Here is a 144,179-nt window from a genome sequence, read left to right as displayed (position 1 = left end):
AAGTAAATTAAAATTAAATTAAAACTAGGTAAATTAAAAGCAAATTGAAAGTAAATTAAAACTAAACTAAAAACTTAATTAAAACTAAATTGAAACTAAATTAAAAGTAAATTAAAGCTAAATTTAAACATATTTAAATTAAAAACTAAAATAAAACTAAATTGCAACTAAATTTAAACTAAATTAAAACTAGCGCCATTGGGGGTGACAATGGATCGGGGGGTGAGAATGCTCTCACTAAACTAAACTGCACTAAATTGCAACTAAATTTAAACTAAATTTAAACTAGCGCCATCGGGGGTGACAATGGGTCGGGGGGTGAGAATGCTCTCACCGGCAGCCCGGAGGTCGTAGAGAAAAAACGTTCAAAAATGTCTCTTATATTTAAGTCTTCTTGCCCTAAGATACTTTCAATCCATTCTACAAGCATTCTAAGTAGTTGAAACCGTGACCCATTCTCACCCCCGACGACGGTAAATTAAAACTAAATTAAAACTAAATTAAAAGTAAATTAAAACTAAATTAAAAGTAAATTAAAAGTGAATTAAACGTAAATTAAAACTTAATTAAAACTAAATTAAAACTCAATTAAAACTCAAATAAAACTAAATTAAAGCTAAATTAAAATAAAATTAAAATAAAATTAATAATTGATATAAATAACTTCAAAATAATACGAACAACTGTTTTGCACAATTGTAACTGAAATTGTGCCCATTTTGAGACGTGTGGAAAGACCTCTGTCCAACGACCTGAGATCCTCCGTATACAACATCAAAACTCCTGACTGAACCAAAACTATCCATCGTATCTTGGTTGTATCCAACTTCCGGTATTTTTTGTCAGTCTGACCGCCCGTTGCCAGAATCGTGTTTTCTTGAATCCAACCAGCGTAATCTAGAAAAAAAGAAAACAATTCCAGTTTGAGAAATCATACCATATGATAAAAGCACACCAAAACTACTATTACCCAGGACAGAACACACGGAGCATGCCAAGGAATAAATTATATGACTTCATTGAACAAATCCCAGAGAAATGTCTAAAGTAGTACATCCGAAAAGATTTTTTAGTGGAAATTTCAAAATTCCTAACTTTTCAGAAGAATTCCCGGATAAATACTTGCCAGAGTAATTTCGAGAATTCGTGAAAAATTTTTTGAAGGAAATGACTGGAATTTGCAGTATTGATACAACAATTTAGGATTTCCTTAAAGGAGATTTTTTGAAGGAATTCCCTACACTCCTGGAGCTATTTATAGAGAAATACCTTATGCGTCAATTAATCGACAAATTAATTGAATATAAAGGATTAACAGGAGTGTAGGCGATACATCAAATTTGATTAGTGTTACCTGTTAGGGGCTGTCCATATACCACGTGGACAGTTTAGGTGGGAGGGGAAGTATGTCGATTGTCCACGTCCATACAAATTTTTGAAAATTTATATGAGCAAATGTCCACGCTGGGAGGGGGTATTCAAATCTGACCAAAACTGGTCCACGTGGTATATGGACACCCCCTTATCGCAAATCTGTCTCATCTGAATAGAAAACATATCAAAGATGGGACAGATATGCAATTACAGGCAGTGTCGATAAGATTACAATACCACCTTATTCACACAATTGAAGCTACCACTTACCGGACCGGATTTGAACTCTGTGTCCGCAGCGGTTTTATTCCCCTTCCTCAGCCAGCCGTAGTTTTTCCGCTTCGGTGCACTGCCGCTGTTCATCATCGTCGCTTCCGCTCCTGCTCTTCGGCAACGCATTGAAATCAAATGCGGTCCTCCATCCATCGCCGGCTTTTGATCCACAGCGACAGTTTTATTCCCCATCCTCAGCCAGCCGTAGTTTTTTTCTGCTTCGGTGCACTGCCGCTGTTCATCGTCGTTGCGCTCCTTCTCTTCGGCAACGCATTTCAATCAAATGTGGTTCTCCATCCATCGCCGGCTTCTGATGCACAGCGATTATTGTTGACCACTCCTGGAGAATCCACAAATTCAGATGCGCTACCTAATACAAAAGAAAATAAATTGAGTTTAAGGCTCAAATTGAATCAAAATTATGAATTACTTTTCATGATTACTGTCGCCATTCAGATACGAAACGTGTTTTCTTTGTGTTCTGACCTGTCACCGCTCTTTACCACAGCGCGAAAAAAAACGAAAGAAAACATAGCATTCTTTTTATGCTTCTTGAAGAGAGCATACCTAACATTATCTAACCAGAGCCTAACGCCTCACAAAAAGTGCTTCTGGGAAACGATGTTATTAAAAAAGCGCACGAAATCGGCAAAAAGCGACACTGTGCATCGCAGGAAATTGAAACTCCGTGACATCTTAGGGTGAAGGTTTGGGTAACAAATCAAAATCCAGTTCCGGAAACATGTTTTCCATGTAGTTTAGACCATAGGATAGATATTAACCGAAACGGTCATTCTGGAACAGGTTCCCGTGGAGCGTGGCCACAAACTCATTTAAAAGAAACCCTGGCAATATGGGAATCAAAATTCTTGTAATTGTTTTGGACCGTAGGATGGATGACAACCGGAACGGTCATCTTGGTACAGGTTTCCGTGGGGCCTAAAGTGGCCACAAACTCATTTAGAAGGGACCCTGGCTTTAAAATTCTTGGAACATGCTTCAGAAATACGTTTTTCCAAGAAGTTGACGAGTGTATAGTGAGAAGAAGGCAGTGAGAAGTGAAAAGTAAAATGTGTAAAGAGAAAAATGAAAAAAAATGAGAAGAGAGAAATTAAAAGTGACACAGTGTTTACCCGATTTTGTCACTCCCCGATTTTGTCTACCTCTGATTTTATCACGTCTTGCTTTTGTCACGGGCTACGAAATGGTGAGTAGACATCCGGGAAGGAGCACCTAACATAGCTCTGGCCTAACGCTAACATACTCATGCTTCCAAGGGTCTTCCAGATTTTGCCAGATTTAGAACACGAGTCCGAAACCTTACTATACTCCAATGTTATGCGCCAACCGATGCTGCCGATCTGCAAGACAAAGAGAACTTTTACAGCCAACTCAATGCCTTCATAAATATAATTCCGAAGGGTGATATCAAGATCTGTATGGGCGACTTCAATGCGAAAATCGGATCCGACAACTCGAACCATGAACGCATTATGGGACGCCATGGTTTCGGAGAAACGAGCGAAAACGGAGAGCTGTTCGCAGAATTCTTCATCGGCCGGTTCAAAAGGTCACGTGGGTCTCCCGTGACGGCTTTACAGAAAGTCAAATCGACCACATATGCGTCAGCAGAAAATGGAAACGGAGCCTTCTTGATGTACGGAATAAACGTTGTTCACCGCAACATCCCTGCGTATCAGCTATCCCCACTGCAGCAATCCAACCTTGTCAATCTAACGATTAAGAACAGTCGAATGCCAGATATGATGTGTATGAAGATGGTAGGAGATTATATAGTAGAGTGTGGTGCAGTTGTATGGAAAAATGCAAACTTCGTGCAAAATATGGGCTCGATTGGTTGCGACCTCGCATGCCGCATCGCGTTTCAAATTTACATGGAAATTAGTATGGGAAAACGTACTTTTTTACATTTTTGCTCTTAGCGGCTTCAATTTATCATCAATCACGTGACTCAATACGTTAGCATATAGTCTGAAAGATGCGGAAAGACTTTGTCAAAGGAGGTACGTAACTACGTAGCTGGAAGGTCTACAAAAAATGTTGATTGTTCAAACCATATGCAAGAAATCAATGTTTCTGCCAGCACTGCCGGACAACCTATGGTTATCGAAGGGCAAACCCCATCTTCCTTCTTGTCGGATTGTTTTCTTTGTGAAATGATTCCGGATAGCTTCCATTGACTCTAAACCCCTTTAAGATCAATTATTTTTAAATAACACTCATTTAAATTAGTAGCCGCTGTATAAAGCCTAGATCATTTAGAAATGGGGCACTTCATTTTAGAGATAGTGGCGTTCCTAGTGGTCGGATATGCAAGTTTTTCACAGCGTTCCATAATTAGTTTCTCACAGTTTGAAATTAACGTGGTTTCGAAATATACACCATGCAGGAAGAGAAGCGAAAAAAAATTTTGCGCAGTTCTGCGAAATCCTTTTCCGTCAAAAGCCGAATTTTACCCTTCATTCAGTCCCATGATGACCCATTTACGTTTGGCTTGATTTAGCCAGCTGCCATTGTAGCAAAGAAGTGCTACAATGGTGCTACAATAGTGGAGTTCAGTGTATCTCAAAAAATCTGAGTCCATCAAATTATCCTCAGTTCCATACAATAGAGTCATTTTGGGTGATTATTAACCAGAAACTGAAAATGAAGGGGGCAGTCACCACTGACATTGGCCGTATGGAGAGTTTGAAACTGATTAATTACCCGACAACAACTCAGTAGCGCGAGACTCGGAGCTAATCACAGGGTCGGCGCACTACCGGGCAACCGGAGGGGCTTCGCGGACACTAAAGGCGCTCAAAGATTTAAATAAACTAACACTATGGGATCGATTTTCACGGTGTATTTCGGTGGTTGGTGTTCAAGTTCACTGTTCACTGCAGTACGTACCTCTGCAAGCTTTCGCTGGGTTGCTGGTCCAGCAATGGCTGACGGAAACGATGAAGCTTGCTGGAAGATGGCGGTACAGCTGGCCGGCGGTATTCGATGGAACTTGCTGGAAGATGGTGGCATGGCTGGCCGGCGTCCTGACGGTAGGCAACGGGCTGGATTAACGGGTTGAGGAGGTGGTTCTCGACTACAGGCGCTTCCTTCAGACGTAGTCAGCCGACGACGGCAAGGCCGCTCTTTATCGAACCGAGAAGGGATCCTCTCCTTGATAATTAGGGCTACGGCCCAAGAGCTTTGTCCTCCTTGAATATTTATGGCCTAGAGCCAGTGGAGCAATGGCGGTCCTTGACGATTGGACTCGGGATTTACTCAAGTCGGTGCGTGCAATGGCGGTCTCCTGACACGCCAATCAGAAGGCTATCTTTGATAAAAACGCAAAAAGGACCTATCGAGAGGATAGCCAAGGATCAGTCTCAATCCATCAAGACGGAATGGATTTAATTACCTGAACGATAGTACACTTCAAGTCACTGAACTATCACTTGGCACAATTTCTCCACAATTTGATAAGCTCGGCTGATCTACACGCTCGCCTGTTTCAAACTGGACGAGTATCGCCCGCCAAATATCGTAGAACCCTTCAGCCCGTTACCATAGCGTCTTCACAGTATTGTTCTGTGACACTATTCACGCCATGTTTAGCTGTTCACGGTTACAACCCAGTGGTGTTCTATCCTCTATAGTTTCGTAGTGTACTTATATCTTCGAAAACATGGCGCATTTTTAAAATAATTTGAAATGTTGTACCAACGGTTACAAGTTGGTGGAATCAACTAGCCAAAATCATGACTGAAGAAGGTGTGTGCCGACTGACAAGCAGCATCAACCAAAAACTGCGAGAATTTCTTCGAAATAACGATTCATGATTCGTTTCTGCCATTCATATGAAATAAAATAATATAACTTTTGTTTCATTCTTAGAAAGTTTTTCGATCAAACTAAAAGTTAAAAAATACACGCATTTGAAAGTTCCCCATTTCTTAATGATCTGGTCTTTCGAAATCGTATTTTGACCATAACTTTTGATCCCATAGTCCGATCTGCCCAATTTTTAAATGGAAAGAATGGAACAGGATTCCCCGTCGAATGCAACTTGTGGGCAAATAAATCAGATCAATATAAGTGCCAAAAAGATGAATGAGTTTTATTTTGCGCACATACATACACTTGACGGCTTGACGACCCCTCCCCATGGCCACTGCGAGTTAGACCGGGACCATCGTCCCTAATCCCTAATCCCAAGGCGTCAAGCGACCCGTGCCGAGGGGATGCATGGCCAGGGGGTGAAATAATGAGCTAGGCCTTTAACGGAGCCTGTGGGGTACCTGGGCACCCTCCACAATAATTGTCCCTTAACGCGTCATGCTGGGCTCTGGCGTGGTGGACCTCTTTTCCCGAGCAACTCGTAGGACCAAAATGGAAAACCAAGTCAATTCTTCAACTAGTGGTAGTAGTGTAGGCGACAACCCCTTCGCAAGAGGTGGGTTGTTCAGGTCTCCGCCTAGGAGGCCAGAGGCAATAGTCGGCAGCTCAGTGCGCAGAGCCAGCGTGGGTCACTCAACCTTCCTCTCGGCCAAAAAAACGCCGGTAGGGGTTATTGACGGCCCATAGCTTGTGGAGGCGATGAACCGCAAACGCGATGGGCTTTCGGCCTTCGAGGTGGCGACGGAACAGCTGGACGCCATCATCGACTTTGCATCATCGAAGCATAATATCAGCAAGGACCTCAAGAGGAGCTTGCAGAAACTTCGAAAGTCGATGCTGGACGCCAAGCTGGAGAGGGCGGTCGGGACGGCCAAGTGTAAACCCGTAAAATCGGTGGAGTCGAGGTCTACCCAGACTGAGGCCCAAGGATTCACGGACTCGGGCAAGGTCGAATCGACCGAGGGCGTGCCAGCGAAGACGGTGGTACCAAAGGCTACCCAGACTGAGGCTCAAGTATTTGCGGGTACGTCGGGGGTGACTGCTCCAACGGAGCAGACACAAAAACGGGGGAGACAGTCTCCAGGGGATGAGCTCCCTGGGGGCCGCTCCAAAACGCGGAGGGTTACTACCCCGAACAAGGGTAGTGGGGCTGGGAAGCTGAACCCCGGCCAGGTACCTCCAAAACCGGGGGAGGAAGGGCCTGGAAAGGTCCGTCCACTTAGGAAAGACGGTCGTAAGGGGTTACGGCAGGCTGAAAGTTCTCAGCCGCACCAGACCAGGGAAATAGAGGGGGATGACGCCTCCTGGACCCTGGTCAAGAACAAGAGAAAACCGAAGACGTCAAGGGCCGAAAAGAAGACCCAGGCGAATGAGGGTAGCAAGAAGTCTAGGGTAGGCGCCAATCGCTCCAGGGGCGATGCCCTAGTCATCACGGCGGACGAGGCTAAGTACTCGGACGTCTTGAAGGCGATGAGGAGTAACGTCAAGCTCGGTGAACTCGGCACCGACGTACGTCGAATAAGACGTACCCGGATGGGCGAGATGATCCTCGAGCTGAAGCGGGGCGTCTCGCAAAAAGGCGCCGCCTACAAGAAGTTGGCGGAGGAAGTTCTAGGCGAGACGGTCAAGGTGAGGGCACTCACTACGGAGCACTCACTACGATCCGAAGTCGAAGAGCTCGTCACGGCACTGCGGCGACAGTGTGAAGTGGAGACGCCCACCGCAGCCGTTCGGCTACGGAAAGGTCCGGCAGGGACGCAGGTAGCATTGGTTCGGCTATCTGCAGCGAACGCCTTCAAGGTAGTCAAGTTAGGGAGCGTCAAGATGGGATGGTCGGTATGCCCTGTGGGCATATACGAGCAACCCGGAGTTTGCTTCAAGTGCCTGGGACTGCAAAGGCCCTGATAGAAGCAATCTCTGCCGACGCTGCGGATTGGAGGGAAATTAGGCACAATGCTGCACGAACCCTCCCAATTGTTTGACTTGTTCCAGTAAAGCTGTGAACAGCAAGCACCCCATGGGGAGTTCGATGTGCCCGGCGTTTAAGCGTGCTGCAAAATCACAGTGCAGGTAACGCAGCTGGCTTGCTCGGCCTCGCCCGAGTGTTTGGTGTGCGTAGGTTTAGAGGCAACGGCGGAACACGTGTTGTTCGTGTGCTCACGTTTTCGCGCAATGCGTGACCACATGCTTGCCACATGTGGTCTGGACACTACCCCGGACAACCTAGTTCGGAGGATGTGTAAAGACGAAGTTGGCTGGAACGCCGTTTTATCGGCTATCGCCCAAATCGTCTCGGAGCTACACAGAAGGTGGCGCGTGGACTCAAGGATGGCTAGTTCAGGCGCAAATAAAAGGTGGTCCAAGGGATCGGAGTCGGCTTCATGGGTCATACCGGTGGTCATGCTCTGTGGTCGAACTCGATCCTTTTATCGAACAAGTGGCCGCGCGAAAAACATGGTATCGTCGCTTTCGCGGCGTTGGTCAACCGGGCGGGTTCCGAGCCCGAGGACGGAAAGGGGTCCTCGTCAAGGCTGGGGCAGGCGTAGGCACCGCGTCGGCAAGTCCCTCTGTGTGCTGGCGAATAGGCCCTATCGCAGAAAGGTCAATTTGGGGTGCACGCGGCATCATCATTCTTGATACCAGTCGTGCAGAGGGAAGCAGGCGCGAAGTCGACCCTTACCACCTTCCGAGGACATAGGGCGTGGTAAGGCCACCTGGAAAGCCGGTAATGCGCTGGTCCGATACCATGGTGCTCTTCTAAAAAAGCGAGTCACGAAGTTCGATGCTGCAAGGACACGCAGTTAACCTCGAGGGTGCGTTGTGCACTGCCCCCCCCCTTTGAAGCATTAATTTCTGGTTGTACTGAAGGCACTACCCAACAAACATTGGAAGCTAATGGAGCGTTTATTCAACTAAAAATAGCTTTCTTCAGCTAGAAAACTAGCTTATTCAGCTAAAATTGTTTGTTGGGTATGGGCTTGGCGGCAATGGAAACGGTTTAGCGGGTCGGGGATGTAGTCCCGCCTCCCTTGGTGATCCCTAACCCCGCACTTCCTGATCAACCCAGGATGTCTGTTGAGCAGATTCCCCCTCCATTGCTTAGGAAGGAAAAAAAAGAACATACAGACAGACATCATCTCAATTCGTCGAGCTGAGTCGATTGGTATATAACATATATCCTTCTTGTTGCACCTTGGTGTACGACAAAGGCAAAAAAATGTGTGGTTAATCAACTTATTGTCATGTTTGTAACTTGTTTTGACCCACCCACTGGACTTATTGTGACCCACTTTTCTTAACGTTATCAATAGATGTCCATCCCCAAATAAGATTAGAAACATTTTCCTATATTTTCCATATAATACATTATTCAACGTATATTCTTACACAACGGTATCGTCCGACTTCGGTGCTTCCCTCGGTGTCGCTGGATATAAGTAGTAGCTGATGAGTGATTTCACCCGGCGTTTAACTTCTAGCAGTTCCTCGGAATCATTCTCGGAAGTGGCTGGCAAGTCCGCACTGCTCAACTCTCTTGGGATCACATCGGCCAAAGCGTAAGCATTACGGTCGGTGGTAATACCGATCATGCGCCACGGATCTTCGGCACCGTTTGTGTAGTGCACATTTGTGATTACGGGCGCACTTGCGCCAAACCGATTGTTGGCTCTTACGGTGGCATAGTAGATAGACTCGAAGGTTATCCAATCGCCGAACACCTTGCGGCACGTTTCAGAGTACAGTTCCAGATAAACACGGCTACCGAACGGCTGGAAGTCCGAATCTGTTGTGAAGAACCAACCAAATTCGTTGCACATCTGATACAAAGCCTGGCGAGCTCCCAAAGCGTTGAATGCCGCGTCCCATTCTGTTTCACTGAAGGCTTCTACCATGGTATCAACGTCAACCACAACGCAGCCAATGTCTTCGGCAAACTTGGTGTTGAACCAGTAAGCGAAGGCATCCAATGACGTAGAAAATTGGGGACTGGTAATGTCCTGACAAACGTCTGCAAAATCATCGAGGCTGTGAAATAAAAATGTTCATCAGTCATAGTTATAGTAATTAGTCTGAAAATTGTAATCACAAACTTACTCTCCATTCCGAAGCGTGTAGATTTCGACGGCGGTCATCATTACACTGAAGAAGTACATCACTTGGAGACGGTTCTCTGGATCAACTTGTGAGCAAATATTGAATTTGTCGTACAAAATATTGGCCAAACCAATATCGATAAGATTTTGCATGACGTGGAAGGCCACGAATATATCGTTGTAGCATTCCTGACTACCGTAATCAATCAAAGTTTGTCCCCAGGCTTCAGAGAACTCCTGGAAATCCATTACAGCGTGATGGTGACCACTTGAAGACCATGCTGCATCTGCCAGATGTGGATAACGAACTCGGAACCAGGTGGCTAACCCACCACCGAGTTCACTGCCAGATACAAGAACCTTGGCATATTCATTCTTCAAAACTTCCACCTTCAAGTATCGAACAAACTCAGCCAAATCAGCCAGAATCTGATCCACGTTCAGTAGGCTCAGATTTTCGGTACTCACATCCCTGGAATAAGTATAGAAGTATAAGTAACAATTTTCAATTCCATCTTAGAACAATCTTACTCCGTGATGATGCTTTGGCCGTAGAACCGAGATTCAAACGCATAGACAGCGCCGTTCAACTCCCGAGCCATTTCGTAAATCAAGGTCGACTCATCGACCATCGAGGTGACAATCGGACTAGTGCCGCCAAGGAATATCAGAATGGGTCCTCCGGGAATGTAGTAATCGGTGACTGCAAAGTACCGCAGCGTCCATTCGGCCGTATTCTGCGCGTTGAAGTGATCGACACGGGTTGTGAAGAAGTTCTCGATGATGATTCGCTTCTCGGGATCGTCGACGCCCTTCCGGGTTGATGCAAAAGACTTCGTCATGACCTGCTGCATCAGTTTAAGGTTTTCCTCTTGGTTAGCGGTTCGGGGAACGGTGGCGGCGGCAGCCGTCATGGCCACCAAGGCCAGGGAGGCGAGAACGATCGCTCTCATATTTTCGAAGGGGCTATTGAGGGGCAATATAATTGGTCAATTGTGTGTGGCTTGCAATCGGCGACTTCTGATAAAAGATAATCGTATAAAGAGTCGTTTTTGTTTCACCGCACTACATGTGGACAGCTCGGCAGGTCAATAAATTGGTGACCATTTGATAAGAGATTTATTCTAGAGATAATCGCAAATATATGACGCTTCATTGGTTATGAAACAGCTTGTTGATTTTATGCGTTTATTTTGAAATACTTATCGGTGTGACGTGGCAGATATATTTAGATTGAATGTTTCATATGGTCTGTAAAATGACCGAATGATAATTGTAGCATGTGTGTGTGTGTATTCCAAAGAATTCCATAGAGTGCAAAGAGCAGAATGCTCACCATTCTCAGGCAACATAATAACTTAAAATTTGGAAAGTTAACAATTATTATTATTAATATCTTTATTAATGAAGTTTTCGGCCCTGGACCGGTTCACCTCGTGAAAGTTAACAAGATTTTCATAAAAAAATATTGTAAGCTCTTTTTAGTGGTATGTATTCAACCGTCTAAGACGAGTTTAGTACTCTCCACTCCATTTAATTCCACTACGTGTTGTTATCTTTGTAGATACATATTTCGACCGCAACTGTGTGGCCGTATTCAGTGCTTCGTATTTGACTCGACTTGTTGTTACGTTGTACGTTAGGTATAAAGACTGAAGGCATAAGTACGGCATAAAATGGCCCGAAGAGCAGTCTATGATATGAAGAAGGCAGAATTATGCCAAACGTCCATTATGCCTAACGTACATTAAGATTATGGTCCGTTATGCCTAACGTCCATTATGCCTGACGTACTTATACATAACGTCCATTATGCCTAATGTACTTGTGCCTAACGTCGCGGACCGCATTTCAAGGCATGCCGCAGTCCTATTGTTGGCATTCTGGCATTCTATTGTTGGCACTGCTATTAACATTCCATTTCTTGTTTTACAAATACTCAATTGTTTTTTTAACGACTTTAACCTTGCCCGATGAAATCTCATAGAAGTACTATTGCTGGGCTCATTAAAACTTTTTAAAAGTGTTTTATAAATTGCACTGTATAAATACTTCTTTGTCCGGTACAATTTAAAAAAAATTACACTATTTACTCCCAATTTTGTTTTACCCATGCGGTCAAAAACTGTGCCTTTACTAAAAGTATTTCATATTTACTTCAAGCACGTTTTTACTTTTTTCAACTTAAAGTATTACATGCATTCACTATTTCACTCAACAAAGAAATGTTCACCGTCACACAACCTACCTTTTCTTTTCACTAATTATTATCCGAAGTCCACTACCAAGCGTATCAGTACACTAAGTCCTTCCCTCACCTTTCCGATCGGCTTTATACACTTCCAGACGTAATGTCTTTAACTTATCATTCCATAAAATTCCATCTCGATTTCGTTTTATAACGGAAGATATCTACGATTTGTCTAATTTAACCAGATACCAATTGTACAAATATGAAATAGAAGAAGAATAAGTCGGTGGCTCGTGCGCAATCCAAAGAGAAGCCGAGAGCCTTATCGGAAATGGTCTAGTCTATTTGGAAGTAATATAACGTCCGGTAGATTAGCGGTCTAACGACATTCGATAGGCGCTAATCAGAAAAGGTTGTTCATAGGGCAGTGCCAGTTATCGCAAATTATCTCGTGTAAGGGCAAGCAGCTGACCACCCGGTATTCAGCTGCTTGCCCTTACACAGGATACTATGAGGAATGGTGTCCATACCACAAGTGCTTGATACTAATGCATGTGAAATGTAGACCCTCACGAACTAACAACTCCTACGATATACGACGCAATCAGTGAAGGAAGACCTACCGTGATACGTGATAAGAAAGGATAACGATAGAAAACTCTGGATTGTAAGATAGGTAGTGAAATAACGATAGAGTGGAGAATCGTGCTTAGATCTAGCATGGCAGGATAATTTTTTCGGTGAATAAATTCCCCGAAAATCCGACATTATGATGTTGTTGGAAATTTTCCGCAAGTACTAACATGTTTTTACTTTCTCGATACTTGATGGGCTACAGCTATTCCTCGGTGAGCTTGCGCCGGATGGATTATGGTTATCTACTGAACTCGATCCTTAGGCGATCGCTTCCAGTGGCCCTGAATGTTCATCAGGTTCTCTTCAACCGCTAAAGGTGTACCCGGCCTACCACAAAGCCTCTTCCGGGTTATCTTCTGAATACTATCTTTGCTTGACGCTCTTCCGGCATACAAATAACGTGTCTATCACTCTATTCATTTAATTATTTAGCTTACATCTAAACAGATAACACTGAATCAACAATTTGACGCCACAATACATGGTTCGAGGCCGCATCTCTCCATCCTCGAATGCGCCCCACGCTCGCCAAATCGTTTTGTACCTAGTCAGCCCATCCCGCTTGCTGCGCTCCACGCCGTGTCGTACGTGCCGGATCGGAAGCGAACACATGCCCTGCCCATCGTACCCTTCCGGCTTTAGTTACCTTCTGGATACTGGGTTCGCCATTGAGCTGGGCGAGTTCGTGGTTCTTCGCCGCCACATACCGTCTTCTTGCACACCGTCAAAGATGGTCCTAAGCACCCGTCTCTCAAATACTCCGAGTGCTTGCAAGTCCTCCTCAAGCATCGTCCATGTTTCATGTCTGCAGAGAACTACCGGTCTTATCAGCGTCTTGTACATGACACATTTAGTGCGGTGGTGAATCTTTTTTGACCGCAGTTTCTTCTGGAGCCCGTAGTAGGCCCGATTTCCACAGATGATGCGCCTTCGTATTTCACGACTAACATTGTTATCAGCCATTAGGAAGGATCCAAGGTAGACGAATTCCTCGATCACCTCGAAGGTATTCCCGTCTATCGTAACACTGCTTCCCAGGCGGGCCCTGTCAAACTCGATTTCGCCCACAAGCCTTTCTGTGCCCAGACATTGCAATTTATCCCATCATTCGATCTTCTGAGCAAAGATACTGATGATATGCTGGGATATCGATATTAGTTATCTATCTGCTCAGTAAACAAAGTGCAATGTTCGCCATGGAGAAATTTTTTTTCACGGTTTTGTTGTAGCAACGCCATCGCAACGTAAACAAACTGCGAACCGCGCTGGCTATCAGGATTATCATCAAATGCTGAAATGATAATATCGATATGTTAGGTATCAGCCGGTGGCCCAAGTAACATTTCAAGTTTTATTCTGCTCTAGGAATGGTTTTCAAGATCGAATTACAAGAACTGACAATAAAACCAATTACTACAGGATTACCTACTGATGACCACTATAAGAGTAAGATATGTGCAAATGGCCCTCTCTACACACCAAAAAAATATGAATATTACAGGTGACGTATTTCAATAAAATGACACAAAACCATATGACATAAAGTGAATCATATATTTTTCATTGTCAGGTGATTGAAAATTACATGTCACGGAACCTAAACACAGCACCCGATGCGATGCACCTAACGCACAAGCAGTCGATGGCTTGATGCAGTGAAATACTTGTTCAGTGCAAATCGTGGAACCTGTTTTACTTCGATCACCCCTCTTTCAAGAAACGAAGATAGCTGAGTGGTAACGCGTTGGGCTCTCACTCAGCGGGCTTATGTTCGATTCTCGTTCCAATCATTTAATTTTTTTGTCAATAAAGTCGTGATGTAAAATTAAAGTTTCACCTAATTTTACGTCAAAAGTCACGCTCGTATATGTCAGCGTCACAACACCTAAAATTACATGAATATTTTTAGGTGTGTAGATTACCACTATAAACCTCTTATAAGGGCATCTTTAGTAATGTTACAGTTATAGTTATATTTATTTCCCGAGTTTTACTTTTTATAACTGTCAAAGATATAAAACAAGAAATGCATCTTCAGTAGCAGTTATAAGCTGCACATGTTTTATACTGGAAAACGTAAAAATAATCTTCCGAGGCCAATTCAAATGTCAAACTGTTATGATGTCGATGAAATAGTATTTTTTGTAGCTGATGACGTCATCTTCTATTGTTTTGAACGAAATAAAACTCGAGTAAATTCTGTTGCAAATTCGTGCAAAAATACAACTGAGCAGTATTCCAGTTATAAATTTCCCGACGAAACTGTTCGAATTTTTGAAACTATAACGTCTGTTGAAGATGGCATTTTTACAGTTTCAATTACATTTCCTAACTCCCATACAATTTATAACTCTACTAAAGATGCCCTAAGAGTATATAAAAATCCGTTTCAAGCCGCCCACAAAAAAGGGAATTTGGCTGCGGCAGCTGTCAAAAATGTTGCTTTGAAAAAAGAGAAACAAAATCTTGCAATCAAATAATAACAAACTAAAGTGCTGATGAAAATCATGATGAGGATGACTACAAAATAATACTTTTTCAAGTTTTTTTTTTTAATGTACTTTCATGGAAATGAGGTGCGCGCTCGATTTCATGGTGAAAGTTAGTGCAAAAATGAGATCGCGCCCGCAAAATAATATAGTTTTGGGCAATGAGTTTAAAATTATTATTACATCAATAACGTAAATCTTCACTAAATTAATTGATATTACACCCAAATATGTTTGTTTTTTTTTATATCTTTTACCAAAAACGTGTCTTTCGCGACGAAAACACCGTCTAATCGTAAATTCCAGTGATAAATTTCACTGACCTGAGGATGGTTCTCCATTTCCAATATGGCCATCATAGATTTCGATCAGAAAAATGTTGCTCTTATTAAACACCGTTATAAACCCTTCGCAATGTAAATATTCTTATTGGGGTTATTCATTTGACCACATAACGACCCAAAATTATGGCTTTGGTCGAGCTTTGAAAATTGGACTTATGCTCTTCGTTACAACTGTAGAGCTGCTAACAAGACCAGTCGGCATTTGACGTTTGAAGCTTTTCGAGCAGATTTATTAGAGGTTTATTGACAGCAATAAGATCGCCAATAAATCTGAGCAACTAGCTATGGTGACTGCCGTCATAAAACCGCTATAAGAATTAAATAAATCTAACAAGCATGAAAATTGTTACTTGGGGGGTCCACCTACCTTCTGGCAACCGAAGTCACCCTGATGTGTTCGCGGGCTCCTCTGGTGCCACGTAGCTTGAAACACTCCTCGTCTTCTCGGATGAGCAGCCCAACTGGCATCATGCTCGCAATCACGCAGGCTCCATCGTGTGATATTGTGCGGTAGGCAGATATTACTCTGAGACACATTAAGCGGTACGTGCTCTACAGCTTCCGCAGCTAACTGGGACCCCCAGAGATCTCGCCCAGCACGGGCCGCCGTACCTAAGAATAGAAACGGCAACGCCTGCCAGTAGCCTACGTCTACTGGCACACACCTTGGAACTATTGGACATCATCCTCGATAATGCCGCAACAGCAGTCGAAGCCCTCTTGCACGCCATGAGTCGACATGACTGGCGAAAATCAGCTTATTGTCTATTACGACCCCAAGGAGCTTCAAACTCCGCTTTGATGCGATCGTGACTTCACCCACGTGAATCACTGCATGTTGAACCGACTTGCAGTTGCTGACGATAACCACCTCCGTCCTATGTTGAGCGAGGCCTGCAGCGTCATCTAATCCGCCACCGTGCTGATCGCGTTTGTTGCGGTCAGTTCTACGATCTTAACACCAGGAGGGAACTTTAGCTTCATAACCCCGTCATACATAAGGTTCCATAGTAAGGTTCCATAGCCCAGTATTGAACCTTGCGGAACTCCTGCGGTAATTGGAACGCTTCTCTGACCGGCATCGGTCTCGTATAATAGTACGGGTTCTGGAAATAGCTTTCCAAAATCCGGTACATGCCCACCGACAGGCTAAGCCGGTGTAACGAGAGCGCGATTGCATCCCAGCTTGCGCTGTTAAATGCGTTCTTCACATCAAGTGTCACTAACGCACAGTATCGAATACCTCACCTTTTCTGTTGAATCGCTACTTCGGCGGTCTTTACCACCGAGTCCAACGTGGACTTACCCTTGCAAAAACCGAACTGATTGCTTGGCAGGCCGTTCGTACCCTCTGAGTACGAGGTCAGCCTGTTGAGGATGATCCTCTCTGGCAACTTGCCCGTCATGTCTATAAGACAGATTGGTCTCGATGGGTCGTCTTCGGCAACAAAACCAATTTCTGCCTTTTCCATCTTTCGGGGAATCTACACCCATCTAGGCATCTCTGCATAGCTCTGAACATGTTCTGGTTCGTTATGCTTGCTGCCTTGAGAGCACTGTTCGGAACTCCATCAGGCCCTTGAGCTTTGTTCTTCTTCTTCTTCTTCTTCTTCTTCTTCTTCTTCTTCTTATTGGCATTACATCCCCACACTGGGACAGAGCCGCCTCGCAGCTTAGTGTTCATTAAGCACTTCCACAGTTATTAACTGCGAGGTTTCTAAGCTAGGTTACCATTTTTGCATTCGTATATCATGAGGCTAGCACGATGATACTTTTATGCCCAGGGAAGTCGAGACAATTTCCAATCCAAAAATTGCCTAGACCGGGACCGGGAATCGATCCCAGCCACCCTCATCATGGTCTTGCTTTGTAGCCGCGCGTCTTACCGCACGGCTAAGGAAGGCCCCCAAGTTTGAGCTTTGTTCGTTATCAGGGATTTGGCCACGGCGAGTAACTCTTTGTTCGTCACCGGAGCCACCATTTCGGCCGCACCCATATTGCCTTGCGGTGCAGGAGACCAGGGCCTTGTGGCTCGGGACGGGAAGAGTACCTCGATAATCCTCGACAACCTATCCGGGGACCGTTTGGGGGGGGTGAAGAGCTCTCTTTATTCTTGGCCATCACTATCCTGTAGGCGTCACCCCACGGATTCGGCTTCTTCGCATAGGTTGTCGAAACACGCTCTCTTACTACTCTTGATGGCCTTGTTAAAGGCCAGTTTTGCAGCTCGAAACACTTCACGGCGGTCCGCTCTTTCATCCTCGGTGCGGGCACACTGCATCCTTCGTCTAGCCTTGAGGCAGGTTGATCGAAGGGCCGCAATCTCGGGACTCGACCAGTATACCGGGCGTCTGCCATTTCTCAGCAAGGCTTTCCTCGGCATGGTGGCGTCGCACGCGTGCTACCACTACCACGACAACTACCAACGCATCCCCGCTTAGACCTTCAGTGTTGGCTTCCACGAGGGGCGATTCACTTGTGTATTTTCGATTCAGTCCTACGTATTGAAAATGTAATAATGTATTTTTTATGTATTTCCATGTACTGTACGTGTATTGGATGTAATAATGCATTAAATTGAATTGAAGTATTTTTTTGTGCATTGGTGTAATATTATTGTATTTTTTCACATAAATGGATTGAAATTTATTATTCTTGTATTTGAACTTAGATTTTTGCATTTCAGTGCTTCGAAGACAAAAAAAAAAGACTTCAGAGACAAAAACTGAACTAATTTAATTGCATCACAAATTTTCTCGAGATTTTTCCAGCCTTCTAATTAGCCATGATTGGGACTAAATTGCATATTCTTCACATTTTACGAAAAATTTCTACAGGTAATTTCACCGTACTGAGCAAAGGATTATAAACCTACAGTGATAACGTGTTAGACTACGTTCAGATTATGACCTATATCACTTGATATAGCGAATCTTGACATGAGATGCCATATGCATTATTTCCAGTGAAAACTAGATGTACAAACATTGATGTCAAGATGCTCTATATCAAGTGATATAGCTCATAATCTGAACGTACTATTATGTGCCGTCCAGACTACGAGCTATATCACTTGATATAGAGTAGCTTGACATCAGTGTTTGTACATCTAGTTTTCACTGGAAATAATGCATATGGCATCTCATGTCAAGATTTGCTATATCAAGTGATATAGCTCATAATCTGAACGTACTATTAGATTCTCGATCCATTCAAGGAAGTTCTCGGATGCAAAACATTTCTGACTTCTTGTGTATCCACAAGACATTCTCCTATTCGCATCCAATGACCGACAGAAAACCTTTCAATTTATAATTATGGAGCAAATGCTAATATATATTATTCTATAAAACACTTGCCAGATTTGAAATACTATCCCAAGTAACCGAAAGTTCCTTTAAGAGTACGTTTTTCGCTTAAGCAGCCCAGTGAAGCTGTAGTAAAGGAACTTTTGGTTACTTGGGATGTATTTTCATCTAGAAATGAACGACAGTAAATACCGTTCTCAAACTAAAAATGTGATTATTTTTTATTTGCTTTAAACATGTTCATCATTTTCGGACGATTATCCAATTCCTAAATATGTTACAATCACTCGTAATCAACCAATCAATATGGTAAATATGTATTCACATGCGGCGCAACGATATTTGTAAACACGTCTCGGTTAAAACCCGCCAGCCATATTGCATGATTTTGTAAACATTTTAGGCATCTGCTGTTGACCTGGTTGTGGATATTCATTAAACTACATTTTGGATCAATGCCATTGATCCAAAATGTAGTTTGTCCAAGGCTTGGTCCAAGGTCTAAGATGTTTTTTTTTCGTTTCCAAAATGAAACGCTACTGGTGGATCTTCGAAATGGGGTTCAAATCGAATGAATAAAATAGGGGAGGGAATTCTTCCACTCAGTGCGCAAAGCTATAGTAATGCCGTTTTGTTTTCTTTGATGTGTGCGTTAACAGTAAATATTGTATTAAATTACGAAAAGACTTTGAATTCGCGTAATGACCATTTTACTTGCATTTCGATGTATTTTAAGATTTTGTTTGCATTATGTGCATTAAATATGATTTTTCGAATTTTCCGTGTAATAACGTATTTTTATGCATTTTATTTGTATTTTTGTGCAATATGTGTATTTTTGTGCAATATTTGTATTTTTATGAATTATTTTCACTCACGTATTTTCGATTCATTATTTGACAACAGTGAATCGCCCCTCGGGCTTCCAGTTCCAGGGCCGTGGTGAAACCTTCGCTGTCGAAGAGATTGGTTCTCCACCCACAGACCTGACAGGGATCCCCATTGACGTCTACATTAGAGCAAAATGATGAGCGGCGTGCTTTAGCTTATATGATATAGCGCTCCAAAAGCTTAATCGTTTAATGAAAAAGCACAAATGAAACACGCACACACATTTTTTTACAGCATATGTGAAGACACACCCGCATATTTTATCATTTCATTATTTTCCGATGATGCATTTCATTATTTTCCGACGATTTTTCCGTTAGTCTCTATTAAACGTTTACCAACGGTAACGGCACAGACAAACAGACATTAACGGTAACACTCTCCGTTGGTTTAACGAAAAGATATTTTAGTTACTAGATAAAGATTGTCGCTGTCGTCGCTGTCCGGAACATCTTTTGCTGGCGAGGATAGGGGAGCTAAATGTCAAAGAAGGAAAATCCATACGATTTGACAGGTATGTACCACACATGTTTCGGACAGCAGAACAAAGGGAACCGAAGCGACAATCTTTATCTAGTAACTAAAATATCTTTTGTTTAACGTTAACGATCGCGTTATTTTTCACGTTAATGATCTGCTTTATCGGAGTACGGGTTTGACAAATTCTGTTCTATCAAGGTATTAAAGAGTGTTGGCCATAAGATGGCCAAATTGGCTATAAGATACTTTGACATAGGAAAGACGAATTGTGCCCAAAACCGTGATTATATCGGGGTCGCTTATTACACGGTTTGCTTTTGCTTGTTTCCGGAGTTTGGATTTGCATTGAGCATTAATATGGGGAACTTATCACTCGAAATGAGACACATAGTTGGAAAAAATTGATAATAAATGATTTGCGAATAGACTTGCATTTGTGAAAAACATTACATTCGTGTTGTATTCATTACATAAACCCCGTGAGAAACCATGTGCATATACTGGGCAGAACTTTTCAGGGATGAAGCAAACTGGTGTACCTTTTTCGTAGAATTTTATTTCGTAAAACTTTAGTAAAACTGTTTTCTTTGGGCGTTGGTTTCAATACCAAAATTAACATTTAGTTTTTCCGGTGAATAAAAAAAAGGGAACGCCCTTGCTTTGAGAGTAGAAATTTCGATTTTATGATATCTGCAAACACGCTGCAGTGGGCATCCATCGTATGTCTTCTCCAGCTGCGCATAGAACGCTTCTTTCTCGTCGTCGGATCTCCCTTCGTGTGGGCAGTGCACGTTGATGATGCTATAGTTGAAGCAACGGCCTTTTATCCTTAGCTTGCACATCCTTGCGTTGATTGGCTGCTACTTACCCAGCACTATGAAGCCGGTTCCCAGCTCGTTGGTGGTGCCACAGCTTTGGTAGAAGGTAGCCGCTCGATGCCCGCTTTTCCACACTTTCTGTCCTGTCCAGCAGATTTCCTGCAGCGCTACGACATCGAAGTTGCGGGGATGTAATTATTCGTAGATTATCCTGTCGCAACCTGCGAAGCCTAGCGACTTGCAGTTCCATGTTCCAAGCTTCCAATCGTGATCCTTTATTCGTCGCCTAGGTCGTTGCCGATTGTATCGAGTCGTATTATCTTCTATGTCGCTCGTAATGGTTGTTTTTAAAGGTGACTTATTGGGCCTGCGCAAACCACATGTCTCGTCGAAGGCCCGTCGTGTCAGGTTTGTTTAGCGTTCCACCTAACACCAGGACTTGGGCTTGTGCACTTTGAGCGGCACACGGTCGCTTTGGCAGAGCCTACTTGCTGATACATGCAGCTTTTTATAGAAGTTTAACAGAGCCCACTGTCAAACCCCACCACGTCCTAGGCAGGCACCACAACTCGCAGTTGGCCTGGGGAAGGATTGTTAAGCCCTTGGATATAGTCCCTGCTGCCCACATGAATCTTCGAAGGAGTCCCTATGGAATTACTGAAAGAGTTCCTTCGGAATCCCCAAAAGAGTTCCATTTTAATCCCCAGAAGATTGCTTTCTAATAACCCGGTCGATTTCTTTGGAAACCCCGAAGAAGTTGTTTTTCCTTTATTTATGTCTTTTGCCCTTCTCGTATACAAAGTATACGTAAAGGCTATATGTTCGCTCCAAAAAAACAGCTTTTTATAGAAGGCCGGAGCCCCATAGTGTTATATACCGATCGTCTCAGTTCAACGAATTGAGATGATGTCTGTGGGTGTGTGCGCGTGTGTGTGTGAGCGCACCAAGTGGCAAAAAGTCTACCTCACTTTTTTTGGTACTTACCCTCAACCGATTGTTTCCTATTGAAAATTGACTAGATCGGACTCAATAGTTATGGCCAAAATACATTTTATTCATGCCAAAAAAGCGCACATAAAAATTTCTCACTCATTTTTTTGGAACTTATCCTCAACCGATTTACTCGCAACAAGTTGCATTCGAAGCGGAATCCTGTCCCATAGTTTTCTATTTGAAGTTAGCCAGATCGGACTATGGGCTCGAAAGTTATAACTAAAATACTATTTTTATAACACACCAGAAAGGCACCATCACCGCTAGGTGGATTGATCTGGGTTTTTATAATTTTAGATTAAGATCAACACAGCTCCCAGAAGAAGCTCCTTTGGAATCCTCGAAGAAGTTCCTTCGGGATCTGCAAAGAAGTTTCATCAGAATCCCCGAAAGAGTTCCTTCGGAATCCGTGGAGTATTCCGGAGGGATTCATTTTTGATTTTCCAGAGTACTCCTTTTGGATTCTCTTCGGAAGACCCGGTAGATCCGATGGATTCCCTCCGGAATCCCCAAAAGATTCCCGAAGGATTCAGGAATCCTCACACAATTTCTTATAGAATCTCCGAATTATAATCTCCGGATTCCCGAGGAATTTCCACACGAGTCCCCGACGAATTTCTCCGAAAACTCCGAAGGCATTTTTCCCGGGATTCCAAGAGGAATTTTCCAGATGGAATGTTTCTTTGATTCAGAGAGCAATGCTTCTTTGATTTAGAAGGGAGGCAGGCGTCTTTAATTCAGAAGGAAATGCTTCTTTCTTTGTTTCAGAAAAAAAATGTCGCTGAGGAAATTTCTCTGGGGATTCCAGAGGGAATCTACCGGGGTTACTTAAGGAAATCGTATAACGATTTCAAAGGAACTCCTGCAAGAATTTCAAAGGAAAGGAGTTGCTTCGGAATCTCCGAAAAAGTTTCATCGGAATCTACGGAGGATGGCGGAGGGAGTCCTCAGAGTACTTTAGAGGGAATCCTCTGGGATTTCCCAGTGAATCCCTACGGAATCTTCGGAGGATTCCTTTTGGAATTATCAGATCATTCCTTTGGAATTCCCGGAGGAATTCCTTCGCAATCTCCTAAGGAGTTCCTTCTTCGTTTTCTTCTTATTGACATTGCATCCACACACTGGGACAGAGCCGCCTCGCGGCTTAGTGTTCATTAAGCACAGTTATTAACCGCGAGGTGTCTAAACCAGGTTACCATTTTTGCATTCGTAAAGCCTAAATCATTTAGAAATGGGACACTTCATTTTAGAGATTGCGCCGTTCCTAGTGGTCGGATATGTAAGTTTTTCTAACTTCCTGGAACTCATCCACTCCTCCGCAATTGCGATCGAGTGGACTGCAGTCAACTCCACCTCTTCGATCGATTCGCCGTAGACCTCCAGCGTAATATCATCAGCGAAGCCAACGATTACCACGCCCACTGGTAACTTCAACTTCAAGACACCGTCGTACATGACGTTCGATAACACCGGACCCAGTATGGAACCTGGCGGAATCCCTGGATTATGTCAACGCACTTCCGCCCCGCCTCCGTGTCGTATACGATTCTGGAAGTAGCTTCCGAGAATCTTGTACAGGTACTTGGGAATTCCAAGACGCAGGAGCGCATCTGCAATAGCTGCCCAACTGGCACTATTGAATGCATTGCTCATGTCGAGAGTCACTACTGTACAATAGTGCTCTTATGCTGGATAGCTATCTCCGTGGTTTTTTCGCATTTGGCAATAGGAGGTCCAGGCATCTCTGCATGACAGATCTGAAAATCTCGGGAGCCTCAGCAATGGCCGCTTAGATGGCCAGTAGAGTGATTCAAATTTTGACTTTTTTGCACCCCGATACTTAAACAATTGCATTTGCTATTTAAATAAACTTCCCAAATTTTTAGCTCAATTGGATGTAATTTGATTGTGCCCACGTCATTTGAAGTTTGTGTGAAAATTACTATGGAAATCGCTATTGATGTAAAAGATCGTTCTGTGAGGTGGCCCTTGAACTATTTGAATATATTTAACGCGTCGACTTCATAGAACACTTCCTAAGCTGACAGACAGTTGTTGTTGCGAAGCGATTTGACTTTTGTAAGCAAAGTTATATAGAAAACAAAATTACTCATTATTGATATTGATGTTATTCTTTTGCGTGTTAAATTGAATTTCTCACGATTCAATGTTTCCTTAATAACTTTTCTTGTAAGAATCAAATCGTTTCGTAACAAAGATGAGCTGCTTCCTTGCTAAATTTTCTATTTAGCCAATGTTTTTATACGTTTTTGAAGCTTAATGGGAAGCGTTGTGGAACGGTTTGCCCAAAAGTTAATGTTTTCATATCGATTTTCATACAAACTTCATATTGCGCGTGCTCACTCAAATTACAACCAAATTAGCTAAAAATTTAGGATGATTGTTAAAATAGCAAATGTGATCGTTTAAGCACAGGGGAGCGAAAAAGTCAAAATTTGAATCAGTCTAATGGCCAGGTTCTGAATACCATCCGGTCCTGGCGCCTTACCTACACTAAAGGACTGTGCAATCCCCGCAAGTTCCGCCACGGTTACTTTTACTCCGTTGGCCACCCTCCACAAAGTGAGGCCAGGGAGTTGGGTCATGACGTGGGAAGAGCCCCACGATGATCCTCTCCAGCATCTCCTTACTGATATTATGCTTCGAAGACACAAAGTCGATGATGGCGTCCAGCTGTTCCGTCGCCACCTCGAAGGCCGAAAGCCCATCGCGTTTGCGGTTCATCGCCCTCACAAACCATAGGCTGTCCATAACCTCTCGGCGTAGCCGAGGAGAATGTTGAGTGACGCACCGAGCTACCGACTATTGCCTCTGGCCTCCTAGTCGGAGACCAGGACAACCCACCTCTTGCTAAAGAGTTGTCGCCTACACTACAACCACAGAGAACAGACATGGATGCTTGAACAAAAAAAATCGCACCTCAGCGCCGCCAACGCTGGCTGCCCGACATAAAAACTCAATCTCACTAAGTGATGGCGTTGGAATACATTTCATAAACAATGTAGTGCTGCCACCTATGTAGGAGCGATCCTAGGAGCAATTCGGAATTAACACTAGCGCTAAAAAGTAAAACACGGCAAATTTTAACCATATTTATCGGCACACTAGCACCGCGTAACGGGGGCATAACGACATACTACAAAATGACCAGTACAAACTTTTACACAAGCACGCGAATGAACATGAACGTCTGTTCTCTGTGCTACAACCACTAATTGAAGAATTGACTTGGTTTTCCATTTTGATCCCACGAGTTGCTCGGAAAAAGAGGTCCATCACGCCAGACCGCAGAATAACGCGGTAAGGGATAATTACTGAGGAGGGTGCCCAGGTACCCCACAGGCTCCGTTAAAGGCCTAGCTCATTATTTCACCCCCCCGCCCTGGCCATGCATACCCTCGGCACGGGTCGCTTAACGCCTTGGGATTAGGGGTTAGGGATGATGGTCCCCTTGGTCGCACCCACTCACTCTATCTGATATCAGAAGGACAACACTGTCCAGGATGCACTACCATCTAAGTACATACAAAACCCTTAGCTGGCGGTCGAGTGTCATCGGAAGAGCCGTGGAAGCGTGAGATTGGAACTTGTGAGGAGCAGAGCTATGTAGGTCGCTCCTTACCAGATGTCAACTCGCCATGCAGCAGCCCAATGTGTGTCTGTCTATATGTGTGTGTGTGTGTGCACCAAGTGGCAGAAAATCTAGCTTACTTTTTTGGTGCTTACCCACAACCGATATACTCGCAAGTTGCATTCGACGCAGATTCTGCCCCACTGTTTCCTATTGAAAACTTGTCGGATCGAACTATGGGCTCAGAAGTTATGACCAAAATACTATTTTAATAACACACGAGAAAGGCACCATCACTGATAGGTGGATTAATTTGTTTTTCTCTTTTCAGCATCTGAAGATCACCGATTTCTGTATTGCTCGGTTGTGTACTTTCAAAGGTGTAACATGTTTGCAGTTCATGGAGAAACTTGAGGTGGAAGAGTTTGAGGACATCAAGAGCGGCTATCATATCCACTTTTACTTTAACAAAAATCCGTATTTCGAAAACAAAGTGTCTTCTCACAAGTTGTGGTAAGTTATGGGAATCAAATGCTACTTTTTTGTTTTATCACTGATGTATATTTTAATTGTAATATATTGATTAAACTTTAACCTAACAGCTTCATAGACCTTAATTAGGACTAAGATTTGTAGTTCTAAATTCAAACTATAATAGCAAATCTAAACATGTACATATAACAACGTTATTGTAGTGCTAGTTTTTAACAGAGTCTAATAATTTTTAGGTAATACGAGGAATTTAGTAATCTAACATTTATGTACGCTTTCAGAATTACCTGCTTCGACCAGCACGACCGGATCGCGTCTTGACCAAGATGTTGCCAATGAAGGCGATGGCTAACCGGTGGAAACGCGGCCTAGAGTATCGAACATTCTTCGATTGGTTCACCAACAATAATGATTCGATCAAGGATGACATTCCCGAATTGATCAAGGACGATTCGTGGCCAAATCTGCTCCAGTACTATCTGCTGCCGGACATCGAAATGGAATCGGAAGCCGGACGGCGGTGAAGATTTCGGTGACGATGGCGAGGACAAGGAAAAGATAGCGAGATCGAAGATACGGAAGAGATAGCCTAAGAAGCAGGTTAATTTTGTGATGATCAAAATCATTGTGGATCAACAGTTTATACTAGTTTAGCTGTCAACGTGGGTAAGCATAATGGCAATCATTTATTATTAAATTTAGGGGTAAAGGTAGCCTCACACATCGGGAAAATCATCCGGCGGATTTTGGACCCCGTGTATTTCTAGACCAACATTTAAAAACGTAAAGACCACCTTACACCTCAGTGAAAATTTCCGCCGAATTTTGGTACCCGTGCATTTTAAATGGGGCCGGGATTTTGATTTTTCGCGCCCAAATCCCAAAAACATCGCATATGTAAAAATGCATGGGGGAAAAATCCGCGGACCAAATTCCCGAGGTGTGACTCGTGTGAGGCTACCTGAAAAGACCGCCTTTGATTCAGGAGGGAATCCCAGAAGGATATTCGTATAGAAGCAAAGTGTTAAATATCATCGCTCCTCACCAGCCCAGCTGAACGTATTTTGAATCTCTTTTCAGCATCTGATGTCATGTCTCGCTCGGTTGTTTACTATCAAAAGTGCAACATGGTATATATTTAATACGTCTGAAACTGACCTGCGAGTTTCAAGTGAGAGGCTATACGTATCTGTCGCCACACCAGTTCACTGGATCAGATGTTCGTATTCACGATGACTCGACTTCCAGTCGGTCGGCGAACAATACTGCCGGTGTATAGGAACTTGTCTGGGGAGGATTGTATGTGGAACTGTTAGCGGAAACTGGGGTAATATGCACCCCCGGGGCAAAACGACCGTTTGACGTTTTTGAGGACATTTTCGGTATTTTTTGAGAGTATTTACTGCAGCGCATGTAGTTTAAATCTTGAACTACGAATCCAAATTTTTTAATTTTTTTTGAATATATGCCAAAAGGTCATTTTGCCCCGGAGGTGCATTTTAACCTAGTTTACCCTAAATGAAACCTGCGGTGGAACATTATTCAGCTATGTGCATGATGGACACTTACAATAAAGTAAAGCTGCTATAAGTACCAATCTGCTGAAAAGTACCATACAATAACAAAAATAACCCTATAGATTGAGATAAAATAAATTTTCTTTTTTCGAAACCTGTGAAAAAAAATTGGAATGTGTATATTAAAATTTGAATAATAAAAAAATCAATATTTAAAAACTGAAAACAGCTCATGAACATTACATCATCAAAATAACTGAATTCACATTTACTACCATGCTCATCGCGGGCTGCTTTACATCACATTCATCTACATCGCTTTGATTACGTCGTTTTATTTATTACATCGAAAGAAATTACATCGCTCCTGTTTATTACACAGCAAGCTCTCGAGTACATCGTGCTGTGTAATATTCAATAATCGATGGATTCAGTGGGTTGCAGCGATTTTGATGTAATATTCAACAACTTTTTTTGCTGTGAAAGCATAGGACTGTAAGGTAGGTTCTCCCGATAGAATTTCATAGCAAAATGTTGACATTGTACAGTAATAATGCAAAAATGGCTGGAGGGTCCACTATTGGACACTTTACCCTATTGTGTGAGATAGGGATGCCACCGGGCTGTATGAAATGGCTTATTCAATTCATACGTGAATTTGTTGTAGGATATCCTCAGTTATGGGGATCGAGGGATAATATCCGATACAATTTGTAATGTATTAAATCTAAATTTTTAGCTTGAGCAGAAAAAAAATGGTTTTTCGTTTGGTGCGGTTTGACAGAACCCCGACCAATTGTTGTCTAGATCAGGTCTAGATGAAACCTATTCGGCAAAGGGATAACTGCGTAGGCAACCACCGCGTTGCCACCAACAAAGCTACGTCGATATGATTTCATAAAGAAGCGCGGTTGCCATGGGGAACGATAGGTGCACGTGGTTGCTTCAATTATGTTGATGAGTAAGCGATTAGGATTTTGTTTGTTCCACTCTCAGTTAGTTCATTACTAGGTTTGCTGGAAACAGGACATTTTATTAAATTTCAATTTTGCTCGGAAATTATGTCTTTTGAGGTATAAATTTATTATCATTATCACTTAGCAGTACAACATATCTCATCATAACGATATTTTAGCAAGACAAACGTTATATGTACGAACGTCGCCGGAATATCCTGTACTTAGTTTCACACTACTTTTCCATTGTGGGTCTCACTCAATCTCGCCAAGCTCTGCTGGATGAAACACATCTCACGGAAGAGTTCGAAGTATGTGACAATATAGATTTGGACACAATCTATCAGGAGTATTGCAGTTATTATTCGCTGAAATTCGGAAAACAACCAAGAATCGTCAAGAAAAACGATTCTCATACTCTCCAACCGATTCCTGCCCTTCCGCAGCGTAAGCAATCGGCATATAAGAAACGTCCCAATCCTACGGTAAAGCCTCAGCCATTGTCCCCACGTGGCGAACCGGAAACGGAGAATGAGCTCAAAGCTTTGGGAAACAACTTAACAGTATCTCAGGTGTTCAATCAAAATCAGGTGTCTCCTAGCAAATCAAGAGATTCTTCCGCAGTAGCTTTGACAAAAATCAACGAAAATGGTGCCTGCAGTGGGCCATCTCTAGTTCCCAATCTGAAACCATTTATAAGACTGCATGAAAATTTTACATCAGAGTGGAAAGAATTGGCGGACGCAGTTTGCAGGTATGTAAACTAAACTAAAACTAAACTAAAACTAAACTAAAACTAAACTAAAACTAAACTAAAACTAAACTAAAACTAAACTAAAACTAAACTAAAACTAAAATAAAACTAAACTAAAACTAAACTAAAACTAAACTAAAACTAAACTAAAACTAAACTAAAACTAAACTAAAACTAAACTAAAACTAAACTAAAACTAAACTAAAACTAAACTAAAACTAAACCAAAACTAAAACTAAAACTAAACCAAAACTAAACTAAGAAAACCAAGCTAAAACTAAACTAAAACTAAACTAAAACCAAACTAAAACTAAACTAAAAACTAAACTAAAACTAAACTAAAACCAAAGCCAAACCAAAACCAAACTAAAACTAAGCTAAAACTAAAAACTAAACCAAGCTAAAACCAAAACTAAAACTAAACTAAAACTAAACCAAAAGCTAAACCAAAAACTAAACCTAAAACTAAAACTAAAACCAAACTAAAACTAAACTAAACCAAACCAAAACCAAACTAAAACCAAACTAAAACTAAACTAAAAACCAAACTAAAACTAAACTAAAAACTAAACTAAAACTAAACCAAAACCAAGCTAAAACCAAGCTAAAACCAAAGCTAAAAACTAAAACCAAAACCAAACCAAAACTAAACCAAAACTAAACTAAAACCAAACCAAAGCTAAACTAAACTTAAACTAAACTAAAACTAAACTAAAACTAAACTAAAACTAAACTAAAACTAAACTAAAACTAAACTAAAACTAAACTAAAACTAAACTAAAACTAAAACTAAACTAAAACTAAACTAAAACTAAACTAAAACTAAACTAAAACTAAACTAAAACTAAAACTAAACTAAAACTAAACTAAAACTAAAACTATATTGCAATAAAACAACACTAAAAATTAGCACTCTTACATTTTAATTTGTATTTCTTTTAGAGACTTGATTAAGAAAGACCTCTGCCAGCGTTGGAACCAAGTGAAAGGCCTAGACCTGCCGATAAAGTTGCTCAAGGAAAGTGTGATTACGCCGTTGCAATACCCGGATCTGTTTGTCGGCTTGACCAAACCGTGGCGATGTATTTTGCTCCATGGTCCTCCCGGGACCGGAAAAACTATGCTCGCTCGGACACTCTGCTCGGAAACGCGTGATTCGATCACATTCTTCAACGCCACGGCCAGCACGCTGATCTCGAAGTGGCGCGGCGAGTCCGAAAAACTGATTCGGGTTCTGTACGATGTGGCCCGATTTTACGCTCCGTCGATCATCTTCATCGACGAGTTCGATGGGCTCGCTTCGCGACGAGACTCGATCGGTGAGCACGAAGCATCCAAACGGTTCAAAAACGAGTTCCTAGCGTTAATCGACGGATTGGATAGTGGGACGGATGAGGAGCGAGTATTTCTGCTGGCTAGTACCAACATTCCGTGGGAGATCGATCCCGCTTTCTTGAGACGATTTGAGAAAAAGATACTTATTGATGCACCCGGTAAGGAAGGTCGCTTGGCGATCATTCATGAGCTGATCCCAGTAACAACTACCTGGGAGCGGAAGCTGCTGGACAATTTGGCGGAAAGAACGGAGAATTTCACGGGAGATGAGATTCGGATCGCCTGCAAGGAAGCTTCCATGATGATGATACGAGAGAGAATCGAAAAGAATTGCGGTGAGTTTGACAAATTGAGCTAATATTAGGTATAACTTATAAGTACATTTATCATATGACTGAATAAAACCTGACTAAGCCGTCATTGCTGCTAATAATAATTCTGACATGCGACATCATTATTGGTTATATGTGCATATTGAATTTGTTAATTCTATTCTAGACACCAAAGGACAAACCTGTTCTAAATCTCAAGCCGACGAAGTTCAATACGACCAATTGTTGAGCGCGTTACAACAAATTCAACCTGCCACCGTTCCGCTGATTGAGAAACACCGCGAGTGGAACATGAAGTACGGAAACCATGCATAATTCTTAGCAGAAACAATATGGATTTACAACTAAAGAATGATTTTATTTTCCATTCTGAAATATATTTAAAATAAAAAGAAAATGAAATTCAGTTCAGTTTAACTCAAAATGTCATACGTCTCGGAAAATACCAGAGGCAACCTTAAGTGCTAAGTAACAACCATAGAACACACTCTAGGAGGGTCGGGCCCGTTTCTGAGACATCTTCTGTCCATGGTACAGCCCCGTATAGTACCCACTCATGTACCAGGACATGAGCATGGCAGACAGGTTCTCCGACTCCAGATCGTCGTCGTCTTCCAGCATGGGCGGCATTGGTGGTGGAGGCGGAACCATGAAGGAGGCGCCCATTCCGGCGTGGAAACCCGTCGATGCTACACGCGAAGAACCACCCCCTGCTTTTGGCATTCGGAAGCTGGGATCAATGTTAATACGGATTTTGCTGGCTTTGTTGGTTAGCTTCACCTCGTCGTCGCTCATCTCCATCCGGTTAGGATCTTCTTCGGTTGCCAACTCAGCAGCGTCCTCACGTTGCTTGCGTCGAGCTTTGCGCCCCCACGACGGTACCAAATCCTCAATAGCAACAGTCTGCTCATTATTGTAACCAACGTAACGAATCAGAGCATCTCCAGATTTGTCGACTGCCAGTATCTTTGCTTCGTAATCAACGCCATCATCATAAGTTGCTCGACAATAATCTCCAACATGGTACGATGGTTTATTTCCTTTCGGTAGCGCCCTTCTCTGCCGATGAGTTTTCCACCCGGAAGACTCACCTTCTTCAGTCTTCATTTTTATCGGCTGTGTAGATGTGGACGCCTGTGGTTGTTGCTGTACTTGATCCTCGGAGGTAGCACTGGCGGCTTTGGCTAGCATCTTTTTATTCGTCTTCATGGCCAATCGTTTGGCAACTACTTCTTTGACCATGGCGAGAGATTCATCGTAGTTCCGAATGATGAGAGTGTCGTCCCAGATGTCGTCGGTCGAATGTTCACCTTCGGAGCTGCTGGAGGACTGGCAGCCGAATGAAATGGATGAAGTGAAATAAACATGATAAAACAATCAATATTCTGCTTACCGCTTTACTGCGAGCGGCATTCATGGTGTGGTAAAGAACAGTAAGCAATTTGCACTGTAGTGATGATACTACACAAAATAATTCGATCGAAAACTTCTGAAAACGTTTTCAGTTTTTTGTTTTACAAAGCGATTGCACTCCTTTTCGACTCAAACGACTCAAACTGACAGTTGACGAAAAAATCACGACAGAACGCGATCCACTACAAAACAAAAACAAACTGGAATGCGTTCACCGCATTTCTGCCGCAGCGGCCAAATATAGCCAAAGAAATTTAATCCGATCGGATTGTCGACTGACCCATACACTGACAAAAATTCAATCATTAGGGTCTCGCCGACATTTCTCACCAACACGATCGCAGGTTCGTGGTTGCAAACAATCCCATTTAATTTTGCCGTGACAGCTGCTCGTGGTTGCAAACAAACCGAGTAAAAGTGTGAGTGAAACGTGCGTGTACGTACACGATCGCTGAAAGCCTAATATTATTGATAAATTTTGACTATAGCATTTCCCACAATCGCAATGTGAATAATTCACATATTGCGAGAAAAGAGAAAAATTCTAATTTTGCGGAGCAAAGAAGAAGAAGCAGACTGAGTGTCGGAAACTTCAAAATGGCATGCACTGTACGAAAAGTGTTGATATTTCTTGATATTAAGATTATTCGAGAAATCTAAAATGTTTCTAAATCACATAAATATATTACAAAACGCTTTCAAATTATCATAAAACTTATTTAAAAAATATAGCGGCATGTAACACTTGTTTAAAGTTGCATATCCCGTTGATTTTAATAATCAACATTCACACCGAAAAAATAAACCAAAATTTTTTACCGTGCAACAAGTGCCCGCATAAGCCGCATAAATGAAAAACGACATGCCATACAGTCAAAATTACATAGGTATGTGTTACATATAAGATATATTGTCACTATTCACTTCATTGTTAGCATACAATTTTAAGCTTGATTCACCATACCAAGCCTACATCAACACTTACCGTTAATACATAACATGCTGTCGATGTGTAATTATATAGTTCTTTAATTGTACATCTACCAACTGATGTATGGTACAACGAAAATTTTGTTCGAAAAAACGACCAGATTTAAATGTTAATTATACTTAACCGCCCATTACTCATAAAGTAGTTTGGCCGTTTACCATCTGAGCTACTGTTGAAACAGTACACACTTAAAATAGATTTCGCTGTTCGGTAATTTTTTCGACGAAAACCTACGGTAAACCAATAAAATTACAGTAAGTTCGGTTAACTAGATTAATTTTACCGAATATCAGTAAAATTTTACCGAACGAATTGTAATTCCAAAATGATTTGGCAGAGTTCGGTAGTTGAAATTACAGTTTGTTCTGTAAAATCGTATTTTCGCCGTACATTGTAGAATAATTACCGAACAAACTGCAAAACAAATTATGTATTACAAATCTACGGTAAAGCGATAAACTGTCAAAGCCATTTTTTTGACACTTTGTTGTTTCGAATTTTCCAACAGTTTCAGTTGGATTTCTAAAAAAATTGTTAATATGTTAAGAGGCAAAAAATAACAGGTATGTTTAGTTCTTGGACAATAAAGTTTTTTTTTAAACGCAATCACTTTTTTCAGCTTTCTGCGTCTTTTACTTCAGTTCGATGCGGTATCTTCTGATGCGTAGATTCCGCTAAATTTCGATGATGGAGGATTGACAAAAGTTTAAAAAACAGCCTAAAAAGATGGCATATTCCGCAATGAAACGACAAAACACACGATTAGCCGTGTTTTCCGGATTTTTCGGTTCGGAAAAACTTGTGTCTATCCACCCTATATTGTCGGAAGAAAGCAAATAAATAAAAGTCATGTTTAAAAACCGTATTCTCATACTTTATTTGATTACTACTGAAAGCATTAATATTTTCATTTAAAACGGAAAAGGTACCGTGCGTTCGGTAATTTTGATTTCCGAATTACCGAACGGTACGGTAGATTTTGACAGATCATCACAAAATAAAACTACCAAACGTTCAGTATTTTTTTTCGTTTACCGAACTGATTACCGTATATACGTTCAGCTGTTGAAAGTTCGGTAAAAAATTACCGTATACTGTAAAATATTCTAAGTGTGTAGGGTGTACCTCAAAAAACAGTATTTTTTATCTACTTTTTTTATTTTAGATTTTTTGAAAAAGTCGTTTTCAGTAGAAATACTAGAATAAGAGATCGGCGAAGACGCCATCTTGTTTCCAATCGAACCGTCAAAAGTATAGACACTGTAGATTCCATAGACGAGCTGAGGCGAAGGCGAGTGTAGCCAAACGAACTGTCAGTTAGTGTAGCCAAACGAGCATGACGTCACAATTGCAATCGAAGCAACAGAGCGTGTGACGTCAAATTCGCGTGGTACACTGTGAAAAAACGGAAAAACACACTAAATCGAAATGACTCAACCGTGTCTCCGCTCGTCTATGGAACCTATAGTGTCTATAGTCAAAAGCGGTTCCATTTCGACTTGTTTACTTTTTGCTTCCATATAAGAAGCTTCTTATAAGAAGCAAGCAAAAAGTTCAAGTGCTGCCAGTATAATTTAAACGATTTCATGCATTTTCATACGTTGCCATTTCGTCAGTTTTTCACTCCGCCGGTCTCTGGTTATAGGGTTGCTAGTTTTCAGGTGACTTTTATGGCTCAAAAATGCAACTTTTGATGGGTAAATATAGTCAATATCTTTTTCCGATAAAAAGTTTTAATCGTTTTTCTGCCAAAATTACATTTTTTATAAGTTTATATCTCTGATTAGGGCAGACCAAAAAAAATATATTTACACGGCATCTGAAAGAGAAATTCATATTCTTTATTATGTCAAAAAATTGGGGATATGTTATTTTTTTATCTCAAGTTTAACCAATTTTACTAAAATCATGTTTATTTGAATAAATTGATGTAACTCGACAACGGAAGAAGATACAGACGATATTCTTATAGCAAAACACGCGTTTTAAAAGTCTTTAGAAGGTGACATCCGTGAAAAATAAAAAATGAAATGAGTAGATCATAAATATTGTTTTTAAGGGACACCCTAATCCTGGTTACTAAAATTACTCTAAACAAGTGAGCCTAAGAGCTACATAGAAAGTTTATATAGCAAAGTTGATTGGAAAAAGCTGCGATACAACTTTGTAGAACATTTTATGTCAATATTCCGCAAAATAAAAAAAAATAAAGATTTCACGTTTTTATAAAATGGCCCACCCTATTTTTCGGTAACTCTATAATAAGGGCCCAAGTATCCAGAACAACTTTGTAGAACAAACTTTGTTTCTTAAAAGTATGCTTCAGACCGAAAATGCATCTTTTCTCGAAAATCTTGCAATACGATGATAATGATAAAACTTATAAAAAGTGTTAAAGCTGTAGATTTTTTATTTTTCAATTCTCACGAATGTCATGTTCTGAAGACTTTTGGGGCTTTTCAAAACGCGTGTTTTGCTATAAGAATATCGTCTGTATCTTCTTCCGTTGTCGAGTTATAATAATTTATTTTAAAAAACATGATTTTAGTAAAATTGATAAAACTTGAGATAAAAAAATAACATTTTCCCAATTTTTTGACATATAAAGAATATTAATTTTTCTTTCAAATGCCGTATAAATATATTTTTTTGGTTTGCCCTCACCGGAGATATCAACTTATGAAAAAAATGTAATTTTGACAGAAAAATGATTTTAACTTTTGATTGGAGAAAGATATTGAGCATACTTACCCATCAAAAGTTGCATTTTTTTGAGCTCTAAAAGTCACCTGAACGCGACTTTTTCGAGAAATCTAAAACAAAAAAAGTAGATCAAAAATACTGTTTTTTAAGGTACACCCTAATCCAATTAGGTAAAATTGCTCTAAATCAGCCAACTTAAGAGCTACAGAAATTTTTTTTTTGCGGAATTGATTGGAATAAGCTACGCTACAACTTTGTAGAACATAACATGTCAATATTCCGAGAAATAAAAAAAATATTTCCTATTTTTTTTTTAATGATGGGCCACCCTATTTTTCTGTAGAACCATAATGATGGCCTTACTATTTCGAACAATTTTGTAGAACAACATTTTTTTCTAAAAAATATAATTTGGGAGTAAAATGCATCTTTCCGCGTAAATCTGTATGCTGGACCATAGTGCAGTGAGCCCAAGTACACAAATTCTTCTACCACCTCGATTTCGTCACCACCGATGCAAACTCGCGGTGGGTGGCTCACATTGTCTTCTCTTGAACCTCTTCCTATCATGTACTTCGTCCTCGACGTGTTGATGACTAGTCCGATCCGTTTGGCTTCCCTCTTCAGTCTGATGTAGGCTTCCTCCATCTTCTCAAAGTTACGTGCCATAATATCTATGTCGTCGGCGAAGCCAAATAGCTAGACGGACTTTTTGAAAATTGTACCACTCGTGTTGATCCCTGCTCTTCGTATTACCCCTTCCAAAGCGAAGTTGAATAGCAGACACGAAAGACCATCACCTTGCCGTAACCCTCGGCGGGTTTCGAAGGAACTCGAGAATACCCCTGAAACTCGAACTACGTACATCACCCGATCCATCGTCGCTTTGATCAACCGTGTCAGTTTATCCGGAAATCCGTGTTCGTGCATTAGCTGCCATAGCTGGTCCCGATTGATTGTATCATATGCGGCTTTGAAGTCGATGAATAGATGATGTGTGGGCACGTTGTATTCGCGGCATTTCTGTAGTACCTGGCGAATGGAGAACACCTGGTCTGTGATGGAGCGTTCGCCCATAAAACCCGTCTGGTACTGCCCCACGAACTCCCTTGCAATTGGTGCTAGTCGACGGCATAAAATTTGGGAGAGTACCTTGTAGGCGGCGTTCAGCAATGTGATTGCGCGGTAGTTGCTACAATCCAGCTTATCGACCTTTTTGTAAATAGGACACACGACACCTTCCATCCACTCCTGCTGCAAAACTTTCTCCTCCCAAATCTTGGTAATGACCCAGTGCAGCGCTCTAGCCAGTGCCTCACCATCGTGTTTAAATAGCTCTCCTGGTAGTTGGTCAACCCCAGGGGCTTTGTTGTTCTTCAGCCGGCCAATCTCCTCCTGGATTTCTTGGAGATCCGGAGCCGGTAGAATTATGTCCTGCGCGCGTTCCCCCAGGTCCATCACCATACCGCCATCTTCGTCAGCCACATCGCCATTCAGGTGCTCTTCGTAGTGCAGCCGCCACCTTTGGATCACCTCACGCTCGTTCGTAAGAAAGTTCCCGTTTATGTCCTTACACATATCAGGCTATGGCACGTGACTTTTACGTGTACGGTTTAACTTCTCATAGAACTTTCGTGTGTTATCAGCGCGGTACAGTTGCTCCGTTTCTTCACGTTCTCGATCTTCCTGCTGACGCTTTTTCCTCCGGAAAATCGAGTTTTGTCTGTTCCGCGCCCGTTTATATCGTGCCTCGTTCGCCCTCGTGCGGTGTTGCAGCAATCTCGCCCATGCTGCACTCTTCTCTTCTACTAACTGCTCACATTCGCCGTCATACCAGTCGTTTCTCTGATCCGGGCACCGTGCCAAGTGCAGCGGTAGCGGTGCTACCAATGGCGGATCGAATATCTCTCCAACCATCTTCAAGAGACGCTGCGCCTAGCTGCTCTTCCGTTGGGAGTGCCACTTCCAGCTGCTGTGCGTATTCTTGGGCTAGTCTACCGTCTTGTATCCGCCCAATGTTAAGCCTATGGAAATGCTAATATCATCTTCCAAACTTGACGTACATGTTCATGATAGAATTAGAGCGAAATATATGGAGCGGAGAAATTTTGTGATGGCACACATCGCAGACCTTCATTCCGCCAAACTCCCATATAGAAGGGGAGGAAGAATATTAGTGTGGAAGCTATATCTCCATGTCATTGTAAATCGTTTAACTTATGAGAAGTAATACACTCAAATCATTAATTAGTTCTAGAGTTTCTAATATTGAGACATTGCAACTGTCCAATAAAATAATTTCCATTTCTACATCGTTGCAATCTTCTATTGCAACGATTAGCTCCTTTACCCTTAGTATAAATTAGGTCGAGTTTAGCTTAAGTTAAAAACATTGTAATTCCACATGTTCAATTCAACCAGAGAAAAATCCTAACTGCCAGAGGATAGAAATGTATCAAAAGAGATGCTATTTCGTTTCACTTGAACTTCTTCAGTGTTTGTTATCGATAACAAACACTGAAGAAGTTCCAAGTGGAAAACAATATCTCTTTTGATACATAAAAAGTTGAAGTGGAAGTAAATGGAAGAATAATAGTCTTTAACCTTGTAGCATTTCCCTAAGACGCTCTAAAATAATTAATCATAATTAATCAATAGAAATGTATTAACAATAACCAATTTGTTAAAAACACACTAAATCTCGAAACTCATGGATGATTCAAATCAAGCATGAGTTGAAACGCACCAACTCAGTGTGGTATCCTGATAGGACCGTTTGGGATGTTAAGCTAGACAACGACGAGAGATGTCAGAGGTGTGTGTTGAACCAGACATTTACGTAGCGGTGTTTGTTGGCTGATAAAGAGAACCATTAATTCCTGGATATCACATTGGCGATCCTGCCATGATAGCATTGACGAATACATAGCAAATGTCCGGTACAAAGCCATCAGAAAATCGGCACCATGTCTTCTTCTTCATTTTGAAAGAAAATACCCCCATAATAAAAAACAACATGTTATATGGTCAGAATCATTATTACGATGTAAGATATAGCTTCACAGTTTACGTTGCGGTTATCGAATACTTTTCGACCGATCTACCATAACTGTCGACATCATCACTAAATGTCAACATATAACATGCTTCTCTAAAATGTTATTTATTTCCTGCATTATATGTCAACATTTTATCATACTGTTGACAGAAAATTTTGCACGCGAAAACAGGCGATTTTTATGGTGACATAACTTAACAACCATTCAACATATTGTTATTTGTCAAATAACCGTACCACAAACTTTAAAACTTTATATGAAGTTCATTTACAGTTGTCAACAGAGAGATACTGTTGTCGACCGCACGGGAAAATATCCATGTACAGTTTGTAATTATCGGGCCTCGTGGGTGACGAATTACATTATAAATACATAAATATTTTACGAGCGCTGACTTACCCTCTTGACGTTTTGACAGTTTGTCTGTTTGTTTTTCTCCTCACCTTGCGACCCTTGCGACGTCGTTTCGCTTTGCATCATGCATAATATTAATCCAAGACAACATTTTAAACGATTATCTGCTTTGTAAACAAAATTCAAACGATTTGACGAATCTGTTTGCTCTCCCGTAAACAAGCACCATGGTAGATGAAGGTTTCCGCTCACCTGTTGATGGTGTTGGTTGCGTGGAGAGCTATCCATTCGTCAAATCGTCGTTTGAATCTTTTTAAAAATCAGATACGAAATTTCTTGAATCCGTATCGAAAACATTACATGAGCGTGAGTTTTGTGCCAAAAAGATCGAATATTTATTTATAACAAAGGGACACCAGGCCTACATTCAGCGATTCTATTGATACTGCTACGGCTGCTGAAGGAAGAATGGATTCCTGTTAGGGCACCGGATCGTCGTATTCATATCGATTTTGCTGACAACGGAACAACACCGTTCTCGAAGAGCAGTGGAGGTTTTGAGGAAAGCGTGAGTATCTCGCGCCCTGACTACGAATATCCGTAGGCGGTGCATCGTATATATAGTATATTTATTTGTTACGAAGAAAATTCATCGTACGGCTATGGTGGAAGACCGTTCCGCGGCCGTGGAGGATTCCGCACCTAGTTGCACCAGACGGAGACAACGAAATAGTGGACAGCCTGATGAAGGACGAGGAAGGTAAACCACTATTACTCAGCGACTACGCCTCGATCAACCCAAGTTGGAAGATGTGCAGAAGCGCATATCGACGTCATCGTCGCACGCAATCTTCCTCGTCTGCCGGGATCGACGTCATCAGCATCGTCGGATGATGCCAGCGTTCAGACGCGTCCACTGCGTAATCTGTGATCCTGCAACGGAAGAAGCGCCGGCCTTACTCAATAAAGAAACAGCAACCGGTATGCTCTACTCATGCCCGCCATGCGATTTTTCGACAGAATTGTTGAAACGAACATGTCACAACCTTAGGGTAAAATCAGCAGTGATTCAAATCGTTCGGGCTGTCAGTTTGAATATGAATCTGGAACATTCATTTTCCAGCAGCTGTTCTAGATTAATTTTTATACCAGTCTAATGTCAAAAATAAAACTGATACTGCTCCGTTCTATTTTCTGCAGATTTGAACCACGATTGAATCACGAGATTCAAATATTTTCAATTGTTTTGGTGTATGAATGCATCATTTTATCTACGTTAAATCCACTTTGCAATTACGCCTTTCTTGCGCCAACATGATGATATTCATTTTGAAAATTTAAAAACATGAATAGAACACTGCTGGAAAGCGAGTTTGTTCTATTTGGCTCCAGATTCAACTAGAATAGTGGTCGTGGAATGAAACTGAATCACTCCTGATTTCACTCTTCGAGGAGGGACTGAAGGAAGACCATCTGGTAATCGTGGTGGTCCGAGGAGGAACAATCCTCTGAAGTGCCTTCTTTCGGTGAAGCAACTAGTCCATATTGGCACAGCACAACATGGCTGGTCTAAAATTTGTTTGTAAATCAAAAGGACAAAGTTTGATTTTCTGTTTATAAGTGGATCCACTTAATATATTTGGTACATTTGGCTTGAAGGCCCATAATGTGATTTTAAAAGTAATTTTGATCTAGCAGAAGTCCTAAATATTTAGAATTCTGATAGTTTACCTGCAGTGAGCGATCTGATAAATAATTTTGGATCAGTTTAATAGCTAGTTGTTGTTTGCTCATTGTTTGTTGGTTGCTTCATTGTTGTTGGTTGATTGATTGGTTATTCATTGATTGATATTGCTTTATTGGTTGTATTAGTTGATTGCTTGATTAGTTGGTTGGTTGATTGTTGGTCGGTTGCTTGATGGGTTGATTAATTGTTTTGTTGATTGCTTGATTGGTAGATTAGTTGGTTGGTTGCTTGATTTGTTAGTTGGTAGAATGATTGATTGAATGGTTGGTTGCTGCTTGATTTGTTAGTTGTTGAACACTGTTGAGAGTTGAATGATTGATAGTTGGTTGTTGTGGCTGGTTGATTGATTGTTGGTCGGCTGGTTAGTTAATTAGTTGTTTTGTTATTTGGTTGATTGGTTGGTTTTGATTGATAGGTTGGTGATTGGTTACTTGATTAGTTGGTCTGTTGTTGATTAGTTGTTTTGTAGGTTGCTTGGATGGCTAATTGGTTGGTTGCTTGATTGATTGATTAGTTGGTTGGTTGTGATTATTTTGGTTGGTTGATTGATTGGTAGCGTTGAGAATGGATGGTCGTTTGATTGATTAGTAATTTGGTTTATGTTGCTGCTTGATTTTTAGTTTGTAGAATGGTTGGTTGCTTAATTGGTCCTGGTTGGTTGGTTGCTTGATTGCTTGGTTGATTGGTAGCTTGCATTAATTGTTGGTTGCTAGTTGTTGGTTGGTTGTAACTGGTTGATTGGTTGTTCTTGATTGATTAGTCGACTGGTTAGGTTGATTAATTGTTTTGTTGGTTGCTTGTTGATTGGTTAATGTTGATTGGTAGCTTGCTTGAATGGTTGGTTGTTATTAGTTAGTTGATTCGTTGGTTATTTGGTTAGTTGGTTGCTGCTTGATTTGTTGTTGGAAGAATGGTTGATTGGTTGGATTCTTTTTGTTTATTGATTACTTGATTGGTTGGTAATTTGGTTGATTGGTTTGCTTGACTGATTGATTGATTGGTTGGTCGGCTCGTTAGTTTATGTTTGTTTTGTTGGTTGCTTGAATGGTTGATTAGTTGGTTGGTTGAATGATTGATTGCTGCTTGTTGTTAGATGGTAGAATAATTGATTGGTAGGTTGATTGCTTGCTTGATTGGTTGGTCGGCTGGTTAGTTGACATGTTGTTTGTTGGTTGCTTGGTTGGTTGATTAGTTGATTCGTTGCTTAGTTGATTGGTAGCTTACTTGAATGGCTGATTGCTGGATTATTTGGTTGGTTATTTGGTTGGGTTGCTTTACCGTTTGATTGAATGGTTGTTCGGCGTTGGTTGATTAGTTGTTTTGTTGGTTTCTTGATTGGTTGATTAGTTGATTGATTGATTGATTAGTTGATTGGTTGGTTGTTGCTTGATTTGTTGTAGGTAGAATTGTTGATTAGTTGTTCCTTGATAGTTGGTTGTTTGGTTTGCTTCATTGTTTGTTGGTTGATTATTGGTTATTTAGTTGATTGGTTGGTTGATAGAATGATTAATTGGTTGGTTGCTGCTTGATTTGTTAGTTGGTAGAACTGTTGATAGTTGGTTGCTTCATAGTTGGTTGGTTTGTGTTGGTTGGTTTTTGGTTGATTGGTTGTTTGACTGGTCGCTGGTTAGGTTGATTAGTTGTTTTGTTGGTTTTAAATGGCTGATTAGTTGTTGCTTGATTGGTTAGTTGTTTGGTTGCTAATCGTTGACTGTTAATTATTCAGTTGATTGGTTGATTATTAGTTGATTGGTTGATTGATTTGGTTGGTTGATTGTTGGTCGGTTGCATGATGGGATTAGTTGTTTTGTTGATTGCTTGATTGTAGAATTAGTTGATTGGTTGCCTGGTTATTGGTTGGTTGCGTTTGTTAGTTGGTAGAATGATTGTTTGATTGTTTGGTTGCTGCTTGATTTGTTGGTTGTAGAACTGTTGAATGGTTTATAGTTGGTTGGTTGCTTAATTGGTTGCTTGTTTTGTTGGTTTCTTGGTTGATTGGTTAATAAGTTGATTGCTAGGTTGCTTGATTGTTAGTTATTTGGTTGATGAGGTTGGTTGGTTGCTGCTTGATTTGTTAGTTGATAGAATGGTTGATTGGATGGTTGCTTCATTGTTGGTTGATTGATTGATTGGTTGTAATTTGGTTTGGTTACTTGGTTGATTGTTTGGTTGTTGATTGGCTGGTCGGCGTTAGTTGATATGTTGTTTTGTTCGTTGCTTCAATGGTTGCTTGGTTGGTTGATTCGTTTGCTTGATTGATTGGTAGCTTGCGAATGGCTGATTGCTGGATTAGCCAATCAAGCAAACAATCATCTGAATAACCAACCAAGCAAAACAACAATAAACAACCAACCAACCAATTAAGCAACCAGCCAACATATAAAAAACTAATCAGCAGTAAGACCAACTAACTAATCAAGCATAACCACTAATCAATCAATCAACTAATCACCAATCGAAAACAAAAAACAACTAATCAACCAATTGTTGTGTTGGTTGCCAATCCAACCAACCAATCATTATTGATTGATCGGTTCTTGCCTGGTTGATTGATTGGTTGGTCGGCTGGTTAGTTCTTATGTTGTTTTGTTGGTTGCTTCAATGGTTGCTTGTTTGATGATTAGTTGGCTGGTTGCTTGATTGCTTGTTGATTGGTAGCCTGAGATGGCTGATTTTGGATTAGTTGGTTGGTTGTAATTGGTTGGTTATTTGGTTGACTGTTTGCTTTACTGGTTGATTGAATGGTTGGTCGGCTGGTTAGTTGATTAGTTGTTTTGTTGGTTGCTTGAATGGTTGATTGGTTGGTTATTTGGTTGATTAGCTTGTTGGATTGGTTGATTGAAGTTGGTTGATTGGTTGCCTTAATTGGTTGGTTGCTGATTAGTTGATTGATTGGTGGTTGGTTACTTTTGGTTTTACTTGATTGATTGGTTGTGGTTATTTTGTTGGTTCTTGATTGGTTGGTCGTTTCGTTAATTGGTAAGTTGTTTAGTTGATTGGTTAATTAGTTGGTTGCTTGCTTGATTATGGTTGGTTGTGATTGTTTGGTTGATTATTTGGTTGATTGCTGCTTTGTTAGTTGGTAGTATGGTTGATTGGTTGGTTGCTTAACAGGTTGATTGGATTAGTAAGCTGGTTAGTTGATTAGTTGTTTTGTTGGCTGCTTGGTTGATTGATTAATAAGTTGATTGCTAGATTGGTTGGTTTTTTGTTGATTGGTTGTTTCATTGGTTATTGGTTGGTTGCTTGATTGGCGTTTAGCGTCCCACTAACACCGGACTTGGGCTTGTGCTTAGGCGGCACACGGTTGCTTTGCGGAGCCTACTTGCGGATACATGCAGCTTTTATAGAGGTTAAACAGGGCCTACTTCAAACCCACCATCCTGGCAGGCGCCATAACTCGCGATGGCCTGGGGAGGATCGTGCCCTTGGACATGTCCTGCCTGACCAACCACCCATCACAAAATCTCATCATCACAACCTCAAGCAATCCAATCACATACATCCAGACCAAAAACAATCACAAGCACCCAATCAACCGATCAACGCAACCGGCCAATCAAACACCAATCAACCAACTCCAACTAACCGTCACCAACCATCAAGTAAGCTACCTCAACAATAACAGACCCAACAACCAACTAATCAGCCAGAAAACCAGCAAAACAACAGTAACTATCAGCCGACCAACCAATCAACAACAATCAATCAACAATCAAGCAACCAATCACCAATACCAACCAATCAAGCAATCAACCACAATCACCATTCTAACAACTAACAAATCAAGCATCAATCAATCAAATAACCAACCAAAGCAACCTCAATCCAAGCAATCATTCAAAACCAACTAATCAATCAATCAAGCACCAACAAACGACATTGAACTGAGCCGACCAATCAATCAACCATCAGCAACCAATCAACCAAATTACCAACCAATCAACATTCTTCCACAAGGTTTATCGATCTTATATATTTGCGTTCGATCATTTTGTATTTGTCAATAGCTCATTCCAAAAGCTGAATTTCAAAATGTATTTTGTGGACTTCTGGTGCGGAGGTTTTTCTACAACTCTGCCTAATGGTTCATTGTTTGAATTTCACTAGTAACGAAGATATAGCTGGTTTCAGTAACTTAGACTAAATGATAACAAATTTCGATCACTTAGTTTGAGACTGCAACTAGCGCTATAACTCCGTCACTAGTGAAATTCCAACAATAAACCATTGAGCAGAGTTGTAGAAAACACCGCACTAGAAGTCCACCATTTCGGTGTTGAACTTAATCTAGAATTAAAAACACTTTAATAAAGATTAAAAAAAATAGAGGTCCACCATACAACATATTTTGAAATTCAGCTCTTGGAATGAGCTATTGACAAACTACTAAATGATCTAACGCAAATACTAAATGATCGATAACATCCTGCTTCCAACAACAAATCAAGCAGCAGCCAACTACAAATAACCAACTAACTAATCAAACAACCAACCATTCACAAGCTACCAATCTACTTATTACCAATCAACCAAGCAACCAACAAAACAACTAATCAACTAACCAAGCCGACAACCAATCAACCAGTCAAGCAACCAAAACATCAAGCAACCAACAATTCAACGAAGCTACCAATCAACCAAGCAATCAAACAACCAACCAGCTAATCAACCATTCAAGCAACCAACCAATCACCAATCAAAACCAATCAACTAAATAACCGACCAATCAGCAATCAACATAACCAATCACCAAGCAGCCAACAAAACACTAATCAACTAATCACCTACTAACCAATCAATCAACCTGTCAAACAACCAACCAATCAACCATACTACCAACTAACAAATCAAGCACAATCAACCAAATAATCACAAGCCATCAAGAAACCACAATCAAACACCAACCACTAATTAACCACGCAATCAACAAACAACTTATCAACTAACCAGACCACTAATCAACCAATCAACTAAATAACCACAACCAATCATCAACCAGTAAACCACAGTCAACCACTCAAGCAACCAACCATTCAAGCAAGCTACCATACCAATCAATCAATCAAACAAGCAATCAACCAATCAACAACTAGCCACTTAGTCGATTGATGTGTAACAATATGGATCTTCGGCCTCTCACAAAGTTCGTTTTGAAGTGATCTTAAAAAGGTATGTATTCTTAATCTCGGTAATTTATTACATTACGGTAGCGTGGGCAGCAATGCGATTCACAAGTTAATATGTATCTCCGTATATAATCAATGATTCATATTGAATAAATGTCATCGTGTATTTCGTTCGTGCGTCCACAATGTGGTCCTTGAGGTCCGACAACTCAAGCAGATTAAGAATCTCTTGATTGACTGCTCAATCAAGTCGTTCCAAACTGACTCCAGCGGTTCCATTATACTACTCTTCGCTTAGTTCAGTTCACTAAATATGGGTGAACTATATCTATAATCTCGAAAAAGTGCACACGTATTTATGGGTGAATTGACATTTACTCATATTTGAGTACAATCGTTCATGGAAATATTGGTAAAGTTCACCTGTTTATGGATCTTTATTATAGGTTAATTATTATATAGATATGGGTGATTTTTTTGTTTTGGTTTAAAAATCTTTTTGCTTTGTTTATTCTGCACATAAGATAAATTAAATATCAAATATTGTATTGCTTTAACTCGGGTTTTTACATGCTCTATACTGCCGTTATACGCATAACTGTCCCATGTACATAGAAAATCCCAGCAAACATGGGACAAATATGCGTATGACGACAGTATAATAGAGATAATACATTTCAGCAATTTTTCTTGCCGAATTGAATACATAACATTGTTTGTGGCAATGGATGATAGAAGTGTCGCCGGAAGAACTTTGAGTATCTCTCAGCCTCATAGAAGCAATCCCAAGTAACAAAAAGCTTTGTAGAAGTTTGAGGGCATCCATACCGAACCTCGACAAGATTGCAATAGGGTTTCTGACAGTATGGCCGTTTGAGGAAAAACTCTCGCTGGTACAAAGATCTGAAAAATACAAATCCTAAATTTACACTATTCCGTTATTTTTTCCTAAATACTACCTTTCAAATAAAAATCTGCGATCCGATCGTTATTTCAAGCATATCAAAAGCTCTTAGAACGAAAATAATAACAGGATCCCATTCGTGCCCATGTCCTCTCTTGTTGAACGACTCCCGGACTTTCCCGGCCTCCGTCTATTTCCTATAGATGACAGTTCCGGATCGCAAGACCAGGAAACAAATTGAAATGAACTAGGAAAGTTGTTTTTCTGTAGTTGTCCGGATGTTGTCGATGTGTGTTCGTTGAAGCTTTATTAACACTGTATCCGCACTACTTTGTCACTCAGCCGAAATTTCTGCAAGTTCCATTGATATGTTGCGTGCCGTCCGAAGTGCCGTCATTTATGCACCATTACAGTGTTGTAGGATGATGGGTTTGTTATTTTGCTTTTTATCGGATGAAGCACCAATGTTTGCCTATTCTTGGAGGTCTAGAAGCTGCCAAATGGGAATTGATCGCCATGCGCGGTCATGGGCGAAACTGTTCGATTCCGCTACTAGTATAGCTTCATAATATGTATGTTTGAGAGTTTGGAATCAGACGTCACAATTTTTGGTTATTTAATTCACAGAAATAAATATTTGTACCTTTCTGAATGGTCACCGTCACATTCAATGATGTGGTTGAATCCTTCTTATTAAAAAGCCGAAGCCCCGACGACCGAAAGTCGTTCGATCCGACTCTTCCTTCTAATCTTCAGCAGGAGGGCAGCAGCGCCAACGGCAGGAGCACAAGCATCGTCAGCTGGAGCGGCTCTACCAGCTGTATCGACAAGAGCTTCTGCGACCGGAGGCCATCAGTTCCTCCACCGCTTGCCCTTCAGCTCTTGATCACCTTGGGACGCGGTCAAATCGTCGATACCAACCGAGCTCAGGATCTTCTCGATGTCGGCACTCGATGGGCTGGCGTTGCCGCCGAGGACAGCCAGGAGGTATCAGCCTTTGTCGGATGCCTGATTTTGCTGCATTACTAGCAGCGAGGAACATCATTCATGGCACCCAATATCAGAATGGAAGCAATTCCATTCCTATCAACTTCTGTGTGTGGATGAAACATCAATTGTAACAAGCTCAGGATCACAACTGGGTGAACTTTTGATGGCTGCAATTCCGGAACTGGTGACTTGGCTGAGGGTACTGTAGATGGTGGAAAGATTGATGGAAATGGAACAGTTGCGACTGACCGCACCGAGACCTGAAAAATATCAAATAAATTCCATAGGTATTTCATTAAATTGTAAAATTTAAACAGGGTAAGACTGTGTTCAAATATTTTCACAATATTTGTTTAAAATAATTATTTAATAACTTTGAAATACGGGAACTTAAACTGTTTTTAAGAAATGATTTTAAACGAGGTGGGCCAAAATTGGATCAGGGTGATTGTTGGGTGTTCCCTACCTAAACAACTTACCAATCCGTTGACAAATCTGTGATCCGGATATTAAACAGCAGCATTGAATAAGCTTTTGGTTCAAAAGCAATAACAGCCTACCTGGCTCACGTTTCATTTCTCCTCTGTCTTGAGCTGTGCGCCGTCTTTCTTCTTGTCGGCCTTCCGGAACAACAAGCAGCCGCAATCAAATTTATCCAACATCGAAAGATCTTCACGTTATCGGAATGATTTTTCGTCCGTTGGACCTTCCAGACCGGACCGCGATTTCATGAGTCTTGGTTCCATTCGTCTGAGTGCCGTCAATGTTTGCACCCACACCTGTTTTTCTTATTCGTTAAAGACCACTGGTTTCATTGGGCAATTGGGCCTGTCGTGTGGGAATCTTTAATATTCTTGGGACATCCGTGGAGCTCGGAATTGTAGAACTGCGACGGTTGCTGGCGGATTAATGATTGTTCGTAGCTGGTAAAACTGCGGCAGTTTCTGGTGGATTAATCGATTCCGTAGCTGGTAACTTTCGATTATGTCTGGATCAGCGATTCGCAGAGCTGTGACAATTCCCACCGATGGTTCGAGAGCTGGTTACCTTTTAGCCTCCGTCATCGTCGCCTACGATGTTGATGACCGACTGCTGCTGATGCTGGTTTTGATTTTCCAGAAGTTAAACGAAAAGAATATGAAAATCAATGGTATTAAAATATTGCAATTCTACTGAAATACAACAAATAATTACCTCATATCAAGAACTTCACTGGGAACTATTTATTACATAATATTTCAGACAAAATTTAAACGACTTATCTGCTTTTGTAAACAAATTCAAACGACGATTTGGCGATCTGATAGCTCTCCTACCAAAAACACCATCATCAGGTGCGGAAACCTTCAGCCACCTATTGGTGTGTTGATTTGCGGAGAGCTATCGATCGTCAAATCGTCGTTTAATCGTTCAACAAATTTTTAAATTGTCTATTACTGCCTACACCATGGAGGATAAAAACATTCAACAAACTCGTCTGATTCATTGATTGAATCAGAAACAGGAGGTAAACAAAAATGGAAATGACACTGTTGTCAAACTGACGTGATTTGAATTGAGGGGCTTCTCAATGGTCAGTGTGTAATAATTGTAATCCGTCACTCCCGGGGTATAGTGGTGCCCGAAAAATGGCCACCACTCCGTCTATGTATTCGTCAATGATGATAGTGTTTATTGTGTGATTGTAAATAGGAAGATGGAGTGTCTCGTAAGTATCAATATGTAAGATGAGTTATATGTTGCATTCGGATGTAATAAAAAATGAAATCACGGAGAGAGGATGCGATGAAAAATACGTCACAATGTATAGATTTTAAGGTGGGAAAGACAGAATGTAAGCGAATTGGTGAATATCGAGAAAAAGTAAACAAAAGTTTGTGGCGTGAAATTTTCTTCGGAGGATAGTGGTCAGAATCGGTTTCGGCATGCATGTGCACGAAATACATGGATTTCTTTATGAATTCTCATTATATTATACTGGATGGAAGAAAAAAGGAATTGTATTGCGTCGTGTAGACCTCATGGCCAATACAAATATATACAAATTGTAGCTTGCAGGAGTTTCCAGCTCATTACCAAGCAGTAAATCAAGTAAACCAATATTTGCATTGCGTCGAGTGAAGCGATGCCAATGCAAAGAAATGCTTGCGTAGAGTTTTAGCTCTTGCCAAAGCAGTAAATCGATCACGTGGGACAGAAGTAGACAAAGTATTGCGTCGAGTAAAGCTCATGACAATATATAATATCAAAGAGGCTTGCGTAGAGTTGTCAGCTCATCACCAAGCGGTGCGACAGATAAAGCCCAGTTCCAGTATACATATTGCTCTATGACGTCATATACAACCAGGGCCAAATCTTATGTACCAAAACCAACCTGTTTTGACTTTTGGGCCCCACATACTATCGGCCCGGGCCTTGAGCTAAATCCGGCCCTGATCAACTGATGTGCACTTATACAAGCGAAAAAATAGAAGAGGCAGAGTGACGGAATATGAAAGAGTGACAAAATATGGCGGGAGAAGAATCCGGATTCTTGAAGTTGTTGTGGGACGGAAGGTTCAGCTACGATGGTCCGGAATACTACATACTACTGGACCTCAGAAAATCAGGAAGATTACATTTGTTTTACTTTTTTCTTGCTCCGCCACGGTAGCATACAAACAAGCCAGAACAACTATCATCCAAAAAGCTGTATAAATCAAATTACGTTGAGATACTCACTGTGGAATTACGTCTTTTGACGTACTAATTGTTGCATTTCATCTAATTTATTGTGCGCCAAAATGGGATTTCACCTTTCTTTTCCAGCTCTTCGAATCTTGAAGTTTATTTTCTTGCAGTCCGGAATCAACAACAATGCAATTACCAAGAGGAAGTATTCATACTCATCCACTTGTGAGTTGTTTTCAAAAGACCATTTAGTTCTTTATGCATGTTTGAGAGCGACTTGTGTGTCTGTTCTCTGTGCCTGAGCACTCACGTTTCATCTATGTTTGAGCTTGGATGATGAAGCACTCAGTATATTTTTCGTACATCAGGTTTAATTTTGAAAAAATATTATCTAACGTGACCAATATTGGTAGCGCGATAAGAGCGCTGCTATTTGATGAACTTCAACTGTCAAACTTCACCGGTACGGAATACAGCAACCAAAATGAGAGCCGAAAACAGTGACCGATACGGAAGTGAGTGACAGAACTAAAATGAAGCGCCGCGGCTGAGTTGTTTTTATGATCGAATACATTTATTAACGAAAGTTAATTCATATCCATAAAGAACTCTATATGAATAATTGATTATTGCAAAGTATGTAAATAGTTTTTTATTGTTGTTCGGAAGGGACGATATAAGGAAAATAAGTTTCAATTAAATAATGAAAGAACATGTCAAAAATATGCTATTTAGGTAATTTATCCAGAAGTTTCGAGTTTAGGGTTTTTAAGAAAGACTAAAACAACTTATCACGGTTTAGCTAGTAAGAATTGTGCAGTAAAACTACCATTCCATGATCATTGCAACATAACGAATAGATACAAAATAGTTAATATTGTAAGAAAGGCATATCAACGTTTCCCGTAAGGGAGGATGTGGTATCCTGATAGGACCGTTTGGATGTTGAGCTAGACAAGCCGACGAGAGATGTCAGAGGTGTGTGTGTTGAACCAGACATTTACGGTAGCGGTGTTTGTTGGCTGATAAAGAGAACCATTAATTCCTGGATATCACACTCAGCACCTAAAAACTCATGGATCAGTTGAATCATCCATTTGAATCATCGTAGGTTTTCTTTTGTTCTCCTTCTTAAAAACCTTAAAAACAGTGAATTGGCGTTTGTCATAAAAATATTAGACACTCTTTTATGTATAAGCAATAAATTGCCCCAAATTGATTACAAATGCGTTTTAAGCCAAAATGTTTTTGGCAAATGAGTGAAACTATGCGTTTTAGCATGAAAAATTCAAGCGTGATGCATTCCTTTAAAATCTTTGTTCGTTCACTGGAGCGCTCGTTGATTGAGATTTATGAATGATTTTACTTGATAATAACTAAAATCGTTGGCCGGAGAAGGGAACCCTCAAAGAACAAAACAAATCTAGAGTTCCTTCTCTACACCAGGCAGGCTACTGCCCGCATGGAAGGATGTCTAAGCGAACAGGAATCTACCTCGAAAGACGCAAACCGTCTTAGTCAAGATTCATTTATACTTGGGCCCGTATAATAGTACTTTCGGCTATTTACCAATTGTGTATGTATCTGGTGCACTCGTCGAAACGTCGTCGAAACTGCAGTTGAATCGTTTAGTCCAGTTTTCCGGCTCGATTCGCCATCTTTTTCCTTTCACTTGCGTGTTTCGGATTGGAAAGGAACTAAAGGAGAAAATCTCAGTTTAATCCTTTAATCCCAGTTTAATTAACGATTGCCGTTGTCGTTTTCAATCCGACGATCTTTTGAACCGGGTATTAACAAGGTGGAGGACATCAAACAAAGGTGGAGCACATCAACGCATTGGATATCGACCTGATACTGAAATTTGTGGGAAGCTACGGATTGAGAGTGTTTATGAAGAATGAGTTGCTGCACAGGTTTATTGGGTTCACGGAGACGAACAGATAATTGCGACTTTGTTAAGAATGTCAAATTTCCGATTGAACATGCTGGAGAAGGAACTGCCAACGCGAGGCTGGAATTGAGAGATTCACTTCAAGGGCAGTGTGCTGTCATTCGATGTGGAAAGCAGAACCAACATTGAGATTCCGCTGAGCCACGTTTCGAAGTGCAACAATGGCAAGAACGAAGTGACCGTGGAGTTCTATCGGAACGATGATGCACCGATCAGCCTAATGGAGATGCTTCACATTCCTAGACGGAGTCGGCTGAAACGGATCCGGTCGAGGTATCCCCGGACCAGGTCATGAAGCAAGCTTCGGTCATTTCCGCCCTTGCGATGCCATTGCTATCTTCCGGAGATTCATTGTCTTACGCCGGGTGGTCGCTACGACTTTAGGGTGTTCCAGTTTCTTCCTGCACGGTAAAACACACGATTTCAAAATCCCACGTCACCGGTGTTGCGGTTGTTCCTGCTTCCACGGATAATCGACAGATGTTCTTTGTCATTTCGTTGGACCCACCGATCAAGCAAGGTCAAACTCGTACTACTTTCTGGTTGCGCTGTTCCAGACAATCAGTCCACCTTCCATGGAACCGGGTACCGGAACTGGATAACCGATTTGATTGGACATGATGCAGCGATTCCCAGATCGAGCTCCACAATTCTCGATATGTATATTATTATTTCTAAAATAAATGTAAAGAAAAAATGAAATTTTTCAATTATATTTTTTGTATGTATTTTAAATATGTTTTTTTTACAAATTCGAAATGTAATATAAACATTTATAAAAAATAAAAGAATCGAGGATCCGTATCTCATAATTTAGTAAAATCTAAGAGAACTGTTACCCATGTCTTTAGATTTCTGCGTTATCTAAGAACTGATATTCAATCCTTTCGGTTCAAACGGTTTACTCGTCTAAAATTTGAGTAGACACCGGTTAACAGTTTGTTGCATTTGAGGCATTTGAGGTGCTGAGTTCTAGACATCGAAGAAAATATCTGGAGACTCAACATTTTGTCTCAGAGATATCGCGGAGATTCTAGAACAAATTCAGCGAGCAGGCCACCCGCTCGGAAAGATCTTCGAACTCTACCGTGATATCTCTGAGACAAAAAATTAGTCTCCTGGATATTTTCTTCGATGTCTAGCACCTGTCGACCTCAAATCCGCCTCAAATGCACAACCGTTCACCATCTACCTCAGATTTTGAACGAGTCATTCTTGAACCGTAAACTCAAAGGATTTGACACATCGTTCTCTTAAGTACGACATCTAGACATGGGTACCACAGTTCTAGACTTGCTAGATATGATGGAGAATGGTACTGATGATTCTTTCTTTTCTTTGTTTACATTGAAAATTTTAGAAATATTTAAAAATATTTATTTAAATTCTGTTTACATATATCGTTATACAGTAGCAAGTCAAGTTCTACTGGAATGCGCCCGTAAATTGGTGTAAAATTGTGAGAATGATATACCAACTCCATGGAATCATAGGGGCAGCAGGGCATTGGAATTTAGATATAGATTCTATATTGAAATTCTAAAGTTTCAATAGGAATAATTAATTATTTCCAAATAGCATTTGAACAATCCATCAATTCATTGGAGTTCGTTTCGAAATCCTTCCGAGGATTCCCGAAAGAAATCCTGAAAGTATACCGAAAGGAGTTCAGGAAGCGTGGAATCATAAAAATACAATTGGAACATCAAATTATTCCAAATAAAATCCTGAAACAAAATCAGACCGAAAAGCTGAAGCACTGTTTGTGGAATCTCGAAGGTTTCGGATAGAATCCCCACAATCTTTAGGGATTCCAAACAGATTCAAGAATGGTTTGAAAGGAATCGATAAATTCGAAGTTAATCCTAAAGTTGAGAATAAACTTCTCAAAGGATGAGAAATAGAATTCTGAAAGGTTCAATTTCTTTAAAATAAGTTGCGAAAGGATATAATGAAATCTTAATACCAAATCGAAAGGTTAATCTTGGGGTTCAATTCACAAACCTCACGTGATGCCATTCGCTATCCTTTCGTAATTTCATTCGTAACCTTTTGGTATTCCATTCCAAACCTTTTCGCTATTTCATCCTTCATCAGTCAATCAGAATCCTCTTGAGATTTTATTCGAAATCCTTGGAGGATTCCATTCTTCTTTCTTGCCTCCATACTTCCCTAGCACTATGAAATTTCAAAATGATTCCAAATGAAATCCCACGATTATTTCGAATCAAATACCAAAAAAATTTCAATTTTCTCCTCAAAGGAGTACGAATAGAATTCCACGAAACTTCGAAAAATCACGGAAAGATTCTGAATAGAACTCGAATGGATTCCACTCGGAATTCTTCCCGGGTTCGATTCGAATTAATTTTAGAATCACTTGGAATCCACTCGAGTTATTTTTCCGAATCCCTTAGGAAACCTTTCGTCTTCGGTATTTTATTTGGAATTCCGTTGGTAATTCTGTGGGATAAAATCCGAAATTCTTTTAGATTCCGTTCGAAACCATTTTGGGATTCCATTCGGAATTCTTTATGGATTTCCTGTATTCTATTCGAAATCATTGCGGGATATCATTAGAAATACTTTCAAAATTCCACAAAAGTGCTCAAATTGTAGAACTCCAGAGGATTATGAATGGAATTCCGTGGAATGATTGTGAGAATGCAATGAAATTAATAAGATATGTAATTAAATTATGTATAGAACCCTAAAGAATTTTGAATTTAATCCCAGAAGAATTGCATTGGAATCCGCAAGGATTCTGAATGGAGTACCAAAATATTTCGACTGAAATCTCGGAAGAATTGCGAAAAACATATGATTCAGAATAGAATACCGATTGGCTTACGAATGGAATCCTGTAAGAATTCCATTTGGTATACTCGTCATTCCATTCGTTACTCATTGAAATCACATATTGTGGAATCAATTTTAGATTCCATTCTGAATCCTTTCATGCTGTGGAAAGGACAGCTTTCCAGTTACTCTTTTCAGCACATAGCTCTGTTGATGCGGGATCCTGCGTGAACGGAATGAATCATTTTATCAAAGTTGAGAACTTGCTCCTCTAAGAGAACTCGATCACCTCTCAATTGTTTCTCGGAGGTTAAACTGCAAAGAATAAAAAATAAATTTTAATGTTTTCTAAATTGGTAACTTACTTTCTCATTAGCTCTATAACCTCGTTAAATCTATGCCCTTGATACTAAGATTAATATGAAATTTGTTTGGCGTCTTCGAATTCCTCTGCAATAACTTAAGATAGGGAGTCATCTGCAAGAGAAATAAAAAGTATAATAAATTACAAATAATCGAGGCTGATTCATTTACACTATTGATCATAATCCCGTGATATGCTCCATGTAACCTCATTGCTTGGGCTTGGGGATCGCTTACAGCTAGTGAAGGTGATAGCAGAACCGTAATCCAGCCCTGATCCTTTTGGTTCATAAGATCCATCTCTTCAGATACCTAGTTCTCCGATGATGATTTGAGACGATGAGATTGACAGACTGGCAAACCTAAATAAAAATAATCCTGGTGTATATATTGATTCAATTCGTTATGAAAATTAAAACTAAATATCTACGGTCACTAATAGAATTCTGACACTGAAAACTCTCAAATAAGGCTAGTCCTTCGGTTTTTTTCTAGAATTTTTGGGATCCATACTAAATTCGAGAGAATCCTTTTTTTCATAGAGTTTCCTTTAAGAATTCAGTTTTTTTAAATTCAGTAACGATTTCTGATAATAAATAATTCAAAAAACTAGTTATTGTTTTTTAGATTAATTAATAAATTCTTTCAAAATTTCTGGAAGGATTCTTTGTGATAACTGGGACGAATCCTTCTGGTTCCTTTGAGGATTCATTCAAGGAGTTCTGAGAATTTCTTCGAATCGTGAGAATTCCAATTCAGAATTCGGAATTTCGGAGTACACTAAATTCTACTTTTCTCTCGAGATGCTTCAGATTATCTGAAATAATTTTTAGAAATATCAGAAGGAATTCTATCAGAATTTCTGCGGAATGCTCACGAAAATCGTTTAGGAATTCTCTTTACATTATTAGAGAAATTCTCTCGAAATTTGTTGTGCAATCTCTCAGAGCCATGAAGGCACATTATTCCTGAAGAAATTATCTAGAGATTCTTGGAGGTTCCACACGAAATGTAAGAGGGTTATCTCTCTGAGTACCTGGAGGAATCTTCCAGGGATTATTGGAAGAACTCTTTCGAAATATCTGGAATAATTCTCTAAAAATTCAAATAATATCCAATAATATCCAGTCAAATGGTCAACGACAGATGTTCTAGGGTCCCTAAATTGTCCGGGAGTTGATTTCAATTGATCTACCAGTCACTTCGATTGACGATAACCGATAGCAACCCAGCATGTCCATATAAGTCTTTAGAGCTCTTGTAGATGCTTCATTATTCAAATAAGTCCAACGCAGATGTTCTAGAGTCTCCAAATCATCCGAAGGTTACTGAATTCCTTCAAGCTCCTCCAGAATTCATTTGAAGTTCTCAGGAATTCCTTGGAAGTTCCTCCAAATTCCTTCAAGTTCCTCAGGAATTCTCCGGAAGTTCCTTCAGAATTCTTTCGGAAGTTCCTCTAATTCCTTCAGGAGTTCCTCGAGATTCTTCAGAATTCCTCAGGAATTCCTTCGAAGATCCAATTCCTTCGAAGTTCCTCAAAATTCCTTCCGAGTTTCCAATTCATGAATTCCTTCAAAGTCCTCCGGAAGTTCTCAGGTATCCGAATTCCTCCGAATTTCCTCCGGCAATTCCTTGGGATGTTCCTTCGGAATCCTTCGGAAGTTCTCCAGCAATTCCTCCGGAAGTTTCTCCAAGAATTATTCGGAAGTTCTTCCTGGAGGAATTCCTGGAGTAACTTTCGGCGAAATTCCTGGAGGAACTTCCGAAGGAATTCTGGAGGAACTCTGAAGGAACTGAGGAATTCCTGGGGAACTTCCGGAAGAATTCCTGGAGGACTCTGGAGTAACTCGGACTTCCTGGAAGACTTCCAGAGGACTTCTGGAGAACTTCCGGAGACTTCGGAGGAACTTCGGAGACCTGGAGGAACTTCGGAGGACTTCCTGGAGGAACTTCCGAAGGACTTCCTGGAGGAGATTCTGGAGGACTTCCGGAGGAATTCCTGGAGGAACTCGAGGAATTCCTGGAGGAACTTCGAAGGAATTCCTGGAGGAACTTCGAAGGAATTCCTGAAAGGACTTGTAGAAAAATTCCTGGAAGAACTGTATGGAATTTCTGGAGAAACTTCGAAGGAATTCCTGGAGGAACGGAAATTCTGGAAGACGAAGAATTCCTGGAGGAACTTCCGAAAATTCTGGAAGGAATTCGAAGGAATTCTGGAGAAGAACTTCCGAAGGAATTCCTGGAGGAACAGGAGAATTCTTGGAGAAACTTACGGAGGAATTCCTGGAGAAACTTCCAGAAGATTCTTTGAGAAACTTCAGAGAATTCCTGGAGAACTTGTGAAGAATTCCTGGAAACTTTCGAAGAAATTCCTGGAAGAACTTGTGAAGGAATTCTGGAAGAACTGAAGGAATTCTGGAGAAACTTCCGAAGAAATTCCTGGAAGAACTGTGAAGGAATTCCTGGAAGAACTGAGGGAACCCGAAGGAATTCCTGATAGAACTAAAGGAATTCCTGGAGGAACTTCAGAAGGACTTCCTGGAGGAACCTCCAGGAATTCCTGGAGAAACTTGAAGAGAATTCTTTGAGAAGCTTCGAAGGACCCTGGTGAAACTTTAGAATAAGTTCCTGGAAGAACTGTGAAGGAATTCTGGAAAGAAGAATTCTGGAGAAACTTCCGAAAGAATTCCTGGAGGAACTTCGAAGGAATTCCTGGAGAAACTTCGAAGAAATTCCTGGAAGAACTTGTGAAGGAATTCCTGAAGAACTTGTGAAGGAATTCCTGGAGAAACTTCCGAAGGAATTCCTGGAGGAACTTTCGAAGGATTCCTGGAGGAACTCTGAAGGAATTCCTGGAGGAACTTCGAAGAATTCCTGAAGGAATTTCAGAGATTCCTTGAGAACTTCGAAGAATCAGAGGAACTGGGAGAATTCCTGGAGGAACTTCCGAAGCAATTCCTGGAGGATCTTCCGAAGGAATTTCTGGAGGAACTTCGAAGGAATTCCTGGAGGAACATGAGGAATTGAGAAACTTCCAAAGGAATTCCTGGAGAAACCGAAGAAATTCCTGGAAGAACTTGTGAGAAGGAATTCCTGGAGAAACCTCCGAAGAAATTCCTGGAAGAATTTGTGAAGGAATTCCTGGAAGAACTGTGAAAGAATTCCTGGAGAAACTTCCGAAGGAATTCGTGGAGAACTTCGAAGGAATTCCTGATAGAACTCTGAAGGAATTCCTGGAGATCACGACACATCCTGGAAACTTGAAGGAATTCCTGGAAGACTTCTGAAAGAATTCCTGGAGGAACTTCCGAAAAATTCCTGGAGGAACTTCGAAGGAATTCCTGGAAGAAGTACCGAAGGAATTCCTGGAGGCTACGAAGGAATTCCTGGAGGAACTTCGAAGGAATTCCTGGAGGAACTACGAAGGAATTCTTGGAGGAACTTCCGAAGAATTCTGGAACTCTGAAAGAATTCCTGAGAACTCGAAGGAATTCCTGGAGGAACTTCGAAGGAATTCCTGGAGGAACTTCAAGAATTCCTGGAGGAACTTCGAAGGTCCTGGAAGACTACGGAGATTCTTGGAGAAACTTCCGAAGGAATTCTTTGAAGCTGCCGAAGGATCATGGAGGAACCCGAAGGAATTCATGATAGACTCTGAAGGAATTCCTGGAGGAACTTCGAAGGATTTCCTGGAGAAACTTCGAAGAAATTCCTGGAAGAAGGAAGAACTCCTGAAAGAACTTTTGAGGGAACTCCTGGGGGAACTTCCGGAGGAATTCCTGGAGGAACTCGAAGGAATTCTGATGGAACTTCTGAAGGAATTCCTGGAGAACTTGAAAGAATTCCTGGAAGACTTACGGAGCAATTCCTGGAGGAACTTCCGAAGGAATTTTGGAGGAACTTCTGAAGAATTTCTGGAAGAACTTTCGTAGGAATTCCTGGAGGACTTCACACTTGAATAAATCGCCGAAGTCAGTAAATTTTGAAATCTCAACCAAGAACTGTTCGTAAATAATTTTCGCTTTCGTGATGATTTGACTGGATGAACAATGGAAAAAATACAAAAATCTGTAAATAATTACCGAAAAGTTCTGCTGTTGAGAATTCGTAAATTTACCGTACGATAGAATTGAGTTAAGTGTTCCGAAGGAATTCCTGGAGGAACTACCGAAGAATTCCTGGAGGAAGTTCGAAGAAATTCCTGGAGGAACTTAGGAATCTGGAAACTTTCGAAGAAATTCCTGGTAGCTCCGAAGAATTCCTGGAACTTTCGAAGGAATTCCTGGAGGAACTTCAAAGAATTCTTTTAAAGACTTTTATTTTCTTCTTGTCTATCTATCTTATTTGTATTTTGTCTTATTTATCTTGTTGTCTTACTTGCACCTACTGTTATCACCAAATTGTTTTCAAAGCTTTTGTGGAAACCTTGCACGAAATCCTCTAACGATATTTCTAATGTTGTTCTAGAAACGCTCATGTATTCTTTTTCCAAAACCAGCTGGAGTTTGTTATATTTCCTCATTGCGTGATTGGTTGGCGCTGCAGCTGTTCTCTCTGAACCACTGCATGAGGTGATCTATAGATATTGGAATATATAGATGAGCGAAGATCCTCTGTCTCAAACGAACTGTCAAACGTCTCAAGCAGCATGACGTCACGATTTCAATGGAAACGTTAAGGGCTGTGACGTCATATGCACGGACAAAAATCAACTCACCATGCTTTTGCTCATCTACCCACTCGGAACGTCTTCTAGAAATCTCCCGTGATATCTCTGAGACAAAAAATGGATCTCCTAGATTTTTTGATCGATTTCTAGAACCTGTCGAACCTCAAATCCGCCTCAAATGCAACAACCTTTAAACCGGTGTCTACCTCATAAGACGAGTAGACGTTTGAACCGAGAGGATATGACAGGTGTGGTCTCTTAGATATTACCTCGATATCTTCTAGACTCAATACCACGGGTCTTCTAGACTTCTCTAGATGTGATACCATATTGCTTCTTCTTTTCTTTTCTCTGTTATTATTATTTTTTTTCGCTTGTTTCTTACAATCTAAAAAGAACTTTCTGATTAAATACAATATTTTTTTTTTTTATTCAGATTATAATACATAAACATTGGTCCGCTTCAATAAAGATAAGCAGAATCAGTAGCGTGAAACAAAACGCAAATATATTTATTTGCAGCGTTCGGTTTCGCCCGCGATATAAACGTACGTTGCAAAGTAAAAGATTGTTGATGTCCCCCCGACTGAAGCAAGTCAGGTGACTTCAACGGCGAAGTCATGTTAATTTCACGGTTAAGTTAAGTCATCAACTGGGAACAACTATTCAAACCTCTTGTTTCAGTTGACCTCCAGGAAAATGAATTTGCTCAATGTTAATAAAACGACACAAATTAATGCTGCTTAAATACCATCAATTTCGAATAGCTACGTAGTCCTCGTCACCTTGCGTACAACCAGTTGTTTCTTTTGAGTTTTTATAGCTTTGCCATCATAAAAAATCAGCTGTAGCAATTTAGATTAGTGCCGTTGAAAATACGAAATGAAACAGCATCGGCACATTGTGACGACCATGTTTGAATTTAAAAGATTGTCGTAACACTTGAGTAATGGTATAGCGCTGCATATTGACAGCATAATCAGGTGCGAACATGAGTTGAATTTTTCATCCTGCATTTAAGTACCTTCTACTTTACATATTATTTTTTACTTATGAATTTGTGTATGATATCACAAAGTAACGGCAAAAATACACTACTATCGCCCTTCGATCTTTCATTGTTGATCGTTAGAGTGATTCAAATTTGACATTTTCGCTCTTCTATACTTATACGATGACATTTATATTTTTATTAGTCCTCCTAAATTTTAGCTTGTTTGGATGTAACTAGACGGGCACGCGCAGTGTGAAGTTGTATGAAAATTACAGAAAACAGCCACTTTTGTAGAAGAAACTGCTCGTAGTCATTAAGTTCTAAAAATATATGACTACGTTGGCAACATAAATATTGCATTAGGCTGATGGTCTTTGTTGCCCCGAAACTGATTCTATAACGCAAGATAAGTTATTGAGAAATACTGAATCGTAGTGAATTCAATTTAACACGTAAAGAATAACATCTATATCAATAATGAGCATTTTGTATTCTTGATAACTTACAAAGTTAGATCGCTTCATAAACAACAACTATCACTCTAGCTTGGGAAGTATACTATGAAGTCATCGGTTCGATTACATTTGAATAGTCAATGGTAGCAACAGACATATTCCAGTTAAAGGCTGGCTATTTCTGTAGTAATTTTCATACGGAAACTTCAAACTGCGCGTGCTCAGTCTAGTTACATCAAATAAAGCTAAAACGAGGAGGGAATTATAAAATAGCAAATGTAATCGTTAAGCATAGAGGACCAAAAGTTCAGAAATTTGAATCCTTTATTGTGCGTACTGGAATAATAACTAATGACATATACTATTATCATCAACAGGAATGGCGATGCCCCACCGCGATCTTGAGCTCATTCATGATGCAACCCCAGCGCTCAGTATCCAATCCGGCAAATCCACCATGTCGATGCGTAATCGTAGCAGCCATCAACGATCTAACCGATGAAGATTCTGATGAAGATTCCAGGAAAATCGAGGAGCAGACCAGAGACCGTCGTCATCGGTAATTCAAACAGCAGTCTGGATTTCGACGAACCAGAACCGAACCATTTGTTCGAGCGTCAAGTGTAAAAGCATTCTCGTTTCAATCAGGATCGCCGTGGAACATCTTCAGCAGGTCATTGATAGACTATCCGACATCGCCTGGGCGTGATATTCATCGTTCAAATATGATCGCGAAGAACTCCTGCGTGACCGATTCGATAAGATGTCACTATCGTCGCAAGGAAGGTGACTTCGTTCGTATACCAATGATTCCGATTTGGAAACGAATCGACGAGGATCTAATAGTCTAAACCAAACAACGAAAACCGGCTACTCCGCAAAAAGATTTACGTAGTTCGTGACAAATGATTCGATGGTGAAATAGAACGGCGTCGCGTGGCGAAGCAAGCCCGCTCTCAGCAATGTATCTTCTCAATAGTAGCTTCAGTTCGTTGCAACTTGATTCAGATGCTGAATTTGAACGTAAAATGGAAAAAATCCTGGACTACATGTGAAACGCATGAGAATCTGATTCGTTAACCAATTGTAAGGTCTGATGTGGGGCGAGAGAGAGTCAAGCCTGTGGGGATAGAAAACTTTCCGATGGAAAAGAATTAAACCTGTTAAACCAAAGCAAGCAAAGGCAAACCCTAAGAAAGTTCCATCGGACTCCTCATGCGCCTGATACAGATGGCGATCAGAAGCGAAGAATTTGCTACCAAGAAGCCAATGAAGAAAAATTCCAGTACTGAATTCATTCCAAATGATTCAGAACCACCAAGAAGCAATAAGCAAACAGAAATAAAGCGGAAAATATCTATAATTGTTCATGAACCTCCAGAAATAAAAGTCTTTATCTGAATCTAACAACGAAAACGAAAATGATCATTCACAAAGCATCGAAATAAAGAATCAAACAGCAAAACCAAACCAAAACAATCGGTTACGACGGAAAGTCTTGCCTCCCACACCCATTAATTGCACCATCGTGAATGGGAATGCGCGTTCTGCACATACGTCAACGAAGCTGAGTCGAAATATGTGCAATCTGCTGCAAAACTGTATCTGTAGCTGTCGAAGCGCCCGCACTAATAGACCCAGAAACTCCACGATCTACGGATGTTGTTCAAAACCACCTTGCGAAAAACGAACAGTCAAAATCCGACAACGGATGTGAAACTAAAACGATCATACCGCCAGTCATAAAGTCGATAACAGAAAGAAAGGTAGGATGCGCGAAATATCCTTTTGGCCCGACACTAAAGCGAAATAGTTGATGTTGTTGCTGTAAACCAAAAGAGAACGTGTTTTGTACCCCCGAAGAACCACTCCTTATTGTATCATATATTCATGTAGCCTAAGTCAATTCAATACCGATACCTAGCAAATGACTTTTGTACAGTTACGAAATCAACATTTCCCCAGCACCTTTCTAAAGAAATACAGTTTACAATTAAAGTGTATTTGTGTGTCATTATGTAATAATAGCATTTTTATGATTTCGTGTAATTAGCAAATAAATATTTATTTTACCAAATAAAATGCTTATCGAAGAAGCCAAACGTTTTAATGTGTGTTGTTTCTGTTCTCGTTATAACAATGATGATCCTTTGGTGGTGGTGTTGAACAATCAGATCAGGTTGATGAGGTTTTTATAAATCAGTACGAAAACTTTGAAATTCAATCCGCCCTCCCAGTCAAATTAGAAAATCCCAAAGGCAGTGGTGGTGAAATCAAGCAAAATTTAGACAGTGAAGTGACAAAACTTGTGAACAAGGTAGTGAGAGAAAAGTATCCACAGGATGGCCCGTCCCCCACAGAGGTTATCGAGGAAAAGGCTATGGATGCTGTCGATAGTAGACCGTCTTCACTCGCTGGGGCCTCGATCAGAACGTCTCCTCCTCCACAGGACATGTCACAGGTTAGTAAATGCGCGTATGGGTCACATTGATAGTAAAGCAGGCGAATATCTGTACATCTTCATCGTAGTCTGAATTCGTTTAAAATATTGGTATTTACTAGATTTGTCTCATGATTATCTTGCATCGTACTAGTTCGAAAAACTGGTCAAAAGGTCATTCTGCGCAAATAATTTATTCTGATAAATAAATAGAAGGTCAATTAAGTAACAAAAGTTGTTGCCATTTTGACGTTTAAAAACCAACTTCGTATCATGTTTTACCTTTCTCGCCGACAAATTTATATGGTCGCTCCAAAACAGACTTTTATAAAAGATCCGAGTCGGACAGTCTATTAGGTGAGTTACGACTATTGGACCAATCAGGGTACAACTTCCCCTTGCCCACAGACGGTCCGACTTTACTCCAACCGGGCCAAATTTCCTGGAGGCGGAACGCCGGTTGTACAACATGTCGGAGCATGTGTGAGACTTCTCTTGCAATGGACTCGCTCAATGAATCGAACTGATGTCTGTGTAGTATATGTAGTATGTGCGCAAAAAAACTCCTCCGTTTTTAATTCATTGACAATTATACGCAATGGGTTCCATTCGACGAGAATATTGCAATGGGCCAGATTGAATAATGGAATCAAAAGTTGTGACAAATTAGAGTTTTCAGAAAAACACGCTAAGAAACCTCACTCAAAATTTTTAGTATATCTAATTAGACCTGTGCGCCATGATCATAATTTTGCCATGATGACTAATCGCAATAAAAAATCAATTTACTTAAGTCGAGTCAGGCCAAGCACGGACACTGAAAACGGTCTAATAATTGAGGTCGAAATACATCTGTGAATAAATAGTTTGAATGAGGGCTTTATCTGAATAATAATACATAAATTGTTAAACTGATCTTAGATACGTTAAGCTAAGGCCCTAATTCAATCTATTTTCGCATTTAGTATAGTGACACAATTAACCAAAACTTTTGTACAATATTAGTACTCGTTGCCAAAATTCATTTGACGATTTTCACTTGAGCAGCACATAAAATTGCTAAATTACGTCTTATACAAACAATTTACCACCTGCAATGAATAATGCTCCAACATTTTCCTTAGGCTGAAAAGGATCCAACACCAGAGCCAAGTTTAGGAAGATTGGCGGAACATAAAGTTCATTTCTTTCAAAGAAACTTTTGATGGATTAAATAATGATTTGAACCATTATTGTTTTTTTTGAATACTTAGCGTAATAACCAAAAGTAAGAAAGAAGTCGTTTTGGTGGCATAGTTCGGTAAGATCTTCAATATATAGACATTTAAATCTGATAATGTAACAAACCACAGCATAATAGAGCTGAGTTTGATCGCTTGATACGACTATTTTCGAGAATAGTAGAATGAATTTTGTTTACTTGGCTCAGCTTATACTGCACTGGTCCAGATACACGATTTACGCGGAAAGATGCATTTACCCAAAATTATATTTTAGAAAAATGTTGTTCTACAAAATTTTCGAAATAGTAAGGCCATCATTATGGTTCTACAGAAAAATAGTTGGCCATCATTTAAAAATAGAAAATATTTTTTATTTCTCAGTATTGACATGTTATGTTCTACAAAGTTGTAGCGTATTATTCCTCAATTCACAAAAAATCTGTAGCTCTTAAGTTGGCTATTTAGAGCAATTTTACCTAATTGGATTAGTGTACCTTAAAAACAGTATTTTTGATCTACTTTTTGTTTTAGATTTCTCGAAAAGTGGTTCATGACTTTTAGAGCTCAAAAATGCAACTTTGATGGGTAAATGCTCAATATCTTTCTCCATCAAAAGTTATAATCATTTCAAAATTACATTTTTTCATAAGTTGATATCTCGGTTAGGAAACAAAAATATATTTACGGCATTTGAAAGAAAATAATATTCTTTATTATGTCAAAAATGGGGATATTTATTTTTTATCTCAAGTTTTATCAATTTTACTAAAATGTTTTTTAAAATATATTATAACTCGACAACGGAAGAAGAACAGACGATATTCTTATAGAAAACACGCGTTTTGAAAACCCCAAAAGTCTTCAGAACATGAATTCGTGAGAATTGAAAAATAAAAATCTACAGCTTTAACTTTTTATAAGTTTTATCATTATCATCGTATTGCAAGATTTTCGAGAAAGATGCATTTTCGGTCTGAAGCATACTTTTAAGAAACAAAGTTTGTTCTACAAAGTTTTTCTGGATACTTGGCCCTTATTATAGAGTTACCGAAAATAGGGTGGCCATTTTATAAAAGTGAAATCTTTATTTTATTTTAGGAATATTGACATAAAATGTTCTACAAAGTTGTATCGCTGTTTTCCAATCAACTTTGCTATATAAACTTTCTATGTAGCTCTTAGCTCTTGTTTAGGTAATTTTATAACCAGGATTATGGTGTCCTTAAAACAATATTTATGATCTCTCATTTCATTTTTATTTTCACGGATGTCACCTTTAAAGACTTTTAAAACGCGTGTTTTGCTATAGAATATCGTCTGTATCTTCTTCCGTTGTCAGGTTACATCAATTTATTCAAATAAACATGATTTATTAAAATTGGTAAAACTTGAGATAAAAATAAATTGACATAATAGAATTCTCTTTCAGATGCCGTGTAATATATTTTTTGGTCTGCCTAATCGAGAGATATAAAAAAAAAATGTAATTTGGCAGAAAAACGTTAAACTTTTATCGGAAAAGATATTGACTATATTTACCATCAAAATGTTTTTGAGCCTAAAGTCACTGAAGACGACTTTTCGAAAAATCTAAAAAAAAAAGTAGATAAAGCCTGTTTTTTAAATTTTACCCAATTCAGTAAATTTATCTAAATCACTGACTCAGAGCTACAGAAAAGATTTTTTAGCAAAATTGATTAGAAAAGCTGCGCTCAACTTTAGTAGAACATAACATGTCAATATTCTGAGCAAAAAAAATCTAATTTTTTATGATGAAGCACTCTAGCCACAGTAGAACCCTGATATGTGCCTATTCAGGCAGACTATAAGTATTTATTCCCTACAAAATATAATTCAATAAAAGTCTCTTTCATATTCCTAGTTTCATACTGATATAAAAGCCTTATTGTAAAATTCCTGGAATTTCTAGATATTCGAAAGTATCGTTGACATTCATTTGTGAATTCCTTAGAAATACTCCAGAGAAATTGGTTGAAATAAATCAAGAAATTTATTTGATAACTCACTCCGATATTCCTCCAGTAACTTTTAAAACACCTTACAAGACCGTCTAAGACGAGAGTTTAGTACTTTCCATTACAATTCCACTAAAGTTTTGTTATCTTTGCAGATACGTATTCGACCTCAACATGTGTCTTGTACTTGACTCCTGACTTTACTGGAAAGTACGAAACTCGTCTTAGACAGTTGAATATATTCCACTAAAATATCTTAAAATATTTTTGAACCTTAAAAAGATTATTTTAGGAATTCTTCCTAAAATTTTAGGAGTATTCTTCAATTCCTTAAGTCCTTAATAATTTTCATCCTACTTAATTCCTTCAGAAAATTCCTTACAATTTCTTCTGAGTACTTAAGAAATGCTTTCAGTTTTGTTCCATGTTCCTACATTCTCTTTCGACTTGAAATTCCTTTGGAAGTTTCTTTGGCTGTTCCTGCGGAATTCTAAAATTCATTAAAATTACATTCGTTTTTGAGAATTTCTTCGGAATTTTTGGAGAATTATTGAAATTTTACTTTTAATTGTTTCGGCAATTATTTCATGATTCATGGAAAAAAATCTTCTAAATATCCATAAGGCATTCATTCAAGAATTTGCCTAGATATCTTCAGAACATCCTTCAGCAATTCTATTTAAAACATTCTCTAAAATTCTTCCGGAACTTCTAGAATTTCTTCGAAAATGCCTTTATCTTTCCGAGCATCTTTTAGTGTTTGTTGTTTATTTTTTGATTTTTCTTTCGGAGAATTCAATAAGCCTTTACATTGCAAACAACTTCATTTTCAATAAATTTCAAAAAGTTTCCTGGAAGATCTACCGAAAAATCTGAATCTCGAAGGAAATCTCAGAGTTTTCAGATAATCTTTAAAGAAATCCTGGAGGAATATCGAAGGAATTCCTGGCATTTTTTTTTTTGATAATTTAAGAAATAAAATTCTTGAGTAGCTCCCAAACCAGAATTTTTTGGATAGTTTTTGAGAAATTTGTTGGGTTTAGTGCAGAATTTCCAAATAAATTTTTTGAAGCATTCCCAAAGGGAGCAGATGATTTCGAAAATAATTCTAAAAGAACTTTCTGAAAGAGTTTTGAAGGTAAAATACTTCCCTAAAAATTCTAAAGATTTCAGAGAATCCATAAAGGTATGTTTGTAGATTTTATGATGGGTTCCGAAGAATTATCGAGATGTATAAACGAGCTTTTAGTTCATTTCCAATTCTAGCAGTCTACTGACTGAACAGTCAAATTAAAGGTACATGATAGTAATGGAAACAGTATGAAATTTCATTTCAGTTCTAACGTTGCTAGAACATGAAAATATAGATAAAAGATACAAAATAGGATAATGAAACGGACCTGGTTGAACCACGACCTCCTGCGGCAGATGCGTAGCCATATTCACAAAATAATGTCCCTAAAATTACCTCAATAAGTTCTACAAAACTCCTCCGGAAACGTATTCAGAAAGTTCTTTGAAATAATTTCGGATGTTCCCTTTGTTACCTCGAAATTACGTAATTTCCTCCTCGTATTCCTTTGTTAAGAAAACCTTAGAGTATTTAAGGTTCGTTCTTTTGGAAAATCTTTGAAATTTCACCCAATTGCTTTGGTATTTGTAAATCCTTTAGGAATTCTTCGTAATCCTTAGAAGATCTTGAAAACCATTCGCAAATTCCTTTTGAAATATCGACGGAAAATATTTTGAATTCTCCAAAAATTCATTTCGCAGATTCAGCGGAAATATATTTGATCTTTGAAAGTTTGCTTTGGAATTTCTTTTGGAACGGAAATTATTTGACCATTCGGATTTTTTAAACGGAATTTTTAGAAATTCCTCTAGGGGCTCATGTGAGTTCTTTGCTGGCAGCTTTTCTGAAATTCCATAGAAATTCTTTCAGAGAGACCTTAAGCAATTATCTCCTTCTCTGACCTAAAGGCTAAGATTAAAGTGTACCTTAAGCAATTCCTTTAGATTTCTGCAGGTAATCCTTTGGCCGGCTTTGGAAGTTCTTGGACATTTCCTCAGTAATTCTGTCACAACATTCTCATTTCTTTTGTTTTCAGGAATCTCATTTCATCATCAATTCATTCAAAGAATTTCTTTGAAGTGCTTTTTGGGAACTATGCGGGGAGTATTAGAATTCCTGAACATTTTTCGAAGTTACTGAAAAGATTCTTTCTAGTTTTCTGCAGGAATTGTCGGTTCCTTATGTGAACTTTTTTGAAGTCAGTGCTACAGGAAAATTATAGAATACCTATACGCTAATGGCAAGGCCTGCGTGTAGTAAAGCCTTTTGTGCCTTAGCAGAGCGAATAAACAAGTCTACATTTAGCAAGCAAAAAGCTAGTTCGGTTTTATGTTTCCTTGGTGTGAATTGTCAGTGGAAGTCAGTCATGTGGGATCAATAATAAAGTGGGCTGAAGTTCAGTTGATATGTTACACTAAGTTCTTTCGAAAATTCAGCAAAAATTTTGCCAAGTGTCCTTATAATCTTTTTCATATTCCCTCGGGTGTCATTTTGAACCCCTTCGAAGATTTTTCAGCAATTTCTTCCGAAATTGTTTGAGTCTGAAACTATTTCATTCCTTAATAAATTTCCAGATGAAATCCTGAAAGAATATCTATATGGTTTCACCTGGTTTTACTGAGAATTTCCCAACGATAACCGTAATGGTTTTGAAAAAATACTTATATGAGTTTCCGCAGAATTTCTTATAAGGTTTCTAGGAATTTTATGAAACTTAAAAAATTATGATTTCTCGGACATCTTCCAGAACTCCACCAAGAACATTTCTAAGAGCACACCCTATAATACAGACTATTGAGGCTATTACTCAGTGAACACTACCTACTGCTGGATACCCCGGGGTGCGGAATCAGAGAGCAACGATGAAGCGGACCGTTGTAAAACCTCGGAAGAAATGCAAAAAATGGAAAATTAATAGCGAGCACAGACATAAAATCCCTTCAACAAAGAAATAACCGAATCATGGGAAAATCTACAGGTAGAAGGATAAGCTCTGCAGGAAAATAAAGGTTAAGTCACGCCATGGGTGGGCAGCACAGTCGGAGGGAACAACAGACTATCGGATTGCGGTTGGACACAAGAAAATTGCGACCACTACATATCAAGAACCAAACCCATATGCTCAATTGTGTGACGTTGACGGTAGACATGTTGATCAACTTTATCGAAATATACAGATGTGCGTTTAAAGGCAAGTTGAGCAGCAATCAGAGGCATACTAGAGCATTGATGAAGATGAATCAAAGTGCTCAAGTACAAAAGAATTTGTACAATAGAATATAAGTCCCTAATTCTTTTCAAGGTGAACCATTCATTTCATTTAATTCGTTTGCATTACATAAACAGATAACACTGAATCAACAATTTGCGCCCTATTACGGTTCGAGCCGCATCTCTCATCCTCAGATCACTCACGCTCCTAAGATCGTTTTGCTACCTGGTCTGCCATCCGCTGCTGCGCTCCACGCCAGTCGTACCTGCCGGATCGGAAGCGAACACTCCTCTTAGCAAGGGTTGCTGTGCGGCATTTTGTCAACGTCACCTGCCATCGTGCCTTCGGCTTTTGAATTTACCTTCTGGATATTACTGGATTCGCCGTAGAGCTGGACGAGCTCCAGGTTCTTCTTCCCCCACCATGTACACTTGACACCTTGAAGATGGTTCCTATAGCACCGTCTCTCCGGACAATACTCCAGGATAGCACCAGAGTCCTCCTCCGGAGCGATCGTATCCCATGTTCATGTCGTGGAGGACGACCGGTCTTATTCACGTCTTAGTGCGGCATTTGGTAGGCTAGAATCTTTTCTGACCGACAGTTTCTTCTGGGCCCGTATGTGGCCCGACTTCCACAGATGATGCGCCTTCGTATTTCGACTAGGTATTTGTCAACCGTTATGAGATCGAGTAGACGGGTGAACCAGTCAAGAAGCAAAAACCTCTATAATAAAGGAAAAAAAAACTTTTTCTGACATATTTTTTAATTTTGAGAAAATATTCAATTTAGTTTGAGTCATCATTACCCCAGTCTTACTCAGCTAGAGCACATTTAGTTTATTGATGATCATCTAATAGATTTGTTCACTTCAAGAACGCGAGGTGGGGAAGTAATCTGTCCATTATGATTGTCATTAGTACAGATTCCATCGTGAATGACCAAGGTCGCATGGGTGGTAGTAACACTACCAAATTCTCTAAATATACTGGATATGCAGCCGCTCAAACATTTGCCCCAATGGCATATATAACACAAAGAATAGTAAAGTTAGAATTTTCCTGAAATTTAGATATATTGAAGTAAATCGACTGAGTTTATCAATACTGAATTGGAAAACTTTATGAAAAACATAATAACAAATAAGTCCTATGACACCGAAGTCTAATTCTAAATACTGCTCAAGGGTTACAGTAAGCACATACCGATGAAGAGGAGTTGACTGCGGCAGGTTAAATCACTGCCCTATTTTTTGCCGAAGTAATGGTAAAAATAATAGTCACCATCTACTACCAAATAATTCCTGATGTTAGACAAAAAACAACGATTTCAACAATTTTGTTCTTACAATAGGACCTCTAGTAAACGTAAAATTCTGTTCCTTCGTACTTGTCGGATGCTTGCGATGTCCGGGACCTGATATTCACGGCATTTCTTTAAGTATGTGCCGTAGTAAGATCTAGTCCGTCATCAGGCAACCAATCAACAGCTCCCAGTTTGATAACTTCCCATGTCACTCACTGTGGGGACAGACGGCAGAAGATGATCTGGGTTCACTGTAGGCGGCATTTAGAGATAGTAATCGCTAGAAAGTTCTCACAGTCCGGCAGATTGTAAGGTTTTGTTAATTAAAAAACTAATGCGCCTCCATGCGGATACTGAAATAATAAATTTCCGCAACTAAGCGACGACGCCGATAGACTTAAATAGTTTCAGTACAGGATACATATTTTCTGAAATTGAAACATTGGATAAATGAGACAGCATAATACACTACAGTCGCCGTGCTGGTTGCTATGGGAATATTTGCTTGGAACTTGAAATAAAAGGTAGAAAATCCAATTTAGTTGAGGGGAAAGACGGCTTTGCTTGAGTTTTGTTCTATTATTGTCGGGGGAGTTTTTGTCGACCAAATTTATGAAATTTGGCCCGTAATGCTTTGATATGCAAGAATGTAGGCCAGAATTGAGCATAGTCGTCATAAAACCCCCAATAATGAGACAAACCTACCAAAATCCATCATTCTATATCATCCGAGCAAAAATAGTTGATGAATGAATTTTCAGAATCGCCTTTTTCTCTAACGCAATGCCCAGCCTGCTCTTTCTTCTTCTTCTTCTTTTCAGTACGAATGGAATAATACGTTACTTGTTATAATTGTATGCGATTACCGTACAAACCTGCAAAGTGAAAAGATTTTCCCTAATGTTGATAAACAATAAGATATCTTGGTGTTTCCTAAACAAGATGAAAACATGTGAATAAAAATACTGTTTGTATCCCTTATAAAGTTATGCCGTTTGAGAGATAAAAATGAATTCAGACTACGAGTATTAGATATCAAGTTGTTTTGCACATCATTGTAACATCACCCAGTTCATCATCACCCATTAATTTATCCATACTAGACCTGAACGTTCGAAAGTCGTGAAGATTCGTCGACCATCAGATCCGGTGGAGTCAGTCCAGCAACCAACCTGACTAACCACCATCGAGGCTGGTGTTTATAAACGGTCCCATTCTTCTAGCCACTCCACAGTTACTGCAAGTGGCCAATTCTCCTTCGGACAACATCCAACGAGCTATAAACGATACGCAGGTTCAAATAAAAACCTTTAATGAGTCGTATTATTTACGACTGCGCCAGATAATAACATTGTTGGAGTCTACGCTAAAAACCATGCGTATGCTTTTACTAAAACATATACATGCATCGATTGATTAAATTTTCTCCACAAAACATTTTGAATTTTTCAGATAGGACCATAACGATTTGTGACAAAACAAATCTAAAATACTCCAAACGCAGTTGACACACAGTAAATTAATTGATTACATAAATCTGCTTCGAGCTAATTATAACAAATGACAACATCTTGCTAACACACTTCGTTTGATCTGTTTCATCCTTCATTTATGGTACTTCCATGTCTGGATTTCTGGCGATGCGCGGTGTAACCTCCTTGTACGTTTCGGGCTGAGATGAGTAAAGCTCGTCATTTGACGGGTTATCCCAATGCAACACCAACATATTGTTGACATTGTTATCCAAACGATGATGGGTACAATGAAGTAACCGTCAATTTGAAACATTATTAGCAATGCTTCAGGAAGATAAGTACTACGTTTCGTGGTTTGCGTCATCAATTGAAATCTTGCTGGTGTCGAAATTAATTTAAATTGGCGATGAATATCCACATCAGTTGATTAGTGAGTCTCTTGTGGAAAGTAGCCGTTGTCTTGTAGGAGTCTGATTATTTAAGGTGTGATAAACTATTCGAGTGAAAAGCTTTGTGCAAAATGTGATTATTCTGTGTTGAGAATTTGTAGCGTTTTCGTGTTTATCCGGAAATCGTGTTCGTCACGTTAGCCATAGCTAGGCTCGTCCGCTCGTATCATATGCAGCTTTAAGTCGATAAATAGATGATATTATTGGGCTTGGTTGTATTAGCGGCATTATCTGGCGTACAGCGAACACCTGGTTCGTGCTAGGTGTTCGCTCATGTATTCCAGCTAGTACTGCCCGCGAACTCTCTCTTGCAATCTTCTGATCAACGGCATAAAATTTTGGAGAGTAGTGATTGCGCGGCCGTTGCTACAATCAGCTCATCGCCCTTTCTAGATGTGACACATAATGGCCCAACCAGAAATCTGCGGCGAAACTTCTTCTCCCAAAATTGAGCATTACCCAGTACGGCGCTCTAAGTAATGATACCGCACCACCCTTTTAAGTAGCTCTGCTGGTGGTTAGTTAACCCGACTAAAAACAACAGCAGGCCAATCTCCTCCTGAAAAGACATGTCTCGTCAAATGCTCTTCGTAGATACTATTTTATGCCTTTATGTCACCTCACGCTCCATTGGTACAGTGGTTGCGGTACGCCATGTAGATCAGCTCTCCGACCATCTTCAAGAGACGCTTAGCTGCTCTTCCGTTAAGTGTCCAGCATTCCAGCTCTTCGCTATCGTTGGCTTAGTCTACCCGTCTTAGTCCGCCCAATTAGCCGCGGCAAAACTCGCGGCGTGTTTGTCCCATCTCGTCCCGAGTTTTGAGCGCAGGCATACTGCAACGAGGTAGTGTTCGGATTCAATACCGCACTGCAGTAAGTCGGACGTTCAGTGATGTCGGAAAGAGATTTACCGTCGATTAGAACGTGGTCGATTTGGTTTCCGTTTTGAGTTGAGTGACCTCCATGTGGCCTTGTGGATATTCTTGCGGGGAAGAAAGTGCTTCGGACTACCATTCCGCGTGGAGTGCAGAGATTTATGCACGTTGTCCGTTGTACCTTCGATGGTACGGGCTTATCGTTCCGATACCGGCGTGCGCATTCCTCCCTTCCTGCATGGCGATTCCATGTCGGTAGATGACGTTTGACGTCGCAGTGGGCATCATCGTATGTCTGCTCATGGCAGGCTCTTTCTGTCAGATACTCCTCGATGTGGGCAATGCGTTGATGATTTATAGTTGAAGACGGTATCCTGCTTAATCTCCTTCAGTTGAGTGGCTGTCACCCAATCACAGGCGTCTTCCAGCACTATGAACCGTTCCGAGCCCGTTGGTGGTGCCCGCTTTAGTAAAGGAGCCGCTACGATGCCCGCTTTCACACTGTCTGTCCCAGCAATTTCCTGCAACCGCTACGACGTAGTTGCGGAGATGTAAATCGATCGTAATCATCTTCGCAACATTAAGCAAAGCCTAGCGACTAATGAGTTCCATGTTCCAGCTTAAATCTGTGATCCCCTGTTCGTCGCCCTATCGTTGGCCGATTGTATAGATCGTCTATTATCGCTTATGTCGTTCAGATGATTGATTTTACAAGCGACATTGGGCCTGTGCAAACCTCCTGTCTCGCTGGAGAACGTCGTGACAGGTCTGTTTGGTATCCTACTCAACACCAAGACTTGCTGGTAGTGCGCTTTTGGTAGATACAACGCAGATACAACCCGCCTGTCAAATCCTCCATTTCAACTTACCGTGGCCCTGTGAAGGGTCGACAAATGTCAAACATGAACCCTGCTGCCCAGAAAACTGGGAAAGGGTTTTCAGATTCAAGGCACCTGAACAAACAAAACCAGAGAATATCTTGATTATCAAAGAAACACTAGAGTAAGTCGCAGGTCTTCAAAGTGCAAACAAAAGTCTATCAACATGTTTCAAATGGTACATGTCTTTCAATTTGTATCTTTTAATGAGTACAGAAAAGTTGATTGTGTTTACAGCGCCAGAATAGCACAACGCATTTGTTGGTTGCAACACTTGGCGTAAATATGAAACAAATTGCTTGTACACTCAACCCTCATATTGGAAGCGTAGTTAAAAGTAAAAAGATTTTTTGCTAAATTTCTAGTACACCCATTCTGTTTTACACGGATTTTTTGCGGCCGTGTAAAAAAATCCCTTAAATTTTTACTGAAGATTGCTCCATTGCATAATTCGTCGAAATCATAAAACTTCTTTTACGGTTTTCGAATTTTGAACTGAAAACTTTTTTACACCAGACGCATCCCCGTGTAAAAAATCAGATATATTCACTGCTGTTTGCGTGATCGTTGATACTTAAAGCACATTCACTTGCGTCTTACATAGGGTATTAGATCTCTCAAAGCCCCAGGCATACAGAATAGTAAAAGATCTCCAAATTGTCCGCAGGTTAATCAAATGGTCAATCGAATCAACCAAAATCTTCATGATGTCGCAGAAGCCAGTAGTATCAATAATTTATGTCCTCCGATGGTTGTGCTTTCACTTGCGTCTCAGAACAAGACATATGAAGTGTTGTAAAGATCTCCAAAATTGTCCTGGGTTGAATCAAATGGTCAGAATGTTGAAGGCTTCCCATGGTGTCTACATCTCGGTGTCAACAATTTTGTCCTTCAATTATTTGTCTTTTCGCGCGTCTTCAATTCTTGCATGTGAAGGTGTGGAATCTCCAAATTTCTGGTTTGAATCAAATGGTCTTCCAAAATCTACTGGGGCATCCGCTGGTATCCACAGCCATAGTATCATCAGAAATCCTTACCCTCGACTATTTGTCTTTCTGCCCGTCTCAATCAGGTATATGAGATGATGTTTTTAACGTCTCCAAATTGTCCCTGAGTTTGAATAACGCGAACTACCAGTCAACAAAGGCTTCCCGATGCTCCCCAAGCCGCGGTGTCCAACCCAATTTTGTCTTCTGATGCTAGTCTTTGCCCACGTTTCAAATGGGCATATGAGATGTTATGGTCTTGGCATCCCAAGCAACTCAAGTTCGATGGAAAGGGCTATTTGGCTTATTCAGCTCTCATTTAGTAATTTTTGTATCGGTGGGAGCGTAAAGTGAACTCGTTAAAGTTCCGTTAAGGATGCTTGGGAACTTGTGCGAAACCATAGTGAACCAATTGATTCAGTAGGAGTAAATTAAGTAAAATCTGAACTTCTGGTTGCTTAGGATCTTGTACCACAATATGAGATGCAATTCGCAAGACATCAAAAGCTCCAAAGACAACTTTGAGATCTTACCACACCTCATATGCCTTGGTTTGAGACAGTGAAACTACAAATACTCAGGAAATATAAATTGAGAGTTGAAACCGCGACTGAAGAGATATGAAGAAACTGGTGATTTGTTGAACAATTGATCAAACTCCCTGACTATTGGAGATCTAAAAACTTATCATATGCCTGGATTTGAAACAGAGTGAAAGACTAAATACTCTGAAAATCATAATTGAGCTGATGCCACGGCATAACACATCGTTGAAGCTTTGGTTGATTCAGTAGACCATTTGGTTCAAACTCCAGGACAATTTAATTTAACCTCTCATATGCCTCCATTTGAACACCAAGTGAAAGACAAATACTCGGAAGGACATAAGAGGGTTGTTACCACGGCTGGGACATCATGGAAGTCTTGGTTGATTCGGCAGGCCATTGATTCAAACTCCCAGGGTAATTTGGAGACCTTACAACATCTCATATGCCTGATGTAAGACGCAGTGAAAGGCGATACTCAAGGAGAACATGGTGGGTTGTTACCATGACTGAGACATCATGGAAGCCTTAGTTGATTATTAAACCATTTGATTCAAACTCCAGGACAATTTGAATCTTACTTCATCGTATGTCGAATTTGAGACGCAAGTGCAAGAAAAATACTCGGAGGACATGGATTGATACTGGCTGAGGACATCATGAAGGCCTTGGTTGATTCAGCAGACCATTTCATTCAAACTCAGGACAATTTGGAGGATACTTTACAATATCAGATCAGAAAAATATCCGTAAGCTCGTTTAGTGGAATGTATTAAACCGTCTAAGGCGAATTAAGTACTGTCATTTGGGTACAGTTAATTTCGTTATCTTTGCAGACGTATTTCGACCACAACTGTGCCAGTGCGTCTTCCGAAATCAATCTTATGCCGAGCGGGAGTCGAGGTAAAGTCGAGTCAAGTACAAGACACTGAACTATTCCACACGTTAATAATCATATATCTGAACAACGAAAGTGCTAGTGAAATAAACGGCTATTAACCAATGTTCAACATCATATTATCAAGAGTGGGGCTTAGTGAAATACAGATATTCGAGAACATAATTGGAATTTGATACTGCGGTAGTTGACATCATAGAAGCCTTGGTGATTCGGCAGACAATTTGATTCCAAACTCCGGACGATTTGAGATCTTACTACATCTCCTTATGTCTGGATTTGTGACAAGTGAAGAAAAAAATACTCGGAGGACATAGCCAGGTTCATATCGCTGAGGCATCATAAGGCCTTGGTTGATTCGGCAGACCGTTTGATTCAAACTCAGGACAATTTGGATCTTACAACATCTCATATACCAGGATTGGAGACTGAAGGAACAAATACTTAGAGGACATAACTTGTGTTGTTACCGCGGCTGGGGACATCAGAGGAAGCCGCATGGTTGATTAGGTAGTCCATTTGATTCAAACTCCAAGACAGTTTGGAGATCTTGAACAACTCCTTAGCCACCTACATTTAGGACATAGGTGAAGACAAATACTTGGAGGCATGATTTGGGATGAAACCGTGGCTAAGGTTAGAGCAGTTCTTGGATGACCTGGAAAGGAACGGCTGTAAGGCATATTGGTTAGTTTAATAGATCATTTAGGGCATGAACCATTTTAAAAAAGATAATAGCCTTTCGGTTGCAGGTGAACTTAAAGCCTATACTCTAGAATTCTTGGATAACCTGGAATGGAAGTGGTTTAATATATCCGTCGGCATGAATCATTTTTAAAAGAAATAACAACTTTCGTTACGCTTATGAACCTTAAGTCCATGGTTACGCGTGTAGATTCAGGAGAATTCTTGGATGACCTGGAATGGAACAGTGTTGAAAGGCAAATGATAAGAAACATACAAAAGCACATCTACATTGTTCTTTGGGTTTCCTGAAGTACCTTCTTGGCAAGGCTTACTTTGGCATTGAACCGTGATTAGAAGTGTGCTGGTCCAAAAATCGGCGGAAGCGTTTGTCAAATTTTGTTCGACGGCGTGAATCGGCGTGACGATTTTCGATTACGTTTGTTCTTCTGAATTTTTTGACATTTTCAGACATTTTCTGCCAGATGGGTTTTAAACAAATGGTTTGTTCGGGACTAATGACATTCAGCAAACAGCACAGCCTTGTGGCCATTGTTGGATGCCACTAGCCGAATATTACGTTAAGTCGAAGTCATCTTAGGTTGTTTATTGAATTGCAATTTTACTTCAAAGCGGGTTTTGAAATTGTTTAATCGAAAATGTGAATTGGCCGAAAGGACAGTCATCGAACTGGTTGGCCAACAAAGTTGTTTTGTAACAATTCAATTAGCTGAAAATGCCTTTTGGCCGAATTGATCGTTGCCCGAAAATCGTTGACCGTATAAGAATGGTGGCTAAAAATGCAATTTTGTGAATATCGTCGTTTGCTTTCCGGCGAAGACCATTTGACTCAAAAATGTCCTTTCTGCAAACTGTATTCAACCAAACGTTTTGGCCAAAAAGAGCATTTGAAACAAGTGGCTAAATTCGGCTAACCGATTTTCAAGCAAAGAACTGTTGTCAAATGACATTTTATTCATGACTTTAAGCTAGATGAGCTTCGGCCCAACTTCTTTCGATCTGTGGCCTCCTGCTCTTCCCCGTTCAAAATTTCATTTCAACAAGATTTTTTTATTTAAACGAAATCCTTCGGAATTCCACTTTCAAGTTCTTTGTTGATTTATTTTGTTGTTGCAGAGCTTCCCAAAGTTTATTAGGAAATTATTTGGAATTTAGATGAAATCATTGGCAATCCACGAAAAACTCTGGAGTTTCAACGTGATGCTGGAATCAGAGCGATAATTTGTACGAATATTCGTCAGAATCTTGGAGATTTCTTTAAATCGGTTTGAAACTTATAGATCCAGCGGCGTGACAATTTCAGCGGTGCACTGATGCAAAAATATGTCAGCGTGTCGGCGTACCAAAACCTGTCAATTTCTAAACAATACCTGGTGCCCTCAGCGATTACTTTAAAACTTGCGAAACTGCACGTGAATTATTTGAATAGGGGCTAGCTATCCATTCTCAATGCAATGTGCAATAACGGCGCCAGTCAAGCCCTTACGGTCATATAAGGTAGGGAAGCATTTTGGCTCGACTCTCGTTGCTACTAGAGACCGAAAGAACACCTCTGCATCTCTCATTGTCTTGGGATATGGAAATTTCTCTGGATTCCTTTGACAAGTAGTACGATCTATGGATGCGAATCAAAAACGCGTTTTTATAATTTATTTTGCGTAACACTAAGGTAAAACTAAATATTTCGAATCGCGCGACCATTCTGCGTAGTCGAAACACAATCGTCGTGCAATCAACACAAAACAACATCTCGGATCTTGCGAAAGTTCTGTGTCAATACGAAAATGATCCTTACCTTAATTGAAACAACATGGTGCTTTTACTTTCGATCGCAAAAACAAAACTAAGCACCCAGGTCCGCGACCGATACGAGCTATGTTCATCCGCGAACTTGTGCGCGTATGGTCCCAGTGGTACTATGTGTTTATTCAATCCTGCTACAAAACCATTAAAAATTGGAACAAACCTTTTTCAAACTGTTGTCATCTTCCTTTGTGAATTCCTCCAGTCATTAGGTTACGTTAACCTTTGGACTAACTACTTCGTTGCTTTATTAATTCAAGAACATCATTACTAGTTTGCTCATTTCTGCTACACGAAGAGAGCCCGGGCCAAAAATCTCGTTATCAAAGATAATAATAATAATAACCAATAGTTTGCTCATCTGAAGATTTTGTTAGGGAAGATAATTAAGTACGTCAGGCCTATACCCATTTTCATCAGACTTTGTATTGAACCTCTAAAATGTTTGTTTTAATAGACACGCTGCCAGCTGCTTCGCCTTCTTCAACCTGAAAGCTTGACGTGCTTTGTGGCTGGCCCTTAGAAATACTTACACATTGACTGAATATCAGTCAATACTAACAAAATGACCAACTACATCATCTTACTATGCTCGTCCTTTAGAGTCTTCCACCGACTCCGCACGAGTTGAGCCTCAGCATACATTACGTGCAGCAGCAAAATAAACTCATCCATCGTCGTCAACTTCACCACATCATGCAGACGAAAGTATGTCCTATTTGGTCGCCATCAATCAAATCATCAACTGCTGCCACCAGAACGAATTTCGGATTAACACGGCGCCAGTCAGCACAAGTATCATGCCAATGAACGACCTACGGCATCGATACCATGCCAAATAAGCATACCCGACCGACCACCCCAACCAACGTTGAACTGCTTCACAGTAGACGAAGACGGTGAATTATGGATACTTCAAGCTTAGAATTTGCTAATGGGAAAGGGTACGATAGAGTTAAGAATACTAACATTTGATGTTATCATTTTGAACCCGAACAACATGAATTGGCTCTACAAATGGCACAAAAATGATGGAACCGTTGTAAACAACGGACAGAATAGTTCCGCCGAGAATAAGGTTCATAAACATTGAAGTGAGTTCGTATACTACATATTTGGTCTGTAACTAAACTACAAGCAATTTTAGGAGCATCACACCACAACTTTACGACTGACGAGCTGCAGGCAGCATTAAGTACTTTACAAGGATAAGCATCCAGTACTATGGCTCCGTGACGGCGCTGGTGAAGTTAGTGATACCGTGCAAACATTGCTACAAAAGTACGGTCATGAAACGAGAGAATACGATAGGGACCATTTCTTCGGCTGAAGCTCATGAAGCACACTACGACTACATAAAGGGAACATCTGGCACGCTATCTGCAGGAATGTATCGAGCAGCGTCAGAAAAAGTATCATGAGGGTCCTTCGAAGGTAACTACACCCGAGAAGACATTGTAACAAATTAACCGCTCACCATGGAAATATGGTCTTACTTATGGTTGAGCTCAGTAAAACTTCTGGCAAACCAACAATGCGTATCTGGGGTCTCAAATGGGAGCAGACAACGACTCTGGTAACTCCTTTTACAGCAAGCTCTAAAGAGGATCGGAGTGGAATTAGTAAGAAGAACTCGCAACACTAACAAATATTATCCATATTAATTAAAACTCTTTCTCTTCCATCACGGTTCCTACAATTCACCAAATAAATTTCCTAATCCCTTCCAGCACCGAGATCCGGGTTATAAGTACCCATGTCGAAAAAGAACTGTTATGAACAAGAACTAGAATGCTATCAGCCGTTAGTGTAGAAGTCACTTGTGAGTAGTCTGAAGTCAAATTCCACTAACGTGGATAAAACCAATCACGACTGTCAATGAAATGGGAAATGTGATGTCCCCGGATGAAGAGAGCGTTACATCTAACACTCTAATTCTGAGGATATCGAAAATTGATCGATCAAATGGGAAAAATCGGAAAACAAAACGAAGACGTGCTGAAAATATCCAGCATCTTCTCTGGCTAGTCAGCGGATCTCGACCAGCGTCCTGGCTTCAGTACGTTCTGAATCATGCAGGCGCATCGTAAAGTCCAATTCACTTCACTTGCATGAAGATCAACCATCCGAAGAGTGAATCAGAAACCGATATACGAAGACATTCAGAATTTTATGGCAGAAAACATTCAGGAAGTTCTTCCAGTCTTGTGGATCAAGTCCAGCAAGAATTGAAGCGTATAGTCATACTGAAAAACTATTGAACTGACATTCAGAGACGCTCGCGAACGCAGACTTCTCTGAAGAAGAGTATTCGGTCATCGCCTTTCCATTCGCATCCCAGCGACAAAAGACGATATGCATGATTTCCAGAAACATAAAAGCGATCTTCGATGGGATTTCAAACCCGCACAAGAAGACGACAACGAATATGCTAGCATACAGGACTTCATTAGAGAGCTATTCAGTTGAACGTCTGACCAACGAATTCGAATGTCTCAAAACTAAACAATTATCAATTCGACATTAGTTCCGACGAGGCTAAACACTGCGGAATCGGCCAAACTATTACGACATTGTTGCTGTGAATCAACGAATTCAGGACTTACTCAACCAGAACAGAGAGAGGTTGCCAACAGTTTGGGTTCCTTGGAGATTGAACCACCAACATCAGTTGACAATCCCCGCTGAAGAGGCAATCTACGTAAACCTGCAGAAATTAACGCATTTGCTACGCTAATTCCTGTGAAACATCAGAGAGAGAAAGCAGGTGAAAAAAGCGACATTATTAAAGTCCCTGTTAACAAGATAGTACCTACAGCGAAGACCAGTCAAAAGTTCCTCTGAAAGTATTTTCAAACAATAGCACATAATCATAAATCACCCATTCCGACAGTGCATATGAGTCATGTTGAGGAACTGCGACATGTTGTAAGAAAACATCGAAAAAAATTGAACCCAGGAACTGGATGTATGTTGCAAAACAGATTGGACAGTCAAGTGCGGACGTGGTTCAACCTCTATGATAATGTCGTAGATACAGAGAGATCATCGAAGTTAAAACAGCCCACGCCAAGAGATCATAACTAGTGAACATGACCTTATCCAATCATAGTCTAACACAGAATGTCCCAGATACATCGCTTATCATTCCCGCTGAATATGAACCTCCCGACCAAAGTACTTCTTCTGATGAAATCAATGACACCTGCGAAGATGTTGTTAGTCCACATAATGTTGATCATCACTGAACCATCCATAAGCCCTCTGGCAAGTAACAAATAGTTCCATACAATCTCCAGTTTAGCTGTTCTCTTGAAACCCCATCAGTAGTGGTCCTAGGCAGATCCCAAAGGTCTGAACCAATGCTCATTTCTGCCTGCTGAGGCCTCTTCGGCAACACAAGTCCCGCTATAATTGAAATCGTCGATGCACCACAACTGAACACAGACCTATCAAGCGAACTGTGTCCTATCGCTGCCCGACCATCCAACAATCTATCGGACTTGTGATGCTGGATGCAGCTGATACAGCAGATGAAAGACAAATAGCCTCTGACATGGCGACCATGGAAGACGAGGGATGACGTGCAGACAGATACTACGGGAAGATGAGTACACGGTGACTGGACGGAAGGTGACGAAATGATGGGAAAGAGTGGGACTCCAACGAAGAATACGACGTGGATGAAAACGGCGACTTTCGAATGTAAGAGACGAAGACGATGACGGTTCAGTGACTGAGTGAAATAGCTCAGGGACGTTGGCATTCAGTGGTAGTGGAAGAAAAAAAGGATTAGGAAAAGCAAGCAAGACTTCCCCAGGAGCCAAATACAGCGATGTTGCGGGAGATGGAGCGCAACAGCGCATCAGAATCAACGATCTACCTTACCGGATGGTGATTTCAATGACACGTTAGTGTGATCGAGCAATCATTCGAGCAAGGGTTACGACATTTTGAGTTTGTGTTGAAGGATTGACGAAATAACCAACTGGATTACGACGAAGGCTTTTCTGGGTGCAGACACAGTACAGAATAGTCGGAGATAAAGGCACAATTAGTGAAGTCACTAATAGCAGATGCTACGCAGTTCTACTGGTAACGCTGGTGGCAGAGAGAACATGAACGACCATGAAAATGTGCAAACGTTATTGAATGCCAAAAGTGGTTATTGGAAATTTATCAAAACAGCTCAGCATGCTGGAAACGCACCGTGAATCTAGATCCAGCGAGTAAGTTCAGACCGGGAAGCGCACAATTGCGATTTAGTACAATCTGGTCCGAGTCAATCTGTCGCCGGCGTTGAAAACGGGCTACACCTGAACCACCACAAGTTCAAAGATTCCTGAAACCGTTACATCTGACGCTATCGAAAGACGCAGAACAAAACCATGAAAAGGAAACTGCTTCATTACGCACGTTCTGGATACCACTATTGAAATGCTTGAATACCGTCAAGAGATCTAGGGCGCTCCAGCAGGTTTCACCAGTTCCGCAATTGAAAACTGACAGTCAAAGTGTCTTCTGAGAACAATGTTCCAGAATATGCTACACTGTGAATCGGAATGAAGTAACAGGTCATCTGGTCAACCTTAGGAGTCGATCAAAAATTAGACCACGAAACACCTGGGTAATGAATATTAAACAACTAAAATATGCCAACCGAAAATGGTTCGACATCTGTACGGGCCGTTGTAAACGGAGCTGACGATACAATCACAAATGGACAATCGATTCAATCATACAAAACTCGGCATGCAGTCAACTGTAGCTCAGATTGTAGAACCAATAGCTGATGTGAATCTAATTTCATCAAGGAAACCATTAATCAAATCAGCTCAGAAAGTTATCTCCGAAACAGTTCTTCTAAGGTTGACGAAATTGATACTCTTAATTTAGTCGCATTATCTGAAGAAATACGATTCGATCATCACAACTCAGATCTAGAAGAACAAATCAATTCAGCCTAGAACGAACATCACATCCCCAGAAATACAGAATCCTCTATTCAACGTGATGAACCCCAATATTGGTCAGACTTCTATGAATCAGCTCAAATCCACTTCTATAAACAAGAGGGTACAAACTTTTGAACCCAGAAAATATAAATCATCTATCAGCTGGACCTAAAAGATCCATGTTGATGAAATTTCAGTGGAGGACGCAAGTGACCCGTCCAGTATCGTGCCTCATCTACGATACATGGTCAACCTGATAATATCTTGGCTGTGCATTCAGAAGCGGCATTCTGTACCTCGGATAACGATTCAGGACACAATAGTTCCGCAATTACTATAAGCAGATAAAAGACATGCTTCAGATACTACCTCAACCAAAGACCTTAGTTCACCAAGTAATGAACAAACTTTGAACAATTCAGTAGAATTGCATCCTGTTCAGAATCAAATCATGGAACAACACGAGATTCTGCAATGTTCCGGCAAAGACTGAAACTCTTCAAGCTCTTCTTCAAACGAAGATGAAATACTGTGAATGGTGGCCGAAATTATAAACAAATCGGAATCCATACCAAAGTCAGCTGTTGAGATGAAATTGTTCCACCAATACTCACCAGCAGGAGTAATTCACGATGCGACTATCCGTTCATCCACATCGCGAGCCCTCGGAAGTTCTTCTAGTTTTATTGAGTTCATGCCTCACAGAAGTGATCATTCATTCGCAAACGGTGAGAGAACCATCATCCAGTCATCATCTCTGAAGCGCACGCGGTCGTCCAACATCTGTAAAACGTTAAAGCCTCTTCATCAACTCAGAAACCCTCTCCCAAATCCTCATCAAAATCCATAAAAACTCCTGGTCCAGGCACTGCCCAGACATCATCACAGAGCACCACTGGCGAAGCGGCCACTCCATCCTCTCGTCATCATCTCCATCCGGCCCAGAAAACTACCAAGCGCTCGTCAGCTAAAACCGAAGCCTACCGAAATCCAAAGAAGACCGCCACCATCCGATTCCTCTAGTCTGAAACTCTCTTCGCAAAACTCCATTGTGATCCGTTCGGTCCCATGCAGATCCAACTCCGTCAAGAACATGCACAGAAGAGTTCCTCAACAAAGACACAAAAGATTCATCGAAATCGCCCACCATCACGCCGAAACCAAAACCATCCAAACTGGTGCAACCGAAGGCATTCATAATAATAAACTTACCAACTATTACCATACCCCACTCAGCGAACGTTGCATGTGACACTGATAGCTTCCACATCGTCGTCGAGAACCAGGTTCTGTCGTTCCACACCGAGACCAAGTTCGTCCAAGGCACCACTCCGGGGATCTCGCGAAGGTTCAGTCCTCGGAGCAGAAACGCAAACTCCGAAAAGAGTACATGGAAACGTGCTTCGCGACGACTACTTTACCTCGGATGAGGCGATGGTGCTGCCGACGGTCACGGAGAACACGGAGAATGCGCAATCGTTCGATCGCTGGTTAAGCCGTTCCGGCCAGTGAGGAACCGCTGAGGTAGGTAATTTTGACAATTTTGAAGATCATTATCATTCATTCCTGAATGATATTCTTGATTACCGGACAGTTACTGAACAATCTGATTTAATTCGAACCATTTTCTCCTTGATTTTGCCAGCGTAAACGAAATTCGCATCAACTTTCGTTCGAAAAGAAAATCAAACGTAAGCAGAATATCCTGGTCAATAATATGACCTTTAAGGTGATTATAGAATGAAGCCAGAAATCTGACCATTTTGTAAACCACGTGCTTTTCAATATTTTTCAAGGAAGACTGAATGAAGAAGAACCATAACGCAGATGGGGCAAATAATGGTAGATCGTTGCTTAGTTATGCTGAACAATCATAATTTGATTTCGACTTTGCACAAAAAGCTTATTACGCCGATTTGAGGTTTTGGAAATGTAGATAAACGTGGTAAATTGAAATTCACCACGGGCTTCATTCTATAATCACCTTAAGCTTTTAGAGGTTTTGTGTTTGAATTGTATATCCTTCCAAATAGTAGTTGTCGGCCAAATGAACCGTTCGGTCAAACAACCGACTTTCAAACTACTATGTCCTACTACTATCTCGATCCGGATAAACGGCATGTTCAGCCAAATATCTTGTTGTCCTACTGAATGTCTTTTCCGTTTAAACGTCGAATTAGGTCAAACGACGTATTCGGACAAAGTGATTCAGCTGATCGGCATTTGCAAAGCGTTCATTAAAAAGGTGTGTATCAATTTGCTTTTGGCCTAATGTCCGTTTCAGCAAACAGAACTTCAGCATGATGACTTTTGGTCTTTTTCTTCTTCGATACCAAAAGCGTTCATTCAAAAGTGTGGATCAATTTGCTCAGCTAATTTCCGTTGCAAACGGAACTTAGCATAATGACCTTTAGTGTAAACTTACAATCCGTTTTAAACTTACAATCCGAAAACTGGAACTTGGCCTGCTTTTCATCGAGATTCATTCAACATTCTCGAATTCATCAGGAAGTTTCTACAGAACCAAAACAACTACTAAAATCCATAGAAAACGTTTTTTCGAAATTCTCCAATAGTATCAGATGTTCGTCGCGAAAGTATTAGGGTGATATGCACTTAATTTTTTACCGGTATCTCAACAAATGATGAACTTTACCGAGAATCGCACAGCCATTAACAAACATGTTTTGCCGAGATTTCTGTCAAAATTATGATGATCAGCAAATAATTTGCCAATCAGCTAACAAACGCTATTTTGCCGGAATATCAGTTATTTTATTTTGCTGGTGCACGGCTGTGCGGATTTTTGCCGAGCTGCGAAATAAACTGAGTGTGTCGATACTATTATCATCTTCAAACTTAAACGTACATATTCATGATATAATTAGAGGCGAAGTATATAGTGTGATGCGGACGTTCGGATACGGCAGGCATTATTTATTTATCATCAGACTAAGGCCGGAGGTGTACCGCTGCTATACGAAGGCTTCTCCATTCAAGCTCGGTCGCGCATACGCAACCACGCTGAGTCTGCGGGAGGTCCGAGAGTCGTCCTCCACTGATCGATCCACCTTGCCCGCGCTGTGCACCTCGCCTTCTGTTCCCGTCGATCGTTGTCGAGAACCACGTACCGGATTACTGTCCGAACTTCTGGCTATCCGTGCCAGCCCGCAGTCTGTCGATTTTCGCGGTGTGAACGATGGATGGTTCTCCACAACAGCCTGATGCAACTCGTGGTTCAGTCGCCTCCTCCGCGTGCCGTCCGCATCGCACCCACCGTAGATGGTACGCAACCTTTCTTTCGAAAACTCCCAGTGCGCGTTGGTCCTCCACGAGCATCGTCCAGAGTCTCGTTCGTAGGACTACCGGTCTTAAGCGTTTTGTAGATTAGTCACGTTTGGTACGGCGGCGAACTCTGTTCGATCGAGCGTCTTGCGGTCAAAGTCGTACGATTTCCAGCCTACTATCGTCTCGAATTTCTCTGCTGGTATCGTTATCATGGTCACCAGTAAGGTAGTATCAGCCGGTGGTCCACCTACCTTCTGGCAACCGAAGTCACCCCGATGTATTCGCGGGCTCCTCTGGTGCCACGTAGCTTGAAACACTCCTCATCTTCTCGGATGAGCAGCCCAACTGGCATCATGCTCGCAATCACGCAGGCTCCATCGTGTGATATTGTGCGGTAGGCAGATATCACTCTGAGACACATTAAGCGGTACGTACTCTACAGCTTCCGCAGCTAACTGGTTACCCCCCGAGATCTCGCCCAGGACGGGCCACCGTACCTAAGAATAGATACGGCAACGCCTGCCAGTAGCCTACGTCTACTGGCACACACCTTGGAACTATTGGACATCATCCTCGATAATGCCGCAACAGCAGTCAAAGCCCTCTTGCACGCATAGTCGACATGACTGGCGAAAATCAGCTTATCGTCTATTATGAACCCAATGAGCTTCAAACTCCGCTTTGATGCGATCGTGACTCCACCCACGTGAATCACTGCATGCATGTTGAACCGACTTGCGGTCGTTGACGATAATCACCTCCGTCTTATGTTGAGCGAGCTCCAGGCCTTAAAAGCGTCATCCAATCCGCCACCGTGCTGATCGCGTGTGCTGCGGTGCAGGAGGCCAGGGACTTGTGGCTCGGGACGAGAAAAGTACCTCGATCATCCTCGTCAACCTATCCGCGGACCGTTCGGGGGATGAAGAGCTCCCTTTGTTCTTGGCCATAACTATCCTGTAGGTAGGCGTCACCCCACGGATTCGCGTTGGCTCCTTCGCATAGGTTGTCGAAACACGCTCTCTTACTGCTCTTGATGGCCTTGTTAAAGGCCAGTTTTGCAGCTCGAAACACTTCACGGCGGTCCGCTCTTTCATCCTCGGTGCGGGCACACTGCATCCACAGAGAAACAGACGTCTCACTCAACATATAGTTACATCCAGGCCAACCATCGATCCATTGCTACATCAGCTATAAACATCCGGTCACCAAGGAATGTGCATCATCAGCAGTTCAATATTATAAAAGGTGCAATCGATCGACCACGCGTCCTCTTTTGTAATTCAGACGTCTAGGTGTTAAGAAGTATTCAATATATCAATCCGTTTAATAAATAAATGTCGCGTTAGTGTTTTTTAAAAGCCCGAACCGTTCCCCGTACATATTATTATATGTTCCATCGTACACCTTTTTAACGGTTTATTTAACTTTTTGTAGGTGGTCAATCGGCCACCGATGGCGCTTTCATCGATTTTGCTTATGTTTGACGTTTGCACACTACCGCCATCTAGTTGCCGTTTGGCCACTCACCAGGATTTTAGCATTGGGCGACAATGTTTTCGTGACGATGATTGCATTTTGTTCTAAGTGAGACGTCTGTTTCTCTGTGCTGCATCCTTCGTCTAGCATTTGAAGAATCAATTGGATTGTTTAATAATGCACGAGAAAGGTACCTTATCTCAAAATTTAAAATTGATCGGTTGAAAGCGAACAGAGTTATGATTTTTTCAATTTCAAAATTTGCCTTCTGGAAGAGCTTGACCTTTTAGGTGTTAATGACAATTCTATTTTTGTTGATGAACAATTTGGTTTTTGCCTTGGGTATTCAACCACTCATCAGTTATTAAGAGTTACGAATTTAATTCGCCTCAACAAATCTGAAGAATATTCGTCTGGAGTTGCTCTTCTTGATATAGAGAAAGCATTTGACAGTGTTTGGCATGAATGTTTGATTGTAAAATCGATTATTTTTAATTTTCCTCTGTACATTATTAAACTGATCCAAAATTATTTATCAGATCGCTTACTACAGGTAAACTATCAGAATTCTAAATCTGATAGATTACCTGTAAGAACTGGTGTTCCCCAAGGCAGCATACTGGGGCCCATGTTGTATAACATTTTTACTTCTGACTTACCTGATTTACCACCAGGATGTCAAAAATCTTTGTTTGCAGATGACACGGGCCTTTCAGACAAAGGGCGAAGCCTTCGTGTCATTTGTAGTAGATTGCAAAAAAGTTTGGATATTTTCTCCACTTACTTGCGAAAATGGAAAATTTTCCCGAATGCTTCCAAAACTCAGCTTATATTTTTTCCACATAAGCCGAGAGCTTTTTATTTGAAACCTTCTAGCAGACATATTGTCACTATGAATGGGGTTCCAATTAATTGGCTAGCGAAGCCAAATATTTAGGACTTCTGCTGGACCAAAAATTAACTTCTAAAAACCACATTGAAGGCCTTCAAGCCAAATGTAACAAATATATTAAGTGTATATATCCACTAATAAACAGAAAATGACGATCTCGGTGGTCTAGTGGCTATCGCTTCTGCCTTATAAGCAGACTTTTGGTTTACAAACGAATTTTTAGACCAGCCATGTTGTATCCTGATGTGCCCATATGGACTAATTACTGCAATACCAGAAAGAAGGCACTCCAGAGGATTCAAAATAAAATATTGAAAATTATTCTGAAGTACCAATGAACTTCATAGAATTACAATGATATGGAAATGCTAATATCATCTTCCAAACTTAGACGTACATGTTCATGATAGAATTAGAGGCGAAAGTATAGAGCGTTATTTGTGATGGCACACATCGCACGACCTTCCTTCCGCCAAACTCCCATATGAAGGGGGAAGGAAGAATATGAGTGTGGAAGCTAATATATCTCCATGTCATTGTAAATCGTTTAACTTCACGTAGAAGTAATACACTCAAATCATTAATTAGTTCATAGAGTTTCTAATATTGAGACATTGCAACAAATGTCCAATAAAATAATTTCCAATTTTGGCCAAAATCGTTGCAATCTTCTATTGCAACGATTAGCTCCTTGTTCCCTTAGTATAAATTAGGTCAGGTTTAGTTTAAGTTAAAAACATTGTAATTCCTACATGGTTCAATTCAACCAGAGGAAAAAATCCTAACTGCCAGAGGCAATAGAAATGTATCAACAAGCAGATACGTATTTCGTTTCCTACTTGGAAACTTCTTCAGTGTTTGTTATCGATAACAAACACTGAAGAAGTTTCCAAGTAGGAAACGAAATACGTATCTGCTTGTTGATACATAAAAAAGTTGGAAGTGGAAGTAAATGGAAGAATAATAGTCTTTTAACCTTGTAGCATTTCCCCTAAGACGCTCTAAAATAATTAATCATAATTAATCAATAGAAATGTATTAACAATAACCAGTATTGTTAAAAACACTAAATCTCGAAACTCATGGATGATTCAAATCAAGCATGAGTTGAAACGCACCCAACTCAGTGTGGTATCCTGATAGGACCGTTTGGGATGTTGAGCTAGACAAGCCTACGAGAGATGTCAGAGGTGTGTGTTGAACCAGACATTTACGGTAGCGGTGTTTGTTGGCTGATAAAGAGAACCATTAATTCCTGGATATCACATTGGCGATCCTGCCATGATAGCATTGACGAATACATAGACCGAAATGTCCGGTACAAAGCCATCAGAAAATCGGGCACCATGTCTTCTTCTTCATTTTGAAGAAAATACCCCCCGCATAATAAAAAACAACATGTTATATGGTCAGAATCATTATTACGATGTAAGATATAGCTTCACAGTTTACGTTGCGGTTATCGAATACTTTTCGACCGATTCTACCATAACTGCTCGACATCATCACTAAATGTCAACATATAACATGCTGTCTCTAAAATGTTCTTTATTTCCTGCATTATATGTCAACATTTTATCATACTGTTGACAGAAAATTTTGCACGCGAAAACAGGCGATTTTTTATGGTGACATAACTTAACAACCCATTCAACATATTGTTATTTGTCAAATAACCGTACCACAAACTGTTAAAACTTTATATGAGATTGTTCATTTACAGTTGTCAACAGTAAAGGATACTGTTGTCGACCGCACGGGAAAATATCCATGTACAGTTTGTAATTATGCGGGCCCTCGTGGGTGACGAATTACATTATAAATACATAAATATTTTACGAGCGCTGACTTACCCCTCTTGACGTTTTGACAGTTTGTCTGTTTGTTTTTCTCCCTCACCTTGCGACGTCGTTTCGCTTTGCATCATGCATAAATATTAATCCAAGACAACATTTTCAAAACGACTTATCTGCTTTTGTAAACAAAGATTCAAACGATGATTTGACGAATCTGTTTGCTCTCCCACGTAAACAAGCACCACCAATAGGTAGATGAAGGTTTCCGCTACCTGTTGATGGTGTTGGTTTGCGTGGGAGAGCTATCCGATTCGTCAAATCGTCGTTTGAATCTTTGTTTACAAAAGCAGATAAGTCGTTTTGAAAATTTTGTCTTGAATCCGTATCGAAAACATTACATGAGCGTGAGTTTTGGTGCCATCAAAAAGATCGAATATTTATTTATAACAAAGGGGACACCCAGGCCTACATTCTGTACGATTCTATTGATACTGCTACGGCTGCTGTGAAAGGAAATGCGTGGATTCCTGTTAGGGGCACCGGATCGTCGTATTCGTATCGATTTTGCTGACAACGGAACAACACCATCGTTCTCGAAGAGCAGTGGAGGTTTTGAGGAAGGCGGTGAGTATCGTCGCGCCTACTACGAATATCCGGTAGGCGGTGCATCGTACGAGTATACATAAGTATATTTATTTGTTACGAGGAAAATTCATCGTACGGCTATGGTGGAAGACCGTTCCGCGGCCGTGGAGGATTCCGCACCTAGTTGCACCTAACGGACGGAGACAACGAAATAGTGGACAGCCTGATGAAGGACGAGGAAGGTAAACACCACCTATTACTCAGCGACTACGCCTCGATCAACCCAAGTTGGAAGATGTGCAGAAGCGCATATCGACGTCATCGTCGCACGCAATCTTCCTCGGTCTGCCGGGATCGACGTCATCGGTAGCATCGTCGGATGATGCCAGCGTTCAGACGCGTCCACTGCGTAATCTCGTGTCCTACCTGAAGCAGGAAGAAGCGGCCGGCGTTATATCCTTACTCAATAAAGAAACGGAAGCAACCGGTATGCTCTACTCATGCCCGCCATGCGATTTTTCGACAGAATTGTTGAAACGAACATGTCACAACCTTAGGGTAAAATCAGCAGTGATTCAAATCGTTCGGGGCTGTCAGTTTGAATATGAATCTGGAACATTCATTTTCCCAGCAGCTGTTCTAGATTAATTTTTTATACCAGTCTAATGTCAAAAAAATAAAACTGGTATAACGCTCCGTTCTATTTTCTGCAGATTTGAACCACGATTGAATCACGAGATTCAAATATTTTCCAATTGTTTTGGTGTATGAATGCGTCATTTTATCTACGGTTAAATCCACTTTGCAATTACGGCGCCTTTCTTGGCGCCAACATGATGATTTCATTTAATTGAAAATTTAAAAAACATGAATAGAACACTGCTGGGGAAACCAGCGAGTTTGTTCTATTTGGCTCCAGATTCAAACTAGAATAGTGGTCGAAAATTTGGAATGAAACTGAATCACTCCTGATTTCACTCTTACCGAGGAGGGACTGAAGGAAGACCATCTGGTAATCGTGGTGGTCCGAGGAGGAACAATCCTCTGAAGTGCCTTCTTTCTGGTATTGCAGCAACTAGTCCATATTGGCACAGCATACAACATGGCTGGTCTAAAAATTTGTTTGTAAATCAAAAGGACAAAGTTTTGATTTTCTGTTTATAAGTGGATCCACTTAATATATTTGGTACATTTGGCTTGAAGGCCTTCAATGTGATTTTTAAAAGTAATTTTTGATCTAGCAGAAGTCCTAAATATTTAGAATTCTGATAGTTTACCTGCAGTGAGCGATCTGATAAATAATTTTGGATCAGTTTAATAGCTAGTTGGTTGTTTGCTCATTGTTTGTTGGTTGCTTCATTGTTGTTGGTTGATTGATTGGTTATTCAGTTGATTGATTGCTTTATTGGTTGGTTGATTAGTTGATTGCTTGATTAGTTGGTTGGTTGATTGTTTGTCGGTTGCTTGATGGGTTGATTAATTGTTTTGTTGATTGCTTGATTGGTAGATTAGTTGGTTGGTTGCTTGATTTGTTAGTTGGTAGAATGATTGATTGAATGGTTGGTTGCTGCTTGATTTGTTAGTTGTTGAACACTGTTGAAGAACTGTTGAATGATTGATAGTTGGTTGGTTGCTTGACTGGTTGATTGATTGTTGGTCGGCTGGTTAGTTAATTAGTTGTTTTGTTATTTGGTTGATTGGTTGGTTATTTGATTGATAGGTTGGTTGATTGGTTACTTGATTAGTTGGTCGGCTGGTTAGTTGATTAGTTGTTTTGTAGGTTGCTTGGATGGCTAATTGGTTGGTTGCTTGATTGATTGATTAGTTGGTTGGTTGCTTGATTATTGGTTGGTTGATTGATTGGTAGCATGCTTGAATGGATGGTCGTTTGATTGATTAGTAATTTGGTTTATGGGTTGCTGCTTGATTTGTTAGTTTGTAGAATGGTTGGTTGCTTAATTGGTTGATTCGCTGGTTGGTTGGTTGCTTGATTGCTTGGTTGATTGGTAGCTTGCATTAATTGTTGGTTGCTTGATTGTTGGTTGGTTGCTTAACTGGTTGATTGGTTGGTTGCTTGATTGATTAGTCGGCTGGTTAGTTGATTAATTGTTTTGTTGGTTGCTTGGTTGATTGGTTAATAAGTTGATTGGTAGCTTGCTTGAATGGTTGGTTGTTTTATTAGTTAGTTGATTGATTCGTTGGTTATTTGGTTAGTTGGTTGCTGCTTGATTTGTTAGTTGGAAGAATGGTTGATTGGTTGGATTCTTTTTTGTTTATTGATTACTTGATTGGTTGGTAATTTGGTTGATTGGTTGCTTGACTGATTGATTGATTGGTTGGTCGGCTCGTTAGTTTATATGTTGTTTTGTTGGTTGCTTGAATGGTTGATTAGTTGGTTGGTTGAATGATTGATTGCTGCTTGATTTGTTAGATGGTAGAATAATTGATTGGTAGGTTGATTGCTTGCTTGATTGGTTGGTCGGCTGGTTAGTTGACATGTTGTTTTGTTGGTTGCTTGGTTGGTTGATTAGTTGATTCGTTGCTTGATTGATTGGTAGCTTACTTGAATGGCTGATTGCTGGATTATTTGGTTGGTTATTTGGTTGATGGGTTGCTTTACCGTTTGATTGAATGGTTGTTCGGCCGGTTGGTTGATTAGTTGTTTTGTTGGTTTCTTGATTGGTTGATTAGTTGATTGATTGATTGATTAGTTGATTGGTTGGTTGTTGCTTGATTTGTTAGTAGGTAGAATTGTTGATTAGTTAGTTCCTTGATAGTTGGTTGTTTGGTTGCTTCATTGTTTGTTGGTTGATTGATTGGTTATTTAGTTGATTGGTTGGTTGATAGAATGATTAATTGGTTGGTTGCTGCTTGATTTGTTAGTTGGTAGAACTGTTGAATGGTTGGTTGCTTCATAGTTGGTTGGTTGCTTGATTGGTTGGTTATTTGGTTGATTGGTTGTTTGACTGGTCGCTGGTTAGTTGATTAGTTGTTTTGTTGGTTGCTTAAATGGCTGATTAGTTGGTTGCTTGATTGGTTGATTGGTTGGTTGCTGGAATCGTTGACTAGTTAATTATTCAGTTGATTGGTTGATTGATTAGTTGATTGGTTGATTAGTTGGTTGGTTGATTGTTGGTCGGTTGCTTGATGGGTTGATTAGTTGTTTTGTTGATTGCTTGATTGGTAGATTAGTTGATTGGTTGCCTGGTTATTGGTTGGTTGCTTGATTTGTTAGTTGGTAGAATGATTGTTTGATTGTTTGGTTGCTGCTTGATTTGTTAGTTGGTAGAACTGTTGAATGGTTTATAGTTGGTTGGTTGCTTAATTGGTTGCTTGTTTTGTTGGTTTCTTGGTTGATTGGTTAATAAGTTGATTGCTAGGTTGCTTGATTGGTTAGTTATTTGGTTGATGGGTTGGTTGGTTGCTGCTTGATTTGTTAGTTGGTAGAATGGTTGATTGGATGGTTGCTTCATTGTTGGTTGATTGATTGATTGGTTGGTAATTTGGTTGATTGGTTGCTTCACTGGTTGATTGTTTGGTTGCTTGATTGGCTGGTCGGCTGGTTAGTTGATATGTTGTTTTGTTCGTTGCTTCAATGGTTGCTTGGTTGGTTGATTCGTTGCTTGATTGATTGGTAGCTTACTTGAATGGCTGATTGCTGGATTAGCCAATCAAGCAAACAATCATCTGAATAACCAACCAAGCAACCAACAAACAATGAAGCAACCAACCAACCAATTAAGCAACCAGCCAACTATTAAGGAACCAACTAATCAGCAGTAAGACCAACTAACTAATCAAGCATAACCAACCAATCAATCAATCAATCAACTAATCAACCAATCAAGAAACCAAAAAAAACAACTAATCAACCAATTGGTTGTTGGTTGGTTGCCAATCCAACCAACCAATCAGGTTATTTGATTGATTGGTTGCTTGCCTGGTTGATTGATTGGTTGGTCGGCTGGTTAGTTCATATGTTGTTTTGTTGGTTGCTTCAATGGTTGCTTGGTTGATGATAAGTTGGTTGGTTGATTGGTAGCTTACCTGAATGGCTGATTGCCGGATTAGTTGGTTGGTTGGTTATTTGGTTGATTGTTTGCTTTACTGGTTGATTGAATGGTTGGTCGGCTGGTTAGTTGATTAGTTGTTTTGTTGGTTGCTTGAATGGTTGATTGGTTGGTTGCTTATTTGGTTGATTAGCTTGTTGGTTGATTGGTTGATTAGTTAGTTGGTTGATTGGTAGCTTGCTTAATTGGTTGGTTGCTGGATTAGTTGATTGATTGGTGGTTGGTTACTTATTTGGTTGCTTTACTTGATTGATTGGTTGTGGTTATTTTGTTGATTGGTTACTTGATTGGTTGGTCGTTTCGTTAATTGGTAAGTTGTTTAGTTGATTGGTTAATTAGTTGGTTGCTTGCTTGATTAGTTGGTTGGTTGCTTGATTGTTTGGTTGATTATTTGGTTGATTGCTGCTTGATTTGTTAGTTGGTAGTATGGTTGATTGGTTGGTTGCTTAACAGGTTGATTGATTGGTTAGTAAGCTAGTTAGTTGATTAGTTGTTTTGTTGGCTGCTTGGTTGATTGATTAATAAGTTGATTGCTAGATTGGTTGGTTATTTTGTTGATTGGTTGTTTCATTGGTTATTGGTTGGTTGCTTGATTGGCTGTTTAGCGTCCCACCTAACACCAGGACTTGGGCTTGTGCGCTTTGAGCGGCACACGGTTGCTTTGGCGGAGCCTACTTGCGGATACATGCAGCTTTTTATAGAGGTTAAACAGGGCCTACTGTCAAACCCCACCACATCCTAGGCAGGCGCCATAACTCGCAGATGGCCTGGGGAGGGATCGTCAAGCCCTTGGACATAGTCCCTGCTGCCCCCGACCAACCAACCCATCAACCAAATAACTAACCAATCAATCAACTAACCAATCAAGCAATCTAGCAATCAACTTATTAACCAATCAACCAAGCAACCAACAAAACAACTAATCAACAAGCAACCAACCAATCAACCAGTCAACCAACCAACCAATAATGAAGTAACCAACCAACAATCAAGCAACCAACCAATCAACCATACTACCAACTAACAAATCAAGCAGCAACCAACCAATCAAGTAAGCTACCAATCAACCAAGCAATCAAGCAACCAACCAACCAACCAACTAATCAACCACCAAGCAACCAACAAAACAACATGTCAACTATCCAGCCGACCAACCAATCAAGCAACCAATCAATCAACTAGTCAAGCAACCAATCAACCAAATTACCAACCAATCAAGCAATCAACCAACCAATCAACCATTCTAACAACTAACAAATCAAGCATCAATCAATCAAATAACCAACCTTTAAAGCAACCTACCAATCAACCAAGCAATCATTCAACCAACCAACTAATCAATCAATCAAGCAACCAACAAAACAACATATGAACTAACGAGCCGACCAACCAATCAATCAACCAGTCAAGCAACCAATCAACCAAATTACCAACCAATCAACCATTCTTCCAACCAAGGATGTTATCGATCATTTAGTAATTTGCGTTCGATCATTTAGTAGTTTGTCAATAGCTCATTCCAAAAGCTGAATTTCAAAATGTATTATATGGTGGACTTCTAGTGCGGAGGTTTTTTCTACAACTCTGCCTAATGGTTCATTGTTTGAATTTCACTAGTAACGAAGATATAGCTATAGTTTCAGTAACTTAGACTAAATGATAACAAAATTTCGATCACTTAGTTTAAGAGACTGCAACTAGCGCTATAACTCCGTCACTAGTGAAATTCCAACAATAAACCATTAGGCAGAGTTGTAGAAAAACCTTCGCACTAGAAGTCCACCATTTCGGTGTTGAACTTAATCTAGAATTAAAAAAACACCTTAATAAAGAATTAAAAAAAAAAAATAGAGGTCCACCATACAACATATTTTGAAATTCAGCTCTTGGAATGAGCTATTGACAAACTACTAAATGATCTAACGCAAATTACTAAATGATCGATAACATCCTTGCTTCCAACTAACAAATCAAGCAGCAGCCAACTAACCAAATAACCAACTAACTAATCAAACAACCAACCATTCAAGCAAGCTACCAATCTACTTATTAACCAATCAACCAAGCAACCAACAAAACAACTAATCAACTAACCAGCCGACTAACCAATCAACCAGTCAAGCAACCAACCAACAATCAAGCAACCAACAATTCAAGCAAGCTACCAATCAACCAAGCAATCAAACAACCAACCAGCTAATCAACCATTCAAGCAACCAACCAATCACCAATCAAACAACCAATCAACTAAATAACCGACCAATCCAGCAATCAACTTATTAACCAATCAACCAAGCAGCCAACAAAACAACTAATCAACTAATCAGCCTACTAACCAATCAATCAACCTGTCAAGCAACCAACCAATCAACCATACTACCAACTAACAAATCAAGCAGCAATCAACCAAATAATCAACCAAGCCATCAAGAAACCAACCAATCAAGCAACCAACCAACTAATTAACCACGCAATCAACAAAACAACTTATCAACTAACCAGCCGACCAACTAATCAACCAATCAACTAAATAACCACAACCAATCAATCAACCAGTAAACCAACCAGTCAACCACTCAAGCAACCAACCATTCAAGCAAGCTACCATACCAATCAATCAATCAAACAAGCAATCAACCAATCAAGCAACTTAGCCACTTAGTCGATTGATGTGTAACAATATGGATCTTCGGGCCTCTCAACAAAAGTTCGTTTTGAAGTGATCTTAAAATAGGTATGTATTCTTAATCATTACGGTAATTTATTACACATTACGGTAGCGTGGGAAGCAATGCGATTCACCAAGTTATGCAAATGTATCTCCGTAAATATAATCAATGATTCATATTGAATAAATGTCATCGTGTATTTCGTTCGTGCGTCCACAATGTGGTCCTTGAGGTCCGACAACTCAAGCAGATTAAGAATCTCTTGATTGACCCCGTAATCAAGTCGTTCCAAACATCTGACTCCAGCGGTTCAACATTATACTACTCTTCACGCTTAGTTCAGTTCACCTAAATATGGGTGAACTATATCTATAATCTCGAAAAAGTGCACATACGTATTTATGGGTGAATTGACATTTACTCATATTTGAGTACAATCGGTTCATGGAAATATTGGTAAAGTTCACCTGTTTATGGATACTTTATTATAGGTTAAATTGACTCATATAGATATGGGTGATTTTTTTTTTTGGTTTTGGATTTAAAAATCTTTTTGCTTTGAATTATTATTCTACGCATAAGATACAAAAATAAAATATCAAATATTGTATTGCTTTAACTCGGGTTTTATTACATGCTCTATACTGCCGTTATACGCATAACTGTCCCATGTACATAGAAAATCCCAGCAAACATGGGACAAATATGCGTATGACGGCAGTATAATAGAGATAATACATTTCAGCAATTTTTCTTGCCGAATAGCCGAATACATGAACAGTTACTGATGGCAGCATGGATGATAGAAGTGTCGCCGGAAGAACTTAGTATCTCTCAGCCTCATAGAAGCAATCCCAAGTAACAAAAAGCTTTGTAGAAGTTTGAGGGCATGCCATACCGGAACCTCGACCGGAATTGCAATAGGGTTTCTGACGGTATGGCCGTTTGAGGAAAAACTCTCGGCTGGTACAAAGATCTGAAAAAAATAACAAATCCTAAAATTACACTATTCCGTTATAATTTTTTTTACTAAATAACCTACCTTTCAAATAAAAATCTGCGATCCGATCGTTATTTCAGCAGCATATCAAAATAGCTCTTAGAACGAAAAATAATAACAGGATCCCATTCGTGCCCATGTCCTCTCTATGTTGAACGACTCCCGGACTTTCCCCGGCCTCCGTCATGGCCATTTCCTATAGATGACAGTTCCGGATCGGCAAGACCAGGAAACATACAAATTGAAATGAACGTAGGAAAGTTGTTTTTTCTGTAGTTGTCCGGATGTTGTCGATGTGTGTTCGGTTGAAGCTTTTATTAACACACGGTATACCGCACTACTTTGTCACTCGGCCACGGGAATTTCGCAAGTTCCATTGATATGTTGCGTGCCGTCCGAAGTGCCGTCATTGTATGCACCATTGCAAGTGGTTGTAGGATGATGAACGGTTTTGTTATTTTGCTTTTTATCGGATGAAGCACCAATGTTTGCCTATTCTTGTGGAGTGCTAGAAGCTGCCAAATGGGAATTGATCGGCCATGCGCGGTCTCATGGGCGAAACTGTGTCGATTCCGCTGCACTAGTATAGCTTCATAATATGTATGTTTGAGAGTTTGGAATCAGACGTCACAATTTTTTGGTTATTTAATTCACAGAAATAAATATTTGTACCTTTCGTACGAATGGTCATCGTCACATTCCAATGATGTGGTTGAATCCCTTCTTATTAAAAGAGACCGAAGCCCCCGACGACCGAAAGTCGTCCTCCGATTCCGACTCTTCCTTCTAATCTTCAGCAGGAGCGGCAGCAGCGCCAACGGCATGAGCACAAGCATCGTCAGCTGGAGCGGCTCTACCAGCTGGTATCGACAAGAGCTTCTCGCGACCGGAGGCCATCAGTTCCTCCACCGACTTGCCCTTCAGCTCGTTGACCACCTTGGGGACGCGAGTCGAATCGGCCTCGATACCAACCGAGCTCAGGATCTTCTCGATGTCGGCACTCGATGGGCTGGCGTTGCCGCCGAGGACAGCCAGGAGGTATGCAGCCTTTATATTGTCGGATGCCTGATTATTGCTGCATTACTAGCAGCGAGGGAACATCATTCATGGCACCCAATATCAGAACTGATGGAAGCAATTCCATTCCTATCAGCTTCTAATGTGTGAGGTGGATGAAACATCAATTGTAGCAAGCTCAGGATCACAACTGGGTGAACTTTTGATGGCATGCAATTCCGGAACTGGTGACTTGGCTGAGGGTACTGTAGATGGTGGAAAGATTGATGGAAATGGAACAGTTGCGACTGACCGCACCGAGACCTGAAAAATATCAAAATAAATTCCTTATTAGGTATTTCATTAAATTGTAAAATTTCAACTAGGGTAAGACTGTAAGTTCAAATATTTTCACAATATTTGTTTAAAAATAATTATTTAATAACTTTATGAAAATACGGGAACTTAAACTGTTTTTAAGAAATGATTTTAAACGAGGTGGGCCAAAAATTGGGATCAGGGTGATTGTTGGGTGTTATACCCTACCTAAACAACTTACCAATCCGTTGACAAATCTGTGATCCGGATGTTATTGAAACAGCAGCATTGAATAGCAGCTTTTGGTTCAAAAAGCAATAACAGCCTACCTGGCTCACGTTTCATTTCTCCTCTGTCTTGAGCTGTGCGCCGTCTGTTCTTCTTGTCGGCCACTTCCGGGAACAACAAGACTAGGCCGCAATCAAATTGTATCCAACATCGAAAAGATCTTCACGTTATCCGAATGATTTTTACGTCCGGTTGGACCTTCCAGACCGGACCGCGCGATTTCATAGGTCTTGGTTCCATTCGTCTAAGGTGCCGTCAATGTTTGCACCCGCACACCCTGTTTTTCTTATTCGTTAAAAGACCACTGGTTTACTGTTGGGCAATTGGGCCTGTCGTGGGAATCTTTAATATTCTTGGGACATCCGTGGAGCTCGGAATTGTAGAACTGCGACGGTTGCTGGCGGATTAATTGATTCCGTAGCTGGTAAAACTGCGGCAGTTTCTGGTGGATTAATCGATTCCGTAGCTGGTAACTTTCGATTATGTCTAGGATCAGCGATTCGCAGAGCTGTGACAATTCCCCACCGATGGTTCGAAAGCTAGTTTACCTTTTAGCCATCCGTCAATCGTCGCCTACGATGTTGATGACCGACTGCTGCTGATGCTGGTTTTGATTTTCCAGAAGTTCCAAACGAAAAGCTGTATATAGAAAATCAATGGTATTAAAATATTGCAATTCTACTGAAATACAACAAATAATTACCTCATATCAAGAACTTCACTGGGAACTATTTATATACATTAATATTTCAAGACAAAATTTTCAAAACGACTTATCTGCTTTTGTAAACAAAGATTCAAACGACGATTTGACGAATCTGATAGCTCTCCCACGCAAACCAACACCATCAGCAGGTAGCGGAAACCTTCAGCTACCTATTGGTGGTGTTGATTTGCGTGGGAGAGCTATCAGATTCGTCAAATCGTCGTTTGAATCTTTGTTTACAAAAGCAGATAAGTCGTTTTGAAAATTTTGTCTTGATTTGTCGACCGCACCTGCCTACACTGCATGGAGGATAAAAACATTCAACAAACTCGTCTCGATTCATTGATTGAATCAGAAACAGGAGGTAAACAAAAATGGAAATGACAACTGTTGTCAAACTGACGTGATTTGAATTGAGGGGCTTCTCAATGGTCGAGTGATTGTAATAATTGTAATCCGTCACTCCCCAGGGGTATAGAGTGGTGCCCGAAAAAATGGCCACCACTCCGTCTATGTATTCGTCAATGATGATAGTGTTTATTGTGTGATTGTAAATAGGAAGATAGGTGTCTCGTAAGTATCAATATATGTAAGATAGATTATATGTTGCATTCGGATGTAAATAAAAAAATGAAATCACGGAGAGAGGATGCGATGAAAGAGTACGTCAGCAATGTGTATGAATTTTGAGGTGAGGAAGAAGACAGAATGTAAGCGAATTGGTGAATATCGAGAAAAGTAAACAAAAGTTTGTGGCGTGCATAATTTGGCAATCTTCTTCGGAGGGTAGTGGTCAGAATCAGTTTCGGCATGCATGTTACGCTTACGAAATACATGGATTTCTTTTATGAATTCTCATTATATTATACTGGATGGAAAGAAAAAAAAAGGAATTGTATTGCGTCGAGTAGAGCTCATGGCCAATACAAAGTAGACAGAATTGTAGCTTGCGTAGAGTTTCAGCTCATTACCAAGCAGTAAATCAAGTAAAACCAATATTTGCATTGCGTCGAGTGAAGCTCATGGCCAATGCAAAAGAAATGCTTGCGTAGAGTTTTAGCTCATTGCCAAGCAGTAAATCGGATCAAAACAAATGGGACGGACAGAAGTAGACAAGGAAGTATTGCGTCGAGTAAAGCTCATGACCAATATATAATATCAAAAAAAAGCTTGCGTAGAGTGTCAGCTCATTACCAAGCGGGTGCGACAGATAAAGCCCAGTTCCAGTATACATATTGCTCTATGACGTCATATACAACCAGGGCCAAATATTATGTACCAAAACCAACCTATTTTGCACATTTTGGGGCCCCCACATACTGTCGGCCCCGGGGCCCCCTTACGGCTAAATCCGGCCCTGATACAACTGATGTGCACTGATACAAGCGAAAAAATAGAGAAGAGGCAGAGTGACGGAATGTGGAAGAGTGATAAAATATGGCAGGAGAAGAATCCGGATTCTTGAAGTTGTTGTGGGACGGAAGGTTTAGCTACGATGGTCCGGAATACTACATACTCTACTAGACGTCAGAAAATCAGGAAGATTACATTTGTTTTACTTTTTATACGCTCCGCCACAGGTAGCATACAAACAAGCCAGAACAATTATCATCCAAAAAGCTGTGTAAATCAAATTACGTTAGGATACTTACTGTGGAATTACGTCTTTTGGCGATACTAGGTGTTGCATTTCATCTAATTTATATTGTGCGCCAAAATGGGATTTCACCTTTTCTTTTCCAGCTCGTCGAATCTATTGAAGTTTATTTTTCTTGCAGTCCGGAATCAACAACTTAATGCAATTACCAAGAGGAAGTTTTCATACTCATGCCACTTGTGAGTTGTTTTCAAAAAGACCATTAAATTCCTTATGCATGTTTGAGAGCGGACTTGTGTGTCTGTTCTCTGTGCCTGAGCACTCACGTTTCATCTATGTTTGAGTTTGGATGATGAAGCACTCGTAAGTATTTTTGTACATCAGGTTTAATTTTGAAAAAAATATTATCTAACGTGACCAAATTTGGTAGCGCGATAAGAGCGCTGCTATTTGATGAACTGTCAACTGTCAAACGTCACCGGTACGGAATACAGCAACCAAAATGAGAGCCGAAAACAGTGACCGATACGGAAGTGAGTGACGAAACTAAAATGAAAGCGCCGCGCGGCTGAGTTGTTGTTTATGATCGAAGGCATTTTATTAACGAAAGTTAATTCATATCCATAAAAGAACTCTATATGTATAATTGATTATTGCAAAGTATGTAAATAGTTTTTTTTATTGTTGTTCCGAGAGGGACGATATAAGGAAAATGAGTTTCCAATTAAATAATGAAAGAACATTTCAAAAATATGCTATTTAGGTAATTTAACCAGAAGTTTCGAGTTTAGGGTTTTTAAGGAAAGACTAGAAACATCTTATCACGGTTTAGCTAGTAAGAATTGTGCGGTAAACATGCTCATTCCCATGATCATTGCAACATAACGAATAGATACAAAATAGTTAATATTGTAAGAAAGGCATATCAACGTTTTCCGTAAAGGGAGGATGTGGTATCCTGATAGGACCGTTTGGGATGTTGAGCTAGACAAGCCTACGGGAGATGTCAGAGATGTGTGGAGTCTGAACCAGACATTTTCGGTAGCGGTGTTTGTTGGCTGATAAAGAGAACCATTAATTCCTGGATATCACACTCAGCACCTAAAAACTCATGGATCAGTTGAATCATCCATTTGAATCATCGTAGGTTTTCTTTTGTTCTCCTTCGTTAAAAACCTTAAAAACAGTGAATTGGCGTTTGTCGCATAAAATATTAGACACTCTTTTATGTATAAGCAATAAATTGCCCCCAAATTGATTACAAATGCGTTTTTAAGCCAAAATGTTTTTTTGGCAAATGAGTGAAACTATGCGTTTTAGCATGAAAAATTCAAGCGTGATGCATTCCTTTAAAATCGCACACGATTTCGTTCGCACGGGAGCGCTCGTTGATTGAGATTTATGAGTGATTTTACCAACACTGATAATAACTAAAAATCGTTGGCCGGAGAAGGGAACCCCCTCACAAAGAACAAAACAAATACTAGAGTTCCCTTCTCTACACCACGGCAGGCTACTGCCCGCATGGAAGGATGTCTAAAAGCGAACAGGAATCTACCTCGAAAAGACGCAAACCGTCTTAGTCAAGATTCATTTATACTTGGGCCCGTATAATAGTACTTTCGGCTATTTACAATTGTGTGTGTATCTACCGGTGCACTCGTCGAAACGTCGTCGAAACTGCAGTTGAATCGGTTTAGTCCAGTTTTTTCGCGCTTCGATTGTCGCCATCTTTTTTCCTTTCACTTGCGTGTTTCGGATTGGAAAGGAACTAAAGGAGAAAAATCTCAGTTTAATCCTTTAATCCCAGTTTAATTAACGATTGCCGTGTGTCTGTTCAATCCGACGATCTTTTGAACCCGGGTATTAACAAGGTGGAGGACATCAAACAAAGGTGGAGCACATCAACGCATTGGATATCGACCTGAACTACTGAAATTTGTGGGAAGCTACGGATTGAGAGTGTTTATGAAGAATGAGTTGCTGCACAGGTTTATTGGGTTCACGGGAGACGAACAGATAATTGCGGACTTTGTTAAGAATGTCAGAATTTCCGATTGAACATGCTGGAGAAGGAACTGCCAACGCGAGGCTGGAATTGGGGAACGATTCACTTCAAGGGCAGTGTGCTGTCATTCGATGTGGAAAGCAGAACCAACATTGAGATTCCGCTGAGCCACGTTTCGAAGTGCAACAATGGCAAGAACGAAGTGACCGTGGAGTTCTATCGGAACGATGATGCACCGATCAGCCTAATGGAGATGCGCTTCCACATTCCTATGACGGAGTCGGCTGAAACGGATCCGGTCGAGGTATCCCCGGACCAGGTCATGAAGCAAGCTTCGGTCATTTCCGCCACTTGCGATGCCATTGCTATCTTCCGGGAGATTCATTGTCTTACGCCGGGTGGTCGCTACGACATTAGGGTGTTCCAGTTTCTTCCAGCTGCACGGTAAAACACACGATTTCAAAATTCCCACGTCACCGGTGTTGCGGTTGTTCCTGCTTCCGCACAAGGATAATCGACAGATGTTCTTTGTCATTTCGTTGGACCCACCGATCAAGCAAGGTCAAACTCGGTACCACTTTCTGGTTGCGCTGTTCCAGACAATCAGTCCACCTTCCATGGAACCGGAGTACCGGAACTGGATAACCGATTTGATTGGACATGATGCAGCGATTCCCAGATGCGAGCGCTCACAATTCTCGATATATATGTATATTATTATTTCTAAAATAAATGTAAAGAGAAAAAATGAAATTTTTCAATTATATTTTTTGTATGTATGTATTTTAAATATGTTTTTTTTACAAATTCGAAATGTAATATAAACATTTATAAAAAAATAAAAAGAAGAATCGAGGGATCCGTATCTCCATAATGTCTAGTAAAAATCTAAGAGAACTGTGGTACCCATGTCTTTTAGATTTCTCTGCGTTATCTAAGAGAACTGATATGTCAAATCCCTTTCGGTTCAAACGGTTTACTCGTCTAAAATTTGAAGTAGACACCGGTTTAAACAGTTTATTTGCATTTGAGGCGGATTTGAGGTGTGACAGGTTCTAGACATCGAAGAAAAATATCTAGGAGACTCAACATTTTGTCTCAGAGATATCGCGGAGATGTCTAGAACAAATTTCCGAGCGGGTAGCACCAACCCGCTCGGAAAGATCTTCTAGATGTCACCCGTGATATCTCTGAGACAAAAAAATGAGTCTCCTAGATATTTTTCTTCGATGTCTAGAACCTGTCAGACCTCAAATCCGCCTCAAATGCAACAACCGTTTACACCGGTATCTACCTCAGATTTTAGACGAGTCGACCGTTTGAACCGGTTAAACTCGAAAGGGATTTGACACATCGGTTCTCTTAGATAACGCAGAGACATCTCCTAGACATGGGTACCACAGTTCTGCTAGACTTTTGCTAGATATGATGGAGATATGGGTACTTGATGATTCTTCTTCTTTTTTGTTCTTTTCTTTTCTTTGTTTACATTGAAAATTTTAGAAATATTTAAAAATATTTATTTAAATTCTGTTTACATATATCGTTATACAGTAGCAAGTCAAGTTCTACTCGGGAATGCGCCCGTAAATTGGGTAAAGATTGTGAGAATTATATACCAACTCCATGGAATCGAGTAGGGGCAGCAGGGGCATTGGAATTTAGATATGTTAAGATTCTATAAATTATTGGAAATTCCCTAAGGATTTCAATAGGAATAATTAATTATTTCCAAATAGCATTTGAACAATCCATCAATTCATTGAGAGTTCGTTTCGAAATCCTTCCCGGGATTCCCGAAAGAAATCCTGAAAGTATACCGAAAGGAGTTCCAGGAAGCGTATGGAATCACAAAAATACAATTGGAACATCGAAATTATTCCAAATAAAATCCTGAAACAAAATCAGACCGAAAAGCTGAAGCACTGTTTGTGGAATCTCGAAAGGTTTCCGGATAGAATCCCTACACAATCTTTAGGGGATTCCAAACAGATTCCCAAGAATGGTTTTGAAAGGAATCACCAGTAAATTCGAAGTTAATCCTTAAAGTATTGAGAATAAACTTCTCAAAGGATGAGAAATAGAATTCTGAAAGGTTCCGATTTCTTTAAAAATAAGTTGCGAAAGGATAGCTAATGAAATCTTAATACCAAATCGAAAGGTTAATCTTGGGGTTCAATTCACAAACCTCACGTGATGCCATTCGCTATCCTTTCGTAATTTCATTCGTAACCTTTTTGGTATTCCATTCCAAACCTTTTCGCTATTTCATCTGCTTCATCAGTCAATCAGAATCCTCTTGAGATTTTATTCGAAATCCTTGTGGGATTCCATTCTTCTTTCTTGCCTCCATACTTCCCTATAGCACACTATGAAATTTCAAAATGATTCCAAATGAAATCCCACGATTATTTCGAATCAAATACCAAAAGAATTTCGAATTTTCTCCTCAAAGGAGTACGAATAGAATTCCCACGAAACTTCGAAAGAAATCACGGAAAGATTCTGAATGAAAACTCGAATGGATTCCACTCGGAATTCTTCCCGGGTTCGATTCGAATTAATTTTAGAATCACATGTGGAATCCACTCGAGTTATTTTTCCGAATCCCTTAGGAAACCTTTCGTCGTTCGGTATTTTATTTGGAATTCCGTTGGTAATTCTGTGGGATAAAATCCGAAATTCTTTTGAATTCCGTTCGAAACCATTTTGGGATTCCATTCGAATTCTTTATGGATTTCCTTGGTATTCTATTCGAAATCATTGCGGGATATCATTAGAAATACTTTCAAAATTCCACAAAAGTGCTCAAAGTGTAGAACTCCGAACGGATTATGAATGGAATTCCGTGTAATGATTGTGTAGAATGCGAATGGAAATTAATAAGATATGTAATTAAATTATGTATGGAACCCCTAAAGAATTTTGAATTTAATCCCTGAAGAATTGCGATTGAGATCCCACAAGGATTCTGAATGGAGTACCGAAAATATTTCGACTGAAATCTCGGAAGAATTCCGAAAAAAACATAGATTTAGAATAGAATACCGACTGGCTTACGAATGGAATCCCGTAAGAATTCCATTTGGTATACTCGTCATTCCATTCGTTTCTCAATCACATATTGTGGAATCAATTTTAGAATCCTTGCATGCTGTGGAAAGGACAGCTTTCCAGTTGGCTTCTTTTTAGCACATAGCTCTGTTGATGCGGGGATCCTGCGTGAACGGAATGGAGGTCATTTTATTATCAAAGTTAGGCAACTTGCTCCTCTAGACGAACCTCGATCACCTCCGTCAATTGTGTCCCGGAGGTTAAACTGAAAAGAATAAAAAAAATAATTTTTAATATTCCCATCCTTGAATTAAATATGGTCACTTACTTTCTCATTAAGCTCTATAACCTCGGGTCGAAATCTAATGCCCTTGATACTAAGATTAATATGAAATTTGTTTGGCGTCTTCGAATTCCTCTAGCAATAACTTAAGATAGGGTAGGTCATCTGCAAGAGAAATAAAAAGTATAATAAATTACAAATAATCGAGCTGATTCATTGCACTTACAATTGATCACATAATCCGCCGTGATATGCTCCATGGTAACCTCGTGTGCTTGGGCTTGGGGATCGGCTTACAGCGTAGTAGAAGGTGATAGCAGAACCGTAATCCAGCCCTGATCCATTTGGTTCATAAGATCCATCTTTTCGGAATGCCTAGTTCTCCGATGATGATTTGAGACGATGAGATTGACAAGACTGGCAAAACCTAAATAAAAATAATCCTAGGTGTATATATTGATTCAATTCGTTATGAAAATTAAAACTAAATATCTACGGTCACTAATAGAATTCACGGCCACTGAAAAACTCTATCAAATAAGGCTAGTCCTTCCGGTTTTGTTTCTAGAATCCTTTTGGGATCCATACTAAATTCGAGAGAGAATCCTTTTTTTTCATAAGGGATTTCCTTCTGAATTCCATGAAGGTTTTTTTTTTAAATTCAGTAACGATTTCTGATAATAAATAATTCAAAGTGGAAACTAGTTATTGTTTTTTTAGATTAATTAATAAATTCTTTCAAAATTTCTGGAAGGATATCTTTGTGATAACTGGGACGAATCCTTCTGGTATCCTTTGAGGATTCATTCAAGAGTTCTAGGAGAATTTCTTCGGAAATCGTGAGAATTCCGAATTCAGAATTCCGGAATTTCCGGAGAAATTTTCACTAAATTCCTGTACGCATTCTCTCGAGATGCTTCAGAGTATCTGAAATAATTTTTTGAAAATATCAGAAGGAATTCTATCAGAATTTCTGCAGGAATGCTCACGAAAATCGTTTAGGAATTCTCTTTACATTATTAGAGAAATTCTCTCGAAATTTGTTGTGGCAATCTCTCGGAAGCCATGAAGGCACACGGTATTCCTGAAGAAATTATCTAGAGATTCTTGGAGGGTTCCACACGAAATGTAAGAGGGTTATCTCTCTGAGTACCTGGAGGAATCTTCCAGGGATTATTGGAAGAACTCTTTCGAAATATCTGGAATAATTCTCTAAAAAAATTCAAATAATATCCAATAATATCCAGTCAAATGAGTCCAACGCAGATGTTCTAGGGTCCCTAAATTGTCCGGGAGTTGATTTCAATTGATCTACCAGGTCAACTACGACTGACATTAAACCGATAGCAACCCAGCATGTCCATATAAGTCTTTAGAGCTCTTGTGAATGCTTCATTATTCAAATAAGTCCAACGCAGATGTTCTAGAGTCTCCAAATCATCCGAAAGGTTACTCCGGGAATTCCTTCAGAAGCTCCTCCAGGAATTCCTTTGGAAGTTCCTCCAGGAATTCCTTCGGAAGTTCCTCCACGAATTCCTTCAGAAGTTCCTCCAGGAATTCCTCCGGAAGTTCCTTCAGGAATTCTTTCGGAAGTTCCTCTAGGAATTCCTTCGGAAGTTCCTCCAGGAATTCCTTCAGAAGTTCCTCCAGGAATTCCTTCGAAGATTCCTCCAGGAATTCCTTCGAAGGTTCCTCCAGGAATTCCTTCCGAAGTTTCTCCAGGAATTCCTTCGGAAGTTCCTTCGGGAATTCCTCCGGAAGTTCCTCCGGGAATTTATCCGGGAATTCCTCCGGAATTTCCTCCGGCAATTCCTTGGGATGTTCCTTCCGGAATCCTTCCGGAAGTTCCTCCAGCAATTCCTCCGGAAGTTTCTCCAAGAATTATTCCGGAAGTTCTTCCTGGAGGAATTCCTGGAGTAACTTTCGGCGAAATTCCTGGAGGAACTTCCGAAGGAATTCCTGGAGGAACTTCTGAAGGGAACTGAGGAATTCCTGGGGGAACTTCCGGAAGAATTCCTGGAGGACTTCCTGGAGTAACTTCTGGAGGACTTCCTGGAGGAACTTCCAGAGGACTTCCTGGAGGAACTTCCGGAGGACTTCCTGGAGGAACTTCCGGAGGACTTCCTGGAGGAACTTCCGGAGGACTTCCTGGAGGAACTTCCGAAGGACTTCCTGGAGGAGGAATTCCTGGAGGAACTTCCGGAGGAATTCCTGGAGGAACTTCCGGAGGAATTCCTGGAGGAACTTCCGAAGGAATTCCTGGAGGAACTTCCGAAGGAATTCCTGAAAGGACTTGTGAATAAATTCCTGGAAGAACTTGTGATGGAATTTCTGGAGAAACTTCCGAAGGAATTCCTGGAGGAACTTCTGAAGGAATTCCTGGAGGAACTTCTGAAGGAATTCCTGGAGGAACTTCCGAAGGAATTCCTGGAGGAATTTACGAAGGAATTCCTGGAGGAACTTCCGAAGGAATTCCTGGAGGAACTTACGGAGGAATTCTTGGAGAAACTTACGGAGGAATTCCTGGAGAAACTTCCGAAGGAATTCTTTGAGAAACTTCCGAAGGAATTCCTGGAAGAACTTGTGAAGGAATTCCTGGAGAAACTTCCGAAGAAATTCCTGGAAGAACTTGTGAAGGAATTCCTGGAAGAACTTGTGAAGGAATTCCTGGAGAAACTTCCGAAGAAATTCCTGGAAGAACTTGTGAAGGAATTCCTGGAAGAACTTGTGAAGGAATTCCTGGAGGAACTTCCGAAGGAATTCCTGATAGAACTTCTAAAGGAATTCCTGGAGGAACTTCAGAAGGACTTCCTGGAGGAACCTCCGAAGGAATTCCTGGAGAAACTTCCGAAGGAATTCTTTGAGAAGCTTCCGAAGGACTTCCTGGTGAAACTTTAGAATAAGTTCCTGGAAGAACTTGTGAAGGAATTCCTGGAAGAACTTGTGAAGGAATTCCTGGAGAAACTTCCGAAGGAATTCCTGGAGGAACTTCCGAAGGAATTCCTGGAGAAACTTCCGAAGAAATTTCTGGAAGAACTTGTGAAGGAATTCCTAGAAGCACTTGTGAAGGAATTCCTGGAGAAACTTCCGAAGGAATTCCTGGAGGAACTTTCGAAGGGATTCCTGGAGGAACTTCTGAAGGAATTCCTGGAGGAACTTCCGAAGAAATTCCTGAAGGAATTTCCGAAGGAATTCCTTGAGGAACTTCCGAAGAAATTCCTGGAGGAATTTCCGGAGGAATTCCTGGAGGAACTTCCGAAGCAATTCCTGGAGGATCTTCCGAAGGAATTTCTGGAGGAACTTCGAAGGAATTCCTGGAGGAACTTACGGAGGAATTCATGGAGAAACTTCCAAAGGAATTCCTGGAGAAACCTCCGAAGAAATTCCTGGAAGAACTTGTGAAGGAATTCCTGGAGAAACTTCCGAAGAAATTCCTGGAAGAATTTGTGAAGGAATTCCTGGAAGAACTTGTGAAAGAATTCCTGGAGAAACTTCCGAAGGAATTCGTGGAGGAACTTCCGAAGGAATTCCTGATAGAACTTCTGAAGGAATTCCTGGAGGAACTCACGGAGCAATTCCTGGAGGAACTTCCGGAGGAATTCCTGGAGGAACTTCTGAAAGAATTCCTGGAGGAACTTCCGAAAAAATTCCTGGAGGAACTTCCGAAGGAATTCCTGGAAGAAGTACCGAAGGAATTCCTGGAGGAACTTCTGAAGGAATTCCTGGAGGAACTTCCGAAGGAATTCCTGGAGGAACTACCGAAGGAATTCTTGGAGGAACTTCCGAAAGAATTCCTGGAGGAACTTCTGAAAGAATTCCTGGAGGAACTTCTGAAGGAATTCCTGGAGGAACTTCCGAAGGAATTCCTGGAGGAACTTCCGAAGTAATTCCTGGAGGAACTTCCGAAGGAATTCCTGGAGGAACTTACGGAGGAATTCTTGGAGAAACTTCCGAAGGAATTCTTTGAGAAGCTGCCGAAGGAATTCATGGAGGAACTTCCGAAGGAATTCATGATAGAACTTCTGAAGGAATTCCTGGAGGAACTTCCGAAGGATTTCCTGGAGAAACTTCCGAAGAAATTCCTGGAAGAACTTGTGAAGGAACTCCTGAAAGAACTTGTGAAGGAATTCCTGGAGAAACTTCCGAAGGAATTCCTGGAGGAACTTTCGAAGGAATTCCTGATAGAACTTCTGAAGGAATTCCTGGAGGAACTTCCGAAAGAATTCCTGGAGGAACTTACGGAGCAATTCCTGGAGGAACTTCCGAAGGAATTTTTGGAGGAACTTCTGAAAGAATTTCTGGAAGAACTTTCGTAGGAATTCCTGGAGGAACTACACACTTAAAATAAATCGCCGAAGTCGGTAAAATTTTACCGAAATCTCAACAGCAGAACTGTTCGGTAAATAATTTTACTGACTTTCGGTGATTTTGACAGTTGAACAATGGAAAAAAATACAAAAAATCTGTAAAATAATTACCGAAAAGTTCTGCTGTTGAGAATTCGGTAAAATTTACCGAATACGGTAAATTGAGTTAAGTGTGTACCGAAGGAATTCCTGGAGGAACTACCGAAGGAATTCCTGGAGGAAGTTCCGAAGAAATTCCTGGAGGAACTTTCGAAGGAATTCCTGGAGGAACTTTCGAAGAAATTCCTGGAGTAACTTCCGAAGGAATTCCTGGAGGAACTTTCGAAGGAATTCCTGGAGGAACTTCCAAAGGAATTCTTTTAGGAACTTATTTTATTTTTCTTCTTGGTCTTATCTATCTTATTTGTATTATTTGTCTTATTTATCTTATTTGTCTTACTTACACCAGCACCACTGTTATCACCCAAATTGTTTTCAAAGCTTTTGTGGAAACCTTGCACAGAAATCCTCTAACGATATTTTCTAATGTTGTTCTAGAAACGGCTCATGTATTCATTTTCCAAAACCAGCTGGAGTTTGTTTATTTTGATTTCCTCATTGCGTGATTGGTTGGCGCTGCTGCTGTTCTCTCGCCGAACCACTGCATGAGTGATACTATAGATATTGGAATATATAGATGAGCGAAGATAAATCCTCTGTCTCCAAACGAACTGTCAAACGTGTCTCCAAACGAGCATGACGTCACGATTTCAATGGAAACGTTAAGGGCTGTGACGTCATATGCACGGACAAAAAAAATCAACTCAGCCATGCTTTTGCTCATCTACCCACTCGGAAACGTCTTCTAGAAATCTCCCGTGATATCTCTGAGACAAAAAAATGAGTCTCCTAGATATTTTTGATCGATTTCTAGAACCTGTCAGACCTCAAATCCGCCTCAAATGCAACAACCGTTTAAACCGGTGTCTACCTCAAATTTTAGACGAGTAGACCGTTTGAACCGGTAGGGATATGACAGGTGTGGTCTCTTAGATATTACCTCGATATCTTCTAGACTCGAATACCACGGGTCTTCTAGACTTCTCCTAGATGTGGGTACCATATTGCTTCTTCTTTTTCTTTTCTCTGTTATTATTATTTTTTTTTCGGCTTGTTTACATTACAATCTAAAAAAGAACTTTCTGAAATTTAAATACACATATTTTTATTTTTTTTATTCGTAAGTTATAATACATAAACATTTTATGAATTGTCCGCTTCAATGACAAGGCTATTTCGAGAAATATATGTGGATCTGCTGGGATCAAGTGGCCGCAGATCCGACTGCTTTGTGAGCATGGTGATCGATCGTTATCCCCGAAGAAATCAGGCCAACCTAACGATACAGATACCGTATATCACATTCTGCGGCAAGAATATGACACTGTTCCAGAGCCAAAACCGTTCGCAGCGGCTGGAATGTTCGTGGGTCCCACAGTTCCGTGTTCGACACAACTTTTGATCCTGGTTGATGTGATGGTTATGATGGTTTCGAGCGTGACGGAGTTCCCGAGAGGTTCTATGGTTTTAAAAAACGTCAAAGCTGGAACAAGGAGCGAGGCCGGAAGCTGAATGGAAATTGATGTAATTTTCGACGGTCGACAGCGGCTTGGTTCTGCAAGAGGGTGGGATTTGGAACACGGGTGTCCAACATTGGTTCGTAGCCATCGGATGCAGCTGCACGTTGAAATAAAATTTCGTTTACCCATTCTTGTGAATGTCGGCCAGGGAAGTGTCCGGTTTCGCTTACCCGATCAGGTATTTCTGTAAGAAACATTTACGTTTTGGTCATATGGGTATGATAAAAGTGAACATTCGCGGATTGAATGCTAGAGCATAATACTCACCAGAAATTTCCCGACGATCTGAATCATTTTTGATACATGCCATCGCCCATATGAAATCCGCATTGGTGACCGTCGTCTTTAAGCCTTGAAGCTCATTAGAAATATTTAGCAGCACTTTAGGATTCCGTTGTTCGATCCCGCTTTCCCACACTTTTTGCTGTTGCTCCTCGGGGGTTCTTGTTCGTCATTAGTGTTTCGTCCGATCTGATCGATTGATCATTAGTTGAGAAAGGTTGAGAAGTGCCTTTGTCCACCTTCCGATAATTTAAACGGCGAGTTCCGACTGAAAGTTAAAATTTATCTTGGATTGAATAAAAAGGCCCATCAAGCACATGCGCGCGCGAACTATTATGGAAAATTTTTGACAGCAGAACCGCTTCGATTCTCAGCACTCAGCAGAGTGTGAGTGTACACACACAAATGATAAGACTTAAAAAGGACTTGGTTCGTGCCCAAGATGAAAATGAATCTTGACTAAGATGGTTTGCATCTTATCCAGGTAGATTCCTGTTCTCTGTTAGATTTCTTTCCATGCGGGTATAGATTCTACTACCCAGCAAACAAAATGTGAGTCGTGAGGCATTCGTTAGGCACTAGTGAGTGACTGAGAAAAAAAACAAACGTTTGATTGAAGCGTTTGAACCTTGTTGTTATTTTTCCACCAATGCGCCAGACGTTAGTATTCGCGAGAAAAAAAAAACATGTCGTCGGTGAAATTGTTGCCTCTGGCTAAAAATAAGTTTTGTTTTAGGAAATAGTGATCGAATTGTCGTGAATTGTGTCGGAAAAGTGTTTTAATAAGCTTATCAATAAATTATATATCGAACTTCGTACTTGCCGGTGGCGAAAATAGTCGAAAAGTCTTGTTCGTGATCGCGACTCGTAACAAAAGACGTGCGGTTCCGTTCCGGTCGGAAGGAAGTTTTTTCAGCCTTCTTCCACTTGCGCTTCAACTCCAGTGAACCAGCGACCCAGCACCACATCGAATTTAGTTTATTATGTGCAGAACGGTGTGTGTATGTGGCGCGGTTTATTTGAAGACTGCTGCTGGCGGCTCTGAGTGCTGTGGAATCGTTGAGACGTGATAACCAGTAACTGCCAAAGACGGAATGGACGGTGAGACGGTAGTGCTCCAGTAACCAGAAGAAAAATAAGCACCAATCGTGGTGGAAATTTTCCAGCATAGTTAGCGGTAGTATACGTGGTACCCCAGTGACCGTTTTCAATTTTCTAGAAGTTTTTCGGGTGCCAGGCTGAGCAGTCGTTATTGGGAATTGATTGGGATCGAAACTCCCAAAACCCACTCTCCATGTTTATAGCTGCAGTTCAGTTTAAAACGGCTAGTCGATGAGGGTAATTCGTAAATTGGAATGAGTGAAATTCGGTTACAATCAGTGAAATTCGTGGAAAATAAATTAGAAAAAAATATGAGATATGTGTATATAACATAAAGTGAAATTCAGATCGTTGTGAACCCAGTGAATGCAAAATAATCAGGTCGAATGCAAAAGAAAAAAATCATGGTGAAAATTGCTGTCCGTTTGGGAAAGGCGGTATCCAAAGCCGTTGTAATAGCGCATGCTTACTTTAATGATAGCGTCAGGCCACAAAGAATGCCGGTACTAAGTCCGGATTGATCGTATTGCGTATCATAATTAATCTGACAAATATACATGTGTGAAATGCAAAAAGGCGCCGCTGTGCTTATCAGAGGATACGCCGAGGATACCCTGATCGAGACCCTTCGTTGCCACCGCCGGCAAGTTTTGCAGCTATCGCCGAACGGTAAGTAAAAGTCTCCCGCTTGGGATGTTTACGGATTGTTAATATAGCGTGTCGCTGCCGTAGATGAGGACATTCAGAAGAAATGAACGAATGAATTAATATAAATTAATTTTCGTTTCCATTTTACGTACAAAATATCAGAAGTCAGTGATGAAAGCGCTTGATGTGTTTCGCAGGGCCACGACTATATCATAATCAATTTTTCAGTACAATATTTTTTGGAAAAAGATCTATTAGAACTATCAGTGCACTACTGAGATCCATCATGGCACTGGTTGTATATGATTATGCGTCCGCTATGGCTATGGTCGTCCAAATGTTCTTTTGTGGTGCTTGTTGTATGTACACAACAAAAACTAGGGAATTGTTTCTTTGTTTCTCGTAGTTTTCAAGGTTCAGTAATTATTTCAACATTTTTAAAGGATTTGTACATTGAATATATTAAAATGTATTACATGTACATAAGATATTCATATATAATCTATTTTTTGGTTCACAACATCATCTACTTTTGTATCTCCATAAGTCTGTGTCGGTCTGTGTCGTCGATATAATTTTCCTTGTTTTCTCATCATCGGACGCTGGATCATCATTCCAGAAGTTTCCGCATATTGCCCAAGTTGACATTGGTTAATTTGTAAACGCTATGGATGCTGTCATCACTTTCCTCCAAGTTACTCATCCACCGACCAATTCCACAAAGAATCATCGGTAACTTATATCCTGCCGGATTACCTTAGCCGGAATGAAGCGGTACGAAAAGCTTCAGCATTTGTTGGCGTTTCAAAGCCGCTGAAAAAATGAATAAAAAATGTTTAGTAGTTTAGTATGTGGATGTCAAAAATAGGAATATGTACAGTACAGTCTGGATTCTGTGATTTCGAAAGAAATCTTGGTATTATTTTCGGAATTGACTGGAACTGAAATGCAGATATTTTTGAATGGACTACTTTCAAAACAATACTCACATCGTCAACCTTGATTCCGAGGCCAATGATTTGCTGAATTGGCGCTTGTACGTCTCCTCACCCTCTTCCTCCAGGGTGCGCATATAGTCGGCGACGTGTTGGCCGAAGTTATGAGCGTGGTGAACTTCAGCGCTGTATCCTGGGAAACGCTTGGCGGAGTGCGGGATGTTGATGCCACCATCGTCGGCATCCTTCATGGCACCAAAGACGCGGACTCCAGTGGTGGTGCGGGCGAGGGTAACATCTAAGTAGCACCGGAACGCTCCTGGTCCGTCATAGACTAGTTCGACCAAATATTCTTCCCCAGTAAAAATCCAGTGTATAGAGTATCCACACGAAGCTTTTGCAGAATGCGACGGGTAACCAGCAATCCGACGTTTTCAGCTGATGCATTTCATCACTTTCTTCCAGGTTACCACCGCCGGAATGATATTGAGTAAAGCGGTACGAAAAGCTTCAGCATCGATGGCGCTTCAAAGCCGCTGAAAAAATGAATTAAAAAGTTTAGTAGGTTTGTCCGAAATAGGAATAGGTACAGTACAGTCCAGATTTTGTAATTCTTGGTATTCAGAAATGAATTCTCCTGAAATTTTTATTAGTATCCATGTGGGATTCTGATGGATATATTCCCTGTATTCCGAAATTAATCCTTCTGGGATACAGATAAAAAATTTCCGCAATTCTGGTATATGAACCCTTCTGAAATTTTTCAGGGTTCCGATGGATATCCTTCATAGATTTCGATGTGAAACTTTTTTGGGATTCTTAAGGTATTTCTTCTTCGTCTTCTTCTTCTTGGCATTACATCCCCCACTGGGACATTGCCGTCTCGCAGCTTAGTGTTCATTAAGCACTTCCACAGTTAACTACGAGGTTTCTAAGCAAAGTTACCATTTTTGCATTCGTATTGGCCCGTTTACATATTCGCTAGTTCTAATGGACAATGCACTATCCAACAATACTAGCGCGATATTAACATAATGTAAACACTATTAGCAGATGACAATTCCTGTTTACATTATGCTAATTTCGCGCTAGTATTGTCGGATAGTGAATTGTCCGCTAGAACTAGCGAATATGTAAACGGGCCATATATCATGAGGCCAGCATGATGATACTTTTATGCCCAGGGAAGTCGAGACAATTTTTAACCCGAAAATTTCCTAGACCGGACCGGGAATAGAATCCAGCCATCCTTAGCATGGTGTTGCTTTGTAGCCGCTCATCTAATCGCACGGCTATGGAGGGTCCCGGATTCTTAATGTAACCGTCCCGAAATTCCGAAAATAATTTTACATGGTTCCTTTTTATGCAAACTTAATTAAATAATTTAACATTGTTACTTTGTTTTACCTACCTCATCATTATAATATCTGAGCACCATTCATTGGGTTCAGTTTAAAAAGACAAAAAATGACTGGAAGATCCGAAGGAGGAACTTCCAGAAGAATCCCTGGAAAAACTTTCGGAGGAATTCTTGAAACAACTTGCGGATGAATTCCTGGAGGAACTTCCGGATGAATTCCTGAAGCAACTTCCATAGAAATTCCTGCAGGAATTCTGGAGGAAATCTTAAGGAATTCCAAGGAAGTTTCTCCAGGAATATCTCCGCCAGTTCTTTCAAGAATTCCTCCGGAAGTTCCTACCGGAATTTGCTGGAGGAGCTTCCGGAGAAATTGTTGTTCCTACCGGAATTTGCTGGAGGAACTTCCGGAGAAATTGTTGCAGGAACTTCCGGAAGGATTATGGGAGGATCTTTCGGAGGGATACTGGAAGGAACTTCCGAAGGAATTCTGAGAGGTACTTCCGGAGGAACTCCTGAAAAGACTTCCGGAGGAATTCCTGGCGGACTTCCGGAGGAATTATTGAAAGAACTTGCAATGAAATTCCTGAAGGAACTTCTTTGGAACTCGTGGAAAACTTCTTGAGGATTTCCTGAAGGATTTTCTGGAGGAACTTGCGGAGGATTTGCTGGAGGATTTTTCGGAGGAGTTCCTGGAGGATCTTCTGGAGGAATCCCTGAAGGATATTCTGAAGGAACTTCCGTAGGATTTCTAGAAGGAACTTCCTCCGGAAGCCCCTCCAGGAGATCCTCCGAAAGCTCCTGCAAGAATTTCTCTATAAGTTGAGAAGCTGCTTCAGGAATCCCTCCGGAAGCTCCTCCAGGAATTCCTTTGGTAGTTCCTCCAAAAATTCCTGCGGAAGCTCATCCAGGAATCCCTGTGGAAATTCTTCCAGCAAATCTTACGGAAGTTCTTTCAGGAATTTTTCCAGGAGATCATTCAGGAATTCCTCCGTAAGTTTCTCCAGGAGTTCCAAAGAAGTTCCTTCACGAATTCCTCCGCAAGTTATTCAAGAATACCTCTACAAATTCCTTCAGAAGTTCCTCCAAGAATTCCTCATGAAGCTTCTCCAAGAGTTTCTCCAGCAAATCCTCCGAAAGTTCCTCCAGGAATTCCTCCAGAAGATCCTTCAGGAAGTCCTCCGGAAGTTTCTCCAGAAGTTCCAAAGGAGTTCCTCCAGGAATTCCTCCGCAAATTCTTCCAAGAATTCCTCTAGGAATTCCTCCGAAAGTTCCTCAGACAAATCCTACGGAAGTTCCTCCCGAAGATCCTTCAGGAATTCTTCCGTAAGTTTTTCCAGGAATTCCAAAGAAGTTCCTCCTCAAAGTCCTCCGGAAGTTCCTCCAGGAATTCCTCCGGAAGTTCTTTCAGGAATTCCTCCGGAAGTTCTTTCAGGAATTCCTCAGGAAGTTCTTCCAGGAATTCCTCCAAAAGTTGCGCCAGGAATTCCTCCGGAAATACTTCCGGGAATTCCTCCGGACTTTCCTCCAAGAATTCCTCCAGAAGTTCCTCCGGAAGTTCCTCCAGGTGTTTCTCCGAAAGTTCCTCCAGCAAATCCTCTGAAAGTTCTTCCAGGAATTCCTTGAGAATATCTTTCAGGAATTCCTCCGGAGGTTTCTTCAGGAGTTCCAAAGGAGTTCCTCCAGGAATTCCTCCGCAAGTTCTTTCAAGAATTCCTCCAGGAATTCCTCCGAAAGTTCCTTCAGCAAATCCTACGGAAGTTTCTCCAGGAATTTCTACAGAAGATCCTTCAGGAATTTCTCCGTAAGTTTTACCAGGAATTCCAAAGAAATTCCTCCTCGAAGTCCTCTGCAAGTTCCTCCAGGAATTCCTCCGGAAGTTCTTCCAGGAATTCCTTTGGAAGTTCTTCCTGGAATTCCTTCAAAAATTGCTTCAGGAATTCCTCCGGAAGTTCTTGCTGAAATTCCTCCGGACTTTTCCCCGAAAATTCTTCCGTAAGTTTCTCCAGGAACTCCTCCAGAAGTTCCTCCAGGTGTTCCTCCGAAAGTTGCTCCAGCAAATCCTCCGAAAGTTCCTCCAGGATTTCCTCCAGAAGATCCTTCAGGAATTCCTCCACGAATTCCTCCAGAAGTTCCTAGAGGTATTCAACAAGAAGTTCCTCCAGGAATTCCTTCAGAAGTTCCTCCAAAAACTTCTCCGGAAGTTCCCCCAGGAGTTCCTCCGAAATTTCCTCCAGCAAATCGTCTGAAAATTCTTCCAGGAATTCCTCCGGAAGATCCTTCAGGATTTTCTCCTTAAGTTTTTCCAGGAGTTCCAAAGAAGGTCCTCCACGAATTCCTCCGGAAGTTCCGCCAAGAATTCCTCAGGAAGCTCCTCCTGGAATTCCTTCGATAGTTCCTCCAGCAAATCTTACGGAAGTTCCTTCGGGAATTCGTCCAGAAGATCCTTCAGGAATTCCTCCGTAAGTTTCTCCAGGAGTTCCAAAGAAGTTCCTCCACGATTTTCTTCCGCAAGTTCTTCAAGAATTCCTTCGGAAGTTCCTCCGGGCTTGGTGGTCATATAGCTACCGCTTCTGCCTCATGCGCAGGAGGTCATGGGTTCAATCCCAGGCCCGTTCCATTCCTTCTACTTTGTATCTTTTCATATATTTCTCATGTTCTAGCAAACGGCTTGCATACCGTTTCCATCTTCTATCCCTATACCTGCACAACTTGATTAGTTCTAGCAGGTAACTGTTAGAATTTGAAATGAGCAAAAAAGCTCGTTTCCGGCATCCAATTAGAATATACACCACCCTTTCATATCAGATTGGCAACCCGTTAACCATGACGAACCTCTGCAATAGAACCTAACCCCCCGATTCCAATAAAATTCCGCAGGAACTCGTGGCGAGTGCAGAGGTGTTCTCGGCTTGCAGTTGGCGAGAAACTGCATCATCAATTCCTTCCCATGCCCGATATGACCGTGAGGACGTGCCCAGCGCTGTTATCGACCACCCAAAATACAAGAGCTCTCGGACTGTGCACATTGAGGTTGGAGAGCAAGTCCCATGCTTCCATCCATTGATTCCCTGTGCAATTGCGATTGTTCTGGTCGATCACGGAGTAGCAACTACGAAATGCACGGTCATCATGCTCATGCTCAATTCCTTCGGAAGTTTCTCCAAGAATTCCTCCAGAAGCTTCTCCAGGAATTCCTACGAAAGTTCCTGCAACAAATGCTCCGGAGGTTCCACCAGAAGATCCTTCAGGAATTCCTCCGGAGGTTTCTCCAGGAGTTCCAAAGAAGTTCTTCCTGGAATTCTTCCGCAACTTCTTTCACGAATTCCTCCAGGAATTTCTCCGTAAGTTCCTCGAAGAGCTCCTATATAAGTTCCTCCAGGAATTCCTCCGAAAGTTTCTCCAGGAGTTCCAAAGAAGTTCCTCCAGGAATTCCTCCGTTGGTTTTTTCCAGGAGTTCCAAAGAAGTTCCTCCACGAATTCCTCCGCAAGTTCTTCAAGAATTCCTCCGGAAGTTCCGCCATGAATTGCTCCGGAAGCTCCTTCAGGAATTCCTCCGATAGTTCTTCCAGCAATACCTACGGATGTCCTTCAGAAGTTCCTTCAGGAATTCCTCCGTAAGTTTCTCCATGAGTTCCAAATAAGTTCCTCCACGAATTCCTCCAGAAGTTCTTCCAGGAATACCTCCGGAAGTTCTACCAGGAATTCTTCCGGAAGTTCCAAGAGGTATTCCACAAGAAGTTTCGTCAGGACTTCCTCCGTAATTTTCGGAGGAGTTCCTGGAGGAGTTCTTGAAAGAACTTGCGGAGGAATTTCTGGAGGAACTCATTTGGAAGTCCTGGAGAAACTTCCGGAGGAATTCCTGAAGGATCTTCTGGAGAAACTTTCGGAGGATTTGCTGGAGAAACTTCCGGACGAAGTCTTGGAAGATCTTCCGGAGGAATTCTTGAAGAACTTGCGGTGGAATTCATGGAGAAACTTCTTTGAAACTCCTGGATAAACTTACGGAGGAATTCTTGAATGATTTTCTGGAGGAATTCCTGAAGGAACTTCCGTAAGATTTGCTGAAAGAGCTTCCGCAGGAATTCTTGGAGGATCTTCCGGAGGAATTCCTGGAGGAACTTCTGGAGGAATTCCTGGAGGAACATCCGGAGGAATTTCTGGAGGAACATCCGGAGGAATTCCTGGAGGAACTTCCGGAGGAATTCCTGGAGGAACTTCCGGAGGAATTCCAGGAGGAACTTCCGGAGGAATTCCTGGAGGAACTTCCGGAGAAATTCTTGGAGGAACTTCCGGAGGAATTCCTGGAGTAACTTCCGGAGGAATTCCTGGAAGAACTTCCAGAGGAATTCCTGGATGAGCTCCCGCAGGAATTCCTGGAGGAATTTCCAAAGGAATTCCTAAATGAACTTCCGAAGGAATTCCTAGAGAAACTTTCGAACGAATTCATAGAGGAACCTCCGAAGGAATTCCTAATGGAACTGGAGGAATTTCCGTAGGATTTGCTGGACGAACTTTCGGAGGAGTTCCTGGAGAAGCTCTTCGAGGAACTTACGGAGGAGTTCCTGGAGGAGTTCTTGAAAGAACTTGCGGAGGAATTTCTGGAGGAACTCATTTGGAAGTCCTGGAGAAACTTCCGGAGGAATTCCTGAAGGATCTTCTGGAGGAACTTCCGGAGGATTTGCTGGAGGAACCTTCGGAGGAATTCTTGAAGAACTTGCTTCTTCCGAAGGAATTCCTAAATGAACTTCTGAAGGAATTCCTAGAGAAACTTTCGAACGAATTTATAGAGGAACCTCCGAAGGAATTCCTAATGGAACGTCCGAAGGAACTCCTAAAGGAACTTCCTAAGGAATTCCTAGAGGAACTTCCGAAGGTTTTCCTAGAGGAACTTTCGAAAGAATTCCTTGAGGAATTTCCGAAGGAATTCCTAGAGGAACTTCCGAAGGAATTTGTAGAAGAACTTCCGAAGGAATTTCTAGAAAAACTTCCGTAGGAATTCCTGGAGGAATATTCGGAGAAATTCCTGGAGGAACTTCCGGAGGAATTCCTGGAGCAACTTCCGGAGGAATTCCTGGAGGAGTTCTTGAAATAATTTGCGATGCAATTTCTGGAGGAACTACTTTGGAACTCCTGGAGGAATTCCTGAAAGATCTTCTGGAGGAATTCCTGGAGTACCTTCCATAGGATTTGCTGGAGTAACTTTCGGTAGAATTCCTGGAGGATTTTTCGGATGAATTCCTGGACGAGCTTTCGGATGAATTCCTGGAGGAATTCTTGAAAGATCTTGCGAAAGAACTTCTTTTGAACTCCTGGAGAAACTTCAGGAGGAATCACTGAAGGATCTTCTGGAGGAGCTTCGTAGGAACTTTCGGAGAAATTCCAGGAGGATCTTCTAGAGGTATTCCAGAGGAACTTCTGGAGGATTTCCTGGAGGAGCTTCCGTAGGAAATCCTGGAGGTGCTTCCGAAGGAATCTCTGGAGGAACTTCCTGAGGAATTTCTGGAGGAAATTCCTTCAAGAAATTCCTCCGGAAGCTCCTCGAGAAATTTCTTCAGAAGATCCTACAGAAATTCTTCCGTACGTTCCTCCTGGAATTCCTCCGAAAGTACCTCCAGTAAATCCTACGGAAGTTTTTCCTGGAATTCCTCCATTAGATCCTTCAGGAATTTCTCCGGTAGTTTCTCCATGAATTCCTCTGCAAGTTCCTCCAAGAATTCCTCCGAAGATTCCTCCAGCAAATCCTCCGGAAGTATCTCCAGGAATTCCTCGGAAAGTTATCCCAGGAATTTCTCCGGAAGTTCTTTCAGGAATTCCTCCGGAAGTACCTCTCGGAATTCCTCCGAAAGTTCCTCTAAAAATTCCTCAGGAAGTTCCTCTCAGTATCCATCCGGAAGCTCCTCCCAGAATCCCTCCGAAAGCCCCTCCCGGAATTTGCTGAAGGAACTGCTGGTGGAAGAAGTTCTTTCAGGAATTCCTTCGAAAGTACCTCTCGGAATTCCTCCTTAAGTTCCTCCTGGAATTCCTCAGGAAGTTCCTCCCAGTATCCCTCCGGAAGTTCCTCCCAGAATCCCTCCGGAAGTTCCTCTCAGAATCCCTCCAGAAGTTCCTCCCGGAATTTGCGAAGTCTTGGAGGAACTTCCAGATGAATTCGTGGAAGAATTCTTGAAAGAACTGGCAGAAGAATTCCTGGAGGAACTTCTTTGGAACTCCTGAAGGAACTTCTGGAGGAATTCCTGGAGGAGCTTTCGGAGGAATTCTTGTAGGAACTTCCGCAAAAATTCCTGGAGTAACTTCTACAAGAAAGTCGACAAGTGTGTGTGTCATCAAAGTCAAATGGTGTCAGACAGCAATGCCAAGATCGATATAGGAGCGCGGATCAAGAAAGCAAGGGCTACCTTTGCAAGTTTAAGAAATACCTGAAAAAACATGCGGCAGATAAGTGAACGTACCAAAATCCGAATTTTGGTGAAATCAGTGCTGCTACACGCTAACAAAACATGGTACGAATCAGTGGAGAACACTCAACGGCTGCAGGTGTTTATCAACAGATGCCCGCAGTACATAATTCGTGCCTGGCTCACAACTGGATCTCAAACAACGAGCTTCATTGTCGTCACTAGAGGCAGATAGCAACTGAAATTCGGGAACGGAAGTGGGACTAAGTCCGCCACAGGGGCGGAAATGAAATCTGAAATCTCTAAACATTAGACTGGAACCCAGCTGGACATCGTAGCAGAGGCAGACCCAGAGGCTCATGGCGACGAAGTCTCCATAATGAAATTATAGAAATCAACCGAAATCTAACTTAGCAACGAATTAAGGCGATAGCTGGCCGGCATCGACCAGGATGGAGATCTTTCAAGTCGGCCCTTTGTACCACTCGGTGTGTACAGGACCCATAAGTAAGTAAATAAATGAATGAAAAGAATAGAATAACTTCATAAAATCCACCTTATTTATATATGCAGACTAACTGTACTAAATGCCATCTAACAATCGAGCAGTAAATAAAGCGACGTGGGTCTCTCGTGAGCCTGCTTGATGCTCGGCTGGAATAAACGGAGCGCTGACATTGCTGGCCATCACCTTCTAAGTGGCGAGATCCAACTATGTATTACCAGAATTTAACGGCAGGAGGATAGGGTCGCATAGCGATTCAATACACATAGACATGCTGTGCAGGAATCGTTCGTTGAAGAACTAGGAACTCGGGCCAGAGATACGAAAATACGATTCCCGTCAATGGCACAGATCACGCATGTCTAAATTTTATGATATGATAGCCTCACAGCTGGATTCAAAAGCGTAAATAGAGGTAAGTCGGCCACATATTACGAAACAGCGGAGTGCCTTATAATGGAGTGCTTTTATTGACGACCATCAGTATTGTTAATTTTGTAATTTTTTTCTTTCTTTCGTTTCAGATCACATTCTTCGTGCTACCAACAAGACGAATCTGTAAGGAATACCAGATTCAGGAAGAATTTGTCAGTAATGACCATGTTGATTACCAGGGCAGTTCAAGTAGGAAAATTTTATTTTTGAACTCTACGCAATAATTTCAAATATCTCTTTTTTTCTACAGAGTGATATTGACCTGAAACGTCGTTGCCAAAAATAGTGTAGGATGAACACGGTGAAGAAGCGCTTATCCTCCAGGATTACATTCCATCCAACCAGTTGAACATAATTAAATGTCGAGTCAGGTACGAGACACTGAAGACGGCCTTACAGTTGAGGTCAAAATACGTATCTATGATAATTACAACGTGGTGGAATTAAATGAAACAGTAGTAACTCGTTATATGCTAGGTGTTCCATTTTTGTTACTATTTTGATTATTAGTCTGTCTGTAGCCAAGTTAAATGCGCGAGCAGTTGGACCGCGCGAGCACAATGGGCGTAGAAATATTGGGGGGCATCTATTTGGAAGAAATAGCGGCGCGAGCATCTTGCATGGAAGTCATATTATGCTCGCGCACTTGAATTTGCTCGCGCAAATATGATCAAAACAGTGAATAGCCTTCTAGCAGCATACAACCCAGTTGGGAAACGTAAAATGCATCCCTGAGAAGCACCCTGCCTACTTGGTTGGTCTTGGTAGGCCTGGGTTTTTGACTTATATGACCAGCATAGTGAATATTGTTGATTTGTACTTAGTTCGCTACTATTGAACCAATCAACCAGAAATAGCCTTCTAGCAGCATACAGCCCCATGGGGAATCATATAAGGCATCCCTAAGAAGCACCCTGCCTACTGGGTTGGTCTTGGTAGGCCTGGGTTCTATGCTTTTTTGACCAGTATAGTGAAAGTTGCTGTTTTGTGCTATGTGCGCTACTATTGATACAATCGACCAGAAATCGCCTTCTAGCAGCATCCGGCCCTATGGGGAAACATATAAGGCATCCCTAAGAAGCACCCTGCCTACTTGGATGGGTTCTATGCTTTTTTGACCAGTATAGTGAAAGTTGCTGTTTTGTACTATGTGCGTTACTATTGATACAATCGACCAGAAATCGCCTTCTAGCAGCATACAGCCCCATGGGGAATCATATAAGGCATCCCAAAGAAGCACCCTGCCTACTTGGTTGGTCTTGGTAGGCCTGGGTTCTATGCTTTTTTGACCAGTATAGTGAAAGTTGCTGTTTTGTACTATGTGCGCTACTATTGATACAATCGACCAGAAATCGCCTTCTAGCAGCATCCGGCCCTATGGGGAAACATATAAGGCATCCCTAAGAAGCACCCTGCCTACTTGGATGGGTTCTATGCTTTTTTGACCAGTATAGTGAAAGTTGCTGTTTTGTACTATGTGCGTTACTATTGATACAATCGACCAGAAATCGCCTTCTAGCAGCATACAGCCCCATGGGGAATCATATAAGGCATCCCTAAGAAGCACCCTGCCTACTTGGTTGGTCTTGGTAGGCCTGGGTTCTATGCTTTTTTGACCAGTATAGTGAAAGTTGCTGTTTTGTACTATGTGCGCTACTATTGATACAATCGACCAGAAATCGCCTTCTAGCAGCATACAGCCCCATGAGGAATCATATAAGACATCCCTATAAAGCACCCTGCCTACTGGGTTGGTCTTGGTAGGCCTGGGTTCTATGCTTTTTTGACCAGTATAGTGAAAGTTGCTGTTTTGTACTATGTGCGCTACTATAGATACAATCGACCAGAAATCGCCTTCTAGCAGCATACAGCCCCATGGGGAATCATATAAGGCATCCCTAAGAAGCACTCTGCCTACTGGGTTGGTCTTGGTAGGCCTGGGTTTTTGACTTATATGACCAGCATAGTGAATATTGTTGATTTGTACTTAGTTCGCTACTATTGATACAATCAACCAGAAATAGCCTTCTAGCAGCATACAGCCCCATGGGGAATCATATAAGGCATCCCTAAGAAGCACCAGTATAGTGAAAGTTGCTGTTTTGTGCTACGTGCGCTACTATTGATACAATCGACCAGAAATCGCCTTCTAGCAGCATCCGGCCCTATGGGGAAACATATAAGGCATCCCTAAGAAGCACCCTGCCTACTTGGATGGTCTTCGTAGGCCTGCACAGAAAGAAAAACCATTGTTAGAATTAAAAAAACCATTGGTAAAAATAAAAAGTTTCGTTGGTTCTTTTTCGTAGAGAGTTGTAAGTATTCAAAATTAAAGTACGGTAACTGTTACGGCAACCATGGTTTAAAAGCTGCAAGCTATTCTGAAATTAAAAGTTTGAACTTTTTAAATAAATTGTCGAACTGTCAAATAGAAAAAAGGTTCACTGTGAAAAATAAAAGTGAAATATTGTTATTCCAAATGATGACATCATCGCTATTAGTTGCTTTTCTCAAAACAATCAAGGAGAACCAGTTTTATAGACATATTTTATTATACAATAATGGATGTTATTTGACTAGGTACACGTTGATTTTACAGGTGCTTTTGCCCTCGACAGCCCTATAACTGTGATCTTCCTTCCAACACTGACGACTCTCGAACCATGATTATTTGTCAGCAACAATACTGACATCGATTCCGCTAAAATTAACAAGAATAAAAATTAGCACAAATTAATTTTATTTTCTATAATTAATTATTTTGTGGCAAAATGCAAATATAGCACTGCGCGATTGATTTATGGTAAACAAATATGTATGTATGTTCCTACTTACTATCGATGGTATTTTATAGATCCGAAATTTGGCCAGCGATGTTCCCCCGCGACACACTCTGGGTCCATTTGAAAAATCCATTTCCATCGCTCTAACATTGTATGGGTGATTCCAATGGGACATCTCGTCATTGACTGGAAAGATCTGGGGAAGAGGAAGTGGAAAATATCTGAAGTCATTGTATAAATACTAGTCCCGTCCAATGGGCAGGTTCAAGTCGTGAGAATTTTATCATATCTGGCTCTAATTTTTTTTTTCAACAAAGTAAGGCGAGGATGGGTGAAACTTCCAGTGACTTCAACCTGCTAATTGGACGGGACTAGTTTGAGTTTGATTGAATGCTTACCTTCCGTTTCCTGTAGCCTAGAGCAACGATTTCAGTTTGAGAGAATGCGAAGTTGTTTATCTCAGGGGGAAACCCGCAGCGCAGACCGATGCAGCTAAATTCACCGCTTCACAGCGGCAACCTATAGGAAAATATGCAGAAAATATCCAATAATTTATTAAATATAAATCGTGACTGAAATCTTTGTGACCTACCTTCTATTTATTATCCATACTTTCCTGATATATTTGATTTAATTGAGGATATTTCTGTTTTGTCCGTTTTGTTGTTTGTTTTGTTTTGGATGTCTGTTTTGTTGTTTGGCAGATGGCTACGGGTGTTTTGCTTGGCGGCTTGACACTTTTGAAATACTCACACTGAAAGAAAACACTTTTTATTTTACATTATAAACAGACGAAAAATACTTTCAAATTGAAAATATAATTTTCACAGTAAAAAATAAACTTTTATTTTGATGAAATAAATACAATTTTTAAATGTAAAGGTCAAATTATTTAATTAAACAATTTTTGTTTTTTGTGTGTGGGTTCTATGCTTTTTTGACCAGTATAGTGAAAGTTGCTGTTTTGTGCTATGTGCGCTACTATTGATACAATCGACCAGAAATCGCCTTCTAGCAGCATCCGGCCCTATGGGGAAACATATAAGGCATCCCTAAGAAGCACCCTGCCTACTTGGATGGTCTTCGTAGGCCTGGGTTCTATGCTTTTTTGACCAGTATAGTGAAAGTTGCTGTTTTGTACTATGTGCGTTACTATTGATACAATCGACCAGAAATCGCCTTCTAGCAGCATACAGCCCCATGGGGAATCATACAAGGCATCCCTAAGAAGCACCCTGCCTACTTGGATGGTCTTCGTAGGCCTGGGTTCTATGCTTTTTTGACCAGTATAGTGAAAGTTGCTGTTTTGTACTATGTGCGCTACTATTGATACAATCGACCAGAAATCGCCTTCTAGCAGCATACAGCCCCATGGGGAATCATATAAGGCATCCCTAAGAAGCACCCTGCCTACTGGGTTGGTCTTGGTAGGCCTGGGTTTTTGACTTATATGACCAGCATAGTGAATATTGTTGATTTGTACTTAGTTCGCTACTATTGATACAATCGACCAGAAATCGCCTTCTAGCAGCATACAGCCCCATGGGGAAACATATAAGGCATCCCTAAGAAGCACTCTGCCTACTTGGTTGGTCTTGGTAGGCCTGGGTTCTATGCTTTTTTGACCAGTATAGTGAAAGTTGCTGTTTTGTACTATGTGCGCTACTATTGATACAATCGACCAGAAATCGGCTTATAACAGCATACAGCCCCATGGGGAAACATATAAGGCATCCCAAAGAAGCACTCTGCCTACTGGGTTGGTCTTGGTAGGCCTGGGTTCTATGCTTTTTGACCAGTATAGTGAAAGTTGCTGTTTTGTACTATGTGCGCTACTATTGATACAATCGACCAGAAATCGCCTTCTAGCAGCATACAGCCCCATGGGGGAAACATATAAGGCATCCCTAAGAAGCACCCTGCCTACTTGGATGGTCTTCGTAGGCCTGGGTTCTATGCTTTTTGACCAGTATAGTGAAAGTTGCTGTTTTGTACTATGTGCGCTACTATTGATACAATCGACCAGAAATCGCCTTCTAGCAGCATACAGCCCCATGGGGAAACATATAAGGCATCCCTAAGAAGCACCCTGCCTACTTGGTTGGTCTTGGTAGCCCTGGGTTCTATGCTTTTTTGACCAGTATAGTGAAAGTTGCTGTTTTGTACTATGTGCGCTACTATTGATACAATCGACCAGAAATCGCCTTCTAGCAGCATACAGCCCCATGGGGAAACATATAAGGCATCCCTAAGAAGCACCCTGCCTACTTGGTTGGTCTTGGTAGCCCTGGGTTCTATGCTTTTTTGACCAGTATAGTGAAAGTTGCTGTTTTGTACTATGTGCGCTACTATTGATACAATCGACCAGAAATCGCCTTCTAGCAGCATACAGCCCCATGGGGAAACATATAAGGCATCCCTAAGAAGCACCCTGCCTACTTGGATGGTCTTCGTAGGCCTGGGTTCTATGCTTTTTTGACCAGTATAGTGAAAGTTGCTGTTTTGTACTATGTGCGCTACTATTGATACAATCGACCAGAAATCGCCTTCTAGCAGCATACAGCCCCATGGGGAATCATACAAGGCATCCCTAAGAAGCACCCTGCCTACTTGGTTGGTCTTGGTAGGCCTGGGTTCTATGCTTTTTTGACCAGTATAGTGAAAGTTGCTGTTTTGTACTATGTGCGCTACTATTGATACAATCGACCAGAAATCGCCTTCTAGCAGCATACAGCCCCATGGGGAAACATATAAGGCATCCCTAAGAAGCACCCTGCCTACTGGGTTGGTCTTGGTAGGCCTGGGTTCTATGCTTTTTCGACCAGTATAGTGAAAGTTGCTGTTTTGTACTATGTGCGCTACTATTGATACAATCGACCAGAAATCGCCTTCTAGCAGCATACAGCCCCATGGGGAAACATATAAGGCATCCCTAAGAAGCACCCTGCCTACTTGGTTGGTCTTGGTAGGCCTGGGTTCTATGCTTTTTGACCAGTATAGTGAAAGTTGCTGTTTTGTACTATGTGCGCTACTATTGATACAATCGACCAGAAATCGCCTTCTAGCAGCATACAGCCCCATGGGGAAACATATAAGGCATCCCTAAGAAGCACCCTGCCTACTGGGTTGGTCTTGGTAGGCCTGGGTTCTATGCTTTTTCGACCAGTATAGTGAAAGTTGCTGTTTTGTACTATGTGCGCTACTATTGATACAATCGACCAGAAATCGCCTTCTAGCAGCATACAGCCCCATGGGGAATCATATAAGGCATCCCTAAGAAGCACCCTGCCTACTTGGTTGGTCTTGGTAGGCCTGGGTTCTATGCTTTTTTGACCAGTATAGTGAAAGTTGCTGTTTTGTACTATGTGCGCTACTATTGATACAATCGACCAGAAATCGCCTTCTAGCAGCATACAGCCCCATGGGGAAACATATAAGGCATCCCTAAGAAGCACCCTGCCTACTGGGTTGGTCTTGGTAGGCCTGGGTTCTATGCTTTTTTGACCAGTATAGTGAAAGTTGCTGTTTTGTACTATGTGCGCTACTATTGATACAATCGACCAGAAATCGCCTTCTAGCAGCATACAGCCCCATGGGGAAACATATAAGGCATCCCTAAGAAGCACCCTGCCTACTTGGTTGGTCTTGGTAGGCCTGGGTTCTATGCTTTTTCGACCAGTATAGTGAAAGTTGCTGTTTTGTACTATGTGCGCTACTATTGATACAATCGACCAGAAATCGCCTTCTAACAGCATACAGCCCCATGAGGAATCATATAAGACATCCCTATAAAGCACCCTGCCTACTGGGTTGGTCTTGGTAGGCCTGGGTTCTATGCTTTTTTGACCAGTATAGTGAAAGTTGCTGTTTTGTACTATGTGCGCTACTATTGATACAATCGACCAGAAATCGCCTTCTAGCAGCATACAGCCCCATGGGGAAACATATAAGGCATCCCTAAGAAGCACCCTGCCTACTTGGTTGGTCTTGGTAGGCCTGGGTTCTATGCTTTTTCGACCAGTATAGTGAAAGTTGCTGTTTTGTACTATGTGCGCTACTATTGATACAATCGACCAGAAATCGCCTTCTAGCAGCATACAGCCCCATGGGTAATCATATAAGGCATCCCTAAGAAGCACCCTGCTTACTTGGTTGGTCTTGGTAGGCCTGGGTTCTATGCTTTTTTGACCAGTATAGTGAAAGTTGCTGTTTTGTACTATGTGCGCTACTATTGATACAATCGACCAGAAATCGCCTTCTAACAGCATACAGCCCCATGAGGAATCATATAAGACATCCCTATAAAGCACCCTGCCTACTGGGTTGGTCTTGGTAGGCCTGGGTTCTATGCTTTTTTGACCAGTATAGTGAAAGTTGCTGTTTTGTACTATGTGCGCTACTATTGATACAATCGACCAGAAATCGCCTTCTAGCAGCATACAGCCCCATGGGGAAACATATAAGGCATCCCTAAGAAGCACCCTGCCTACTTGGTTGGTCTTGGTAGGCCTGGGTTCTATGCTTTTTCGACCAGTATAGTGAAAGTTGCTGTTTTGTACTATGTGCGCTACTATTGATACAATCGACCAGAAATCGCCTTCTAGCAGCATACAGCCCCATGGGTAATCATATAAGGCATCCCTAAGAAGCACCCTGCTTACTTGGTTGGTCTTGGTAGGCCTGGGTTCTATGCTTTTTTGACCAGTATAGTGAAAGTTGCTGTTTTGTACTATGTGCGCTACTATTGATACAATCGACCAGAAATCGCCTTCTAACAGCATACAGCCCCATGAGGAATCATATAAGACATCCCTATAAAGCACCCTGCCTACTGGGTTGGTCTTGGTAGGCCTGGGTTCTATGCTTTTTTGACCAGTATAGTGAAAGTTGCTGTTTTGTACTATGTGCGCTACTATTGATACAATCGACCAGAAATCGCCTTCTAGCAGCATACAGCCCCATGGGGAATCATATAAGGCATCCCTAAGAAGCACTCTGCCTACTGGGTTGGTCTTGGTAGGCCTGGGTTTTTGACTTATATGACCAGCATAGTGAATATTGTTGATTTGTACTTAGTTCGCTACTATTGATACAATCAACCAGAAATAGCCTTCTAGCAGCATACAGCCCCATGGGGAATCATATAAGGCATCCCTAAGAAGCACCCTGCCTACTGGGTTGGTCTTGGTAGGCCTGGGTTCTATGCTTTTTTGACCAGTATAGTGAAAGTTGCTGTTTTGTGCTACGTGCGCTACTATTGATACAATCGACCAGAAATCGCCTTCTAGCAGCATCCGGCCCTATGGGGAAACATATAAGGCATCCCTAAGAAGCACCCTGCCTACTTGGATGGTCTTCGTAGGCCTGGGTTCTATGCTTTTTTGACCAGTATAGTGAAAGTTGCTGTTTTGTACTATGTGCGCTACTATTGATACAATCGACCAGAAATCGCCTTCTAGCAGCATACAGCCCCATGGGGAATCATATAAGGCATCCCTAAGAAGCACCCAGCCTACTTGGTTGGTCTTGGTAGGCCTGGGTTCTATGCTTTTTTGACCAGTATAGTGAAAGTTGCTGTTTTGTACTATGTGCGCTACTATTGATACAATCGACCAGAAATCGCCTTCTAGCAGCATACAGCCCCATGGGGAATCATATAAGGCATCCCTAAGAAGCACTCTGCCTACTGGGTTGGTCTTGGTAGGCCTGGGTTTTTGACTTATATGACCAGCATAGTGAATATTGTTGATTTGTACTTAGTTCGCTACTATTGATACAATCAACCAGAAATAGCCTTCTAGCAGCATACAGCCCCATGAGGAATCATATAAGGCATCCCTAAGAAGCACCCTGCCTACTGGGTTGGTCTTGGTAGGCCTGGGTTCTATGCTTTTTTGACCAGAATAGTGAAAGTTGCTGTTTTGTACTATGTGCGCTACTATTGATACAATCGACCAGAAATCGCCTTCTAGCAGCATCCGGCCCTATGGGGAAACATATAAGGCATCCCTAAGAAGCACTCTGCCTACTGGGTTGGTCTTGGTAGGCCTGGGTTTTTGACTTATATGACCAGCATAGTGAATATTGTTGATTTGTACTTAGTTCGCTACTATTGATACAATCAACCAGAAATAGCCTTCTAGCAGCATACAGCCCCATGGGGAATCATATAAGGCATCCCTAAGAAGCACCCTGCCTACTGGGTTGGTCTTGGTAGGCCTGGGTTCTATGCTTTTTTGACCAGTATAGTGAAAGTTGCTGTTTTGTACTATGTGCGCTACTATTGATACAATCGACCAGAAATCGCCTTCTAGCAGCATACAGCTCCATGGGGAATCATATAAGGCATCCCTAAGAAGCACCCAGCCTACTTGGTTGGTCTTGGTAGGCCTGGGTTCTATGCTTTTTTGACCAGTATAGTGAAAGTTGCTGTTTTGTACTATGTGCGCTACTATTGATACAATCGACCAGAAATCGCCTTCTAGCAGCATACAGCCCCATGGGTAATCATATAAGGCATCCCTAAGAAGCACCCAGCCTACTTGGTTGGTCTTGGTAGGCCTGGGTTCTATGCTTTTTTGACCAGTATAGTGAAAGTTGCTGTTTTGTACTATGTGCGCTACTATTGATACAATCGACCAGAAATCGCCTTCTAGCAACATACAGCTCCATGGGGAATCATATAAGGCATCCTAAGAAGCACCCAGCCTACTTGGTTGGTCTTGGTAGGCCTGGGTTCTATGCTTTTTTGACCAGTATAGTGAAAGTTGCTGTTTTGTACTATGTGCGCTACTATTGATACAATCGACCAGAAATCGCCTTCTAGCAGCATACAGCTCCATGGGGAATCATATAAGGCATCCCTTAGAAGCACTCTGCCTACTTGGTTGGTCTTGGTAGGCCTGGGTTCTATGCTTTTTTGACCAGTATAGTGAAAGTTGCTGTTTTGTACTATGTGCGCTACTATTGATACAATCGACCAGAAATCGCCTTCTAGCAGCATACAGCCCCATGGGTAATCATATAAGGCATCCCTAAGAAGCACCCAGCCTACTTGGTTGGTCTTGGTAGGCCTGGGTTCTATGCTTTTTTGACCAGTATAGTGAAAGTTGCTGTTTTGTACTATGTGCGCTACTATTGATACAATCGACCAGAAATCGCCTTCTAGCAGCATACACCTCCATGGGGAATCATATAAGGCATCCTTAAGAAGCACCCAGCCTACTGGGTTGGTCTTGGTAGGCCTGGGTTCTATGCTTTTTTGACCAGTATAGTGAAAGTTGCTGTTTTGTACTATGTGCGCTACTATTGATACAATCGACCAGAAATCGCCTTCTAGCAGCATACAGCTCCATGGGGAATCATATAAGGCATCCCTAAGAAGCACCCTGCCTACTGGGTTGGTCTTGGTAGGCCTGGGTTCTATGCTTTTTCGACCAGTATAGTGAAAGTTGCTGTTTTGTACTATGTGCGCTACTATTGATACAATCGACCAGAAATCGCCTTCTAGCAACATACAGCTCCATGGGGAATCATATAAGGCATCCTAAGAAGCACCCAGCCTACTAGGTTAGTCTTGGTAGGCCTGGGTTCTATGCTTTTTTGACCAGTATCGTGACAGTTTCTGTTTTGTACTATGTGCGCTACTATTGATACGATCGACCAGAAATCGCATACTAGTAGCATACAGCCCCATGGGTAATCATATAAGGCATCCCTAAGAAGCACCCAGCCTACTTGGTTGGTCTTGGTAGGCCTGGGTTCTATGCTTTTTTGACCAGTATAGTGAAAGTTGCTGTTTTGTACTATGTGCGCTACTATTGATACAATCGACCAGAAATCGCCTTCTAGCAACATACAGCTCCATGGGGAATCATATAAGGCATCCCTAAGAAGCACCCAGCCTACTTGGTTGGTCTTGGTAGGCCTGGGTTCTATGCTTTTTTGACCAGTATAGTGAAAGTTGCTGTTTTGTACTATGTGCGCTACTATTGATACAATCGACCAGAAATCGCCTTCTAGCAGCATCCGGCCCTATGGGGAAACATATAAGGCATCCCTAAAAAGCACCCTGCCTACTTGGATGGTCTTCGTAGGCCTGGGTTCTATGCTTTTTTGACCAGTATAGTGAAAGTTGCTGTTTTGTACTATGTGCGCTACTATTGATACAATCGACCAGAAATCGCCTTCTAGCAGCATACAGCTCCATGGGGAATCATATAAGGCATCCCTTAGAAGCACTCTGCCTACTTGGTTGGTCTTGGTAGGCCTGGGTTCTATGCTTTTTTGACCAGTATAGTGAAAGTTGCTGTTTTGTACTATGTGCGCTACTATTGATACAATCGACCAGAAATCGCCTTCTAGCAGCATACAGCCCCATGGGGAAACATATAAGGCATCCCTAAGAAGCACCCTGCCTACTTGGTTGGTCTTGGTAGGCCTGGGTTCTATGCTTTTTGACCAGTATAGTGAAAGTTGCTGTTTTGTACTATGTGCGCTACTATTGATACAATCGATCAGAAATCGCCTTCTAGCAGCATACAGCCCCATGGGAAATCATATAAGGCATCCCTAAGAAGCACCCTGCCTACTGGGTTGGTCTTGGTAGGCCTGGGTTCTATGCTTTTTTGACCAGTATAGTGAAAGTTGCTGTTTTGTACTATGTGCGCTACTATTGATACAATCGACCAGAAATCGCCTTCTAGCAGCATACAGCTCCATGGGGAATCATATAAGGCATCCCTAAGAAGCACCCTGCCTACTTGGTTGGTCTTGGTAGGCCTGGGTTCTATGCTTTTTGACCAGTATAGTGAAAGTTGCTGTTTTGTACTATGTGCGCTACTATTGATACAATCGACCAGAAATCGCCTTCTAGCAGCATACAGCTCCGTGGGAAATCATATGAGGCATCCCTAAGAAGCACCCTGCCTACTTGGTTGGTCTTGGTAGGCCTGGGTTCTATGCTTTTTTGACCAGTATAGTGAAAGTTGCTGTTTTGTACTATGTGCGCTACTATTGATACAATCGACCAGAAATCGCCTTCTAGCAGCATACAGCTCCATGGGGAATCATATAAGGCATCCCTAAGAAGCACCCTGCCTACTGGGTTGGTCTTGGTAGGCCTGGGTTCTATGCTTTTTTGACCAGTATAGTGAAAGTTGCTGTTTTGTACTATGTGCGCTACTATTGATACAATCGACCAGAAATCGCCTTCTAGCAGCATACAGCCCCATGGGGAAACATATAAGGCATCCCTAAGAAGCTTCCTGCCTACTGGGTTGGTCTTGGTAGGCCTGGGTTCTATGCTTTTTTGACCAGTATAGTGAAAGTTGCTGTTTTGTACTATGTGCGCTACTATTGATACAATCGACCAGAAATCGCCTTCTAGCAGCATACAGCCCCATGGGGAAACATATAAGGCATCCCTAAGAAGCTTCCTGCCTACTGGGTTGGTCTTGGTAGGCCTGGGTTCTATGCTTTTTTGACCAGTATAGTGAAAGTTGCTGTTTTGTACTATGTGCGCTACTATTGATACAATCGACCAGAAATCGCCTTCTAGCAACATACAGCTCCATGGGGAATCATATAAGGCATCCCTAAGAAGCACCCAGCCTACTTGGTTGGTCTTGGTAGGCCTGGGTTCTATGCTTTTTTGACCAGTATAGTGAAAGTTGCTGTTTTGTACTATGTGCGCTACTATTGATACAATCGACCAGAAATCGCCTTCTAGCAGCATACAGCTCCATGGGGAATCATATAAGGCATCCCTTAGAAGCACTCTGCCTACTTGGTTGGTCTTGGTAGGCCTGGGTTCTATGCTTTTTTGACCAGTATAGTGAAAGTTGCTGTTTTGTACTATGTGCGCTACTATTGATACAATCGACCAGAAATCGCCTTCTAGCAGCATACAGCCCCATGGGGAAACATATAAGGCATCCCTAAGAAGCACCCTGCCTACTTGGTTGGTCTTGGTAGGCCTGGGTTCTATGCTTTTTCGACCAGTATAGTGAAAGTTGCTGTTTTGTACTATGTGCGCTACTATTGATACAATCGACCAGAAATCGCCTTCTAGCAGCATACAGCCCCATGGGTAATCATATAAGGCATCCCTAAGAAGCACCCTGCCTACTGGGTTGGTCTTGGTAGGCCTGGGTTCTATGCTTTTTTGACCAGTATAGTGAAAGTTGCTGTTTTGTACTATGTGCGCTACTATTGATACAATCGACCAGAAATCGCCTTCTAGCAGCATACAGCCCCATGGGGAAACATATAAGGCATCCCTAAGAAGCTTCCTGCCTACTGGGATGGTCTTGGTAGGCCTGGGTTCTATGCTTTTTGACCAGTATAGTGAAAGTTGCTGTTTTGTACTATGTGCGCTACTATTGATACAATCGACCAGAAATCGCCTTCTAGCAGCATACAGCCCCATGGGGAAACATATAAGGCATCCCTAGAAGCTTCCTGCCTACTGGGTTGGTCTTGGTAGGCCTGGGTTCTATGCTTTTTGACCAGTATAGTGAAAGTTGCTGTTTTGTACTATGTGCGCTACTATTGATACAATCGACCCGAAATCGCCTTCTAGCAGCATACAGCCCCATGGGGAAACATATAAGGCATCCCTAGAAGCACCCTGCCTACTGGGTTGGTCTTGGTAGGCCTGGGTTCTATGCTTTTTTGACCAGTATAGTGAAAGTTGCTGTTTTGTACTATGTGCGCTACTATTGATACAATCGACCAGAAATCGCCTTCTAGCAACATACAGCTCCATGGGGAATCATATAAGGCATCCTAAGAAGCACCCAGCCTACTTGGTTGGTCTTGGTAGGCCTGGGTTCTATGCTTTTTTGACCAGTATAGTGAAAGTTGCTGTTTTGTACTATGTGCGCTACTATTGATACAATCGACCAGAAATCGCCTTCTAGCAGCATACAGCTCCATGGGGAATCATATAAGGCATCCCTTAGAAGCACTCTGCCTACTTGGTTGGTCTTGGTAGGCCTGGGTTCTATGCTTTTTTGACCAGTATAGTGAAAGTTGCTGTTTTGTACTATGTGCGCTACTATTGATACAATCGACCAGAAATCGCCTTCTAGCAGCATACAGCCCCATGGGGAAACATATAAGGCATCCCTAAGAAGCACCCTGCCTACTTGGTTGGTCTTGGTAGGCCTGGGTTCTATGCTTTTTCGACCAGTATAGTGAAAGTTGCTGTTTTGTACTATGTGCGCTACTATTGATACAATCGACCAGAAATCGCCTTCTAGCAGCATACAGCCCCATGGGTAATCATATAAGGCATCCCTAAGAAGCACCCTGCCTACTGGGTTGGTCTTGGTAGGCCTGGGTTCTATGCTTTTTTGACCAGTATAGTGAAAGTTGCTGTTTTGTACTATGTGCGCTACTATTGATACAATCGACCAGAAATCGCCTTCTAGCAGCATACAGCTCCATGGGGAATCATATAAGGCATCCCTAAGAAGCACCCAGCCTACTTGGTTGGTCTTGGTAGGCCTGGGTTCTATGCTTTTTTGACCAGTATAGTGAAAGTTGCTGTTTTGTACTATGTGCGCTACTATTGATACAATCGACCAGAAATCGCCTTCTAGCAGCATACAGCCCCATGGGTAATCATATAAGGCATCCTAAGAAGCACCCAGCCTACTTGGTTGGTCTTGGTAGGCCTGGGTTCTATGCTTTTTGACCAGTATAGTGAAAGTTGCTGTTTTGTACTATGTGCGCTACTATTGACACAGACGACCAGAAATCGCCTTCTCGCAGCACACAGCCTCATGGGGAAACATATAAGGCATCCCTAAGAAGCTTCCTGCCTACTGGGTTGGTCTTGGTAGGCCTGGGTTCTATGCTTTTTGACCAGTATAGTGAAAGTTGCTGTTTTGTACTATGTGCGCTACTATTGATACAATCGACCAGAAATCGCCTTCTAGCAACATACAGCTCCATGGGGAATCATATAAGGCATCCTAAGAAGCAAGCACCCAGCCTACTTGGTTGGTCTTGGTAGGCCTGGGTTCTATGCTTTTGACCAGTATAGTGAAAGTTGCTGTTTTGTACTATGTGCGCTACTATTGATACAATCGACCAGAAATCGCCTTCTAGCAGCATACAGCTCCATGGGGAATCATATAAGGCATCCCTTAGAAGCACTCTGCCTACTTGGTTGGTCTTGGTAGGCCTGGGTTCTATGCTTTTTTGACCAGTATAGTGAAAGTTGCTGTTTTGTACTATGTGCGCTACTATTGATACAATCGACCAGAAATCGCCTTCTAGCAGCATACAGCCCCATGGGGAAACATATAAGGCATCCCTAAGAAGCACCCTGCCTACTTGGTTGGTCTTGGTAGGCCTGGGTTCTATGCTTTTTCGACCAGTATAGTGAAAGTTGCTGTTTTGTACTATGTGCGCTACTATTGATACAATCGACCAGAAATCGCCTTCTAGCAGCATACAGCCCCATGGGTAATCATATAAGGCATCCCTAAGAAGCACCCTGCCTACTGGGTTGGTCTTGGTAGGCCTGGGTTCTATGCTTTTTTGACCAGTATAGTGAAAGTTGCTGTTTTGTACTATGTGCGCTACTATTGATACAATCGACCAGAAATCGCCTTCTAGCAGCATACAGCCCCATGGGGAAACATATAAGGCATCCCTAAGAAGCTTCCTGCCTACTGGGTTGGTCTTGGTAGGCCTGGGTTCTATGCTTTTTTGACCAGTATAGTGAAAGTTGCTGTTTTGTACTATGTGCGCTACTATTGATACAATCGACCAGAAATCGCCTTCTAGCAGCATACAGCCCCATGGGGAAACATATAAGGCATCCCTAAGAAGCTTCCTGCCTACTGGGTTGGTCTTGGTAGGCCTGGGTTCTATGCTTTTTTGACCAGTATAGTGAAAGTTGCTGTTTTGTACTATGTGCGCTACTATTGATACAATCGACCAGAAATCGCCTTC

At 41.1% G+C, this 144,179-nt stretch overlaps 3 protein-coding genes, 5 long non-coding RNA genes and 1 pseudogene across 9 annotated transcripts in view; 3 read left to right on the top strand and 6 right to left on the bottom strand.

Annotated features, from left to right (window-relative positions):
- Positions 1 to 199: 199 nt before the first annotated feature.
- LOC134221909 (uncharacterized) lies at positions 200 to 2,259 on the bottom strand. Its single transcript, XR_009982385.1, has 3 exons — positions 2,078 to 2,259; positions 1,645 to 2,017; positions 200 to 897 (listed from the first exon to the last, which is right to left on the bottom strand). It is a non-coding gene; the product is annotated as an uncharacterized LOC134221909 (long non-coding RNA).
- A 6,611-nt stretch (positions 2,260 to 8,870) lies between these two features.
- On the bottom strand, positions 8,871 to 11,982 carry LOC134219512 (putative serine protease K12H4.7). Its single transcript, XM_062698254.1, has 4 exons — positions 11,887 to 11,982; positions 10,170 to 10,604; positions 9,640 to 10,110; positions 8,871 to 9,570 (listed from the first exon to the last, which is right to left on the bottom strand). The coding sequence occupies exons 2-4, from the start codon at positions 10,589 to 10,591 to the stop codon at positions 8,928 to 8,930; spliced, it is 1,536 nt and encodes a 511-aa protein (XP_062554238.1). The 5' UTR covers positions 10,592 to 10,604; positions 11,887 to 11,982; the 3' UTR covers positions 8,871 to 8,927.
- Positions 11,983 to 28,248: 16,266 nt separating this feature from the next.
- Positions 28,249 to 31,085, top strand: LOC134226701 (katanin p60 ATPase-containing subunit A-like 2). Its single transcript, XM_062707650.1, has 4 exons — positions 28,249 to 28,462; positions 28,525 to 29,099; positions 30,042 to 30,769; positions 30,933 to 31,085. Exons 1-4 carry the CDS (start codon positions 28,451 to 28,453, stop codon positions 31,079 to 31,081), a joined length of 1,464 nt encoding a protein of 487 aa, XP_062563634.1. The 5' UTR covers positions 28,249 to 28,450; the 3' UTR covers positions 31,082 to 31,085.
- Positions 31,086 to 31,121: 36 nt separating this feature from the next.
- LOC134226703 (survival motor neuron protein-like) lies at positions 31,122 to 32,336 on the bottom strand. The gene is made up of 2 exons (XM_062707657.1): positions 32,160 to 32,336; positions 31,122 to 32,095 (listed from the first exon to the last, which is right to left on the bottom strand). Exons 1-2 carry the CDS (start codon positions 32,181 to 32,183, stop codon positions 31,256 to 31,258), a joined length of 864 nt encoding a protein of 287 aa, XP_062563641.1. The 5' UTR covers positions 32,184 to 32,336; the 3' UTR covers positions 31,122 to 31,255.
- A 12,131-nt stretch (positions 32,337 to 44,467) lies between these two features.
- LOC134227917 (uncharacterized) lies at positions 44,468 to 87,266 on the top strand (annotated as a pseudogene).
- A 13,336-nt stretch (positions 87,267 to 100,602) lies between these two features.
- On the bottom strand, positions 100,603 to 103,293 carry LOC134227234 (uncharacterized). The gene is made up of 3 exons (XR_009983634.1): positions 103,086 to 103,293; positions 101,573 to 102,850; positions 100,603 to 101,506 (listed from the first exon to the last, which is right to left on the bottom strand). It is a non-coding gene; the product is annotated as an uncharacterized LOC134227234 (long non-coding RNA).
- Positions 103,294 to 110,680: 7,387 nt separating this feature from the next.
- LOC134227099 (uncharacterized) lies at positions 110,681 to 111,624 on the bottom strand. Its single transcript, XR_009983609.1, has 3 exons — positions 111,007 to 111,624; positions 110,826 to 110,945; positions 110,681 to 110,762 (listed from the first exon to the last, which is right to left on the bottom strand). It is a non-coding gene; the product is annotated as an uncharacterized LOC134227099 (long non-coding RNA).
- A 6,021-nt stretch (positions 111,625 to 117,645) lies between these two features.
- On the top strand, positions 117,646 to 129,016 carry LOC134220592 (uncharacterized). Of its 2 annotated transcripts, none has more exons than XR_009981969.1 (5): positions 117,646 to 118,818; positions 127,641 to 127,994; positions 128,061 to 128,407; positions 128,517 to 128,616; positions 128,678 to 129,016. It is a non-coding gene; the product is annotated as an uncharacterized LOC134220592 (long non-coding RNA). The 2 variants fall into 2 exon arrangements; XR_009981968.1 differs by having other exon boundaries at positions 127,422 to 127,994.
- A 1,929-nt stretch (positions 129,017 to 130,945) lies between these two features.
- Positions 130,946 to 144,179, bottom strand: part of LOC134220590 (uncharacterized) — a 33,424-nt gene continuing 20,190 nt past the window's right edge. Inside the window, exons 3-6 of the long non-coding RNA XR_009981967.1 lie at positions 131,803 to 131,964; positions 131,609 to 131,729; positions 131,263 to 131,406; positions 130,946 to 131,128 (exon numbers count right to left, since the gene is read on the bottom strand). This is a non-coding gene — a long non-coding RNA (uncharacterized LOC134220590). The remainder of the gene's footprint in view (positions 131,129 to 131,262; positions 131,407 to 131,608; positions 131,730 to 131,802; positions 131,965 to 144,179) is intronic.

This window comes from Armigeres subalbatus, chromosome 3 (assembly GCF_024139115.2).
Source record: "Armigeres subalbatus isolate Guangzhou_Male chromosome 3, GZ_Asu_2, whole genome shotgun sequence".
NCBI lineage: Eukaryota > Metazoa > Arthropoda > Insecta > Diptera > Culicidae > Armigeres > Armigeres subalbatus.
Note: the sequence above shows the minus strand (reverse complement) of the source record. Positions and strands in the feature narration are given on the sequence as shown.

Excerpts from the sequence above, each read along its gene's own strand:
- LOC134219512 (XM_062698254.1), bottom strand. The coding sequence starts at position 10,591 with ATGAGAGCGATCGTTCTCGCCTCCCTGGCCTTGGTGGCCATGACGGCT. Across the intron at positions 10,111-10,169 it reads GGCCAAAGCATCATCACGGA|GGATGTGAGTACCGAAAATC; the intron begins GTAAGATTGTTC and ends TACTTATTCCAG. Across the intron at positions 9,571-9,639 it reads TACACGCTTCGGAATGGAGA|CCTCGATGATTTTGCAGACG; the intron begins GTAAGTTTGTGA and ends TTTATTTCACAG.
- LOC134226701 (XM_062707650.1), top strand. Across the intron at positions 29,100-30,041 it reads TTGGCGGACGCAGTTTGCAG|AGACTTGATTAAGAAAGACC; the intron begins GTATGTAAACTA and ends TATTTCTTTTAG. Across the intron at positions 30,770-30,932 it reads GAGAATCGAAAAGAATTGCG|ACACCAAAGGACAAACCTGT; the intron begins GTGAGTTTGACA and ends ATTCTATTCTAG.
- LOC134226703 (XM_062707657.1), bottom strand. The coding sequence starts at position 32,183 with ATGAATGCCGCTCGCAGTAAAGCG. Across the intron at positions 32,096-32,159 it reads ATGCCGCTCGCAGTAAAGCG|TCCTCCAGCAGCTCCGAAGG; the intron begins GTAAGCAGAATA and ends TTCGGCTGCCAG.